This window comes from Lemur catta, chromosome 21, assembly GCF_020740605.2.
Source record: "Lemur catta isolate mLemCat1 chromosome 21, mLemCat1.pri, whole genome shotgun sequence".
In the NCBI taxonomy this organism is placed as follows: domain Eukaryota; kingdom Metazoa; phylum Chordata; class Mammalia; order Primates; family Lemuridae; genus Lemur; species Lemur catta.
The window spans coordinates 30998566-31141237 of NC_059148.1; the positions used below are offsets into that span (position 1 = coordinate 30998566).

Here is a 142672-nt window from a genome sequence, read left to right on the forward strand (position 1 = left end):
ATAATGACCACATAGATTACTACTGTGTACATCATAATTTATTCTAATATTCTCCTACAAATGGACAGTTCTGTTGTTTTCACAGAGTCTGATTTAAGGACATTTGTTCTTTATAATTTTCACTTGGAGGTTGACTCAAACACAGATCTCCTCAGAGTGAATTGATAAAGGTCAAATTTGAACAGTATTACTAGTTATCTAATTCTCAACTGTTATCAGCTTAGTTTTTAGGAATGTATCTGCTTAAGGTAATACATCAAACCTCCTTAAGGAACAAAAAGGATTGGCATAGCAAAGAAATAAGCCTGATTCAAATGAGAAGAATAATTAAGAGAATGAGACTACATTTGGGAAACATTCTAAAATCCTAAAGGTAAATATTAAGTATGGTAAAATTAGATATGTAGCTATACAAGTAATGTATTTTGCATATGTTAATACTTTCGATTTTCAGACAATGATGTGTCTTCTCTGTCATGGTATCACACACATCAAAAGTGTTTTGTTTTTTTTTTTAACTGTACCAAAGCAAAAATCTAGACATTTGTCTTGGGAGCCAAAGAGTACACATAAACAACATCGATTACTTTATGTGAATCTACAAAGTAGGCACCTTGGGGCCTCACACAGTTCTCCCAGCACCCTTGACCCGACCTGTGCACTCAACATTCTCAGGTGCTCTGCTTGCTGCGGGCCTTCCAGAACACGGATCACTTTCAACAGATTCTCGACCACCTCTGAAGCATTTGTTCCACACTTTTATTTGCGCTGCGCTCATTGCATCCTCCCCGGAAGCCTTATGGATCATCCGAATAGTTTCCGTGGAGGAATGCTCAACCTTAACGCAAAATCTGATGCAGATTCGTGGCTCTACTCGCTCAGTCATTTTGAATGTGACGGCCACACAGTGCACAGGCTGGCTCAGGGGCATCCAGCGCCCCACTGGCTGGGACAGTGAAGGCGTCATTGTTCATGTATGTACATCCCAGTCCACTTGCCTTGGCTGCCGGGTCACATCCGTGTCGTGCACACGGTTCTAGGTGTATTAACCACAGCTGGATACTTTCCAGACGAACCCCCATATGAAGCTAATAAACCTGCCTTATGCCGATGTGAAACTCAGGTCGGTTTAAATCCAGTGTATTTAGCCTTAACCACTTGATTAAACAATTCTGTGTTTTATCTAGGAGAAGGAACAACAGTGTAAAACACTATTCTGGAAAGAAAAATAAAACAAATGACAAAAAGTTCTATCAGATATCATTAGAATAAAACACTCTATAAAACAATGATACTTAAAACAATATAGCATTGGCACAAAGCTGGATAGCTGGATAGACATTTCATAACAAGAGAATCAATAACCTGGAAACACACACACATACATTAATATGTGATGGAAGTGCTTATAGTGGATTTTGTCCATGGGCCAACCAACACCTGACATCCTACTTTGTTTATGGTACCCTCTGCCATGCAAAAGTTTTAGATTTTTAAATATTTTCATATTTTCTAGGCTTCCTAAGTTACAAAAACCTCCTTAACCCTTAGGTTGCCTCCTAGCTTTTATTCAAACGTTTGCACCGTTTAATCTTTACATATCTTTAACCCACCAAAAATTCGATGTATACGGTAGAAGCTAGAAATACAATGTGATTTTCCTCTAGATACTTAGTTACATCTATTTCTTATCTCCCTGCTATTCTCCACTGGTCTCTTTGCCTATTCTAAGGCCACTAGATTTGAATCTAGTGTTCACACTTGGTAAGAAAGGTAGCGCCTTGTCATCATTTTCCTTTTTTACAATAACTATTTTGAATTTATTTTTGCATATAATTATTAAGATAATTCAAAAAATCTCTCCCATACAAAATTTAATTGAAATAGCTTTTAATTTGTAAGTTAATTTAGAAGAAGTGACATTTTAGATAGCTCTCCTCCCAGCCAAGAACTTGATACCTCCTTCCATTGGTTCTGATCTCGTCTTGTACCCTTGAATGGGATTGTAGAGTTCTGCACATGGGTGCTATGCTAGCAGCGTTGTCTTGATGATAAGACCCAGAGCCAGACAGGATGCAGTGAAACTGCTACATTTACTCTGTTAGTGGCAAAGTGAATGAGCTCAGCTCTTATTGAAAAGCAATTTTACAATGTACAAAGGGCCATGAAAATGAACATTTCCCTGGAAGTGAACACCATACTTGAGGGAATTTATCCTCAAGATATTTCCAAAAGAAAGAAAAAGCTGCATGTGGGCATGGCATTGTTTTTAATGTTGAAAATTTGGAATCAATATAAAAATCCAATCAAAAGGAGACAGTTGTTCAACCTAGGCTAAATCCACTTAATAGCATAAGTCATTAAAATGGTAATTTGAAAGTTGTATAACAATTGTTATACAATAAGTGGAAGAGTGGGATATAAAATTGTCTGCATAAACTAAAGCTGAAAATATATAAAAATATAGGGAAAATCACAGATGAGAATACACAAAAATGTTACAAGTATTATCAACTTTTTGAGATGATAGATGACCTTTTGCTTCCATTTCTCAAACTTTTTATAATGTCATTATTTATTTTGACTATTTTAAAGAGCATAAAGTGTTACTAATCAGGATTAAATTGAAAGGCAACTGGTTTAATTTTTGGAAAAAAAAAGAATTTTGCAATGTTGTCTCTAAAAAGCAATTGGGCTATTTTTAAATATACATGGCAACAAGGATAAACTGCTAATTATGAATTTACAGAGATTAACTCAAACAGATAAAAGTATTAATAATTCACGATTGAAGGTTTATATGCAACACAATCTGCCATTTGTTTGAGAACAGTTTCTCTCTTAAGTAGGTTAAATCTGTCTCTGCAATCTTGTTCCCGGGATTGATTTGCATCTGAAACCCTCCTTCAAGTACAAAGATAAACTTCCACCCAATTAAGATTGCATTATCCTGTGTTCTCATTAACAAAACTCAACATGGTAAAATCTGTCTATGCACCGTCTCTCCATCATGTGTCACATGAATGACACGTGTTTTGTGTTCATTGAAACAAATGAAGCCCAAGTAGCTGACACTTTCTCTACCCATGACTCAGGTTTCCAGAACCCCGTTCTTAGCTCCCCAGGCAAGATGTATTATTGCACATCTACTACATGCTGGGAATAGTTTTAGGCATTTTATGTATTCCATCTCATTTAATTTTCATGATGAGCCTATGAAGTTGGAACTATTGGTTCTGATACAGTGATAAGAAACTGGGTGTCAGAGAGCTATGACTCGCTCAGAGTCACACATCCAAAGATGTGTATTCAATCGTGTATTCATTCAACAAACAGTAAATGAGCCATTATTTTGTGTGAGGTCCCAATGGCAGTGGGCGGTGGCTGGTGGTGGCAAGTGGTGAGGACCAGGGAGGACTTTAGTCACCCTCAGTAGCCTACAATCCTCCACACAAGCCACCCCAAATAAAGATGTCTTAGTAACAGCCATGTGCTTGCCACACACACTGGCTTCCAGGCAAGCCCCCCAGACCTCCTGCCACGCCGTTACCTGCCCCACGCCCACCCCTCCTCAACAGAGATGCTGAAGGTGTCACCAGGCCCAGGTTGGGTGTTTATGCTCTAAAAATACAGGGTGTGGTCAGCCTGGTCCAGTCTACCCCATGGACTCTGGTCCTCAAAGCGGGACCACAGTGTCCACGTTTCCAAGGACTCAGCATCCTGATCCTGTAGACTCAACCCAAGCTTTATCTCACACTGAAGTTGCCTCACATTGAGGCGGTGATGCCAGCGCTGGGGAGTGGCTGCAAACACAGATTATCATTAGCAGGGAGGTTTGGCTGCACAGCAAACGTAATGCGCTTGCATCATCCCGAAACCATCCCCCACCCCCGCCTGTGCAAAATTGTCTTCCATGAAACCCATCCCTGGTGCCAAAAAGGCTGGGGACCGCTGGGTTACAGACCATGGTCAGCATCCCTGAATGTGGCCCTCAACTTTCTTCTGCAGCCAGCAGTTCCTGCCACCCCTCCACAATCCACCAAGACCACACCGCCGGCACGACCCGGACCAGCCTGCGAAGTTTTCTGTTCCCTGTGTTTTCTTCATTCTATTTCCTTGTGCTAGAACCCTCCTCAGGACAGCGCTCAGAAACTCAGCGGCCGTGGGCTAAAAATGACTCAGGAATGTCCAAGCTCCTTGCTTCTCTTTAAAAACGTGACAGCCACCTATCAAGGAGTGACTGGATAAACAAAATGTGGCACATCCGTGCGATAGAATATTACTCAGCCATGAAAAGGAATGAAATGGTGACACGCGCTACGATGTAGATGAACCTTGAAAACATGACACAAAAGGCCACATATTGTATGATTCCATTTGTATGAAATGTCCAGTATGGGTAAAGCCATACAGATAGAAAGCAGAGTAGTGGTTTCCAGGGTACCAGGGCGGGCCGGGCCAGGGGAGTGACTGCTAATAGGGATTGAGGACGAAATGTTTTGGAACTGGATAGAGGTAGGAGTTTCAAGACATTGGGAATGCACTAAATATCACTGAACTGTTCACTGTAAAATGGTTAGTGTTATGTGAGCTTCACCTCAATTAAAAAAAAATAACCGACCAATGAAATACCATTAGACCCAGCAAATCTGAGACCTCACTCCCTCATGGTAAGCGCTGGCTGGGACAGAGGAGTCGCTGGCCCCTACAGATACCAAGTTCATGCTCCCGTTTGACATCTCTGCTTCCCTTCTTGGGTCATCGAAGGGAGGACAGAGAGTGTGTTTGATTCCCAGCATCTAAGAGAGTGGGTACAGCTGTCTGGATGCTCATGTTTTATTGCTAGGCAACTTCTACATCCCTCCAGCACTGTCACCTGGCACTCCACTGCGCATGCCTGGTGTTCTCGCTGTGCCAGATTACTCGCGGTTCTTTGAACACCCCACACCGGCTTGGACCGCTGTGCTTGGCCCGTGCTTACCCTCTTGGTCTCTGCAAATCCTGTCTACCCTTCATGATGTCGTGACACATCTCCCAACCAGTCCTCCCTCCGAGCTCGGCAGGAGTTACAGCACTCTGCTGGCTCTCTGTGCTGGGGTCACCCCCACTCTAGAGGCAGCTCCTGGAAGGAGACTCTGTATCCGTTCATTTTCTGATTTCTGGCGTCAGGCACAGAATTGTACCCAGTAACTGACACCAGTAGGGTCCTGGTTGTGCTGTCAGTATGGAGACATTTAAAAGTCATGATTTTTCCTCCAACGTCTCTCTGTAGCTTTTCTTTGTAATTTTTAGGGGAGCTCCATGAGACATGATGTTTGCACCATCAGAATTGGGGTTTTTGCTTCCGTCTTGCTGTGTCACAACTTCTAATGTCTTTAGAAACCAACCATCTCATACATCACACACCACGGCGCTCTGGTAAGACGATGTTTCACACAAGAACCGTGTTTTTATCAGTTACAAGGACTTTAGTCATACAGAGAAAATAGACACGGAGGGAAAATTGTTACATCCACCCTCCGATATCTATTCGTGACGTTTTCCTCCCCTGAGTTGAGGCTGTAAGGATCTATTTCTTGTTTTATCACTCCATCTGCTGGCAAGAGCTAGAACATCTTTCTCACCAACATCTTAAATCCTTCCTGGAGAAGGGAATGTTCATGCTGTATTCTAAAATGTGCCTTTTAGGTTTTAGAAAGTGAAAGCCTTTGTGAAGCCATTTTTTCCCCAAATGATTCCTCACTTCAAGTGACTTTTCTTTTTTCATAAATTCTAGAAGCACGAATGACATCGGGATAACAGACCTCACCCCGAATTTCTCAGGCTTTTCTGAGCATAAGAATAACTTTGTGTCACTTGTTAAAAGAAAAGTCCCTGCTCCCATCCCAAACCTATGGAATCAAGATTATCTGGGATTCTGTATTTTTCAGAAGTTCCTCCAGCAGAGTTTTACACTCAGGCTAGTGCGGGAAACAGTGAAATCTGGCCTGTTCCTTTTATTGCCCAGATGAGATTATAGGACTTGGGGATGTGGTTTGGGGAGGCTTGAGTCCTCTCAAGCCCCCACCTCCAAGTGTACACTCTTAAGTATCCACAAAAAACAACATAGGCTTTTATTAAAAAGTCCAAAAACAATAGATGCTGGTGTGGACGCAGAGAGAAAGGAATACTCATAGACTGTTGGCGGGACTGCAAATTAATATAGGCCCTATGGAAAATAGTATGGAGATTCCTCAAAGACCTCCAGCAATCCCACTACTAGGTATTTTACCCAAAGGAGAAGAAATCATTTTATCAAAAAGACACCTGCACTCGAATGTTTATGGCAGCATAATTCACAATTGCAAAGATGTGGGATCAACTCATGTGCCCATCCATTCATGAGTGGATTAATAAAATGTGGTATACATATACCATGGAGTACTACTCAGCCATTAAGAAGGATGAATTAATGCATTTTGCAACAACCTGGATGGGACTGGAGACCATTTGCCTAAATGAAGTATCTAAAGAATGGAAAAACAAACACCACATGTGTTCGCTATTAAATTGGAACTAACAGATGAGCACACGTGTGCACAGAGGGAAGTAAAACTCAGTGGAAATCAAGCGGGGGCGGGGGGCGGGGAGGCGGGAAGCTGTGATGCGTGAAAACCTACCTAACAGGTGCAACGAATGCTATTTGGGTGAGGGGCACACTTTTAACCCTGACTCAAGCATTACAAAAGCGATCCATGTAACCAAAAACATTTGTCTCCCCGTAATATTTTGAAATTAAAAAACCCAGTATGTTTGCTGTATACATGCAGTTTTAAAACAAGTCTGTAGAGGCGACAGTATTTCTGCTACCACCTACACTCCTTTACAGTTATGGAGCATGACTCGTCAGGTAATTAATTAGCGAGCATGGGTCCCACTTCCCAGCTTGGCGAATAAGCCTGTCCCGCTGTACAACGTTTCCGACTGTTGCACTGGGGTTGCTCTTGCTTCCACGAGGAAGTCAGGCCCTACTGAGCAGGGCACCGGGCCCCACCTGCACCTGCCAGGAGACGCAGGGAGCCGGCCCACCTGCGCTGGGGAGGGAGTGTGCGTTGCGCTGGCGCAGGTGCTCGCGCCAGGTAGTTTGAGCACCGCTGCAGGACACGCACACGGCAGCGCGCTGCCCCCACGGCTCGTTGTTGGTTTTGGGGGCGCGGCCGCCAGGCCCCGCCCTGGGACTGCGGTTTCCTTTCCCTGGGGACAGAGTTGAGTCCACGTGGCCGGCGAGTGAACCATCTCCGACATCGGGCCTGGCTGGTGGAGCCCACCCTTGCAGCGGGGCGCCCAGTCCCACCTGGGCGCAGTTCAGGCTCTCGAGGGCCCGCCCCGTGCACCGCCCGGCTCCACGGGCGGGACGGAGCCAGCGGACCCGGGGTGGGACCGGGAGCCTGGCAGGAGCGCAGGCGGGGCGGGGCCATGGGCGGGGCCAGGCTGGAGCCGAGCGGGGCGGGACCAGGTGGGCGTGGCGGGGCGAGAGGGGCGGGGCCAGGCAGGGAGGGGAGGGGCCAGGCGGACCGGGGCCTGGTGGGGCGGGGCTGGGCTCCTCTTGCCCTGTCTCCGCCCCGTGGAAAACCGCCTTCCGCGCGGCAGCCAATCAGGACACAGCGCGCGCGCCCGCCGCCGCGCCGTTAGCTCAGCGTCACGTGCGCGGAGCGTAGTACCCTCGCTCCTCGGGAACTGTGTCCGTCCGCCCAAAAAAAGCGGACCGGACGCCCGGGCGCTCGCGGCGCGGTCGCTGTCGGGAGCTCAGCGCGGAAGGCGACGGGGGCGGGCGGCGCGGGCGCGCGGAGGGATCGGCGCGGGAGCCGTTGCGGCTGTTGGCGGCGAGGCCGAGCGAGGTGCGAGGGCGGACGGCCCGGGCTGCGGGGCGAGGACCGGCTCGGGGCTGAGGGACGCGGGGCCGAGGTGCGGGCTGCGGGCCTGAGGTGCGGGGCTGAGGTGCGGGGCCGAGGGGCCTGAGGTGCGGGGCTGAGGGGCCTGAGGTGCGGGGCTGAGGGGCCTGAGGTGCGGGGCTGAGGTGCGGGGCCGAGGGCCGAGGTGCGGGCGGCGGGGCCGAGGTGCGGGCGGCGGGGCCGCGGTGCGGGAGCGGCTCCCGGGCTGAGCGGAGCGAGCAGGACGGTGCCCGGCGCCGCGGTCCCCGCGCTGACGCCCGCAGCAGGCGGCCCGCTCTTTGCGGGTGGGGGTGGCTCTTTGGCTTGTTTGTTCCGGTCGCTCTCCCGTCGCGGGAGACGGCGGCGTGACGTGGCCGCCTTGACCGTTTCTGGGCGCGGGGCGGCGACTCGGGGGCGCGGGGTGCCGGAGGCGACGTCTGTTTGCCGCCTGGGAAATGGCTACGGAAACCGTCGCCCCGATGAGGGCGCTTGTGAACTCGAAGGGGACGGCGGCGTCGCACCGGCGGGGACCCGCCCCCCGCGCCGCGCCGTCCCCGCGGGCCCCCGGGGCCTGGTTAACGCGGGTCGCGCGCGGTGGGGCCGGGAGCAGCGCCCGCCCTAATTTGCGTTTGCAGCGAGTTCCAGGCGCTGCCGGCCGGGGCCACGCACGGGACCGCCGCCCCGAGCGGCTTCCTGGCCGAGATGGCAGTTGTTACCGTCCTTGTGCCTCGTCTCCAGCGCGACAGGCGCCGGGACGGGTGCGCGGGACGGGGCTGCGCGTGGCCGCCTAGTTGGGGAGCGCTGAGCAGGTGTCCGGGAGGGAAGCGCGAGCACCTGCTGCGACAGGTGGAAACGAGGCTCCGGGAGCAGCACGCAGGGAGGTAAACTGGATCCTTCTGGTCTGTGGAGGAGGCCGGGCTCTTCCTCAGCAGCGGCGGAATCCTGGGGCTGGTTGTGCGGTGCGTGGACACAGCAGGCTGGGCCCGAGGCTCCCGCAGAGGCTTCCAGACTCAGTGTTGTGTCTCGGCAGCCGGAGACTCGAGCGCGTGCGCAGCGTGTAAGCTCAGGACGCAGGTGTGGCCGTCCGCGCCGTAGGCACGAAATAAATACAAAGTAGCGTGACATGACGGTAAACAAGTTGTAACGTGCTAGCGCCTCGTTACATTCTCCTGTGTAACCTACCTTGGAGATGGCTGATGTAGAGTCAAGTTGTAAAGGGTCTTACTGGCGAGTATTTGCTTTGAGTCCTGTGGAACACAGTAGGAAATTGCCAAAGAGGTCTTTAAAACTGGAGAATGTCGTTAGATTTGTCTTTTTAGGAAGATGATCATGGAGCAAAGAATTTTAGAAGCTGTGAAAACTCAAAAAAGATGGTAACCTGACTTAGAGCAGAGTGCTGGTTAATGAAAATGCTGTCATACCCTGCCCCTGTCAGCACCTCGGGCGGTTCCTCACGCGTTGGACACCTGGTCCAAGCCCTGCCTGTGCCTGCGAGGCCCTGTGCGGTCTGAGCCCTGTCCAGGCCAGAGGTCCTCAGCGGTTCGTTCACTGTGCTCAGTCACGCTGGGCATCTTCCAGTCCTGTGTCCGTCGCCAGCTCTCAGCATGTCAGCATGGTGGTTGTGACATCCTGTCTGGAAAGACGGGTACCACCTGCCTGCCAGTTCCTAGCTCTCTTACATCTCAGTTTAAATGTTATTAGAGGCGGTCCTCTTTAGCATGTAAATTAGTTCCTGCTTGCTTTTTAGTAAGAACATTCTGCTTGTTTCTATCATTATGCTTTTTAAAATTTATAGTTACAATTTTATTTGCCTTTTCCATCAGGGCTAATATTTGCTGAGTGCTCACTGGGTGCCAGGTGCTTCTGAAGCACTCTCTGTGTGTTTTCATTGGCTCCTCACAATTGACCTGTGCAGCAGGTTATTCTAACCATTTTGCAAACGTAGACAGGAGTCACAGGTTGTGTGGTTTGCTCAAAGTTACTTGTGTGAAATGTGAAGGAATTGGGTTCAGGCAGGTGAGCTCTGAGGCCTCTGCCCTAGTAATCTGATGACCCTGTTTTCTCTCCATGGCGGGGTGAGTGGGCGTTAACGCCTCCAGCCGATCCTGGCCAACAGCAGGCACTTGAAGAAATGGAGGGAATCGCAGCAGACGTGCAGGGAACGAGGGAGTAGCTTAGATAAAGATCAATGACTCTTCCGTTTTTCTTTAGAGACAAAGTAGATGGTGGTGCCCCTCACCAAGAATGAAATTACGGGACGTGAATGATGTGAGGTAGAAGAGATAGTATTAGTTTGGTGTGTTCAGTTTAAGCTACACGTGGAACTGTGGGAAGATCCAGGAGGACACCGTATGTATGTAGCAGAGGCGTGGTGGGAAAATTGCCACAGTGCCCTGTTTCATGGTCAGTTATGTATGCACCCACACGTGTCTGTGCAAATATATAAAATCTCCAAGTGGGAAAGAATGAACCAGTCACCAGCATCTTAATTCTATTAGCACTCTGTTCCTTCTATGTCTGTTTATAATTAATCAATTGAAAACCTAAATCTTATATTAAAATAAGTTTTCCCCTTTAGCCCTAGCACGGTGCCCTAGTCCACAGTAAGCCCTTAAGTGTGTTGAACGTAGGAATGGTTGCCTTAAACTGTGTCAGGAAAGATTAAAAAGATACATAATTGTCTGGAAGTTTATTTTAGAATCTCAAGTAAATTTAAATGTAACATTGTAGAAATGGTCAAATGTGATTGTGTACATTGAGTATTGTTTTCATGACTGTTTCCTTTCTAGTGAAAAAAAATGACTGGGAGAGCCAGAGCAAGAGCCAGAGGAAGGGCCAGGGGTCAGGAGACGGTGCAACACGTGGGTGCCGCTGCCGTGAGTGCTGTGCCTCCTCTAACTGTGGAAAATGTCTTTGAACCTTTATCAGCTTAGGCTGTGGAAAGTAAATTAAAAACAGCCCTGTGGAGGATAGGAAGTGAGCAAAATGAGACCATGTTCTATTTCCTGAGGATGTTAGAAGTGGATTCTTGACCTTATTTGGTGACTCTTCTCTCCAAGAAATTTCTTTTTAAAAATATTTGATTGCTAACTTAGATTGGTGTTGGTTGAATATGACTTCTTGGCATAACAAGAATGCCATTATTTATTTGCATGTAACTGCAGAGTCAGCAACCTGGTTTTAGTCAGCCTAGACCTCAGCAGCCACCGGCAGAGGGCGAGTTAGTTGGCCGTGGACGACAGAGAGGAGGAACAGTAGGAGCAACAGCCAAGTCACAAGGTGAAGAGAGCACGAGTTTGTGCGTGTGTGTAGGATTAGCTTTGGCTAAATGTACTGTAACAGTACTATAAGCAGTACTGTGTGCAGAAAGGGGAACAGATTTCATCATTGTTTATATTCAGAAACTAATAATTGGGTTTTTGCGTCCAGAACTGAATTTTTTTTAAGACAAATTAGAACTTTTCAGGGAAAAATTCCAAACAAGCTTTTATGACAGAGTGTGGAAAATACGTCAAGGCCCCTAGATGGTTATCAGACTTATAGAAAAATAATTTCTTGATCAATAAACACATGCTCCTGAGTTCTTGCATTACAGTCTAATTGTCCTGATCTTTTGAAGATGTATATCTCTTGAAAGGGAGTAACTGTTTGCCTAGGGTCATGACAAGAAAGACTTTACGAATTAAGTTATAACTAGGAAACCATTCTCCTGTTTGGCAGATAACATCCTCAAACGTTTTGATAGGATTGCTGTGCATTATCTTTCATAGTTCAATATTCTTTGGGCTACATATAATAGCACTATGGGAATTAAGACTGTTATTTATGTTTTGTATTGCCCAGGTATAAAATTTTCTTTTCTTTTCAGAACTCCAGATATCTGCTGGATTTCAGGAGTTATCATTAGCAGAGAGAGGAGGTCGTCGTAGAGATTTTCATGATCTTGGTGTGAATACAAGACAGAACCTAGACCATGTTAAAGAGTCAAAAACAGGTAGGTTAATTATGAATACAGTTTCATGAGATTATTTCTCAAGTACACAGGACACTGAATTGAGGCGCTTTATTTTACGTGTTTATTTGTATGATGCATTACTAGGAAGAAAAAACACATTTAGTCAAGGATCTTGCATGGCTTTTCCATTTTCCTTTCCCTTTGGGCTTTGATGAAATAGGTTGTAAGTGTTTTGTTTTAAGAGACAGGGTGTTGCTCTGTTGCCTAGGCTGGAGTGCAGTGGTGTGATCACAGCTCACTGCAACCTCCAACTCCTGGGCTAAAGCAATCTTCTCACCTCATCCTCCCAAGTATCTGGGACTATAGGTGCCTCCCACCACACCCAGCTAATTTTTATCTTTTGTTGAGAAGGGGTCTCGCTATGTTGCCCAGGCTGGTCCTGGGTTCGGGTGATCCTCTTACCTTGGCTTCCCAAAGTGCTGGGATTACAGGTGTGAGTGCCCAGCCTATAGATGTCTTTAACTGCGTATTTTGAAATGTCTCATTAAATATTCTATAGATCATTTTTCTTTTAAAACTCTTTGCCATGAAGATATTTGGTTGGTTGCTTGTAAATTACTTATTCTAAGGAGGATTTATTTCTAAATGTATGATTCTTTAGGAATTCAGCTAAATAGACAGGCCAGTGGTCCCCAAAGTCAGACGTTGGAGAATTTTCATGTTGTTTGCTGCACTTAGCTTTGTGTTTACAGAACTGTGTCTGCCTTGTCCTGGTAGGAAAGATTTCAAGGCAGAATAAACTTGCTATTTTGTTGATTGACTGTGACTGACTTTTCAGGTTCTTCAGGCATTATAGTGAGGTTAAGCACTAACCATTTCCGGTTGACATCGCGTCCCCAGTGGGCCTTGTATCAGTACCACATTGACTATAACCCACTGATGGAAGCCAGAAGACTCCGTTCAGCTCTTCTTTTTCAACATGAAGATCTAATTGGAAGGTGTCATGCTTTTGATGGAACAATATTATTTTTACCTAAAAGACTACAGCACAAGGTTATTTCAAATGTCTGGATGGGGAGAGGGAGATGGGGGATTTCCACTTCAAAGCAGAACTGCCGCAATACAGGGTAGGTCGGATGGCTTTTAGAGAGACCCCAGGGGTCTTCTGTCTGACAAGACTGGTCATAAACCCAAAGGGCACTTTGGCATTATTTTATAATTCTGAAATCAACCTGAGTAACTTAATGATTACAATTGAATTGTAATGCAGACACTTAGCCACTCTTTTCTCATAGCCATTTTTTAAAAATTCCATTTAAAATTTTTATGTACTTTTCAGTGTTGCTTTATTAAATAGGCGTGATATGATTGGGCTTAGTTTTCCTTTAAGAATTAAAAGTTTGGTTTTCCACCTCTCTGGCTTTAGGTTACAGAAGTTTTTAGCCAAACCCGCAATGGAGAGCATGTGAGGATAACGATCACTTTAACAAATGAACTTCCACCCACATCGCCAACTTGTTTGCAGTTCTATAATATTATTTTCAGGAGGTATGTTAGTGTTTTGTTTTCAGCATTTTATTAAGAAAAACTTAAAGCAAAAGTTGGAAGAACTGAAAGTTCAATTACCTGTACACTTTGTTACCTACATTCTGCAACGTTTGGTTTCTCTGTACTGTAATAGTCATTTAAGGTGTGGTTTATTGACGTAGCATTCATTGACTTGCTTTAAGCAAGCATTCTGTCTTTAGCTTCCCTGTTCATGTTGACACCAGATCTTTCCCACAACTGTCTGCGCTTGTGCTAAGAACACAGTATGCTCAGGAGCTTGTTGCTGACTGTATGTTCCTCCTCCCCACAGTGAGTGCTTGATCCGAAAGAGGGTCAGAGTTAGGGCTGTTCAGGTTACTTGTCCCACCACAGGAGACATACTGCATGCTTGATCCTTCACTTTCAATGTATATACCACGTTTTCCAAATCCCAAATCAAGACATGTGCTCTGCAAAGATTTTTTTTGCAGAGGGATAAGAAACAGTCTAGATGAGGCTGAAATTTGCATGAGTATTATGGGGTATAATACTTGGGTTTGTAATTTACCTTTTTAAGTTGGTTATAAGATAACTGTCACTGATGATAGGACAATTCATTTTGATAGATGCTCGTTTTATGTTAATGTAACTGGTAGATTTATTTTTCTCTAAATGAGAGGTTGGCAAACTTTTCTTTGCAAAGGGCCTGACAGTAAACATTTTAGGCTTTTCCAGCCATGTGGTCTCAGCTGCAGCTATTGAGCTCTGCTGCTATGCTGTGAAAGCAGTGTGGACAATACGTAAATGAGCAGTCCTGGCTGTGTTCCAGTACAACTAGTGATGGACACCAGAATTTGAATTTCATATAAATCATGTATCATGAAATAATCTTTTGATTTTTTTCTAACCTTTAAGAAATTTGAAAACCATTGTTAGCTCATAGGCCATAAAACAACCAGCAGGTAAGCTGGATTTGGCCTGGCCAAAGACCCTAGTTTGCCAACCCCTACTCTAAACAGCATGCCCTTCTGATTGCAGTATTAGAGATACTTACCAGTATTCACTTTTCTAACTATTCTGACCTTTCTAGGCTTTTGAAAATCATGAATTTGCAACAAATCGGACGGAATTATTACAACCCAAGTGACCCAATTGATATTCCAAATCATAGGTTTGTATGAAGTGGAAAGTTTGATATTCCTTAGGCTTAATCACAAACTTTGAAAATGATACTCCAATTTGAAGTGATCAAATTTGCTACTGTGACTGTGAATAGTACCCATTGCATTAAATGAACATTTAACTTGGCTTGAATAATAATGAGACATTCCAGAAAGCTTAGATTTAAAAAAAATCACATAATTTATCTGTCATTGGGAAAGCATATATAGCTGTCCAATGCTATTAATAAGTTTATATTTTGCTCTTAGGTAATAAAATTCATTGGTTAATGTGGTGTGTCAAGACTGCAGCCTGGAGAGGGTGGGGTTGTAAAAAAAAAAAAAAAAAAGAAAGAAGAAAAAGATTGCAGCCTAAGTGGTTTAGGTTTCTTATAATAATTGTAGGTGCTTTCATTAGATTGGCAGCTTTTTCAATTCTTAGGCCAATGTAGCAAATAGTTTAATAAAGTTAGTGTGTTTATATAAAATGGAACTTATTATAATTATTATAATATATTGAAGGTCTAGAAAAGACAAATCTTTATCTGGAACCATGTAAAATCTAGAAATAAGGAGATTAACTCATTCAAAAACTTTGTACTTTAGATCCAGTTAATAAAGGTGAAAAACATAAATATGTACAAAAACACTTTTGGATATTTACAGAGGTTACTTGATGGCGTGCATTTTATTTGACAGGTTGGTGATTTGGCCTGGCTTCACTACTTCCATTCTTCAGTATGAAAACAACATCATGCTTTGCACTGATGTTAGTCATAAAGTCCTGCGAAGTGAGACTGTTCTAGATTTCATGTTAAACTTTTATCATCAAACTGAAGAACAGAAATTTCAAGAACAAGTTTCTAAAGAACTAATAGGTTTAATTGTTCTTACCAAGTAAGACTGCTTTTTTAAAATGCCAAATCTTTTTTCAAATTGTAAAATATTGTAGCTTTCTAGCCTACAATGTTAGAAAGAAAATGGAGTTTAAAGTTGAGTGGTGGGAATAGCACAGAAAAGGAGGAGGAATATTTGTCACCTTTCCCAAGATCAAAGTTTTGGAAACATAATTCATTTGGGCAGAACAAATATCTAATGATTGTTATCCTTTATAATTATTTTCTGATAGCAGTTTAGTCATTACCCCACCCATCTGGCATAGTCTATAAGAAATCCTTTTCCCTTTCTCTTTCCATAACGTTGTATATAGCCAGGTGATTGTAAATTTTAGAGAATACATGCTGTCTAGTCTGTTTTTAATATCAGCTCTCTGCCTGCCATCAAATGCAGTCAAATGTCAGTCATCCCACAGGTATAACAATAAGACATACAGAGTGGACGACATCGACTGGGACCAGAACCCAAAGAGCACCTTTAAGAAAGCTGACGGCACTGAAGTCAGCTTCTTGGAGTACTACAGGAAGGTGAGGCACCAGCACCTGTGTTATCCTCTTCATCTGAGGTATTTAGATCTCAGTGGAAATCTGAAATAGCCTCACATTTTTGTAACACTTGTGTGCACATTTGGAACAAATTGTTTTTAAAGCTGTATGTAAATGTGTTTATTAGGGCAGTCACAGCATAATTCATTTTAATTCATCAGATTATTAAAATGCCTCCTTTTATTTGGTACAATTCACATAATGACAGGTCCCCTTTCCTGGTTCCCTTTTCCAGTAGAATGAAAGCTTTGAATTGAAGCACGTGGAGGACAAATAGGTCCAATAACAGTTGGAAATATGAGTTATCAGCTTACCATATTATCTCTCATTGTATAATCAACATTTTCTTGTCTTCACTTGGAGGGGTGGTTTGAACCTCAATATCGGTTGTGTTAAATCTATTGCCTATGAGTTAACCCCTTTGATTTACATACTGGCAAAATTTGGATCGGCTTGTTTAGTTCATATAGGCTAGATCAGTTTGTTGGGTGATCATCAAACACAGTTTTATAAAGATTCTAGTTTTTGTCACAGTAATTGCCAAATTGAAAAAAATCCCCAGAGGCAAATAGCAGCAAGAACAACTACTGACTAGAAGAAAATAAAGTGTTTATATAGAAATGCATAGTAACATTGTTTTAGTATTCAGAGATGAGCAGATCTGGCCCCTAAATCCTCAGGGATTTAGAAGGTCACATTCTCAGAAGGTCACATTCCATTTGATGTGCTGTTAAAAGTACAAGAAAGTTATTTCTAGAAAACAGTATCAATTAAAATAGTAAAACTTATCTCTGAAGTGCTAAAACTCATCACTTATTTTCCACTGTTAGTAGAATATATCCTATTTCTAAAAATCTGGATAAATGAGCTATTGCATATTTATATTTTGTGTGGAAAATATGCATTTACTAGTAGCCTTTGTGCTGCTGCTCTGCCATGACTGAACGCATCAGAGTCTGCTACTGAGGGGAGGGTTCTCTGAGAAGTTGCATGAAGGGCTGATCTTACTCTTGGCAAAATGACAACAAGCCAGGGGTCATCTCAGCTTGATTTTCCTACCAGTCTTTGCAACCTCTTTACTCCTTGAGAATTCCAACCATGCCTAACCTAGATGCTTCTGGGTGTCAGAGGTTACTGTGAGAAACGGGTTGTGGCATTTTCGGTGTTTAATAATCACTCTTGGAGATGGGAGGAGTTGGTATATGTCAGCAACAAATCTAAAGGAAGCATCCGTTGAAAATGGTGATTTAAACCTGAAGCAAGGTGAGGGGAAATCCTCCCCTTCCCTGACTAGTATTGACCATCACCTGCCAGCCCATTCTTCCGTAAGTCGCTTTTTTTTTTTCCAAACTTACCAGCTCTGCCCCAGGCCCCCGCTACTGCATGTTTAGGGCGTAGGTGATCTTCAGTCTTGGCTGTGCCCAAGGTTCCAGCAAATGATATGTTAATAATTCTCACATTTCTAGCTCCAGTCTAGACATGTCTAAACTCAACTCTTGGTGGTTCTAAGTATTTGGATGTCTCAAAGACAACCTCACATGCTGCCAACACTGAATGGATTGTATTCCCCCAAGCTGGCCCCATTCAGCATTCTTGATCAATGCAGGGAAAATAACTTCCACAGAGGTGGAGATTTTGTAGTTTATGTACTCCCCAGTGCCTAAGTAGGCACCGAGGTATTTGAATAAACGAGTAAGTGATGGAGAATTCAAACCTCAGACCAACCTCCGTGGCTTCTCTGTTGCCTTCTGTAACTCATTGCTTGTCAAATACTAGCACTCTACCTTGTTATCGGAAATATTTTCATTTTTTTCCTTTTCTAAGTAACTGTTGTCTTTCTGGACCTTGTTTTTCTAATTCATTCAACTAGTCTCTTAGTATTCATTTATTCTGCTTTCTGATCCATTTCCAACTCATACAAATCTGATGTTATTCTTCTTCTACCCAAAGGAATTAGGTGACTTCCCATTCATTGTGCCTGCGTCTGGTTAAGCATGTTGGCCTTTATCCAGTGAGACCCTGAATGAAGCAGCCCCTGCTGCTGCTTTATCCTTGTGGCTTGTGCCCCACCCCAACCTCCTTACCAGCCAAGGGCTCTTTCCCAGGCCGCTGTCCTTGCCGGCACTCTACAAGCTGGGGTCTTACCCTTGTGCTTTAGCTCTCAGCTCAGGTGCTTTCTGAAGGGAAGACTGTCACAGCCAGGGGTAATCCGGTGTCTTGAGTAGAAATAGTAAGGGAAGGGGGTTGGGTTGAGATATTTTAAACAAGACATTCTTGGGACTTCCTGGTAGAAATGCAGCTTTAGTAGTAAGTGGTGGTTTGGGATGGAAGATAATACCTGGACAACATTCAGGAGAGAAGGGCCTTTGGAAGGGAAGATCACAGTCAGTAGGTTTTAAAAAGGTTTAACAATAATGTCAAATAGAAATTAGAGTGCTGTTTCTTAGATGTAGAGAAAAAGTTAAAAAAGAATTGACAGGCTTTTTGTTTAGGCCCTAAGAGTATAGACAGGAAGGATTCCCCAAGTTCTGTGTCAGGAACTATTATACACTTAAGGCCTTTGGGTGAAAGGGGATGAGAATAGGAACACTTCTCAAATGACTGTCACACTTCTGCCACATGTGCCCGAAGTAAGTGATGTGATGTGAAGGGGGGAGCTGTTATCAGACCCTCAATAAAGAAAATAGCGTGATAAAATAAGTAATATAGCTACATGAAGCAGCGGTCAGAAAGGAGTGTTCTACTTGAAATTTTCTTATTTGAGATAAGAAAATTAACTATTTTTCCTGGATGGAAAGGAAGTCGAGGACAGGATAGTTGGTTTCTTAATTCACAAGGGTTGTAATAGGTGGCCAGGACCTTGTCATGGGATGGGAACAAGAAATGGGCAGGTTCCCCTTAGTCTTGCTGTCTCCAAGCCCCCAGGCTGTGGCCTGTTAGGAAACAGGCTGCACATCACTGCCTGAGCTCCGCAGCACCCCACCCTGGGCCGTGGAAACATTGTCTTCCATGAAACCGGTCCCTGGTGTCAAAAAGGTTGGGGGCCCTGCCTTAGTCCATTGGTGAGGGACTGAGACTATGGAAATGGCCACGGTGAGTGAGGTTCCTTTTGTATGCTCAATGGAGATGTGTGATTTTATTAAATAAAAAGCCGTATGTGAATTAGGGTGTTTAAAAGATCTGCTGTCAGCAAGATACAGGAGAAGGCAGGGAAGAAAGGGTCTTTAAGACACAGGGCCAGAAGCTCTAGTGAGGACAACTCATCTGAAGTCTGTCATGGTTCTAGAATTGCAGAGCTGAGCTGGAGGCCAGGGAGCTCATTCTTGTAAGGACGTTGAGTCACCACTGTCATTATGTTTTGTCACTTCACGAATTGTAAAAGCATATTTTAGGCAGTGATTCCGTATGGGGAATCTTAATACTGCTTAATTGAAATTTGGCTTCTTGAAAATATGGAGATTTTATAAGAACTTTCCTGATTAAAAATGTTCTGTAGCATAGAAACCTTTTCCCTTCCCCTGTTTATGCTTATCTTGAGATGGCTTTTAGTGAGAACATGTAAGTTCTCACTACATGTGGTTTTAGAGGAATTATGCTGTGGTGAAAACTCAAGTCACACAGACTACTATTTCTAAACCAAAACGTCAAAAAATGAAGCAAATAGAACTGTGACTGAAAGTCAGGACTCAGAACCTTACTGTCCTCGATGATCTAAGCTTTTAGGAAAAAAGGTGAGATACTCAGTAAAGCATATAAACCACAACCTGTTTTAAGAAGATTGAAAAATGCATTTTTTAAACTTTATTTGGGAGCTGTTAGCAGCCTTGCTATTGGCGTCAATTCTTTATTTAAAACACACAAAAAACCTTTTTGCCCACTGAAATGTGTTACTCAAGGCATTTGGTATGAACAGTGACGCTTTCCTCTTGTGAGCAGCAATATAACCAAGAGATCACCGACTTGAAGCAGCCGGTCTTGGTCAGCCAGCCCAAGAGGAGGAGGGGCCCTGGGGGCACATTGCCAGGGCCGGCAATGCTCATTCCTGAGCTCTGCTACCTTACAGGTACTGTAGACTTTTGTTTACTTGGAAGGAAAACGGTAGATTATTTACCCATTCTTCTCTAGAAGTCCTTCAGCATTCCTTGACTCTCCCCTCTCTCAATTCCACCTCCAAAAGCCCTTTTACTGAAGCTGCTTCATCTCCTTGGAATTCTCTTCTTTCACACATCATCACCCTACACTCCAAATATTATTTAGACCTGATCATTATTTCTTTAACCGTATGCCTGAATATAAACATATTTTATTTAAAGGTCTAACTGATAAAATGCGTAATGATTTTAATGTGATGAAGGACTTAGCTGTGCATACAAGACTAACTCCGGAGCAGAGGCAACGTGAAGTAGGAAGACTCATCGACTACATTCATAAGTAAGTCATCTATTTCACTAGGACACGGTTTCAGTTTTTTCTCTAGTATTTTATGTGGGTTTTGGGGGGTGACTTCCTTCTGGGGGAGTGACAGAAAGTAACTTTCTCCTTTAGTGTTTGCAGTATTTGGGGTGGGCTTGTTCTTCATATTTCTAAGTGAGGCTACCTCACGTTCTTCAGGAAATAATAAAGTTAAACTTTGTAGCCTGTGGCCTTTCTAATTCTTCTATTAGAAACAGGTGACAGAACAGAAAAGTGCAGTGTTTTTGGATAACCCTACTTTCTGTCTTTGCTATGTCAAGGGTTTACTTTGAGGGGGAGATAGTTTGGGCATCAGAAGTGTAAATTAAAGAATGCCTTGAGGAGAAGTGTAGAGGTGATGAGAGAAAAATAGATTGTACTTAAGTGTCTCCAGCTTTCTCACCAGGATCTCAATCCTGAAAGAAACGTTGAAATTAATTGTAAGTTGGAGTGGATCTCTATTTGCATATATCTATTAGCTTTTGCTGTGTTTCTTTTAAGTTTAGTAGCATGTAAATATGTTAAATTTACAGAGATGATAATGTTCAAAGGGAGCTTCGAGACTGGGGTTTGAGCTTTGACTCCAACTTACTGTCCTTCTCAGGAAGAATTTTGCAAGCAGAAAAGATTCACCAAGGTGGAAAAACAGTAAGGCAGTTTTTAAAGTTGTCAATCAAGTGAGATTTGGGTCAGATCACAATAAAGCAAGTAGGAATAACCTGCTATGTGCCACATTGGTCCTTTCCTCACCTTTCTCTTCCCCACTTCCCCTCTCTGTCAACTCACCCGAGCAGCCCAGGACTTTAGAAGTGGGTGTGCTCCAGGAAGAGAAAATGGGGAAGCACTAGAGACTCTGGAGCCTGTAGCTTGGTCCTCAGAATAATCTGTAAGACTTAGCTAAAAGGTGGCTTAATGTTTTTTTCAATAACCTGAGTTACTCTAAGGTGTTGAATTCATCTAACTATCTGATTGGGTTGATATTTTGCCACTAAAGTAATCTTTTACATGGAGAACTCCTGATTTGATTGGCTTCATTTTTGCTTGGACCATTTTTTGTAGAGATAATATGTTAAAAATTATGCCTTTTATGAATAATCTTCAGAAAAGGAAAAGCAAGTATTCTAAAATTTTTTTATGTAATTGAAGCACTAAGTGCCAAAATATAAAAAATAATTTATGGAAAACTCCTCACCTTCTAAATGTTCTATGAATAAGAATTTAACAGTGTAACTTAATCTTTGGATTGCAATTGTTTTTATTATCCCCTGTAGAAATAATGAGAGTATATATCCCTGTATTAGCAGTCAGGGAGGCGGGCAGGACTTGCAGAAGACACTGGATTTCTCCTCTGTGAAGACCGGCTCAAGGGTGCTGTGCCTTGCGCTGTGTTTGCTTGCTGCCTTGCGCTGTGTTCGCTTGCTGCCTTGCGTTTGTGTTTTGAAGCTTGCTTTTAGCATCGAGCACCTCAGTCAGGTTGCTTAACTTTCAAAGCCTTCTTCATCATGAAGAAAATAACAGCTATTTTTACAAGATTTTAGAAAACATTGGGGAGAATGCAATTAAGGCACTTAGGAAAGCACCTGGCACAAGTAAGCACTCAAGTAGTAGCTGTCGATGTATTTTAGATAAAATTGCCATCATCCTTTGGATACATTTTTGTATCTTTTTCTCCCGTGGAAGACATTTTTATCTGTCACTCTAATTCAGATGTATAAGTAGTAGCACACTAAGTTCCAACATATGCCATGTAGAATTATTGAAGACTTTTTGACTTGATTAGTGAGAACTTACAATGGAATTTACAGTGTCTCTGAACTTTCTTCTAGTTTGATTACAATCCACAATTTGCAGATTGGTCAAAAGAAACAAGAGGTGCACCATTAATTAGTGTTAAGCCACTAGATAACTGGCTATTGATCTATACTCGAAGAAATTATGAAGCAGCCAATTCATTGATACAAAATCTGTTTAAAGTTACACCAGCCATGGGCATACAAATGAAAAAAGCAATAATGTAAGTTTATCAATTCATTTTTACTGTGAAAATTGATTAGTAGTCATTTGGAGAGTGTGGGAACTCAAAAGTGATTGAGCTACTTAAAACAGTAACTAGATTACCTTAGTTTAAACATTTGATATGGCTCCCTATAATGGTAATAAACAGAATTATATTTTAATAACTAAGAATCAGTGGGAGAAGAGATCATTTAGGACTAATTCTCAAACGTATGTGCTTACACTATTGCCATTGCTTGTGTTAGAAACAGTCTTTTGCCTAAATGGCTATTGTTAGTGTTTGATTTTATAAAGAAATGTTTCATGTACTATAATATATAGGAAAATGTTTATGCATGGTACATTTTTTATCACTTTTCCTGAGTGTTGGATTATGTGCTTCCATTCCAGGATCGAAGTGGATGATAGAACCGAAGCCTATTTAAGAGTCTTACAGCAAAAGGTTACATCAGATACCCAGATAGTAAGTAGCTAATTGATACATAGGCAGTTTTCAGTGATGAAATGCTTCAAAGGGGCATTTTTAAATCTTGGAATTTTGAGTTCATTTTCCTAATGTTATAATTAGGTTCCCAAACTAACCACAAATTATATTTTGTTTACGTAGAGTAGCTAGACTAATGCCAGCGTAGTTGTGTGCTCAGGGGCTTGTTACTGTGCTCTGCAAAAGGCAGGGGGCGCTGAAGGAAAACAAAGCCATCTTCAATGTATTCAGACTCAAAGGCTTTAATTATTCTAGAAAATTTGGAAAACACAGGCATAAAAGTAAAAACTAGCTTTCAGCACACATAGAAGTATAAGTGTATAATTAAATAGAAACTTCCTGGACCGTCTGGTGTAAGCTCTGTCTCAGTGAGTGGGCCGGCCCTGGGAAACAGGAAAGTCTGTAGACTTCAGTGGGCATCGCCAGCACCCGAGAGTTTGAAAATATGGATGGAACCACTCTCCTAAGCGCTTTCACCTTCTCTCCTGGAATGCGCTGTTGTGTCTTTGGCCCTGCACCCAGGTGGGCGAGGGACGCCTTGGAGAAGGCGAGGAGCAGGTCCTCCTGCTGGCGAAGTCTCGCTGTGAAGTGTGTGCGCGCGGGAGGTGCGGAGGGTCGGGGACTGGAGATGAGGGCGGCCACTTGAGGCAGATGATTTTTATCTGTAATCTGAAATTGTAGGTTTTCAGGTCCAGTTTTTGGTTTCTTGTTTTTGTTTTAATCTGTCGCATAGTCATTAAGAGTGTAAACTCTGCTGTCAAATCCCTGGGTTCATGTCCTGGCTCAGCCATTTGTGTGGGCTTGGGCAAGTGCTTCTGGCTTTATTTCCTTATCTGAAAACAGTTTGGTGGTAATAACAGCAATAACAGTGAACCTTCATGACACTTCTGAGGTGAAATGGCATCGTCACACATGGCGTTCTGTTTTGTCCCCAAAATTGTCCATGGACTTCCTAGGAAAGTTTATAGTTTGATCAGATTCTCAAACCAGAGCTTTAAAGTTTAAAAGTTATGCTCCTAACTGAATCGTAAATTAAAACCGGAAAATCTTGTATTTGTCCACCTGTCAATGATCACTAACTTGCGTTGCCCTGTTCCCTATCTCTAAATTAGTCCAGGCTGGTCACATAAAGCATATTTAACTAAGTTCTGGAATTTAAATGGTGTTCAGTTTCAAGTGACATAGTTTGCTTAACATGATTTCTTTCCTTTATGAGCTTTTGTCATTTGATTGAATATAATGAGCAGTGTCTAGAAGTTCTCACTGTCATACCAGTTGGCTGTATGGCAGAAATGAGGAGTAAAGGAAATGACAGTGCTCGGCATTCATACCTCACAGCTGCGCCTGGTTTCCTGTCCTCTGCCTTGAACTTAATCATCAGTTCCCTAATTCTTTGTAATGAGGGCATTTTGTTTGTTTTTAGGTTGTCTGTCTGTTGTCAAGTAATCGGAAGGACAAATATGATGCTATTAAAAAATACTTATGTACAGATTGCCCTACCCCAAGCCAGTGTGTGGTGGCCCGAACCTTGGGCAAGCAGCAAACAGTCATGGCCATTGCTACAAAGATTGCCCTGCAGATGAACTGCAAGATGGGAGGAGAGCTCTGGAGGGTGGACATGCCTGTGAGTTTTAATTAACTGGTGGATACACTTTTAAAATTGATGCTTAAGAAAATGGATTTACTCCTCAAATGTTGCTAGTACTCTGTGGCATCTAAAATTACAATATTTGTTATTAAAGCTGAAGTTGGCGATGATAGTTGGCATTGATTGCTACCATGACACCACCGCTGGACGGAGGTCAATTGCAGGATTTGTTGCCAGCATCAATGAAGGAATGACCCGGTGAGTGAGGCTGGGCAGCTGTGGGTGACGGCGAGACGAAGGCCGCAGAGGACTAAAGCTCGGGCTGGTGTCTGGGGTAGGAGGTGCAGGAGTGGGGTTCATTCTTTATTTTTATCCTGCTGATTTCTCTGTAACACCCACCAAAAAACTTAGAAAAATAATTATTACCTACCTTACCCCTTCATTAGCTTTAAATCTGTAGTATTCAAACTACATTTCAGTTTATTTTTAAAATATTGTATTAAAGGGTACATCTCATTAAATGTGACCATCTCTAAAAACTTCTTTGTTTAATAACTTTTATTGGCCACTGAAATGTAGTTTCAAGTTTTGCTGTAGAAAAACCACCTGAGTTTACTCAGTCACTTGTATTTCAACACAGTAAAATTATTTTTCAATGATTTTCTTGGAACTAAGGGAATTGCTAAGAATAGGAATGAATGAAAATGTAAAAGGGGATATTAGTTAGCATTACTAATGGGTGTGTTTTAAGGTCTTCTGTCTTTTGGAAGAGTGAAATATATGTTGAGTAGTTTCTCAAGAGCATTCCAGTGAGTGTACTTCTGTGTGTATTTGGGTGTAAACTAGGCAGCATCTCTGGGTATTATGGTTTACATTTTATTTTCTCTCCAGCAGATGGAATCACATTGTTGATTTCTAATAAAAGAAAACTTAGTTTGTGATGTTGATAAAGGATATAGCAAGGGTTGCTGTATCTTGCTACTTCTATGTATTTAAGGTTTCATAAAGTATTTGGAGATGTTAGCAGATGTCTTTAAAGGAAGTTACAAAGATGACACATTGCTAAGAGTGAAATATAGATTAATTCAGAAAGGAAAAACTTGTAGAGAATTGCATTATCACCCTAGTTGTGCTTTTCTCCAAACAGCTGGTTCTCGCGATGTGTGTTTCAAGATCGAGGACAAGAGCTGGTGGATGGACTCAAAGTCTGCTTGCAAGGTTAGTCTCCTGAAGCTCTTCCATTCTGGCCTCTAAACTGGGGTCTTCAAGAAATTACCCTAAGAGCTATGTTACTGAAAAATATGCCCAGAATTTGGGAAAAACACACCATTTGTGTTGTAAGCATGAATTCATTTAAAACTTTTCTGGCTTTCTTTCAGCTGCTCTGAGGGCTTGGAACAGCTGCAATGAATACATGCCTAGTCGAATTTTTGTGTATCGGGATGGTGTAGGAGATGGTCAGCTTAAAACGCTGGTTAACTACGAAGTACCACAGTTTTTGGATTGCCTGAAATCTGTTGGTAGGGGTTACAAGTAAGCATGCAAATTATAAAGCATTTTCTGTTTTTAAAGCTACACCTTTTTATCTTTCAAATTAGCGTCACAAGATAAAAAGGTAAGTGGGAACCTAACTTGCTGGGTACAGTAGGGCTTTTGCAGTAATGGAAGGGGCAGAGGAATGTTTGTGTCGGGGATTTTTTTCACAAGGGAAGAGGCTGGGTTGACTGCTAGGGTAGTGTCATTCCTTCAAGGAGTAGGACATTAAGACCCCCATTACCAGTCCTCTGCCTGCCGCCTTTCTCACCTGAACCCTTGGAGTGCAGGTGTATGATGATTCCATACACGCATAGGCATCCACACAATTGGAGTAAATATTGCAAATAGTCTTAACTTACTGAACACTTGTTTCACTTCCTTGTAGACTTGACTCATAATGTACTTCATCAGTAAGGTGATTGGCAAGCGGCTAGTCTCATAGGAGGAGATGGTTTTACTTTCTTCTCTTAGATACTGTGGACAGCCGAGCACGGTGCTGTCTGTATCCGAGTGCTGCACGTGCTGTCCTTTGTGAACCATCGTGGCTTTTGCCTTCCTCTGCGCTCCCAAAGGCATGACCACCAGTGCCAGGGGACAGTAGAATGCATGCCATTTCCAGACAGCTGTTCTAATATATTAGTACATTGTTTCACTTTTCCATTTCTCGTTATCAGATCTGTGAGCAATTTGAGATCAGGGATGTTGTAGTAAGGGCTAAGTGTGTAATATTAATAGATTAAAGATTTACAGATTTGATTTTTAAGATTATTTTGAAAATCTTGGAAGCTTGTTTGTGTGTGCTTGCATGTGCGTATTTAAATACTGATTATTCTTGCCAGACCTTTTCAGTCAGCATTTTGTATCATTATGGAGATTAGGGATTTTGAAAGCCATTGGCCATACCTGGGGCTTGGTCTGATTTTACGTGGTGCATGGGGTCAGCGTCAAGAGCGTTGCTTCCTCTCTCTAGCTAACCAACCGGACGGTGCTTCCGAGTCCTCTCTGGCCAAGTCCGAAAAGACCCTCTGCATAACTTTATCCCAGACAGTTTTAAAATGAGGTTTTATGCCATTAAATTCTCAGAGCAAGTCCAGGGGTGTTTTTATCTTTCTTGAAATAGTTGTGTTTCAGATTAAAAGGCTATACATTTTTTAATATTTTGAAAAAGAAGGTTAATATTCTTTTCTAGCCCCTTAAAACTTTTAATGCTTGTGTTTTTCTCAAATAGTGTTTTTGTTTGTTTTGAGGTTTTTGTAAGCCTTATTTTGTATGTTTCTCTAAGATTTTTTGTCAGTATGGGGAGGTGTGGTGTGGCGGCAGTAACAGAGGAGTCTAAGATGTACGGCTGCTTTCTTAGGCTTCTTTCCTGTCACTCACTGCCTGAGCACTCAGCACTTGCTAGTCTTCGTTGCCTTTTTCTCGTACCCAGAGTGAAGGAAATTTTCAAGAAGTGAAGAATAGAGGTAGTAGTGCAAGCTCATCTTATTCCCTTGAGCTGGATTTTTGGGCTACTGGGAGTACACACTGTTGGCCTTGCTGGGGCTGCATCTCTGGTTCTTTGAGTCCTTTGGGTTTGATTCCCAGAAGGGTTGGCAGAAATAGCTCCTGGAAAGGAGATTCTGGCCCCAGTGAGTGAGTCCTGTGAACAGTCATCCTCGTGTGCAGGATTGAGCCTGGTGCAGCTGGTGGGGTGCACCTGCCGGCTCCTTCAGCCAATAGGAATACACTGTGGCCGGGAAGGGGACCCTAAATGGATTGCTTGGGCTAACATGTAAGTGTTGCATGAAGTTAACTTCACATTGCGAGTTGTGCTGTTATCTGGTGGCAGGAGGGAGTCATGGTCAAGAGCAACGTGTCTTAATATCAGAGTGGATTTGATCCCAATTTGCCTTCATTTGTGGAATAGGGGAAACAATTAAGGTGTTGAAAGGAATAAATGAAACGTGTGCAATGCACTTCACACAGGATCCAGTAAGCAATAAATGGTGGACAGTTCTTCCAGAAAAAACGTCAGATTGTATATAAAACACCTGAGAATTATTCCTCACTTAAGAAATGCAAAGCTTGGATTAAATATTTGTAGTTGTCCTTAGAAGCACAATGTGTGCTTTTAAATTGAAATGTTGATTTTAACATTTAATGTTGAAATGTTGATCTGCGTGAGTAGAGGATATTTCTAAAAATGTTCTCTGTTTAAGTTAAATTGCTTTCCTATCCCCTCTATATTTGGCTACCACTACCATGAAGGAGCTGAATTATGTTTATCATTGAACAGAAGTTCCCATTCTGGGCCTTTTGACCATTAGTCTAGGCAGCACACTCTAACTATCTACGCTGCTTAATCTTCACTGCAAAACATCAGCAAAATTACTGAGTCAGACATTACTAGGTCTGTCTACATTACTCTGTGTAGATGCTCTGCCTCCCACTGTTTGGAATCGAGCGCATCTGTGCTCTTAAGCAGCTAGTGCTGTAGTTGGATAAGTGGAGGTGCTGGTACTTGTGACATTGATCAAGTGCTTACTCCCTGCCAGTGCTGTTCTGAGTGCCTTACCTGTGCTAATGCATAGATTCCTAAACGGACTGTGTGTGCACAGGTGTGACTGTCTCAGAGGGACTTGCACCTTTAAGAGGAGGGTAGAAGAGGGTGTGGAAGGTTCCCGAGCAGACCACACAGGGCTGATTCCAGGGCTGCCCTGGTCGGCCAAGGAGGGGTAGGGCTGCTCTGGGGTCTGCACAAAATGTCCTTTGAGACTTCAGTGAAATATTAACCACAAAAATCAAGTTATTCCTCCTGAAAAAATGTGTTTGTATTTTATATATAAATATATATCTCCCCTGATATATTGTGAACTGGTGATTTTGAAAAGCACTGGGTTAGACTTTGATATTACTCAAATCAACTTACCTTTCAAAGAATTTAGAGTTAATATTGTATTTTCCACATAGTAGAAAATGCCCACTGAAGAGTGTTTTAAATTGTGAATTTTGAAAACACATGGGCTTTAACACTTTGGCATGATAGGTATGTAATGTATACCTGTGGATAAACCATCTGCATGACCTTGTGTCACAGGGCACGTTTGTGCCGTTTGCTTTTCCTCCCACCATTCATTCCTGGTCCTCACTCCTGTTGAGAGGAAGATGCTGATGATCATTCCTCCATGACTTGGATGAATGACATGCCCGAAGAGATGTTCCTTTTAAATGAGATGTATGCATGTCTAAATGTGTAAGTGCTCTGAAAATATGACCGACTGAATGTGGTTACTTTCATCATCCTCTTTAAGCCCAAGACTAACGGTAATTGTGGTGAAGAAACGAGTAAATGCCAGATTTTTTGCTCAGTCTGGGGGAAGACTTCAAAATCCACTTCCTGGAACAGTTATTGATGTAGAGGTTACCAGACCAGAATGGTAAGTTCTGTATGAACAGATGAAAATTGTTTTCTCTTTTTTGTTTGTTTGTTATGAGCATGGCCTCTATACTAATTTTAATGTTTACCTTTTAGTTCTTATATTTCTTATAAATACTAAGTTCTTCAACTAATTTTACCTAACATTATTACTAGGGCCCATGAATTCTTAGTGTCTGAAACTGAACAGAAGCATCTGAGTGCAGTTTTTCTTTGGGGGAAGAGAATTATTTTCTGTGGTATTAACTACACATTGAGAGGTTAAGAACTGCCTCTGTAGATGGCTTTTGTGTTTTTTACGTATAGAACCTCATCCACAGATTGTTGTTTTCTATTAAAAGTGTGTAGATCTGTAATGCGCTTAGTTATCCTAAGGTCAGCAAGTTCCATCTGAGACACAGCTGCAGGTGAGAAGACAGCTTCTGAGCAAGCCGGGCTTCTGTGTGTGGCCGGGAGCTACACTCTGCAGGGAGAGGATGAGAGAGACAACTAGGACTTGCAGGGCACCGGCGGGCACAAGGTCATGGTCTCAGTGACACAGAGGGTTCAGTAGTAAAGTCATGACACTTGGTTCATTTTTAGTGAGTTCCTCAAAAACCCTTTTGTGTGGGGAGGTGTGCAGTGCAGTGAGCCATGTTCATGATGGCAACTCCTCAGACAGTCTATTAATGCTCACCTCACGAGAGCGAGTAGTTAGCATGATTCTGTTTTTATATGTTCTGGAACCTTGTGAGGAAGACAACTTTCATCAGGATAAAGTGTCAGACTAAATGCAAAGTTCCTATATGGGGCACTTTGACCCATATGACCCTTGGGTACATGAGGCATTACTATACTAAATTTACGTGGACAGATGACAGTAAAATACAGATCTTAGCTTCATCTAGTAAGCTGTTACCTGACAGTGGATAGAAATTTTTATTTTGAAATACATTGCCTTGGATTCCTGTCTTTGTCTCAGGCAGATGTTAGTTACAGCGTTGGCTCAGAAGGGTTCCTAACCTATCGGTGGAAAGTGGCTAGGGAGACAGAACAAGGCTGAGGTGCTCACGTAGCCCTTCCTTCCGGCAGGATTCCTTCTAACCATTCAGAATGACTCCCGGTGCTTTCTAACCTTACCACTGCCAATGCCAAGGTCCAGATGTAACACTGACCTGGAGACAATAACTGCCTTACACAAATTGGGTAAAATCCAAGTTGAATTATGAAATACGAAAAAATACTTTTTCCTAGATGCTGTTTAAAACTTGCTGCTGATGCTATTCAAACACTTGGAGAAATCCACTTTAATGAATACCAGAGTCATTTTTAATTACCAGCCCTTTGCATGATATGTGCTTAAGTTGGGAATTAGGGTTTAGATTCTAGCTCTGCTGTGATTTCTGCATTCTCTTTGGAGAAGTCATTTAACATTTCTGATCCCCTCATTCTTCTAAAAAATAAATGTAGAGTCTGTTGTAGATCAATTCTGATTTTCTAATTTTGTTTTGACAGATAATAAATTACAGAGTTAATCTCCTTATATCTTTATCAGGTCAGATTACATTAACTCTGGATTGATGTTTCATTCATACTAAGAAAATATCTAATGTCATACTCTTTTGTGTATGTACTGCAGTCAGCCCTCCATATCTGTGGGTTTCCCAACAGTGGATTCAACCAATACTTGAAAATATTTGGAAAAAAATTGTATCAGTACTAAACATGTACAGACTTCTTTCTTGTCATTGTTCTTTAAACAATACAGTAAAACAACTATGTCCATAGGATTTACACTGTGTTAGGTATTATTAGTAATCTAGAGATGATGTAAAGGCTGTGGGAGGAGGTGTGCAGGCCATACGCAAACACTACCCCACTTTACGTCAGGGGCTGGAGCATCCTGGACTTCGGTATCCACAGCGGTCCTGGAGCCAGTCCCCTGGCAGTGCTGAGGGGTGGCTGTGCTTGGTTTTTGTCCTTCCATCTGATCCGATACTAGTTCTATTTATGTTCTTTCATGTTCCCTTCCATTTAAAGGTTAATCCTTAATGATTAAAATTAGTTGTATTTTTATTGAATAACTTGGAACAGGCAAGAGGGGAAAAGGTTCTGTGGTAAAAACATGTTGGGAGAAAAGTGGTCCCTGAAACTAGACTCATTCATTTCCCCACAAGTACTATTTCAAGAGTCTCTGTTGATGGCTCAGTCACATCCTTCAGGTGTGGAGGAGAAACAAGAACTTGCTCGGTGCGCCGTAGTAATTAGCAGCATATCAAATGTTTGGTTCTGCTCTGAGGCATCATGACAAATATTGAAAGTCTAGTAGTTTTTATTACAAACATCTTTTACACATAAGCAGTCCCAAATGGTTCATGAATGACATGTTCTGGACTTCAAGGAAGCACACTACATCCTAAGAAAAGATTAGGTTACAGCAGAGCACAAGATCTTTTCACGGTAAGGAACTTGAATTATCTTAATTTCAGCTTTCAAAAGGTAAGGCTTACATTCATGTTTCTGTAATTCCAGGTATGATTTTTTCATCGTGAGCCAGGCTGTGAGAAGTGGCAGCGTTTCTCCCACACACTATAACGTCATCTATGACAGCAGTGGCCTGAAGCCAGACCACATACAGCGGTTGACTTACAAGCTCTGTCATGTCTATTATAACTGGCCAGTAAGTAGTTTTATTTGTTGAAGTTTATTCACATCAGTGAGATTCGCTTTTCAAAATGAAGTTGCTATGGTTTAAAAGGCTTTTAGAGTTAATACTGAGTTTTGCGATTTAAAGAAGCTAAATTTAGAGTAATAGAACCTTTTTTTCCTTCCGCCAAAGGGTGTCATTCGAGTTCCCGCTCCTTGCCAGTATGCTCACAAACTGGCTTTCCTTGTTGGCCAGAGCATTCACAGAGAACCAAATCTGTCACTGTCAAACCGTCTTTACTACCTCTGACCTACAGAAGAAGACAAGATGTAGCTGTTTTTTCTTTTCAAAATTATAACTTTGGGATTTTTGTAAGATTTTATTTTTTTAACTGTTATCTTTCTAGATGAAACTTGGGCAGGGGATCAGATCTAAGAGTTTTATTTCTAACATTGCTATTCACTGGCATTCTTGTAGATAAAAATTAAGGTTTTATATTTTATCTTGTTTGTTTCTCATTAAGTATGTTGCAAAGATTTTTTTGTTTTGAAAAAATGGAAAAGTACTTTGTATTATAAACAGGCTCTCAAAGTATTTGAAAAGTGGGAGTTTTCTTGAAAGTACTTTCTGGAATGAGCAAGTCCTACGTAGAAACCTATATTAACTTTATTTTTAAAATATTTATTTTGAATTGAAAGGAGAGTAGGATACTCACTGCAATGGTAGGTAGGGTTTTATTTGGGTATTTGATATCTCATATTTTAAAGATAAAAGCTACCAATAAATAACCCAAATATAAGATGTAGGAGAAAATATGTTTATTTCTTTTGTGGGGCTAGGTGGTATGGGGGTAAAAAAAAGATAGTTGAAAAGTTTTAAATTTCTGTCCAAAGAAACATTTTAAAAGAGACCAGTATTGAAGCTCTATATTAACATTACTATTTATTTTGTTTTGCCACTACGACACCATTCTATTTGTTATAAAATAAAATTGAAGTGATTGTCACCTTACTTGAATAACAGTGTAGTTTTTGTTTTTATTGAAAGTATGTGCATTTTCTTTCCATGTAATTTTTAAAACACGCAAAAGGATATGATTCCATTTATAAAAGCTAAATTAGTGTTACTTACGAACTTTAATGTCAAAGTAAAATTCTGTTAGGAAATGCTGCTGCCTGCGATGTTTATAGTCTGAGCATGGGTGTCCACGGTCATGGCCTTGTAAGGAGGAACTGCAAGTGAAGAAGTCTGTCATTGTGAAGTTGGTAATTATAGCTATTTACATATTTATAATGATTTTCAGGAACTTCTGCAAAAAGCAGGCATGAAAATTAATGAATTGTGAGTCATGAGAACACCTTTAAACATTGCTTACAAATGTAATATGAATGTAAGCATTGACTGTGATACACGAGCCCCTGGGACTGTGATTGAAACTAACGCAGCTCAATAAAGCTAGTTGCCTCACACTGTTGCACTCAGTCTCATTGTGTAAACACCTTTTGGGTTTAGCCTTATTAACATTATGAATGAAAATCATTTTATTTTCCTTTCAGTTTTTTGTGCTAATAATTGTTGCTAACGTTGTGCTGGGCTAGTAGCCCGGGTTCCTTAACCTGTTCAGCTTAAAGCACTAGAAGAAAGAAACACAGGAGAATATGACCTTTCCAAAGAATGCCAAAGACAAATATTTCAATGATAAAAGTTGCTAAAGTTTGCCACAACTTTAAGAAGTATGAGGAAATCTAATCAATACAACTGAAAAGATTAATTTGAGTTTTAGTATGAGTTTTTATTGATGGATTTTTATGGCCAGTCAGTAATTTAAGTCGTCAAAATCTCCTTGTTAGCAGGTTTTAAGCTCTACCTTACAGTTAAGGGGCTTTAATGTCTTTAGAATCATGAAAAATTCATAAATGTGATAATTCTGGAAAAGTGGCAGTTGTCCAGAGACCCTCACTGTATCAATAAAGACTTAGTTGCAAGGAACAGAAAGCCTACTTAAATTATCTTAAGCCAAAAGAGGTATTGATTGGCTTTCTCATCATACTAGGTAATGCTTCCCAAATTTAAGAAAATTTAAGAAAATTTTAGGTGTTTAAGAAACACCTAGTTTGTTTTGTACTAACAGACTGCTGGGTTCCAAACCAGACCTTAGAAATCAGGCTCTTGGGGGAGAGGCCAGGTGAACAGTCTAGTGAACGCATCCCAGGTGATTTGTCAGGGGATTTTGGCAAAGGCTAGTTGAGAAGGTGTATGAGGCCTGGTGTCTGTCCTGGCTCTGCTCTGCCCTGGTTTTAATCAGACAGACTCCCTGTGTGCAGCGACAGACACAGGTAACGCCAAGTCCGGGTTTATGTCTCAGCGTCTCCCTATGAGAACAACACCCCTTCCACAGTGGGCGGAGTGAGACCCAGGCTGTCTGTGCATCTTGAACCTGAGGGGTGCCCTGCTTTGATAGGCTGGGCCTGACTCAGGTATGCAGCATACCTTGGAGTACGGGGTAAGACGCTGAGGCTCTTCTGGAGTTGGTAAAGGGATGGCTCCCCAGGGGACGTGTGTGTGTGCAACCAGGAGACAGAGTGGACAGGTAAACACAGTGCGTGTCTGCTAAACTTGTTCCAGATGAATCAACTTATGGAAAAAGTGACAATTCCACTCGTCCCTAGAACAAGTACACAGAGCACCATAAAGGAATTCATTGCAGCACTTGCAAAGAACAAGGCAAAAACTGAGTGAAATCCAGGTTTCTTCCTTAAAATGCGAAGTACGCACACCTGAGTTTGACTTCTGAACGTTTTAGTATCAAACACACTGACGTCAGGTGCTCCCCGCAGTTCCTGAGTTTGGAGTGTTGGTTCTACAGAAGTGTGTCGTCACTCTGGGAAATCTGTCTCCTTTTTTCTGGGTATACAGGACTTTTTCCTCAAAGTCCAAAAGTGTGCCACTCATTGAAGTTTTTATATTAATATTGAGTTATTTTACATGTGTTCCCTAGAGCTGAAAGGAATTTTGTCCAAATACTCTCCTTCTGAAACTGCTGTTTACAAATTGTGACATCTCTGGTTCTCTCCTCAGAGTCAGTCGGTTTTAAACAGCAGTTTCATTCTGACGTTCTATGACATCTTCAGATACTTTGTATATTTTTAAGTAAAAGTTTGTGTAATTGATATTGTTGCTATTCAGATACAAGGTTTAGTTCTGTTCATATTCCAAACCAATTATTTTAAAAATCTATTTCTCTAAAAAAAAAAAAATAGAGAAATTGTACAGTTGTCAAGCAATCTCAAGTCAGTAGGGAGTTCATGCACTGGTAGGAGGATGACTCCTCTCTGGGCCGCAATTCACAGGGGGCGAGAGAGCCTCTGTGCTCCAAGTGATGCACCCCCCACCTGTGTTGCCAGAAGTCTGCTTGGATAAGCCCCAGCCGCCTCGCCTCACCTGTGGGAGCCTCCCTACTTGCGTGCCTGGGATGCAAGTTTTTGTGTGGACATACATTTTCAGTTCCTTGGATAAATACCAAGGAGCGCAGTTTCACATGGTAAGAGTGTGTTTGGTTTTGAAAGAAACCGCCAAACTGTCTTCCAAAGTTGCACAACGCGCATCTCCATCGTCGGTGCCGGGGAGTTCCTGTGGCTGCGCTCCCTTGCCATCTCTGCCTGCTGTGGCGAGGTACCCGCTGAGGTCTTCGGCCCGTTTTTTGATTGGGTGGTTTTCTCGTCGTTTAGTTTCAAGAGTTCCTCGTATATTTTGGATAACAGCCCTTTACCAGGTATGTCTTTTGCAAATATGTTGAATCTTTTTAAAAAAATAGGTCAGGTGGCACTGCACGTGGCAGCAGTTGACAATAGAATGGAGATGTCTGAAGTTTGGGTAAAACTGCTTTGGGGAATTTAAAGTTGTTAACAAGGCTTACCAGGCTCTCCCTGACCCAGATCAACCTGCATTTCCAGTTGTCACTTTCCCATATGGACCTCGGGGCCCAGCCACGCTGATCCACTCGCAGCTCCCAGGAGATCTGTGGTGCCAGCCGTCCCCCGGGCTGCATCCTGGACGGGGTCTGCCTTGCCCTGCCCACGGCCCCACTCTCCTCTCGCTGCGTCAGCTCACACCTGCCTCCACAAGGCCTCTCTGGCCTCTTCCCTCCAGGCACCGCTGTCCAGGAGCTGGGGCTGTCTTGACCCCAGCTGCAGCCCCATCCTCTACACTTGCAAACTGCTAAGTTGGAAAGTAAAACGATCTTGAGTAGTAACGTGGGCTTGTTAGGCGTCATCAGCAGATGGTTTGCAGGGCCAGGTGCCCTCATAGCTTCTGCGGTGCTGGGCTAACCAGCCTGAGTGTCCTCTGCTCTCCCCCAGCTTTGTTCTCCACCCTCAGGGGGTTTATACCACTTACTTGTTGTGGTATTGAGCAAAAACCAAGTCCAATTTTCCCTTAAGTTCTACATGGTTTAAGTCAAATAATATTGTAGAAAGGCCAAGTTTAATATGCATTTTTTTAACCAATTTTAGTAGTACAGATTTTCTGAAAGCTAAAGTAGTGACGGAGTGTGTACATAGTTGGCTGGATGAAGTATTTAAGTACATTTTAGGAGCTTTATTTCACAAGTTCAGTGTAAATTAAATTCTCTTTTCCATGGTGACTCACAAGATAGACAGCAGGCCTTCTCAGTTCCAGACCACGCAGCTTCTGCACATCAAACCTTTGCTGTTGCTCAACGTGAAAGTTTCTTAATCTAATTAAGCTGCGATAAGTCTACCAGTTTTTATTGAACTGAAGATACGCAAGCAGATTTGCTATTTCTCTTGTATGACTTGAGTTCTGCGAGAAGCACATGCCAAGGGGGAGCTTATCTCCTTGAAGGGAGCCTCAGCTTGGCTGGAGCCTGCAGGCAGTAGCTGGGTAGAGTGCAAATTGAGGGACGTCCCTGCTGAGACCAGGGTTAGCACAGGTAACTGGGAATTCTGATGGCAAACCAGAGCCCCCTCTCGGATTTCCTAGGGACAGAATATCTGCGACTTTGTTGTGGAATTGCGGTTGCCACGATCTGCTACCAGTTACAGGAGAGTGCAAGTGAAATGTCTCTGACTTCACCCTAATGTACGGGGGGAGCTTCTTGCAGAGAATTCCAGGCTGTGCGGGCAGGAATCCTCCCCAGATTCCTTCATGGTGACACAGCCCAAACTGTCCACACCTCCCATCCTACGTCGGGGTGCTTGTTAATGCACACAGCCCAGACAAAGATGCAGATGCACCCAATACTAAACACACAGCTGTTGGCTGGTTCTTGGGAACCTGTTGTCGTGCGGTTTTAGAAATTTACGTAGTTTTTGTTGACATGTTTAGCCTGTGATAAGGCTTATTTACTTTGACGTGTGCTTGATACAGGAAAGTGGACCCCAGCTAGGGTCCGGCCTGAAGGCCAAGTGGGTGCCTGGCTTTGCGCGGGAAAGAATTCAAGAGCCAGCTGACAGAGTGAGGGAAAAGCAAGTTTACTGAGGTAAGAGAAGAAGAAAAACGTGGCTGCCCACAGACGGAGCAGCAGCTCTCTCAGAGCCACCGACAGGAGCACCTCGTGAGTTTCCGGGGTCTCGTCTCACACCTTCCATTTCATTTTATGCCAAACGGAGGGAGGGTTATTCGCAAGATTTCTGGGAAAGGGCTGGGGAGTTCCTGGAACCGGGGGTCCCTTCCCTTTTTAACCCATACAGGGTAACTTCTGGGAGTTGCCATGGTGTTTGTAAACTGCCATGGTGCTGGGGGCAGTTTATTTTAGTAGCTAATGGGTCATAAGCGGGGTATGATGAGCAGCGAGGGTGACCTGGAGTCATCTGTCACGGCCATCTTGGTTCTAGCTGGTTTGGGCCCGTTTCTCCCCCACCTCCTGTTCTCTCACAGACCTTGGTTCCGGCCTTACGACTCCTTGTGGGGCATGGCCGCTGGCTCCCCTGTCTCATGCTTACTATAGAAGTTATGTTTCACTGTGGAAGCTTCTGGAAATACAAATGCAAAATGAAACAAAATCCAATCTCACTATGCAGAAACAGCATTCTTTCAACCCTCTTTTTTAATTTTATAGATGTGATATTATACTTTTATGTTTATAGAAGTTTAATCATACTATTTTCATAACTTCTTCATATAAAGTTATCATGATCATCTTTCGTGTGATTAAAATGTCTCCCTTTTTAAGGAGTGCATAGTCTTCCAAACTACACATATTCCATAGTCTATTTAATACTCCTCCACTGTTAGAAATTTAGGCGCCTGATTTTTGTTTTTACTTTTATAAATATCTCTTTGGTGAACATTACTCGACTTAATGACTGACAGTATAATCTCGTAGGCACTCGCATAAGTGAATGCGATGGGGACCCTCAGGTGGGTGGGTGTGGAATGTACGTCGGCTGCTGTCCTTTCAGCACTTGGTTTTGCTGCAGTGACCTTTTCCGTTGTGTTCAGGAAAACTGATTTGGGGAAAGAGCAAGTGAATACATTTTATGTTTGTAGTTAATGAAAGCTGGTTCACTTTTTGAGTTTGTCCAGGTTTTAAGGGAGGCTAAGCACTGGCCACCTCTAGCTGACACCTGCCCCCGGGCACAGACCAGGCAAGGGTGCTGGACGTCAGCACACAGACTGCTCCCCCTGCGTGGACAGAGCCGCCCTGCTGGGCGTGGCGCAATGTTGTGTCTGCCCATGAGGCAGCAGTAACGTGCTACGTCACATAGCTGAACACCGTAACTGCCTTTGAGGGTCAAGAAATCAAAGAGAGACCATGACTGGTAACCACATGAAGCAATTCCTGGGACAGCCAGTGTGTCCAGAGGAGCTGCTGGGAGGCTTTGTGGTTTTAAACCAGCTTGACCACTGAGGGACAGATGCTGAAACTATTCCGTGTTTCATCTTTTAAAATAAGCACTGTCCCTGAAACCCGACAGACTCTGGCCCCTCTGTGTCCTCTAATGCATCCTGACACGCTGCCTTCCCGAGAGGAGGCACTAAATGGATGGCTTTTTACAAACAGAAAGTCTGGCAGATGCTGATCTTGCAGTTACTTCTCCTGGTTTTATTATTATTTTCATATTCCAGTTTTCATATTTGAAATATTTTAGAGAAGAGAAACATATTTTAGAGGAAATTCACCAAGACAGCGTACACATCTCTCTTTTGCGGTAAAATTGTTCTGTGCTTTCTCTCCCTATTCCACACTCAATGTAATACACTCGTGATTTTTATACAGCAGGGATTGTCAGTTTCTGCTTTGTATGAACTATTGTTTCTCTTTTCCGTGGGTGTTGGAAGTGTGTGGCTAGTTGGTGGCTTGGTGATGAGGAAGAATGATGACAGTTACTCTGATACATTTCACCAGCTTGTCTCCGGTTTTACAGATAGGTTTTCAGAGAGTTTGTTAAAGCTTTTTAACATGATAGAATTTAAAGTATTTTTTGGAATTCAAAGTTGTCTTTTGAAGTACTTTCTTCCTTGTTGAAACGTTACCATGAGCTGCCATTAAAATTATAATTTCTTAAAATTCTTATGTGGGTTGTCTTAGACTTTGTTCCAGTTCTTTTGCTCGGCTTCTGTAGTTCATCAAATGTCTGATTTTAATTTCCTTGTTAAAATAGCTAATTGTTTAACTGTGAAGCAAAACACCCACTTGAATATATTTTTAACTTGATGTAAGAAGTATTTTAACATACGATACCGCTTAGCTTGTTTTCCTGAAGATGCATATGCTGAATGGCTCATGGATGAGTTACTGAGAAGTTCTTGAGTTCAGCACTGCAGGGCAGCGCCTGCACAGTTAGAGTCATAAAGCTATTGTTTCAAGTTTCTAGGTCAGTTTGAAGAGTGTCCTGAGATTTTAAGGCAAAACAGACATTTTCATTGTAATTTAACACTTGCATTTAAATCCCTGTGACTCAGGACTTTTCTGATACAGTGATATCCAAACAAAACACAAAAACTGGGTAACGAGGCTATTGAAAAAGTTTTCTCCTCCCTTTCCCCCATTTTAAATTTGTGCTTATCGAGAGGCATATTCTTTCTACCAAATGACTGAAATGATATTTGTTATAAATCTGATCTTAAAAATATTTATACTACTTCTTCACTTGCCAGTCTTGACAGATATCTGTGTCTCAAATGAAGCCTTTTGCATCTTTGCGCCAGGCGTTCTTCTGCGTCTGCCTGCGCAGGTCTGTCCCAGGACCCGGCACCACTCCTGCCAGTGCTGCCTGCACCAGGGTCTGGGGACGTGATGGTCTGATTCCAGCTGACGCTGGTCCTCTCATCCAGGTGCCGTGGGAGGAAGCTGGACGGAGCTGAATGAGTTACGTAGTTTGTTGCTTTTTTCTTCTTTCTTCTTTGAAGTACTCAGATGCTTAGGGCTGGAGCAGTGGTAATCCTTGGTTCACGAGAGTGTATCATTGATCCTTGCGTATCTCTTATTTTTTAATAATAAGCACTCTTGAACCCGTCTCCCAATCCTAGAACTAGACTCTTTTGACAGTGGCATCTGTCTGCCCCTGTGCACCGCCCCTTCCTGTCTCCTGGCCTCGCTGCTCCCAAAGTGGATACTGTTGAAAGCATCATTCCCTTTCCTGTTGAAAAATAGTTTTAGTAAAAAAGAAGGCATGATGAACTTCCCAGAAAAAAAAATAGTTTTAGCAAAGGCGGCATATGTGTCAATATTAATTACTGTTTATTTTTAGTTGGTTTTGAACTTAAGGGGATCATGCTGTCAATTTTTCAGTTAATGTTATATGCTAAGATTTATCCATATTGTTATACATATCCGTAATTACCTTTTTATTGCTCTGAAACATGTGAATATAATACAGTTTGTTTATCCATTTTTCTGTCGATGAGCATTTGAGTTGCCTCCACGTATTTGCCATTCCAGACAGTATTATTATGAACATTCTTGTGTATGTCTTGCTTTACATGCACAAGAGTTTCTCTTTGATACGTGTTTGGGAATAGAATTGCCAGGATGGTAGAGTTTGTGACTGTTGACCTTAAAAAATAATGCCGGCCTGCTTTATAGTGTGCGTGCACCAGTGTATCCTCGGCCAGCAGTGTGAGAGAGAGCACCCCGATGTGCGTGCCATTCGACACGATAAGCCCTTCGCAGAGTCATGAAGTGGGATTTTATTGTAGTCCTGGTTTGCATTTCTACTTACTAATGAAGTTGAGAATCTCTTTGTTTATTGGCCATATGTATTTCCCGCTCTGTGAAATATAAGTGTTTTGTCTGTGTTTCTCTCTGTCTGGGGCTGTTGATCCTTATTTGTATATTGGAGTCCTTTCCATAGTCTTGATACCCATGTTTTGTCAGTTACATGTGTTACCAATGCCTCCTCCCACGTTTGGCTTGGCTTGTCATTTGATGAATGGAAGTTCTCAATTTTAATACTCTTACGTCCAAATGTGCCAGTTTTTCTTTTATAGGCAGTGAGTGTTGTGTTTTCAAAATGTCAAGGTGTTCATCTATACTCTCTACTGAAAGTTTAAAACTTTAAATATTTAAATCATCAATTCCTCAAGAGTTGATTTTTGTGTATGGTCTTTTAAAGTGGGGATACATGTTCACATCTTCCCACGGGGACAGTCATTCCCACCTCCCTTTCTCTGAGACTGTCGTCTTTTCCACTGACCTGTCCTTTGGCCTCGGCCACACGGCAAAGCCCTGTGAGTGGGCAGGTCCATCTGTCAGTGGTCCGTTGATCTGTCCCAGTGTCAGCATCATGCTGTTTTAATGACTGTACTGAACTAATTCCTGATACCTGGTAACGCAGCTTCTCTCCTTAGGATTTCAAAGGAATTTTAGAATTTGTGACATTCAAGAAAAATTTAAGATTTTATTAAATGCACAGAATCTATAGAAATATGAAGGGAGAATAGACATCTTTATGATTTTATGTCTCACCATCTTCCAAATGGCTCCTTATCCCATTTGAGTTTTTAAAATATCTTTCTTCGTAAAGTTTCACAGTTTTCTGTGTACTGGTATTGTACTTTTTGTTTGATTTATTCCTAAGTGCTTGAGAGTTTTTGTTACCATTGTAAATGTTTTTCTTTTAAAGGTTATATTTTTCTAATTTTTTACAAGTATATAGAAATGTAATTGAGTTTATGTTGATTTTACATTTAGCCATGTTACCACATTTTTCACTTCTAATGATTTCCTTGTATTATGTTTTGTATGTAGGCAGTTGTATCCTCTGCACACAATGATAATTCTGGATTCTTCCTGCCAATCCTTATGCTTTCACTTTGTTTTTCTTATTGCACTGGTTAAGATCTCTAGCGTAATGCCAAATAAAAGAGGTAAGAGTGAACATTCTTCCTGTAATTCTACTTTTCAAATGAATAGTTCTAACTTTTCCTCATTTAAGATTATGTCTATTACAGGATTTTTACAAATACCTTTGCACTGGGTTACCACTGTTTCCTTCTATTCATAGGTTTCTAAGAGTTTTTACAAGAAATTTGTGTTGAATTTTATTAAATAATTTTTCTGTATTTATTGAGATGATCATATGGTTTTTATTGCTTTCTTTTATATGCCTTTGGCTTTAGTTAACATTTTGTTTAGAGTTTTTACATCTATATCCATGATGAAATGGGCCTATAATTTTCCATTTCTTTACTGTCTGTGTTTGGTTTTGTATCTGGGTATGCACATCTTTTAAAATGAAGGTATTGTCTTTTTATTTTCTGGAAGGATTTATGTAAGACTGGGATGGATGATACCTTCCTTGAGTCTTTGGTAGGATTCTTTTGTAAAACTATCTGGGCCTGAAGTTTCCCTGGTGGAAAAACTTTTAACTATTACTTTCATGTCTTTCATACTTACCAGGTTTAAGGTTTTCTTTTTTTATGAATCAGTTTTGTTATTTTATACTTTTTCCATGAATTTGCCTATTTCTTCTGGATTTTCTAATTGTTGTTTCTGTATTGTTGATAACAATAACAGAGCTGATAATATTCCATCTTTTTAAAATCTGTATTTATTATGTCATCTTTTTCATTTGAAGTATTATTAATGCAGCCTGAGTAAGATAGCAAGACCCCATCTCTACAAAAACTAAACAAATCAGTGGGGCGTGGTGTGTGCACCATAGTCCCAGCTCTCCTCCCTCCGCGCAGCCAGTTCCTGTGTTTCAGGGAAGCACCGCCGGGCCTCGGCCCTGGGTTTGGGGACTGCTGAGCTAAAGGACACAAACACGTCTGAGGCTCCCCAAAGCAAGGTGGCCACATGTGTCAGAAACACTGTAGTGACGGGCAGTCCCACCGAGACAGGCGCTTGCACCCTCACCAGTAGCAAGTGTTCACATGTGGATTTTTGGTAACTTAGTAGCTGAGAAATACTGCATTATTAGTCTGTAATACAAGTGGAGTTGGATTTTTTGTTTGTCTATGTACTTTGCAAATTCATTATTGATGTCTTTTGGGTGAGGCTTCAAAGGTACAGAAAAGGTGCCTCCTACGTGCCTCAGTGGAAAGCCTCTATTTGGATGTTTCAAAACAATTTATACATAGCTCATCCTCCTCTGTGGAACACTTTACATATAGTGCTGGCTTTATTTTGCATTCTCCTACGAATTTCACTTTGACTTCTTTTTTAGATATTTTGATTCTTGCTGTTGTCTAACGTAAGCTCTACGCCCTTGTTGCGTAATCCCAGGTGTGATTTCTGTGCTGAGAGTGGGGCTGTGAGATCTTGGAGGCAATAAGAAACTGACACGTCGTGATGCCCCTGTGCACACCCGGGTCGGAGTCGGACCCGGACCACAGCATGCGGCTCGCGGCCGCGGCGCATGTGCCTGGCCTGTGTGTTTCCTCAGCCACATGAAAGTGACTTATATTAATGAATTTTTAAAACTAAAAATTTTTAGAAGTATTAATATCTTTTTTTAAATGTTGATAAGGCTTTAAATGTAGTTGACAAATAGTTTAAGTTTTTTTTCTTTCTTCCAGAAGCTTCCACTGAGTTCTAGTCTTTGCCTGCAAACAAGCTTTGCTTATTTGCCAGAACTTTCCCCAAGAACCAAGTCCACCAGTGCCAGGCCTCCTCTACCTCAGGGTCACAGGACAAAGCACAGTACAAGTTTCTGCAAAGTTGGGGCTTTGTGTACTTTTTTTTTTTTTTTGGTGCAACTACAGATAATTTTCAAGATGAAAAAAATACAGTATAGCTCCCTGGGCAGAAAACAGAAGAGATTTGAATTCCACTTTAAGCAAATAGTAAAAAACACTATTTGGAAAGTGTTATCAATAGACTGGAAAATTTTGAAATGAATGAGAAGTAACTGCAAAATGAAATTTGGGGTAAGTTTTCCATTTTGAATTTCATAGGAAAGTAACAACAGAACATCAAATCAACTAAGAATTTAAGTACAGTTGGTTGTTCAATGACAAGTGTGTCTAAGAGTCAGGATCCAGTGGGAAGGCCATTCTGAGTAGGAAGCCGCCTGTTTCCTGCAGGGGGCGGGGCGGGGAGCTGGTGGGCTGCCGCGCAGGGAGGGGGTCGCTGTGTTGTGCTGCGCCCTGACTTCCAGTGGGGGGGAGGAGGAGGAGGAGGAGTGCTGAAGCCCATGCACTGGAAGAGAACATACATTTTGTTCTTTAAAGTACACATGGGGCTTAACTTTGACTATTTGGACTAATCCCGTAAGACAGAAGGTTACACTCGCACTGGTCATGCACAGTCTCCTAACTTGTTCTGGCACGATCGATCGTAGGCCATGAGGCCACACGGGTGGTTCCTCTCATCACCCAGAAAGGGAGGTGATTGCGGCTCAGTTACCTGGGAAGGGGGAGCTAGGAGCCGCTCAGTGGGGCTGGCTCCAGGGCAGGTGCTGTGTGTCAGAAAGCTTGTGCGTCTCTGTAAAATAGGAAGAGAAAATAGTCCACCTTGGTATACTTTGGATCTGCCTATATTTTGAGGGAATTTGTAAATATTTTCAAAAGATTTAGGGAAATATTAGTCCTGGATACTTTCGCTGATTTTTGTTTGTTTTGGAGAAATTGCATTCACATTGAAAAAATAATTCAATGTGAATGACATGGTAGCAATTATAATTATTGTACTTGTATACAGTTCCATAAAGTTATGCATTTCAACTGGTTTCATCTTGCCATAAGCATCTTGGTTTTATCTCTTTTAAACAAATTTCAATTTTTGGAGAATTTTAAAATAAGACTTTTAGGAAAATTCTGTATATTTGGGAAGTTAAGTTGTATTTTATTGTATTAAGTCAGTGTAGTGCTTTATAAATTTCACTTGAATTCTAAAGTTGCCAAAGGAAAATGTTAGCAAATTTGGTTTGAATTCACCCTGGAAGTCTTTCTTGTACATGAGTATTTCTCACGAGCAAGAAATACTGAGTGGACTGTCACTAATAGTACAAGAGTGTCACAGCATTTTGCAAATGCCTCCCAAAACATAGTGTTTAAAACAAAGGTACAGAATAAACAGTATTGTATAAAATAACAAATTTTATTTCTAGAAAATAGTTTTACACTAACTGTACACATGCACACACCCACACAGAGTTTAACCACACATTGAGTAATTTCCTTTTAATAAATCTACCACATATATTACAATTTATAATATAGTTTTTGAAGACACAATGGGGAAAGCTTTGTCATTCATTTATAAACCGTCCATAAATTACAAAAGAAAGGCAGTCTGAAAAGTATGTATAAAGAGTAAAAACAATTTACAAGTGGACAAGAATTACAAAATAGTAACCATCAAATGCCTCTGCCAGCAACTTTGTAAGTCTTTTGTTCAAATGCCAATGATGAAGGTGGGTATGGACTCATTTTGAATAGATTTAAATTTAGGATGTTTTTGGTGTGGCTTATGTACTATGTGGATCACGTTAGTGTGTGTGCTGTTCACTGTTGAGTATTTGGATATGGCATTTTGACAAATAATGAAAGTAACAGAAATCCATATGCCACAAAATATAACACTGAAAGCAATGAAGATTATCACCTCTCTGGCAGGTTGGAGTACTGGTACTTTACCAAAGTTACTTTCTCTCCTTTTCTCTTTTTTGAATGGTTGACTAAGTAAACATTTCTGTGTGTTGCCTGGCTTGCTTTCAAAGACTAAAACCAGCATCTTAAAATGCACAGCCTGTACAACTGGGTTTCGAGCCACTGTGTCAGTGAGGATGAAGACCACTGAATGCACAACACATACGAAGTATACACTGTATGTTTTATTAGACAGTACAAATCATTGTGCATTTATAAGGCAGAACATCAAGGCGAATTAAACTAGGAATTTCAAGACCAGAGTTAAAGTGAAAGTTATGCATTATGAGGCAAGCATTTTGAAAAGGGAGAAAGGTTGAAAATCATTCCTTTAAGGGTGGATGACAAATGCACAAAGACTGGAGTTACAGGTAGGGAGTGAGCTACAGGTAGCTGTTCGCCCCCCTGTTTGTTAGTAAGACATCCCCTCCCGCCTCCCCAGTCAGGACCTTGGACAAAGAGCAGATTGTCAACGGTGACTGAGAGAGAGCAACAGCTCCTCTTTGTTCTCGCAGTTGGTTTAAAGTGGATGGTAGTGCAAAAGTGCATTTCTCTACTGGTGTCAGGGGAGAAGATTGTTTTTTTAGGAAGTACTTGAGTCATGAAAGCCCTAGTTTGGAATTAAAGAAAATTACATAGATTTGGAAGTTGTCCATAAGCACATGAATCATTTCACTGCACCCAGCTTTTTCAGCAGTTTCTTGCCTTTGGAAAGCAGCCCCTTTTTCTTTTTCGAGGACATTTCCCTGCCTCTCCCAGGACTACCAGAACCCATAGATGACGGAGGTGACCCCGAATGGAGATGGACTGTGGGGGATGGAGCTCTCCTTGCTGTCCCTGAACCCTCAGGAGGAACCTAGTAGGTACATTGTGACAGTTTATTGAGTGCGTGAGCGCCAACAACAGTAATTCACTTGGTAACATTGTACTGCCCCGACTCCCACCAGGAAAGAAAAAGGGGGTGGTTCATTTCTTCTTTCAATTTTTAAAGTATGCCATGAGAAGCAAACACCCTCTCCCAAAGCACATCAGAGAGAGAGCGTCTAGCCGTAAACGTTTGGTTTTCAGTTTCTTTGTCTTGGGGGAGGGGGTGGCCATTGATTTGTCAAAACAAAGGTAATACTTTATAAGTTAAGACCAAAAGCAGGGTTGGAAAAAAAGTTATTTTAAACTAGGTTGATAGTAAAGTTGGCCGAGTACCCATCAGTAATGTTAAAGGGAATTTTGCTGTATTTGAAACTATTTGGTTTATATAAAATCCTGATATTGTTAAAGTGCATTCTTGGGTTAGTATATTATAGAAATATTGGAGATGGCACACTGGTTGAAAGAAAAAAAAAACTAAAATGAACCTTAATTACAATCAAAGAAAGCTTAAAGGCCCTTATTGGATGCTTTTGTTATTTCCAAATCATTGAACGTGAATTTTTCTCCATATGTAGCACATAGTAATATTTCAGTATACTGTAAGTGCTTAATCAACAGTGCTTCAAAGGGGTAGAATTTTCGTGCAGTATGTTGCGTGACGACTTTACCTCACTTAATAATACATGGCCTAAGCTTATGTCACACCGTCATTGCTCCAGTTCCCTAGCCTCTCCAGAGCAAACCGCTTGCTAACAGGAGTGTTCATCTAAGCCAAGGGGCTTCAAGCTTGCTTGGATTTAAAATCAAGGTCTAAGTCTAATGGAAAACACCTAGGAAAGCATCCCAAAGTACACCTGAAGATACCAGCTATTCCGTCTAATGCAATCATTTGAGCTGCATGTTTCATAGAACTTAGTATTGCATTGGTAAACCGACACGTCCGTCTTTCACCAGCCTCTGCGTGTTCAGAACGGCGGTGCTTTGAGGAGCGGCAGGGCGCTCTCGCGAGTGAGGCACGGCCATGGAGTTCAGAGCCAACACTCGATCGTCTAGTTCACTACTCATGTGCTTGATCTTAAATTATTCTCTTTTAAGTAAAACTTCCTATAGTAAACGTATTTGTTAGATTGTGCTTTTTCCAAGAGTGGCTAACAATGCAATATGCAGCTTTAATTAGGAGTAGACGTTGGAATACTCTATGTAAACAAACAATTAGCTTCTTAAGAAATATGTTCCCAATGTTGGCCTTTCAAATATTCTTAATGTAAGTAGTAGGAAATTATTTTTAAAGATGAAATTTGTTTCACTGTAAATTCAGTTGCTTTACAACTGAGACCAAGTAATATCCTAATATTTTAGGTCCAATAATTTTTTGAGACATATTTCTTTTCTTTTTTTTTAACCCCACAGTGAAGCCTTAAGTCTACCGCATTGGTCCATTTAAGGTAGCTTAAGTTGGTATCTTTATGGGTAACTTCAGTTGCTCACTTACGTGAAGGCTACATTGCCTGATTAAGGTGTGAAATGAACACTCTTCTTCTGTGTCCAAGCAGATGAGCAAAGAAATAAAAATATATAATATATAAAAATATAATATATAAAAACTCGCAGTGATGAAATAAAATAAAAATGAGATACTAAACATGAATGTAATCTAATAGTTAAATTTGCTCAGGAAGCTCTTGGATCTTTGTCAAAAGGACGACAGTCCTAACCGAGGGCAAAGAGCCATCTTGCCCACTGAACCTCAAGGGCTGTCCCCTCGTCACTCAAACTGAATGTGTGTCTGCAATGTAGGTGGGACTTTCCTTTGTGCATAAAGGCAGATTAGAGTTGAAAGGGTTATTTTTTGGTGAAACAACATTTAGAATTAAGAATTATTAGGCACGACCCCCATGGAAGGGCAGAGAAAAAATTCAGGGTATATGCTTTTCGGCCCAGGATATAAAAGCATCAGTGCAAAGCCTGCGGTAGAGCACAGGGCAGCGCGGGGCAGGGCGAGAAAGGCCAAGTGGTCGCTTACCCTTTTTGCCTTGGAGCGCACGGGTGCGTCCTGAGAGTGGTGGGACGGAGCGTCGGAAAGGTAGACCTCCACGTCGGCAGGCACTTCTTCCAGGAAGTTGGAAGGTACGAGGCCTTTCTGCCCATTCAGCTCCCCCTAAAAGCAGAGGTAAGTCAGGGAACTGTATTTTTCCAGAAACCTGCTTACTGCTTTAGGTAAAGGAATACAGCTCAAAGCAAAGATGCACGGTACGGTTGTTCCGGTTCAAAAGAGGTGGGTGGGAGGGGACGGGGCTCCAGAGCAGCGTTCCCAAACCTGATCCTGAGAACTACCTCAGTGACACGAGGGCGCCAGGCCCCTTTCCTGGGGTCCCGATTTTGCCCGTCTGGGGAGGAGCTTGGTGGTTCTTGGGATCAGGCTCCTGTAGGAAACGCTCAGTTAGTGGTTCTCAAGCCCGGCTGACCTCAGAGTCCATACACGGCTTTTCAGTCTCTCTCAGTAGGAGAGGGGGGAGAACAGGGAGAGGTTTGTCGGGGGGGACAAAGTCCTGGTGTGCTGCTGCACAGCAGGGTGACTCCAGTTGACAGCACCGCATACTTCAGCATAGCTAGAAGAGAGGATTTGGAATGTTCTCACCACAAAGAAACGGTAACTGTGAGGTGATGGGTACACTAATCAGCCTGATTTGATCATTACACAATGTATGTACTGAAACATCACGTTATACTCCACAGATACGTACAATTTTGTATCGATCAAAACTTTAAAATATGCCTCAGACACACCATGCTGGACCAATTACACCTGTCTGTCTGCAGGGCTGGAGCACAGGTGAGCTCTCGAGCCACCCACCTGTACACGGTTGTTTTTCCTCCCTCTCATGCACCAATACATTCAAACGCCAGGGGGAAAATGAAAGTGCCTGTCGACCCCTCCTCAGAGGTTACTGCGCCAGGGGGGTGCACAGCCTTCCCGACCCGGCTGCTCATTTACATGTCTGTGCAGGCGCATAGTTGGGGTCCAGCGGCCTGCCGGTCGTCTGCACCGAGGGGCTCACAAGCCCAAAGCCCCCAACACTAACCTGCCCCAGAAGTGCCCAAAGTTCAAAGTGACCGACCCCAACCAGCGGGGTTTTCTGTTTATGAGGTCTAGGGGGTGACAACAGAGAAGGTCAGTCCACTGCATGAAAAACAACTGCCCCAAGGGACACGATGAGCACAGTGATGAGGCAACCTACGGAATTGCAGGACATTTACAAATCATACCTGTTAAGGGATGATATCCAGAATATATACAGAACTTCAACAAAGAGACAAAAACCAATTAAGCAACAGACATTTCTCCAAAAAGATTCAGAGGGCCAACAAGCACATGAAAATATGCTCCACATCACTAATCATTAGGGAAATGCGGATCAAAGCCACACAAAACCACCTCCTACCATCAAGAAAAACCAAAACAGAAAATTACAAGTCTTGGTGAAGACGTGAAGACACTGGAAACTTGTGCACTGCTGGTGGGAATGTAAAATGGTGCAACAGCTTTTGAAAACAGTACAGCAATCCTCAAAAATAGAATTACCGTGTGATCCAACAATGCCACTTCTGCATATATACCCGAAAGAATCAAAACCAGTGTCTCAAAGAGACACCTGTACACCTGTGTTCATAGTTGCACAGTCAAAAGGTAGAAGAAACCCAGGTGTTACAGGATGAATGAATAAATAAAACATGCTATATACACACAATGGAATAGTATTCAGCCTTAAAAAGAGAAAAAAATCTGACACACCCTACAAGGCGGATGAACCTTGAGCACATTACGCTAAGTGAAGTCACTCACAAAACCACAAATACCGTAGGGTCCCACTGACACGAGGTCCCCAGAGTACCAGATGCAGAGACGAGGCAGGATGGAGGCTGCCAGGGTCCGGGAGGGGAGTGTGGGGAGTCGGTGTTCAAGGGGTTCAGAGCTCCGCTTCTACAAGACGAAAGCATCCTGGAGCTGGACAGTCGTGAGGGTCACACAAGGTGAATGTGCTTAACACCCCTGAACAGTGCACCTAACGATGGTTCAGATGGTAAATTGTTATGTAGATTGTGCCACAGACATAAAAAGTTGATGACACAAAAAGCAGCCCCACGTACCTTCCACGTCCTCCTGCCCAGCAGACACGCTGCCCCACACACTACCCAGCCCCCTCTTCTGCTTGGACCTTGAAGACCCCCCTCTCCGATTTACCCCTGCCCCCCCAGTCTCTCTCCCAGGCCCCATTATCAGCTCGTGCTTCCCTGCAGGTGTGACTTAAGGGACCTGTCCAGGCCATCTGTGCTGTTAGCTGCACACGTGCCCCTGGAGGGCTCTTCCCCTCAGGGTTCCCCGTACTCCCCATAGCAGAAGACACTCACATTGACGTCCAGCCCCGTCCTCTCAGCAGGTCCCACACGGCCAGCTTGCCCCTCCAGCCTTGGGAAAGATACTTTTTTTGGGCGAGCACCAGAGAGAGCGGTCGGCCTGCATTTGGGGACTGTGCTCTCTGAAAACCCGCAGCTTTATGCCCAAATCTCTGCCGGCGTCGCGTTCACACCACAGATGCCTGTGCAAACCGACCCACTCTGAGTCCCACAGCCCCGGGCTCCAGGGCGGCAGACGGGGCCTCACGTGCCGCTGCCACGGCTGTGCTGAGCCGAGCAGAGAACGGGAGGACCCTACGGTATCGGGACCCCCTGAACATTGTGGGTCAGCGCTCCTGAGATGCCCAGGACTAGACATGCCAGAGAACAAGGGTTTCAAGAAATCTAAGATTTTTGGTCTAAATTAGGTGTTCCCTGTTACTGTTGATCAAATAAATGATAAAAGCAAACAGATTGGACTGGGCAGGCCACGCAGTGAAAGTGACCAACAAAATGATACAACAACTATATGGAGGAGAGAAAAAAATCTATTAATTGAGATCTGATTCCCACTATAATATAAAAATTTAGGCAAGATTCTTCAAAGAAAGTGAAGAAGGTAAAACTTAGGAATGGAAACACTCAGATAACAAATTAGAAAAGTATTTTGAAACTTTGAGAAAATGCCACACCAATTCTGATCATACACTTGACAATCTAAATGAAAGGCATGTTTTTCTACATATATAAAAATTTTAAAAATTGACTCAAAAGAAGCTAACCATTTAAGCAACTGAAAACTTGTATAACCACATCCTAAAAAGATACTGAACCTAAAAGATTTTCTAATCACCTTCCAACAACAGTAATTCCATGCTATATAATCTGTTCCAGAGCATAAAAAAATTGGAAGATTCTTATTCAGTAATTCTAGCCTAATCCTGACACCAAAACCACCACAAAGGGATTCCAAAGAATACAGACCAATATTATCTCTGGAATACAAATATATTAATAACTTCTGAATAAAATGGTACCAAATCAAATCCAGTGTTTTAAAGAAATAATTATAGATGACGGCCAGTAATTTGCTGATAAAAAATAAGCATAGCAAACTAAAACAGGATAGTTTCTTAAACTATAAAGACTATCTACCTTTATAGATAGTGTAACCTGTGCATAATAGTGTGAAATATTAGTGGTATTCCTCCTAAAATACATGACAAGCCAGATTCCCCACCCCTGTCACTCAGAATTGCTCTGAATGATGCAGTAAGATGATAAAAACAGACGACAATTATAAACATTGGTGAAGAAGAGACAAAACAGCCATGGTTTGAGGAACCCAAGGGAATCAAATGACAACAGAGATAAATAAATGCACTCAAAAATGATTTGCTGGGACACACACATTTCCAACATATTTCCTAAATAACCATTGGGATATATACCGGGGGTGGAGGTGTAGAATCATTCACAATAGCAATAAGAACTATAAAATTCCTGAGATGAACTTACAACATATAAAGGATGTGTAAGAATAAATCTATGAATCTTTTCTGACAGATGAAAGGGAAAACTTTAAAAAAGGAAACACATGCCATTTGTCAGAATTGAAAGACAATAAGATGTCAGGTTTCCTCCAGTTTAATCCAAAAACTAAACGCACCTTTAGACAAAAAATTATGGGTTTGCTGTGGGGGTGGGACTCTGTACAAAATGATTCCTCCTGAATATCTAAATGTAGTATAAAAATACAGTAATTGAAACAGCATAGAGTAGTATTAAAGTTTATGAATGCTCTAAGCATAAATAGAAATTTAGTATATATAATAAGGTCAATAGGCTGGGCTTGGTGGCTGACACCTGTAATCCTAGCAATTTGGGAGGCTGAGATGGGAGGATCACTTGAGGCCAGGAGTTCAAGACCAGCCTGAGCAAGAGCGAGACCCCATCTCTACAAAAAATAGAAAAATTAGCCAGGCATGGTGGTGCACACCTGAAGTCCCAGCTACTCAGGAGGCTGAGGCAGGAGGATCGCTTGAGCCCAGGAGTTTGAGGCTGCTGTGAGCTAGGCTGACGCCACAGCACTCTGGGCCCAAGTAACAAGGTGAGACCCCATCTCAAATTAAAAAAAAAAAGAAATGTTTTTTAGGAAGGGAAAGTGCAGATTATTTAATAAATGGTAGTGAGACACTAATTATCCTAAGAAAAAAATAGCCACTTGAAATTTACATATGAAAAATGAAACTACAAAATCAATGAAGCAAAACACAGTGCTTAGTTCTATCACCTTGAACAACTTTTTAAGCATGACCAACCCCCAAGGGCAGAAAAATCAGACTATATACAAACTTAAAATTTTTGCCTAAAAAGAAAAGGGAAACAAAAATAAATAATGAAAAGTGTAAAAGTAGAGGATGATCTAGAACAAAACATTACAACAAATGGGACAAAGTGCAAATATCCTAAGTACTAAATCTTAAAAATCAGAAACCAGGCAGAGAAGGGAGGCTGGAAATTCCACACGTGCCTGAGGTTACAAAATCTGCTTGACTCAAAGAGAAATCCGCCATGTCAGAGCTTACTAGTTTCTTGGCCACTCTGATTTTAAAAAAAAAAAAAAAAAGTGGGGGTGGGTGGAAGCATGATGCCAGGTGGGCCCTCCACTGGGCTCGCCACCACTGCATGGGGTGGGCAGGGGCCAGCCACGTCCTACGTGGCCCTGTGGGCTTCTGTCAGCGTTCCGGGGAACAGGGGAGACACGCTCCATGGGAATGGGAAGGGTCCAGGGCAGCGGCCCAGGCACTGCTAACCGTGGCCGGCTGGAACTCTCAGATGGAAGGCATTGGAGGGGTCTTAAAATCTCTGGGGCTTTCTTTCTTTCTTGTTTGTATGTATTGCTTACTTTTCCTGTAAGAAAATTTATTTCTTACATATGCAATAAAAAATCTAGAAAATTGTTTAATAAAATTTGGGTGGCAGCAATTTTTTTTCTTTTTTTCTTTTTTTTTTTTTTTGAGACAGTCTCACTCTGTTGCCCAGGCTAGAGTGCCGTGGAGTCAGCCTAGCTCAGAGCAACCTCAAACTCCTGGGCTCAAGCGATCCTCCTGCCTCAGCCTCCCGAGTAGCTGGGATTACAGGTGTGCGCCACCATTCCCGGCTATTTCTTTTTTCTATATAGTTTTAGTTGTCCATCTAATTTCTATTTTTTTAGTAGAGATGGGGTCTTCCTCTTGCTCAGGCTGGTCTCGAACTCCTGAGCTCAAACGATCCACCTGCCTCGGCCTCCCAGAGTGCTAGGATTACAGGCGTGAGCCACCGCGCCCGGCCGGCAGTAATTTTTAAATGCAAGAATATAAATGCACCTATTTTGTTTACAGTTTACATATGTAGAAAATGCCATCATCAGCAAAGAAAGAGCGTTTGCAGATCACCTTACCCGCTTTCTACATGACACACAGTGAAGAGAGATGCGCACATGAGGCGAACTTTCCAGCAAACCACAGTTAGCATTCAGGGAACAGACAAGCAAAAAAAAAAAAAACGCAAAATGAATGAGGTGCTGCCTCTTGATGCTTCAAAAACTTACATAATAAAATCCGTCTTCATCAATTTCACCAAAGACAGTAATAATATCTCCCGTGCAAAACGTAAGTTCCGCCTGTAGAAAGGGAACGTAAGGTTAATGTCTTTTCCTGCACAAAGTAGTTGTTTTAAAAACGTAATGGACATTGGTCACTCGGGGACAGGGAGGGTGGGGAGGGGACGCGGGACGGAAAGTCACCTATGAGACACGACCTGCACCACCCAGGTCACGGGCATGTTAAACACCTAGACTTCTCCACTGTGCGATTCAGCCACGGAACAAAAAACCACTTGCACCCCCTGAATCTATTTAAATTTAAAACACATTTTTAATTTAAAAAAATAAGTTTTTTGCGACTCCTCTTACTGTTTGAGAAATTTTGTTATTAATCTACTCTTTCAGCCAAATAAAGAAAGGCACAAAGCTGACGAGCAGCTCTATTCATCATCTTCAAGAAAGTACGTACAAATCCAGACAATGTCAACCTAAAAGGACAATGCCGAGGTGCTTTCAAATTTGGCCAAAATTCAAGATTGCTGCTATTTTCGATCGGTGATACGTTTTTAAAACTAGCGAGAGAGTTAACTTTAGAAACCTGGAGCATCAGAGAAAAGAACCATTGCATACGTGTCCTTTCACTCAGTATTAAAAAGTCTACTCAGTTATTAGTTAAGTGCCTACTGATTAAGTGTCAACTCTGTGCCGGGCACCAGGCTGCAGGCAGGGACACGGCGCTAGGAAAGTGTCCCCAACCTCAGCCGTCAGCCAGCCCCGCACACTGCAGCCCGTCACACGGCAGACGTGGAAACGCAAATCTAGTAGAGCTCACCCTAACGAGAGACCAGCGTCTTATTTCTAAACGTGAAAATGAGAAAGTAAAGCCCGTGAGTGTCCAAGCAGGTAGCCCCACAGAGGGGACGCTGTCCTAAGCTTCTGAAGGCAGGTGGCTCTCAGCCTTCCCGAAGCCGGGGAGCCCGGGCTGGACCAGGCCACGTGCACCCGGCACGTCACTGCTGTCCCCTCTGCGTTTCTGTTAACGTCAGGGGACCTTATTGCCCTGCCATGGGTTTCTACGCGTCTCCTAGAGATGACCCTACGGTGCCACCCCCATGAGATGCGGGTCACAGATTGCTCTTTCCGTAGCAGTACAGGAAAATCTGGGCCCCGGGGAACAAGATGCCTCCTGTCCCCTTGGCCGTGTCCACGCTGGCCATTCATTGGCTTGGTGGCCCTTCCCACGGACGGCCCACAGGGCAGGGGAGAGACGTCAAGGGCACACGGTCCCAGCGCGGCGTGGCCTGGGGCAGCAGCGAGGGAGCGTGGGGCTGGTACCTCCACGTCCACGTTGGGCGAGCTTTCCCTCGGGTCGTAGTCGTACAGAGCCACCATCCTCCGCGTCGACACGGCGTGATGCCTGCCACCCCGCCTGCTTCTCTCTGCGCGAGTCACAGGGGGGACAAGAAAGCCATCGTGAAGCTATTCCAAAGTTAGCAGTGTCCCCCCTCACCGCCACACCGGGCCAACGTGACAGCCACCTACCATTGCCTAAAAGCCCCGCACTCCGGGGCGCCATCCTTAGAAAATGCTTCTGGCCTGGCCGGTGGCCTCGGACCCCATGTGCTTACGCTTTTGCTCTAGTGTACCCCCCTTCCCAGGAACACGAACGTGTCCTTTCTCCAGCGTGTCCCCCAACCAGAGAGACGCAGATGACACGGGGGACTCTCCCAGGCGGTAGACTGGACGATTGGGCCAGCACGGGGGCTGTGGCTAGGGAGGCACAACTTTGGCACGTGCAGATGACGCAGACTGGGGTCTCCTCCCTGCGGCCCCCACCCCGAGCCGGGTCCTCTGCCCCCCGAAACGCGCCGGCTGCGGCTGCGCAGGCCCTCACCTGTCTTCTCCACGGGCGTGTTCAGGGGCAGGAAGCCCTGTCTGAGGAGCTGATCCATCATCTCCTCGTCATCCGCCTGGATCTCGGACACCATGTTGCAGGGGATGAGGCCGAGCCGGGCACAGGTCTCCCCGCGGTAGAACCCGTCGGCGTCTTTGTCGCCGTAAACCTGGAGCCGGGGTGGGGGCGGATGAAAGCGTGTTGCACCCAGTCCTACTGGTGGTGGAGTCGTGCGTGGCCAGGAATAGCCTCAGCACACGCTCGCGGAATCGCCCGGATCGCCTATGTAAACCGCCCCCCGGCCCACCGCGGACGTGGACGTGCGACCCTCGCTCTGTGAGCCCAGGGTCTGGGCACTTGCCGAGCTCCCCGACTGACAGGCCGGTAAAGGCTTCACGACAAGGACACGCTGCACGTAGAAGGTGCTTCCGTCTGCCTGAAGTGGGTCCCTCCGTGACAAGACAGGCGCCCTGACCACTTCCAAATGCCAGTTGTCTGCACTCGTTCTGAAGTTGCAAACTCGGGGTCCAAGGCCCCTTTCCCCTCCCCTGCGGGCAGCACGCTTCCTCTCATCCCCCGCTGCGGACTCGGACTCGCAGGGCTCCCGCTCCTCCCAGCAGGCTGGACGGGAAAGGGGACAGGGAACAGCCTGCCCGGCTGGTTGTGTAGAGGGTCTAAGGCGCGGTGACCCCAGCCTGCGGCGAGTGAACGCGCTCCCTCCCCTCTTCCTTCTCTCCCGCCTGCAGTTTAGCTCTTGTGCATCGAAAAGTCTTGTCAAACTCAGAGCCTGTGGTATTTTTCTCAGCGACACAGGACCTAATAGATCTGTGGTCCACGGGACATATTTGGGCGTGTCTGTGTGCACAGGTGCACACAACCCTACAGGCAAACGGGGTGAAGGCCCTGCCCCCTCCCACAGAGGAGCAGGCCCCGGGACGACCGCGGTGGGGCAGAGGCCCTGGGGCTGCCCGAGCTGCCCCCCGCGTCAGGCTCTGCCCCACCAGCCCAGACCCCTCAGTGCTCGCCCCGTGTCCCCTTCGAGCCCACCTTGATGATCTGTCCTTCTTTGAAGGGAAGCTCCTCCTCGGCGGCGTCTGGGTTTGGGGACATGGTGAGCGGGTCGTAGTCAAAGAGAGCCACAAAGATGCGGGCCTGGAGCTCCTCGGCGCCAGGGTCGGTCTCTGACTCTTCGTAGAAGTCCGGGGAGAGGCGGTCGCGCCCCGAGTACTCGTCTGGGAGCGTGTGGGGTGAAGACAGCCACAGGTGAGTCTCCCGCCACGCCAGGTCTGTGGCTTAACATGTGGGCAGGACCCCTACCAGGAGCCCCCACCAGGACAGACTGGAGACATGAGTGACTGTTCCAAAGCGTGGCCACTCCCTGGACCCGGCCACACGTGGGAGGCACCCACGGGCAGGTGGCCACCTCCACCCCCAGAGAGGGGGCAGGTGCAGGTGCGACCCCCCGGGACAGCGCCCCTCCGGCCCTTCCCAGGTACCCCCACGCTCTGGGAAGTGGAGAGTGAGCACAGCCCGTGTGCAAGATCTACCTGCGTCAGCCAAAGGCCGGGAGAGGTGGCCACGCTGTGCACATAGCTCTAAACACTTAACTGGCAGTAAACTCATTCTTCAGTGCAGCAATTAGTGACTTCCTGGCAGAACTGGGTTTCAACTCTGCCTGCCCTCCCGCTTCTAAAGACAATTCTTCTAGAAATCCTAGCATATGCACATATATATCACCGGACAGCATCAGATATATATGCATACATGTGTGTGTGTGTGTGTGTGTGTGTGTAGAGAGACAGACAAACAACTGACAGGTAACGTTGTTCTGGCCACACGAGGGGGTCCCAGAACACGGGCAGGGAAGCGAATGAGAAGACAGCCGCAGAGAAGGCAGGGCGGGGAGAGCAGTCCTGGCTCCGTCCCCAGCAGGAGGACACAGACGTGGGATGAGGGGACACAGGCGTGGGATGAGGGGACACAGGGCTGCAGAAGGGACGGGACAGGTGGTGGAGAAAGAACCAAGCAATCGGCTTCTTTCACCAGCAAAAAAAAAAAGAAAGAAAGGAATTAGTTTAAAAATAAAAGCGCTTTAGCTGCAGGACAGGTTGATTTTGAAAATGCAGTGAATTGTCTACGTTATTGAAATTCAGGACCTTTTCAGAATGCCAAGATAATCTAAAAATTCGGTAACTGAACTTCTGCCGGGGAATGAAACATGTCCACAGCAGCTGTCGTGACTTTCTCCACGCCAGTTTTGATTTTGTTGGCACTCAAACGACCTGATGACTTTTTTCTAGTTGCAAATGGGACCTAAATACAGGGAGAACTAGAGTGACGTTCCCCTGTGACCCGAGAGCCGCAGCGTGTGGGGCGGTGGGGTCCCCTGCCCTGCTCAGGGACAGGCAGGGAGCGCCCGTATCGCCCAGACAGGACACTCGTCTGCGATTCTGCGGGAGACGTGCAGGGGACTGAACAGCCCCGTCCCTGTGACCTAGAGAACGCGGTTCCCACCGTGGGAAACGCCAGCGGAGGTCAGGTGGCAAGACCCTGGGGTCAGAGCACCCGGGGTCAGGAGCTAAGTCAGGCCCCGCAGAGAGAGTTGGGTGCCAACGTCCTCCTCGAAAAATCTAATCCCTCCTGCGGGCCACCCAGGAGGGCGTTTTCCCAGCAGCTGCCCACGTGCAAAGACCGTGATACGTGAAAAATCGTACTTTTACGTCTTTAAGCCCCAAACTGCACGGACCACACGTGGCCACACCGCAGCAGGCACTTAGCACAGAGGCCAAAGGGGCCCCGAGGCTGCATCCCGCCCCGAGAGCGGTCCCCACCCTGACTCCATCTCCTGCGTGTTTGGGGGGGGGGGCGGGTCTTGCACTGGAAGGTTCCCGAACAGAATTTCGGCTGTGAGGTGACCCCACGGGATGTTCTTCCAGAGAGGGTCCTCGATGTCTCCCGAGCACCTGCCCGCCGCGGGGACAGCCCCAGGCCTGCGGGATGTGTCTGCGGGACTCTGGCCACCCCGGGCTGCAGGGGGCAGCGGGGGCTCGTCCCTCTCGGTGGCCGGTGGCCGAGGGGCGCACTTACCTGCGCCGGGGCCACCCGGGAGGGAGCGGGCACTGTCCCGCCGGCCGCAGGGGTGGGGGGTCTTTGGCGGGAGGAGGAGGAAGGGAGGTCGGGGCTGCTGACCCGCCGCCTGGGCCGGCTCCCCAGTCCGCGGGTGCCGAGAACCCTCCCCGGGGCCGCGGTCCCCCCTGCCTGACCGAGGCCCCGCAACCTCTACGGGGAGACACGCAGCAGCCGTGCCACACCCTCGCAGCCTCCTCCTCGCGGGGAAACCGAGGAAGAGTCTTTTTTTTTTAAGGGCCAACCTTTCTTGATGTAGTCACTAATTTTTCCTTTTTCCTCTCTGGATACAGGAGGAAACGCGCCTCCTCACTCAGCAGCCAAAATAATGCAAAATGAGAGAAAGCGGAGGACGTTTTCAGAGTCTGTTAGTAAGAACAGAATCCTCCCAAATGTGGGAATTCCGTGCCAGAAGGGTAAACCCTCAGGCCTTCGGTCTGACAGGTAAATAAGGAGATAAACGCAAAGACCAAAAATTACAAAGGGAAAACCCCAAATCCAACTGAATTTATCTTTGGAGACATCTACCAACGTTCAGAGGCCCGCCTCGTGCTAATAGTACGATTTGGGATTTACCAGACGTGGCGCTATGTAACTTTTGTTTTTTAAAATCATGAAGGGCACTGTGTTTTTTCTTAAATTTTGGAAAAGTAGAGAATATTAAAAGCTACAGTATTTTTTCATTTAATTGTGGAACCATGGCTTATTAAAAACACAGCTAGGAAGTCTGGTTTACAGACTTGATCTCTGAAAAAGAAAAGTGATGGTTTTGGAATATAGCAGATTTCTAAAAAATTATTTTCTAATATTTTCACAAATAAAACAGAACTAAGTAAATGAGAACGAGAGGAAGACAGTGTCTGTTGAAACGTCATGACTGCTCATTCCCTAGGGCTGCTCCCCCTACGGTCCTCCTCCTTAAGGCAGGTGATAAACACATTTCACTGCGTTGCCTTCGGAAAATATAACAGGCACTAAGGCGTGTGTATGTATGTGTGTGTGTGTAAAGTGATTTTAATTGTGTTTTTATGTGTATTTCTGGGCTGCCACATGATATGAAGTTTGTACAATTAAAGCCAATCTATCATGGATTTATTACTTAACACTTTTTTAGTTATGTTAAGAGGCTTTTTCTTTGTTAAGGTGTTAACACAGAATTATTCTTTTCAACCAATTTAACAAGCATCTTACTAAAAGTAAGACATGTATGCAGCCTTTCGAATTTTTCACCTTAAGAAAAATCCAACCGGGCCGGGCGTGGTGGCTCACACCTGTAATCCTAGCACTTTCGGGGGACAAGGCAGGAGGATCACCTGAGGCCAGGAATTCGAGACCAGCCTGGGCAACATAGCAAGACCCCATCTCTATAAAAAAAAATCAAAAAATTAGCTGGGCATGGTGGCATGTGTCTGTAGTCCCAGCTACTTGAGAGGCTGAGGTAGGAGGATCGCTTGAGCCCAGGAGTTCAAGGCTGCAGTGAGCTATGATCGTCCCACTGGACTCCAGCCTGGGTGACAGAGCAAGACCCTGTCTCAATCAATCAATCAATAACAAAAACATTCTAAACACTGTAAAGATGGAAAATTTTTTCCCCTATTGAATTGTATAAGCAAAAAAGTCTGGAATGGCACAATTTAGAGGTTAAAGTCTTTCTTCATTTTGAGCTGGTGGGAAAGATGACCAATTGTCTTTTAAATTTCAATGATGTGAATGTGATTAGAGTTCACTTTTCAGCAGCCTAGACTACTGGACATTGTTTTCCTTCAGCCCTGTAATGCCAAGTCTAGATGTTTTGTTTTCGTCTACTTCTAGTAACAGTTCTCATTGCTCTGTTTCGTGCGTGTGTATGTGTGTTCATGTGTGTTGATTACCAGGTTCCATTATCTTCTGCATGATACTTTTTGGAATTGTCGTTGCCATGATGCGTTTCAATAACTAGAGTATTCCCATCCTGCCTTCAGCCACACACCCCCGAAGCAGGTGGATTAGGATGGCTACAATGACAGCTTTCAGCGCGGCTGGCCAAATTCCAAAAAGTAGTTAAGAGAATGGAAACAGAATGCCAGGTGATGACTTGGGAGCGGGAAGGTGACCAGATGGATGAGGGAGGGCACAGTTCCGGGGCACGTTCGGCTGCCGGCATGTCCCGTGGCTCTCGGCTCTAGCCGCCAACGTGTCGTACCTGTGCAGAAACTCTCGGTTACTCAGGGCCTACTTGCCGCGGGCTTTGGCCCCGGGCAGTTCAGGAAAGCCCAGCCAGGGCAAGCCGTGGGCACAGGGCAACCCTGCAGCACTTCCTCTGTTTTGCAAAGTTCTCCAGTGACAAATCGGCAGGGAGAAGACTGACGTAAAAAGCCAATATGTTATACTTTGAGAATATTTACTAATGGGTTTTATTTATCTTTCTGTGCTGTTCTTGCCCTCTTTCTGCCATAAATAACCGAGACTTTTCTGTATTTAGCTGAAAATGCTACTCCTAAAAAAACGTTCTTGACACGTTTGGATGCAGGACTAAGCAGCCGCGTGCTCTGCGGTGGGAAGAACGCGAGAGGCGTCGCCGGGGCCACTAACCGATGGACGGGACAGGCATCGGCCGGGACCGCTGAGGACCAGGGCTGCCGCGGGGGAACCTCCGGCCCACGTGATCCACCCTATCTGCCCGTCCTGCAGACGCTGGGTTTCCTAAGATCTAAAGACAAAACAGCGACAAAGTCGTAAGTCTCGCCAGCCTTGGGGAGGAAAGAATCAGTTAGCCAAATCAATTCGATCGAGAGGCAGAAGCTCTAAAGGCAACTAAACTTAGCTTTTAACTGAAAGGTTAGCTGAATGCCCTGGAAGAGAACAAAGCTGTCACCTGGCACCCGTTCTCCATGTCAGAGTTGCAGTTTGACACTCGGGTTGGGGACAAAAAGTGACTCCTCGGGAGGTACCTTTTTGTTGCTGCTACTGCTGCTGAAGCCAAATGCCTTGGACGAAAATGACAACGGCTTTAACACAACCGATCGTGCCGTGGGGCACCTCTGCTCACTGTCACCCCTGCCTGGCTTCCACCTGCCCTGCCCCTGTCCCCGGCAGCTGCCACAGAAGTGGGGTAAATGCTTCAATTCCAAATGTCCTGCCTGGACATACGTTGTAGGAGAGGTTTCCAAAAACTTTCTGTAGTTTATCAGCTTTGAAACTCACGCACACGCCTTCGCCCTGATCTGAGGCTGCTGCTGCTGCTCTGGGGCTCACGTGGGTGGCGGTCCTCTCCCAGAAAGCACATCTCTAGCTCAGACTCGAGGGTGGAGTTGGTGAAAGAGCATTAAAGCAAAACCCCCAGCTCGCCAGGAAGTCCACTGAGCGAGGAGGTTCTCAGGGACACAGGCGTGGACGGTGGGCAGGGAGTCCCCGTGCCGCGGGGTGCAGGCTGCTCAGCGGGGGGCGGGGGGCTGGCGGGTGAGTCCTGGCATGTGGGTCAGCGCCTCTCATGGATGCATCACAGAGCGCGGGGGCTCAGAGGCCTGGCGCCGTGTGGCCGGCTCACCTGTGTTTTCAGTGGAGGGGTTAGCATGACCGGGGCAAATGTTCTGGAGAGAGAACACAGTGCAGAGATGAACGAAGCCTCCGATGAACCCTACACTCCAACCCGGCTAACAGAGGGGGCATCTGCAGCCACAGGCGGAGACAGACAATGGAAAACTCATTTTAGAAACTGTCAATGCAGAAAAGAAACCAGGGGGTAAAAGCCAAAAAAAAAAAAAAAAAAACCTTGGAAACAATATGCAAAAACAGATTTGTTCAATAATTGTTCTCCATTTTTTTTCAGTTATGGATGAAGGCCAAAAAAAAAAAAAAACAAGTGGAAAAAAAAATCCTTCAGTAATACTAATAGTTATAAATAAGTCCCTAAGGATCATTTGGGAAAAAAAATATATGTTGTCAAATTTTTAGCTAATCACAGTTCAGCTAACCCTTAATTAAAATTTAGATTCAGTTGTCCTTTAATTAAAGCAGCCACAATCATCGCTGATTCTGGGGGCGGGAATCGTCTAAAGCAAAGGAAAGATCTCCAGCATGGTCAAAAGATCGGGAAGCGAATGAGACTTAAACCAAAGACGCAGGGAGAACTAAAGAGCAGCAGCGAGAGATTCCCCAGGGATGGACACCCAAAAAAAAAAACCAAAAATGAAAGAATGCAGAGATCGCCGGGCGGGTGGAGTGAAGGCGGTTTACTGCACACACCGCAGGGCCTCGCGCGGCGCGGGGAGCCGGCTGGGCGGCCGCGCTGTCGGGCCCGGCTGCGCTTTTCCTGCGGACACCCCGAAACTCTTCGCGCTCCGCCGACTCGTCCCAGCCGTGCTTGCCGGGGCCCGGCCTCTCGTCGCCCCTGGGCCCGGCGCCGGGGTCCTCCTGCTCCCCAAAGTCCTCCTCAACGCTGCTCTGCCGGGTCAGCGTGCGCCGCCGGGCCAGCGCGGGCCGCGGGCTCCGGGCGCAGGGGCAGCGCCCGGGGCTGCAGGCGGCCGCGGCGCTCCCGAGGCCGGCCCGCAGCTCCTCCTCGCTGCCGCAGTCCAGGCCGCTGTCCGGGCTCCTGGCGGCCGAGCGGCTGAGCCGGCAGCCTCTGTCCTCGGGGAGGGCGTCCTCCGCAGCCGCGGGGACCCTGTGCCGGGCCGGGAGCCGGGAGCGCCGCGGGGCCTCGTCCCCCCTGCGCGGCCGGGCGCGCCTGGGCTCCCCGGGCGGCGGCGCCCGGGCCCTGGGGGACGCCCGGAGGCCCTGCTTGTGCAGCAGCTCGCAGCCCTCGGGCTCCTCCTCGGCTACTTCGGGGATACTGAACAGCCTCTTCCTGAGCGGGGGCTGCGGCCCCGACAAAGCGCCTTCGGAGCACTCCTGGGGGGCGGCGTGGCGGGCGGGTGCGGGGAGGGCAGGCGTGGCCACGCAGGAAGTGGGCGCGGGGAGAAAACACACACCGTTAGTGTCCGGGCGATGAGGGCGCAGAGCATGCGACCGGCGTGCGGCATGCTCCGGCGGGCTGCGGCCGCGCGTGCAGAAGCCGGGGCGGGGCTGCGGGGGACCCCTGCGAGGTGGGCGCGCCCCGCTGCCAGCTGCTGTGTCCTCAGAACCCCGAGGCAGCTGCCATCGGAGGCCACCCGACCGGCACCGGCTCCCCAGCGAGCCCGGCCTGTTCCTGTCCCACTCGGGCGCGCTCTCTCCCTCGCGCTCTGCACCCCTCAAACCCTTGTCTTGTGCTGCGGACGCCTCCCCTTTCTCCCTAAAATATAAGCTGCGTGAAACCAGGCCCCTCGTCACTGGCGCCCCGGAATAGCGCCGGCGCACCGTCGCGCTGGTCACCGTGGGCGAAGGCCTGAGTCTGCCCGTGCGTCCTCTGCGCCCTGCGCTTGGAGGCCCCGAGGAGCTGCTCTCGGAGCCACCGTGGCCTCCAGCGCCTGGCGCCGAGCTGGCCGCCCCTGGGCTCCCTGATAAATTCCTGGAACCTACGCTGCCCTGTCTCCGCAGGCATCCTGCTCTCCGCCAGGAACAGCCTCAAAACCACCCTCCACCTAAAAAAACATGTCTCACGCTGAAGGACACTCCTAACCGGCCTCTCCCGGGGGCACCTTGGCCGGCTCTCCATGCCTAGCTCCTGCCCCTGGCCTCCCCTGCTGGGCGGGGGTGAATCACCTGTGCCCCCGCTGCGGCTGCCCGGGGTTTACCTGGTGCTGGGTCTGCCATGGCTTGGCCCTGGGCACACACTCTGCTGGCTGACAGGCCTCCTTTGCTAATGCCACCTTCTGGGCTGTACACTCGGGGAATGTCAACCAGTGTCGGCTAAAGGACACCCAGAAAGAACCACGCTAGAGCGCAGGGAGGTAGCCCCAGGGCTCTCCAGGGCAGGCGGGGACCAACGCGTGACCCTTCCCAGGTGGCAGCCAGAGCTCTAAGCCGCCTCTTGGAACTTCCCAAGAGAATCTAGAAATCCTGACCAGCCTGTGACATCTCCTGATTTGTAAGAGCACTGCGTGGGAGGGGAAGTGAGCTGGGGGGCCGTCCCTGCCCCTGTGACCCTGCCGCTGCCGTTTGTAAGAGGTGGAAGTGGGGGGGCTTTGCCTGCGGGGGTGGGCTCGGCCCTACCGCCCTGTGACCAATGCGCTTGTCCTCTGGGCCTCCTCTCAAGGAGAGGTGACTTTCTGTTTCCTTGCTCAACTGTTCTCAGGACGTACCCCCCCCCATCTTCCTCCATCAAAAGGAGAGGCATCACAGCAAGTCAGAATAACGGCTGTCCCCCTCGCCTGGCTGTCCCCCTCGCCTGGCCCGATTCCTAAGCACTTCCAGGTAGCGCTTGTTCTGGGGCACAGCACGGGGAGTCGTGGGAGGGGTCAGACTGGACCACTCAGGAGAGGCCGGTGTGAATCCTGCTCAATGGCGTCACCCTGGGAGCTGGGGCGGGGGAGGGAGCCACGAGGCATTGCACACAAGCTGCAACCATGCAAGATTTGCATAGGGATCTGGCATGTTCTTCGGAGCCAAGACCTCCCCAAGGCCCTGCCAGCGGCCTTTGCTGGGAGAACATAGGTCAGTCCGTCTATGCAAGGAGGCGCCGGGTGGGGCCAGATTTGGATGTGCCTCCGCCCACCGTCCGGAGCGCGCAGCTCTGTGTTGCCGGAGAAACGCGGCGCTGGAGGCTCCGCCCCCGGCAGGAGTTTCCTCTTCGAGGCCTTTTCCATTTTGGAAACCCACAAAGGTCCTGCTAGTGGCCTGGCCCTGTGTCTGTCTGCCCCTCTGAGAGGACTGGGAACCGCTGGAGGGCGGGGGCCGGTGCCCAGAGGTGCTGAGCCCCGTGGCTGCGCGGAGCACGCAAAGGCGGCGCTGGAACACTGCCCGTCAGCAGCAGCAGCAAGGAAAGGGGGTCGCCACATCAGCGAAACCCAACCTGCCGGCTTGGGGTGGCCTCATGCTCAGTATTCGTGAAGGTGGCCCCCTGGGGTGGCAGGTGGGGGTGCTGGGGCCGAGTGGGGGGTGGTCTGAGCAGGGCATTGGACCCCTCGGCCTGCCCGTGAGGGGCTCGTGTGATTGGACCCTGGGACGGACCACCCAGCCCCCCTCTGACCTCACCGAGCTGGGCCAGTGCCCACCCGCTGGCCAGGGCGACCTGAACTCCCTCCTCTTAAGGAGTCTTGTGCAACCCCCCAGCCCCACTTTCCCTGTCCCAGTTCTGACTCCGAGGCTGCTTCTCTCCAGAAAGAGACTCAGGCTGGGCTGGATCCTCTCCTACTCCTCCCACTTCAACCCTGGCACAGTGCCAGGGCCCCTAGAAGGCACCACGTGGATTCCCCCAAACTGGGGGCCACAGCTAATTCCCGAATGCAGATTCATAGTGAGGAAGAAGCGAATCCAAATCCAGGGGCTTCTATGCAAGGTGAGGCCCCTCTGGCTCTGGGGCTACGTGGGGGGCCCCGCGTCCCCTCCCCCCGGCCACTGACCTTGAGGGCGTTGTGGGATGTGCCACTGGGCCGCCTCCGGCCCCCGTCTTCCAGCTGCATCTCGGAATAGAGCTCCTCCTCGTCCTCCTCCATGATGTCGGAGAGGTCAGACCCCCGGCTGCTCTCGGTGTGGTAGTCGTCTCCATGGCAACAGTGGGGCTGGGGGCCAAGAAGAGGGGACACTGATGGAATGGCATCTCAGCACCCTGGGCTGCCGAGACGGTCCTTGCTCGGCCCCGTCCCCTCTTTTCCAGTCCTTGGAGCCCAACGCCAGAGACGCGCAGGGGTGTCTGGGTGTGTGCCGCGCATCTTAGGGTGAGGAAAGTGAGGACAGAGGACGTCCCCACCAGAGCCACACCGTGAACTGGGATGGCAGAGATGGGACCGGGGCAGGTCTCCCAACTCCAGCAGACAGGACACCCGCTGGGGTGTATGAGACACGCGGGCAAAACGTTCCGTTTCTGGGCACCCTCAGCTTCTCCGACTCACTGACTGGACAAAGGGTCACGTCAGAAGCTGCGACTCTGATGACAGTAGGGACCGGACACTGTACGTGAACAGGGCTGGGGCTGGGGCGGTGCAGGGGTGCACGTGCAGCGCGAGCGCCAGGCACTCGGGGCGGGACGCGGGAGCCCCTGTGCAGGCTGTGTGCTCCCCGCCACCAGAGGAAGGGAGGGGCACGAAGAGGAGGCCGGGGTGGTGTAAAAGATTTGGCAAAACGTGTCTTTTAAGATGAAGAGGACGCTTGTGAACACGCCCACTTTGCGATCCCGGCAGCCCTGGCAGACTCGTGGTGGTGGTGCCACTTCACTCGCAAATGCCGGGCTCCGTCACTCGATGACTCGAGTGTTTAAAGCAAAATAAATTCCAGCAACTCAAACTACACACTCTGAGGAGCTCAGTTTTGTGAGTGTGATACATCCATGAAGACATTCTGGTTTGCTCCATGGTGTTGATTAAGCACAGTTCCTTTATTTTGCTGGTGGGCAGCAAGACAAATGGGTTTAATAGCATTCTCTGACATGTTTACTAAAAATACCCCGGTTTCAATGACTAACGGAGACAAAGCTGTGTAAGCACTGCGAGTCACACTGAGCTGGTGGCCGGCGGAGAGGAGCGTGCGTGCTGCAGGCAGAGTGTTTCTCTGCGATGTGCCCACAAGAGGGCGCACAGGAGCCGTCTCAGTGGAGCAGTCTGCAACATGACCATCTGGGCCGCTCCAGCCCTGATTCTTTCACTCGGGCACCAATTGGAAGACGTGAAAATGAACTGATTTTAAACGAAGATCAGACTGGTTTGAATGCGGTCCCTGTGTCTCCTGATTTCCAAGGAGCCTGTCCCAAGCCGCTGCCCACCAGCAGCTGAGGGCGTGGGCCGACCCGCACTCACCGGCTTGCCGAGTTCAGACCCTTTCAGGAAGTCGTCCACGGACGCCCCTCTCCTCTTGACGTCGGGGGAGTCGTAGCCGTCCTCCTCGTCCGAGGGGGCGTACTGCCCCACGCTGCTCCTTTCTAGGAAGATGCTCCTTTTCTCTAACTTGGAAAGAGAAAGGAGACGCAGGGCTGAGCGGGAGCTCTCAGGAGGGCCCGCTGCTGGGCAGGGCTCCTCCAGCCTGGCCACGCGCCCGGCTCCCTGCCCCAGGGCGCAGGTTCCCCACGTTGTCCCGGCATGGGGACACCAGGCACCCCGGGCTAACCGGCATCATGCCTACCTGTGCTTAAGGTAATGGACGGATACAAGTGAAAACCTCACCTCCCTCCACTGGTCACCTTTGCCCGGCTTTTAATTTTATCGGTTAACGTTTTCTAGAAACTTAGAAGCATCTGCTTTCTCTCTGGTCCTCTGGGGAGAGTGCTAGGGCTGTCAGCCCCTGGGGCCTCCGTGAGGGTCTCTCAGGGAGCAGTGATGCTGCACCCGAAAGGCAGGGGGGCAGCCCCTCTGCTGCACCCTCCCGGCCTGGGGCTCCCGCCAGTGAGCGGATCAGAGCCAGGACGGACTTGTGCGTTCTGAAGGAGTTCATTAGGTCAGAGGTCACAGATTCATGTGTGCGTGTGTGTGTGTGTGTGTGAGTGTGTGTTTAAAGTATTAGTGCCCAATGTTGAACAAATTAGGAGACTTCACAGAAAAGTCTGAGTTTCTGGTTTTTCAGGAGGCTGGAGCACTGCCTGGGCAAGTGTGCCTGGGGGCCGGGGCTGGGGGCGACGGGAGCCCCTGCTCAGCCACTGTTCTCCCTCCGTCCTCCCAGATGCCACCTGTGCTGCTCGGCTGTCCCCTAAGGGTGTGTGCCCAGAGGGGGCTGACGGGAGGAAAGTGTCCCAGCACCAGCACAGTCCTCTCCAGGGGTCGCCGTCCTGAGACCCCACAGGCTGACCAGGGTGCTGAGGGCCCTGGCTGGGGGCTGTGCCGCTGCCTCCGAGGTGGGGACTCCAGCTCCCCACAACGAGAGAGACGGGGGGCTTGTCCCAGGCAGGGAGGGACACACGGTCTGGCTCAGGTCCAGACCCTACTCCCTGAGTCCTGGGTGGGAGGCATCACTTTATAGAAGATTTCTTAAAATTTCACGTCTCTTTGCACGTGCCAGGCCAAATATGGCCCTGCCACCATCCAAATCCTCCCTCTGCTTGACCCAGAAAACTTCCAGTAATAGGCATGCAAATATGTACGTACATATGTATGTATCCATGCACACCTCTATATGTAGGAGCATATGCATAAGCATGTGTGCAGATGTGCATATCTACATATATATATACACGTGTGTCTGTACACACACGTGCCAGGGCTCTGAAGGGAGGGAAGCCCGGGAGTGCCCCGTTCTAGAAGCTGGGTCCCCGGCTGGCGTGCAGTGGGTGACTCAGATCCCATGACACAGCCCGGAGCCCCTGTGGTGGGTCCCTCTCAGCCCACCTTCCAAGCCAGGCACGCCCGGGCGTTTCCTTAGCAATCTGGCTAAATATTTGCAAAGGAAAACAATGTCCTCCCCGCAGGACCAGGAACAAGACAGGGTCCGAGGGGAAGGTCCGAGGGTGGGCTCAGCCTCTGTCCCCAAGCCCGCAGGGCGGCTGTGGGCGTGGGGGGGGGGGTCCTGTCTCCTGCGCAGGCTCCGGTGCGGAGGAGTTGGCCGCCCGCGGGGCTGGGGACAGGATGCGCTGCCGGAGCAGAGGGGCCACCAAGGGGAGTGACCCAGCTTACCCTGCCGCTCTCGGCCACTCTCTGCGCGGCTTCCCGGGCCATGGCCTTGGCGACGGAAGTGGACACCGGGGCCCCCTGCGGCTGCGGCAGGATCCGGCTGGGCGAGGGCGACCTCCTCCCCGCGCCGGGCAGCGCGGGCGGCTCCAGCGTGTGCAGGTGCGCAGGGGCGGGCGCGCGGCCCGGCTCCCAGGACTCGTCCATCCTGGCGTGGGGACCCAAGTGTTCATCTTTGGTATTGGGGGCTCCGGCACTGGCTAGTGGCTTTGGGGCGGGAGCAGTCCTCGGGTGGGGCGGTGGGGACACCAGGAGGCCGGGGGGGATGGCCGCGACGCCGGAGTCCACCGACTCGCCCTGCGCGGAGAGGGTGCGCACGGTCACGCCCTTGGCCTCCAGGCTCCGCAGCCGCACGAGCTCCACCGCCGCACTGTCCGCCGTGGGGAAGATGACTTCGGCCACCTGCACACAGAGACAGCCGTCCTGGGTGCGCCCGCCGGCCCGCCAGCCAGACCCCGGGGACAAGGATCCGGCCACCCGCACCCCAGTGCCGCGGCGCCGCGCAGCGCGGGAAGCCCAGGAAGTCCGCGGTGGGGCGGGGACCTGACCGGCTGTCGGGTTTTGGTGCGGCCGGTTCCGCAGGCCCGGTCACCTCCCAGCTTCTGGACCCACTCAGAATAGGGGCAGGGACCACAGAGGAGTCTGGAAACGGGGGTTACGCCGCCGCTGGAGGGAAGGAAGCGGCCGGGCAGAGGCCGATAGGGACTCCAGGGGCTCCGGCCTCTCCTGTAGGGGCACGGCCTGGGGTGGGGGGCGCACGGGGCAGGGCCAGGAGCCGCAGGGGGCGGCTGGGGCAGCCAGAGACGGCTCAGGGCACCGCGACTGTTCCCGGCCATCCCTGCTCCCGGCGCCCGTGGGGACCAGGGGCAACGCTTCTGCTTTTCACCAGGCAGAGGTGGGGGCTGGCGTGGGTCCCCTCCACGGGACACCAGCAACACCCCTTTCTTGGCGTCACGGCCCAGTTGCCTGTTCAAACCCTGCAGTGTTCCCCAGGAGAGACCCCGGGCCTCGGTTGGCCATCGGTAACACCTGGCCAAGAATCCATTTGTTGCAGTGAACAAGCCAGTCACTGGCGGAGGAGGCTCCCATATCGGGGGGACTCAGAGAGATACATTTTTAAACATGGGGTATACGAAAACCGAAACAAACAAAAGCCAGGAGCTGGGCAGGAAATCAGTGAGGGGAGGGAGACAGAAAATTCTGGAAAAAGGAAGGGGCCAAAAACAGTGGGGCAGATGTGTCCTGGTGTGTCCCAGCTGGGGTGGACGTGGGGCGGGACAGATGCTGGTGGAGGCTGAGGGATGAGGATGCTCCAGTGATCACCCCTGAGGGGGGTCGTCCCTCCTGCCCTGAGCACACGGGGGGCCAGTCCCTGCTGTGTCGGAGCCTACTGACCCCCAGCCCTGCCCCCTCCAAGACTCACCCTCTGCCCTTTTGCGTACACGCCGTAGCCGGTGACGAGGGCTCCGTTGGACAAGCCGGTGGGAGTCAGCGCAGGCGGTTTCCAGGAGACCTGGATGGTGGCCGGGGTGGCCCCAGCTTGGATGGTGACATCTTGTGGGGGGGCCGGGGGACCTGGGTGGGGACAGAAGGGAAGAGACGTTTTCAGGGCACGGCCCTGGCAGGTGGGCTGTCGCTGCGCTCTGCCTGCCTCACGGGAAGGTCGCCAGCAAGAGACAGGGGAAGACACGGAGCGTTGCAAGCAAACCAGAAACACCGTCGGAGAAGCCGTCAGCTACCAGCATGCACATCTGCTCTTCTTTGTTTTTCAACTCAGCATTTATTCATCCTCTTCTGGGAAATGCGAGCCTCAGTTGTCTCTGCAGGACCCTCTCCTCCTTGCGTCCATCTGTGCGACTGGGCAGAGCTGCCCCAGCCCAGGAGACAGGCTCGCGGAGGCGCCGATGAGATGCCGGCGTTTGGCAGATGAAGGCGATCCCTGCACCCACCTTGTGCCCCAGAGAACGAAGCCTGAACCTCACCACCTCTCATCACCCGTCTTGCCACCCGTGACGTTGAACAAAACCGAACGACAGAGAGAGACCAGGTTCTGACGAAGCCACCTGAGCCGAGACCCAGCTGAGACCCACCGACTTCTCAGCCGCACCAGCTGCCGTGTTCCCTTTAGCGCCTCAGCCAGTCGGAACCGTGGCTCACTGGTCTCCCGAAAGGGGTCCCGAGCAGCTCACCCAGGCCACAGGCCAGCAGGGGTCATGTCACAGGGCACTGCAGGTGGCACCTGGAGCCCTCGGGATGGCTGACCCTCCGCTCTGACACCCAAGGGTGGCTCCCTTTTCTCCAGGTCCAGGGTCAAACACCCCACAGCTTCCTGTCTGAAAGTACAGGTCACTTTGCTTCGGAAGGAAGGTCTTGTAACTGTGAGGGGGACCACGAGCTTCAAGGGCTCCGAGACCTCACTCACGTCCCCAAGGTGATGACTTTCTAGACCGGAGAGCAATGACTACCTCTCGTGACTACCGCACATTACATGTACATGTACTGGTTCATGGTAAGTGCTATGTGTATGCCAGCTACTGTTGTTATTTGCGTCACTTGGTCACCAAGGGCACTGGGACCCTTCATCTCTTCATACTCCCATGAAAGACCCGAAGGTCCTACCCTCCAAATCAGCATGGGAAGGTCTTTCTGGAAGGAATAATCGTTTTTGTGGAAACCACTCATTTTGGTATTCACTGTGAGGTGGACGTGTCTAACCAGACTATGGGGATTTACTGAGGATGAGTCTGTTCCCCGTCTCTGGGGGTGACCAGTCCCTCCGGAACACTGTGAACTCCATGAACCTCATGTGCAGGCTCTCTCCCTCCCTGTGGTTCCGCAGTGGACCCCTCTGCAGAGCACGGGAGCAATCGCTGTGGCTCTCGCCCACTCAGAGATGAGTCACCGGCAGGGCCTTGGACACACAACAGGACACCACATCCCCTAATTTCTTCAACACACACCCTTGTGGCTCAGTAGTATTCACCAGATGAAAAGAACCAGCGGTTCTTGTCACAACCAGGTCCATCTCATCTACTTGTGAAGAATACCCAACGATGAGACAAGCAACACATGCCTTGTGGCAGAAAGAACCTCAATTCATTTCAAAAAGTCTGTGAGCAGCATACTCAATGTGCCCTGCCTTGTGCTGGCGGGATACAGAGATAGTGGAGACTACATGATCTGTTAGGTGCCATGATGTTAGGTGAATTTCCATTTAACCAGCCTTTTCCCTGAAGGTACTTCCCAGTTAACTTGCATGAGGGGCAGAGCCTAAGCAGAAAGTATAGCGTTAGAAGTCAGCATTCAGGGCTAACTGAGCATATAGAAATGCAGGGGGAAAAAATCCTTAAAAAAAAAAAAAAAAAAACAGAAAAGGAGAAACACATGAGAGGTATCCCTAAAATCTGTGTATCCATTTCCCTCAAATTAGGTAATTCCTAAATTGTACATGTGCAAGGCAGGCAAGATTCAAAGCAATATAAAGGAAGCTAGAAAGCTAAAGAATTGGGTGTAGGATTTCTCAGCGCTAGGAAGAAAAGTGGAATTCAAGTCCTGCCAAGTTAGAGGAGCTTAAATTTCCACTGGAATCCCACATGGGCCACACCTTACGTGTCAGGATCACATTGCAGGACTAAGGGCCACAGGCTAAGGGCAAAAATGAAACATATTCACCCAAATAAAGCCAAAACCAGCATTCACAGGATCTAGATATGCCACAGTTTTTTAACTGTCTGACAGCCTTGACTGTGTATAAACTACCATGTCTAGTACACAATGAAAATCGATAGACAGGCAAAGAAATAAGAACATGTGATGCATAATCAAGAGAAAAAGTAGCCAGTAGAAGGAGGCCCATGGATGATCCAGATGTTGGAATTAGCAAAATCTTTAAAATAATTATTACAAATAGATTAAAGCACGTACAGGAAAAAATGGCTATGATGGATGAAGATATGGGAAATGCAAAGAGTGATAAGAAAACTAAAAAAGAACCAAACGAAAAATCCAGAACAGAAAAATATAATAGCCAGTATTTAAATAGCTTCATTTGATGGTCTTAGCAAATGCGACACTTGAAAGAATCAGTAAACTTGAAGACAGATTGATGGAAATTATCCTAACTGAAACACAATTAAAAATTGAAACAGTAATAATGCATGTTCCTAGATCTGTAGAGCAATAGCAAACAATCTGATTTATGTATAATTGGAGTCTCAGAAGGAAAAGAGAGAATAAAGCAGAAAAATTATGTGGAGATATAATGTATGAACTTTAAAGAAAACTACCACCCTGAGATATGGAAATCTAATTTTCAAAAAGTATAAATGAAGTAAAAGCAATGGCACATTAGAATCAAACTACCAAACACCAAGGAGAAAACCTCAAGGCGTCACAAGGAAACCAGAGCAGTGACAGGTGACACATTACAGAAACTATGCAGACCAACAGAAAATGGAATGCCATCCTTAAAGTGCTGAAAAAAACAGTCTAGGATTCTAATCCAGAGAAAACATTTTCAAATGACAGTGAAATAATGAGTTAGATAAACAAAATTACACTTCAGGAAATTCTAAAGGGAATTCTTCAGGGCTAAAAGGAAATGATCCCAGTTGAAAATATGGACCCACATAAAGGAGGAAAAAGGGGTGGTGAAAATTGTAAATATGTTGGGAAATATCAAAGACTATTTTCTTGACTTTTTCAAAGGCAAGTATGTATTCAAATAAAAATAACAATGTATTAAGGGGTTATAAAATATGTAAAAGTAAAATACGCAAAAACAAAGGAGCACACGTAGCATTATAATGCTGTACTATTTTTCCATTGTAAATAAGTAGGCATATTTGAGGTAATTTGTAATAAGTTAGCATGCACGTTGTACTCCCTATAGCAGTCTCTAAAACAGTAATACAAGGTATCATTTCCCAAAAATTGTCAATAGAGGAAAGACAATGGAATTTATAAAATTCTCACTCCACTCAAAAGAAGGCAGGAAAAGATGAATAAAAATAAAGCACAGAGAGGACAAGTGAAAATTAAAGAATAAGATGGTGACTAAATCAGGTCATATCAATAATCAAAAGTAAAGGGACTAAACATTCCAATTAAAAGGCAGAGATTGTCAGACTATTATAACAGCAAGACCCAACTACACCGTATTTACAAGAGACACACCTAAATATACAAGGATACAAAAAATTTGAAAGTAAAGATTAGAAAAAGATACATGTAAACAGTCAGCATAAGAAAGCTGGTGACCATACGAATATCAGACAAGACAGACTTCAAGAGGAGAACACCACCAGAGATAAGGACATTTCATTATTAGAAAGGGATTAATTCATTAGGGATATCTTTCAATTTTAAATGCACATGCAACTAATAATGGAGCTTGAAAATATATAAAGCAAAAACTGAGAAAACTAAAGAGAAAAAAAGACAAATAGTAACTCCCAATAATTGATAGAACAAGTAAATAAAACCCAGTAAGCACAGGGAAGATTTGAGGAGCTCTATTAAATAACTTGACCTCATTAGCATTTATATAACACCACACTAGACCTGCAGAACATGCATTCTTTTCAAGTACATCTGGAATATTCACCAAAGTGGACCATATTCAGGGCCATAAAGCAAGTCTCAGTATGTGTCAAATGAATGAACTCATACAGGGTATATTGTCTGATCACAAGAGAATTCAGTTAGGGACTGATAATAGTCACATATTTTTTAACCCTCAAATATTTATTATAGAAATTAAGCAACCTATTTATAAAAAAAAAAGACCCTATATGGAAAATTGGAAACTATTTTAAACTGAATGATCCTCCCCTGAAGTGGCAGGTAGAAAAAAAAAAAAAGAAAAAGAAAAAAAAATATTTTAAACTGAATGATAATGGAAGAGAATATATCACGTATTATGGGCTGAAGGTCAAGCAGTGCTTAAAAGGAAACCTATCAGTATAAATATTTATACTAGAAGGACAGCTAGAATAGCTAGAAAGTATGTTGAACCCAAAATAAATAGAAAGAAAATAATAGCATGAGTGGAAATCAATAATATACAAAATTATAAAAAATAAAAAAACTCAACCAAGCCAAAAGATCTTTGAAAACATTGATAAAATGATAAACACAAGTCTGATCAAAACAGAAGCATAACTCACTAATAAGAATTCAAGAGGAGGCCGGGCGCGGTGGCTCACACCTGTAATCCTAGCACTCTGGGAGGCCGAGGCGGGTGGATCACTCGAGGTCAGGAGTTCGAGACCAGCCTGAGCAAGAGCGAGACCCCATCTCTACTAAAAATAGAAAGAAATTATCTGGCCAACTAAAAATATATATAGAAAAAATTAGCCGGGCATGGTGGCGCATGCCTGTAGTCCCAGCTACTCGGGAGGCTGAGGCAGGAGGATCGCTTGAGCCTAGGAGTTTGAGGTTGCTGTGAGCTAGGCTGATGCCACAGCACTCTAGCCCGGGCAACAGAGTGAGGTCTCAGTCTCAAAAAAAAAAAAAAGAATTCAAGAGGAAACATAACTACAAATCTAAAGGCATTTAAAAAATATGTTAACACTATGAATAACTTGCTAAGGCTCGGGCTCACCTGCGGGCAGCGTGGAGAACTCCACGAAGGCCTCCTTCTTCTCCCTCTGCTCCAGCGGCAGCTGCCACGGCATCTGGTGGGGCTTGGCCAGGACCCGCACCTTGTAGGCCGCGTTGGGCCTGAGGTTGGAGAGCTGGTACTGGTACCGGGCGGCCCCGACGACGTCAAACTCCTCCTCGTTGAGGAAGATGACGTGGCTGTAGTTGCTGTTGGTGGGCAGCCAGGACAGCTGGGCCGAGGTCTGGGTGACGTTGTCCACGCGCAGGTGGCCGGGCGCCACCACCACGTCCCGGCCCACCAGCAGCGTGCACCGCAGCTCGTCCGAGCTGCCCCGGCTGGTCGCGCACTGCACGGAGATGCGGTAGGTGCGGGCGGCCGTGTCCAGCTTCTCGATAAGGGCCTTGGTCCTGCTCCCGAGCGCCAGGCTCGCCCGCGCCTCCTTGTCCACCAGCACGTTGTAGCCGCTCACGGTGCCCCAGCCCGGCGGCACCGCGGGGGGCTCCCAGCCCACAATGACACTTTTGGCGAGTTGTTTGATGAGGGTGATTTTCCGAGGGTAAGGCACAATGTCTTCTCCGACGTCGTCGATGTTCAGGTCCAGCGTCCCCGCGCCGTTGTCCGTGATGCCCAGGTCTGTGTGAGTGGGCGAGTGCAGGTCCAGAATGTTCTCCCCCTCCAGGCCGACGACGCCGGAACGGTTGATGAGGTTCTGGCCCTGCTCGTGCCCCAGCGTGCTTGCCAGGCGTGACTCGTTGTCCTGGACAAAATCCACAAAGTTGGAGGGCACCAGACCCCTCTGCCCATCCAGGAGCTCCCCTGTTGGGTACAAGGACAGAGTCGTCACCCAGGCAGGCGTCATGGCATGCTCCGCCCCGCTCGCTGGTCCTGAGGACCAGGAGGCAAAGCGACGGGCCTGTCCCGGGATTCCTCAGCTCCGACGTCACCTCCACACCCATGATCTAAAATGACCTCCCCACCTCCCTGCATCACTCGGTCTGGTTTTCTCCACGATGCTCCTGTGCCCGGACACCGTCTGGCACGTGTATCTGTGCCCGTGCGGTGACCGTCCCTTGCCAGCCAGGACGCTCTGTGCGGGCAGGGGCCTCAGGACTACGGGATACCGAGCCCCGCTCTGGCTCTGCGCGACGGGTAAGCGCGTAGAACCCGCCAGGCTCCTGCCCACGGATGTCTCAGAGACGACCTGGTCACACCCCAAGTGGGACAGCCAAGGGGTCCCATCAGCTCCACGAGGTCACGAAAGAGAAACCCGCTAGTTTAACAAGAAATGTTCCCTCTGCTCAGGGGAAGCAGAAGAAACCAGGACCCTTCTGTCTGCACAGGGCGGTTGAAAGTTTAGGGCATCAACACATCAAATCCTTTAGGATGTCGGTTCACGGAGCCATGAGGTGCGTCACGTGCTCATCCTCAAGCTAAGAGGTGACAACGGGTGAGGCCTTTCAGCTGGGGGCTCGTGTGTCCAGGGTTCACATTGGGAGGGCGACCCCGAGGGAGTGATGAGGGAGGACAGGGGTCCCGACCCCCTAAGTTGACAGCAGAGCCTCCCAGTGATGGGACCGCCGTCTGCAGGTGCCAGAGGCACTCCTGTGTGAGGTCCCCTGGCGTGGGACCCAGCCCTGCTGGAGAGGACCCCGACTGGGAGACCCAGGGCGCTGGGGCTGTCCGGTGAGAGCCAGAGAGACCCCCTTGGAAGCAGAGGGTCCACCAGCCCCGCCCACCTGCAGAGCCCTGCAGAGACTGACGTCACAAACACGTGTCACAGGTCTGCCTAGAAGCTAAAAACTGGAAACCCGGCTCAGCTTTCTTGCCGGTCATCGAAAAGGGGGACCCAAGATGCTGGAGAGAGGGTGGTTGGGGCAGGGGGCTGGGAACCCGGCACGTCTACCGGGCCCCCGGGACGAGTCGGTCTGGGGGTGGCCCGGCCCCGCCCGCGTCAGCCACAGGCACAGCCCGGCACAGACCTTCATAGAAGCCGTCCTCGTCCATGTCCCCGTACACGTAGAGGTATTTCCCCGCCGTGAGCGGCAGCTCGGCTTCCGGGTTTTCATTTGGCCCGTCGAAGGGGTTGTAGCTGGAGGAGGAAACACAAGGCTTCCGTGAGAGGCCCTGCTCGCAGATGCCGGGTGGGCTCGCAGATGCCGGGTGGGCTCGCAGATGCCGGGTGGGGTCCCAGATGCCGGGTGGGCTCGCTGCCTCTCTCCCTGTACTAAGGACTCACAGACCCTCACAATAGTTCAGGCCGCAATTGCAGTAAGACGCAGCCGGGGCACCAGGCAGCCGGTGAGGACCCCAGGGCACTGCCGGGCAGCTCTGGACAGCGGTCACCCCTGGCGACCTCCGTTTGCTGCCTGTCACGGGCTGAACTGTGCCCTCCCCGAAAGACACATTCACGCTCTAAGCCCGGTGCCTGCGAATGTGACCTTCCTCAGAAACAGGGTATCTGGGAACATTACGGAGTCAGGATAAAGTGGCCCCGGAGCAGGGGGCTCCAACCCAGGGACCGTCCGTACGCGAGGACGGGAGACACAGGGAAGCAGCCACGTGAGGTAGGGACAGAGAAGCGCGTGAGGCCACTGCGAGCCCAGGAGCGTCTGGGGCTCCCAGAACCCGGGAGGGGCGAGGCAGGGCCTTCGCCGGAGTCTTCAGAGGTCGCAGCCCTGCCTACGCCTGGTCCCCTGACCTCCGGCCTCCAGAGCTGCAAGGACAAATCTCACTGTTCTGAGCCACCTAGCACGTGGTCGGCTGCCGCTGCAGCGTGGGATGCAGACACACTGCTATGGCCTGTCCCCCAGAGTCCTGTCCCCCTGAGTCCTGTCCCCCTGAGTCCTGTCCCCCAGAGTCCTGACCCCTGAGTCCTGCCCCCCAGAGTCCTGCCCCCCAGAGTCCTGTCCCCCTGAGTCCTGTCCCCCAGAGTCCTGCCCCCCAGAGTCCTGTCCCCCAGAGTCCTGTCCCCCAGAGTCCTGTCCCCCTGAGTCCTGTCCCCCAGAGTCCTGTCCCCCAGAGTCCTGTCCCCCTGAGTCCTGTCCCTGAGTCCTGTCCCCCAGAGTCCTGCCCCCCAGAGTCCTGTCCCCCTGAGTCCTGTCCCCCAGAGTCCTGTCCCCCAGAGTCCTGTCCCCCTGAGTCCTGTCCCCCAGAGTCCCGTCCCCCTGAGTCCTGCCCCCCAGAGTCCTATCCCCCAGAGTCCTGTCCCCCTGAGTCCTGTCCCCCAGAGTCCTGTCCCCCTGAGTCCTGTCCCCAAGTGCCCGGCTGCAGCTCCAGCTTCGCGGCAGAGCCCGGGGAAGGGGCCGTCTCCACTCACGGGACGTTCCCAGCCCTGTCACCCCCTCTGCTCCCAGCGTCCGCGCTCACGGTGCAGAGAGGGGCAGCGTCCTCACCTGTAGCGGGCGACACACAGGTGCACCTTCCCCGAGTATCTCTGCTTTGAGGTATTGGAGTTCCGCTCATTCTCCATCTGGGGAGACACAGACAGTGTCCAGGTTATGGGAGCTGAGGGTCGTGTCTCGCGCCGGCCAGGCACAGGAAAGCCTCGCGTGGTCTCCTTGGGCTTTGGGGGGACGGCCTGAGACTGAAGAGCCCCCCAAGATCTGCAGAGCCCCCCGAGATGCCCGCACACCCCTCCTCGGTGTGGAACCTGTACAGGGAAGGGCGTTGTAGGGAACCCAGACCCCGAACACCAAGCAAGACTTGAGGCGAGGTCTCCTCCATTCCAATTTAAGGCACGAGACTGGGACCGTGCCAGGCCCCGCACTGCTTGGCGTGCTCTGCCCACCAGGGGCTGGGCCCAGGAACGAGACCACCCATGCGTCTGACGGTGCCCAGGCTCACGACGGCTGCAGGGGGACACGGCATAAGGGGCTTGTCCCCCAGGCCACCACCCTCTCTCCCCACCTTGGGGTTTGCAGAGTGAGGGACCCCACCCATGGGTGACTCTCACAGCATCCCCAGCAAGAGTGAGCTGGGTGCCAGCGTGCCCCCTGCCCTCATGACCCTGCTCTGTCCCTCCCCATAATACACGCTCCATGTGGAAGCCAGAGACGTCTTTTTAAACAGCAATTAGACCACGTCACTCCCACTGGTCTGCCCCCAACCCTGCTGGAACCACCTCCACGAGATCGGGGGGCCCCATCTGCACAGCCACAGTGGGGTCCCCACGTCCTGGCATTAACGACTGGCTCGGGGGATGGGCGGGAGCCAAGGGCAGAACCCAGGAGGCAAAGGGGGAGGGGACGGGTCCGCCAGCGTCCACACCAGACACACACGAGGCGGCCCCCGCTGGGACAGGACTCACATCTGACTCAAATCTGCATCTTGGGCTACCGGATCTTGACAGAAGGGTGGGCTTGGCGGACAGAGGCTCCGGCTTGTCACCGGGGAGCGGGAGGGGCCGGATATATTCGCCAATCGCAGGGCCACTTCCAACAGCGCTCCCCTGACCTGGCCACAGACATAGAAACAAGGTGGAAAAGAGATGAGAGTGTGTCGCTCATTCGACTCCCAGGCCCTCGGCCCTCTCTGGGGACAGCCTTTGGTTGTCACCTCGGGGTCCCCTGTCTCTTTCCCTTAGTCTATGTAGGCTCTGGGCCCGTGCACCTGGCAGGGTCCACCCTGGCTGTAATGACTGTTTGGCACCAGGTGACAAGGGACGGCCCAGAGAGAACTTAATGGGAGTCACAGGCAAACAGGCTCCTCCTTTCCGTGGCTTAAATCCCAGCGGCTGCGGAGCTGGGAGACACGGTGGGAGGAGGAAGGTGCAGGTGAGAACAGACCTGCTTGCAAGAGGAGCCCTGAGACGGACGGAGTCCCAGCAATAGGACTGGCGCCCCTGGATCGAGCCGTACCTGAAGCCGCCCACTGGCTCTTCATCTACTCTAGACACAGACGAGTTCCCTTCTGCTCACACCGGTTTAGGTCGGCTGTGCTGCCACTTGTGACCAAGGTTTGTATCTCAAAAGTGTTTTTGGCAAGAGACACGCAAGGACTGAGGCGATTTTCTTCCCACCCATCCTCAGGGGCCTGCGGGGGGCCCCGCCCTGGTCGCCCGAAGGGAGAAGCGAGTGCTTTGCTGCTGCCGGCCTGGGCTGTGGGTTCAATGCAGGCGTTTCACTCAGGATCCGGGTGTGGACTCAGAGGCTACGGCCCCCCAGAGTCCCACTGCCTGGGGCACAGAGGGTGCCCTTCCTGGGCCGCACCTCGTCTCTCCGCAGCTGTCACACCACGAGGACGGCCTTGCTGGAGAACACGAGTCACCGAGGCCAAATCAGGAATAAAACCGGCTGGACACAGCGCGGGCCGTGCTCCAAGGCAGGCTGCCCTGGGGCGCCGTCGTAGGCCCAGGGGGTCAAGTGACCGGCAAGACAGCGCCTCAGTGGGGCAACCTGTGCCGAAACAGCACAAGTGCAGGGTCCCCTGCAGAACGCCAGGCTGAGGGGGCTCAGGGCTTTGTTCCGTTCACTGCCGCGGACCCCCAGTGCCTGTAGCAGCGTTTGCACACAGCAGGTGCTAAATGTTTGTCGGATGAGTCAATTCCCAGAAGCGTCACAAAGCCAGCCGAGCGCAGGCTCCCTAGCGCCTCAGCCGAGCGACACTGCTGCCCGCCCCCAGCAAGGACAAGCATGTCCCCGCCACGTGCTCCTGTGGACCAACGAGCTGTGTGGGAAAGTGACACGTCCCGCTTTGGGGCCAGAGCCACGTTTCCTCCCCATGTGACATAGGGAACATTCCAGAAGGAGGAGACCCCCTCTCCAGTACTTCTGAGTGACGGCAACATGGCGCCTGAGAGGGACGTCCCCCAGACAGAAGTCTCCACATGGCCCAAGTGTCCGGTGTGGCGTGTGCTGGGTCGGCGTGTGGGAGACACCTCGATCCTCCCCGCGTCCTGTTTGTCACCGTCACGGACCCACCCGGCGCCCTGTGCCAGTGTGCACTGGGAGGGAAGGGCGTGGAGGGCACAGCGGTGGTGAGGACGTCACTCACCGGGATTCGCGCATCGCCCCGTTTTAATAATGAAAAGCAGCTGACGGCCCGCGGCGTGTGTTCCCACGGGCACCAGGAGAGACTCAGGAATTCCTGTCTGTGGGATCCCGCAGCGAGGCTCTGACGCCTCCGCAAACCCGCAAGAAATCGACCTTTGAAACAGGCCGGCAGGCCCAGGCGAGAAACCCGCGTGACCTCGCTGCATCCTGGTCAACCTCCCGCGAGGACGAGGCACCTCCAGTGGCGTCTAATTAAATGACGCCTGTGACGGTTTCGCCTGTGACCAGGACAAAAGTCCCCCCCCACACAAAGTTCCTCCCTCTGCTCCCTACACAAAACAGGAGGGCGAGGCCAAAACCCATCACCGCCTCGGCTGGATCCGAAGTTCCAAGTCCGTCCCAGTGTCACCCGCGGGTTGTGGGGACAAGAAAAAAGGAAAACAACGAAAGCAAAGAAACGAGTTTGCAGAGCGCTGGGGGGACCCAGCCAATAAATCCTCCCACGGCAGCCGCCAGTGTAGCCCCTACAGCCAGAGTCCTGGGTTCAAATCCCGACTCGACCCTTTATCGACTGTGTGACCCCACACGTGTGCCTTGGTTTTCCCCATCTGTGAAATGACCCTAAGAACGTTGTCTCTGGATTGCACTTGACACCCGTGAAGCGCTGAGAACAGGGTGCCTGGTGCCCTGTGTGACCCAACCCTAACTAAGCACGGCTGTGACAGGTCCCGTGCCCCTGCCAGGTGTGGGCCCAGCCTCAGGGTGGTCCACGGCCACCCCCCAACAGCTGAGGCAGGGGGTGCCCGGCGCTTACCTTTGCTGATGGAGGTGGCCAGTCCGTTCATGAAGGGAGGGAAAGGCTTGCTGGGGGCCGAGGGGACGTCCAGCGGGGCCACCGCACTGCTGCCCAGCAGATCGATCTTCCCCGCGTGCCGCCGGAACTTCTCCAGGTCCCGGGACAGCAGGCTGAACTGCTCACTCTGGGTCCGGCATTTCTCTTCCAGCTCTCGGACCTTGGACTGTGCGACAGACGCAGGACGGCGTGAGCAGCGGCACTGGGTGGGGGGACGTGTGTGCGCACATGTATGTAGTGTGTATGCGTGTCTGCACCTCCTGTAAGAGTGCTGTGTGTGCATGAGCATGCATGCGCACGTGTGTGTTGTGTGCACGTGCACGTGTGCTGTGTGCACGTGTACATGTGCGTGAGTGTGCTATGTGCATGAGTGTGCATGTACACGTGTGTGTGCTGTGTGCATCTGTGTGAGAGCATGCTGTTTGTGTGTGAGCATGCATGTACACACATGTGCTGTGTGGGCATGAGAGCATGCTGTGTGTGAGAGCATGTATGTACACGTGTGTGCTGTGTGTGCATGAGCATGCATGTGCACGTGTGTGAGTGTGCTATGTGCTAGAGCATGCTACGTGTGCATGTGCCTGCATGTTGTGTGCACTGGGGGCTGCCTCCCACCTCCACAGGAGACCAGCATCTGACACACGCAGCCCCCCACGCGGCCTGGCTGCTGGCCAGCGTGGGAAACCACCGGTGCCAAGAAACCCGGCCGACACGCAGCTCCCAGCCAACTGCGGGTGGTTCTGGGCTGTGTGTGCAGCCGGGCACTTTGTGGTTGGCATGCCTCGCCAGTGCTGCTTGAAATTGGGAGTGCGAGGCGGTGACACAGCCCGGCCCCACTGATGCTCCCGGGCACCTGCCCGCAGCACTGCAGAACCCACGACACCACCGTTTCGGGCCCTGAGAGGGAATTTCTGCCTGCTGGGTTTGGTTAGCAACACGCCGCACGTGCCGACAACACAAAGACATCTCAGGAGCCCTAGGGAAGGGCAGGTGCCTCCCTCGGGGACACAGGTAGGACAGGGCAGCCCAGCGAAGCTCCCTCCTCGGGGCAGGACGGCCGGGCTGAATCAAGGCTGGTGTTGGGACAGCTCTGGCCCGTGTGGGCTTCCTCTCGGGCCGGTGTGTGGGCAAAGCTGCTCTCTCCCTGCCTGGGCACCTGAGGTCCATGGGGTCCTGTCTCCCGGCTCTGGGCACAGAGGTGCACACGGGAGGGTGGGGGGCCCTGCTCTCCTCACCTGCGTCCCTCCCTTTGCGATGACAACCAGAGGTCATAGCAGCTCCTGCATTATCTGTCTCTCGTCAGGCTCCACGACCACACGGTAAGCTCCACACTTCACTTCCTGCCCACGGTACGTGTCGATGCTCAGCACCGAGCCAGGCACACAGCTGGCTCCGTAAGTGTCTGCCAAGCCCGTGAGAAGAGGCGGAGCCCTGAGGTACAGAGTCACGGTCCTGGTGGCAGCGGCTCACCCAGGCTCAGGCCTCCCTCGGGCTGGCCAGGAAACCCCACGTAGTGTGACCGATTCTATGCACTGGGCCACCCTGGGGGTATATCGGCTCCGGGACAATAGGACCCGTCACACCTTGTACCCAGTCAGTGCTCGGTGAGGGACGTGCCCCTGCCCTCCTCCTCCTCCTCATCTTCCTCCTTCCTCCTCCTGCTCCCTCCCTCCCTTCACAGGCTTCTCAGCTCCTGGTCCAGAATGAAGTGCTATTTATGTCTGAGATCACGGATTTCTAAAAATAAACCTAACAAATACCAAGCCTATAATTAATTTCTTTGATTCATTAAAAAAAACAATCAGCAGTATTCTTCTAGAAAGCTGAATGGGCTTGGCCAAGCTCGCTGTGTCCCCCGAGGAAGGCGCAGAGCTGCACATCGGGGCCCCGGGCGCAGGTGGGCACGTGGACAGCTCCCCGAGGGGCCTCCAGCCCAGGGACAGCTCGGGCCCCAGGAGCGGGGTCCACAGGCGGAGTAGCGACCTCGGCATCCTCACGGCCGTGGGCTCTGGCTCTGCCCACTCGGCCCAGAAACAGAGCCACCGAAGTCACTCCTGTCCTGAGGCCCCAGCCACTCCCTCATCCCTGACGGCGTCTTCCTGCAGGTCCGTGGTCAGGAAGCCCGGAGAAAGCGTGGCCTTGTGGGCGCGTGAGGGTCAGCGCTCAGGGCAGGCAGACCCCAGCACGACTGCAAACCGGGGCGGGCGTCTGCGTTGGCCGGCGGGGTGGGGCCGCTGCGTCCCGGCGGGCGCGTCTCAGCGCTGGTCCAGCCCCACCGTGGACGGAGCCCCAGGCTTTTCCAGAAGAGCAGGGGACCTTCCTTCCGCTGTCAAACCTCACATGGCACAGGTCGGTCGGTAAGTGCTTCAACGGCTAATAAACGGGCCAGGCTGACCCGGGCCACGTCCGGAGGCACATGTGGGCTGTGGCCACCGTGTCCTGCTCCTGCTTGGCCTAAAGTGTATGGGGGGCTGTTCCCGCATCAGCAAGCTGGGGGTGGGGGCCAGGCTGGAACCCCGGCCTTGTGACCCTGTAGACACCTCCGGCTATATCGTCCTCGAGGCAGGACGGTCCCTCACTCTGCCCCAGGTGGGGCTCCAGATCTCTGATTTCCAATCCTCCAGGAGGGCCGGTGCTTCCCGGATGGGTGAACTTCCACCTGGGGCGACACGTTGCCATCGTGGGAACCCCAGCAGGGAGGCGAGACCCGGGCCCAGGGGCAGCTGCCCGGGACGTCCCGCCACCTGCATGTCCACTGGCCCCGAGGCGTGCTAATTAGCGTGGCCAACAGCAGGAAAAATAAGTAACATTACGGGCTCCTTCCCCAAGCAGGAGCAACGGGAGAAATAGGCGTTCGTTGGTGAAATAAATGAATGGTATTCGGAACACGTGGACGGGCTCACGCATCTCTGGGCTGCCCCAGCTTTGAACAAATCGGGCGTGGACCAGCGAGGCCCTTCACCTGTGGCCTTGGGGACGGTGCCCATGACAGGGGGTGTGGATCCCTGAGTCACCACTGGGAGGGGAGCTGCCCCGGAAGGGTCCCCGAGCTGCCGGCGAGAGTGACCTCCGTGTGCCGAGCGTGAGACTGAGCTGGTCAGCACAGCCCACCCTGGCCTTCCTGACACACTGAGCCCAACCCTCGCCTCTGTCCCCTCAGTCACCCTCTGCCACACGCACTTGCCATGCGCCCAGCGAGCTCCTCGACAAGGGCCCGGCAGGGCAAACGTCCCCCTCAGGCCGAGCGGACCCAGGGCCCAGGGCCACCGTACCTTTCGGGACCCACAGATGCGTTTTCATTTTAATCTCCTTTAAAATGAGAAGAAAAAAGTGACGTAAGAAGAGTGAATACATCACAATGAATCTGAGCTAGATCATATGCACCCTATTTCCAGGAGATGTAAAATGTAATTTTTCTTATTTTTTTTAGCGGAGGGAAGGGACAGGTGCCCCGAGGGCAGTGTGGCCGTGACGGAGGCCCTGCGGGGAGGCAGCGTCCTGTCCACTCTCGTGAGTCTCCCAACCGAGACCCGGGGCGAGAGGCGGCTGCTCGTGTGAGGAAGAGCCGGGTCCCTCCGAGGCCGAGACGCGCAGGGGCTGCTGCTGCCTGCAGGGGACGCTTTGCTCCGGGAGGGGACGACCAGACATTGCAACTCCTCCGGGGGTGCCCTGAAGACTCGGCCTCGAAGCTCACAGCACTCGGGGCAGGCGAGACCCCCGTCCAAGAAGCCCGACCCCCACATCTCCCAGGGTCTCAGCCGGACACCACCGAGTGCTGCGTCCCAGCGGCAACTCCTCCCCGCAGAGACTCCCCTCGAGGCACCGAGGGGAATGTCCCCAGGCCCTCGGGGCCTGGCTCTGGCGCTTAGGCACTGTGTGTCCTCGGGCAAGTGGCTCAGTGTCTCTGTGCGTTGACTGCCTCAATGAGGAGAAGAAGAACCTCATCGTGGTTTCAAGGATTAAATCCGATGGCACTTGTCAAATGCTGGGTGCAGAGTGACGTCGTGACGTGTGTTCCCGCGGCTATTGCCGCGTCCGGGAAAGGGCAGGCGAGTCCCGTCTGCACAGCCGGCACCTGCCGACCTTCCATTCGACCTTCGGTGTCGTGTTGGGCAGGACGTGTCCCTGCAGCCGCAGGGAGGGCAGAGTTCTGAGGTGACAGCCGCCGTGCCCTGGACCCCGGAGCCAAATTTCTGGGGTCCGAGTCGGATTCCACCCCTGAGCGGGTCGTGTAACCCGAGTGCCTCAGTGTCCCATGGTGGAGACCGAGTGACACGTGCAGCGTCTCAGACACACTCTTAGGACAGCGCCGGGCACAGACCACCCGCTCAATAAACTCCGCTGCTATTGTTTTCCTCCCACTTCTCTGTTTTGACACGACTTTCTCTAAGTGCCAAAGAAATTACTTAACTACCAGTATCTGGAATCTCCCTGCGCTTGGCCTCTCGGGTTTATAAAAAGAGCTCTGTGTTTCCAGGAGAATCCTTGAAAACCTCTGCTCTATTTTTAGTTAACTCCTGACACCTAACTTGGCTAAGCCCCCAAACTAGGCCAGATGATTCCCTGGGTCCTCGGACTTTTCTCCGTGGGACGTGACAGGGAATAAGGACATCTCCGCTTCCCCAGCCCCAAACGTCCCGGCCACTCGGTCATCGGAAAACGGGGTGTAGACGCATCTGTAGAAATGGATGTGTACACATGGGCATGCGGAGGGCGTTTTATTTCACCCATGTTCTCAGCTAAACCGTGTCTAGCAGCTATGTCATATCTAGCTGGGCAAGAAACCGCGTTGTGCTACTTAGTAGAATATTCTAGCAAAGTCACCAGGGTCCCACCTGGGAGGTACCGAATTCTCCAAGGTCACTGACACTTAGAAATGGAAACTGTGCCCCACGCAGCACGTTGCCCTGTGCCGGCGAGTGGGAGGACTTTGCACTGGGGTCCCTCGGCCACACCCCAGGCAAGGTACGAAATGGTTATTAAGGTGCCAAGACACGGACCGGCCCAGACCTCCCAGGGAGCCCCCTCCTTAAAGCCTTTTCTCCTTCCCCGGCCTCACAGACGGCACCTAAGCAACACGTCCCAAAATCAGCAGCAGCAACACCCGCAGGGCTGGTCCAAACGCGGATTTCTGGGTCCCTCCCTGAGCTTCTGACTCAGCAGGTCTGAGAGGTTCGGAAGCTCAGGGGTTGGGAACACGTCCAAAGCCCCGTTCTGAGGGGCGGCTCAGCTTCTCCCGGCCCCAGAGGAACTGGAAGGGCTGTCGTCTGCTGAGGCCAGGAGCACAGGCGGCCTGGGGGAAGGAGCTTGCCGTCCGCGCGCGGCAGGTGCGGGACAGACAGGTACACGGGACAGAAAGGTGCACGGCTCAGGGGTGACACTCAGGTGTGAGGCTGAATTCCGATGACCAAATAGCCAAATTCTGGGCTGTCAGCTGGGTTCTCTCACGCATGCTCGTGGCTGGCCAAGGGCAGAATCGGCCCTAACCGCTGCTCTTCCCCGTGGTCATCTGAATTCACAGACTGGCCCCCAGCCTGGCAGTCACAGCCCTGGCAGAGAGCGGGGAGCCACGGGCCTGGGCCTGCTCAACGTGGCGGAGACGCTCCGTGCCCAGGTGCCGGATTCAGGCAAATCCCCCCTCTGGAGCTCCTGAAAGCAGCTCCTCACCCCCCAGGTTAAGGACCCCCCACCCACTGCATTAGAGAGCTTTGGCTCAGGTCAGCACCTCGAGGTGCCCCGTCCAGGAAGCGGCGGCGGATTGAGCAGGCCCAGGGGCTCGCGGCCACGTCCGGGCACAGGGGAGACACCACAGCACGCCGGGGCGGGGACACGCCGGGGCGGGGACACGTCACATCTAGAATACCTGCATGCTGTCCAAGGTGCTCTGGACGAAGCGCCAAGCAAGACACAACCACAGAGAGACATTGGAAATGAAAGACAGGGTTCTCGTTAGGCCCGCGTGGCCTTTGCCGTTTTTCAAAGCAAAGCGAGTTGCACCGGGACCATCACGCTGCAAAGCATGCGTCACGACAGCGCGAGTGACAGACCACAGCGGGGCCGCGGCAGCTCGGAAGGTGGATTCAAACGACAAGGGTGACCGAGCCAACAGCCTCAGGGCAGCTGGGAAAAGGCTCCACCCGTCCAGCCAGGAGATTACGGTGTGGCGGACGGTTCAGGCCGGGGGAACCCGACTGTGCTCGGGGAGGTATCCGGCCACTGGGAGGCCGACTCCACGCTCCCAGCTCGTGTATTTTCCTGTTGGCCGTTCACCATTCGTCACACGCATCCCTCCAGATAGTCACTAACTGATGGAGGCTTTCCAAAAATCAATTGTAATACATATGATGATAATGAGGAAACCTTTTCCTGCGGGAGGGATAGATTTTAAAAGGTGATGTAAGAGAGGCAGGCGTCCCGAGTGGCTGCTGTTCCCCTGGAGACGCGGAACAGGGCTGTCCCTAAAGATGGCAACCTCATCCCGTCTCTGGAGACCTAACCCAGGCGGCAGCCACGCTGGGGCCAGGCCAGGGACAGGAGCGGTCACTCTCAACACACCACCCACGCTGGTGGGACGTGGCACCGGCTCCCATCCAAGCCGCCGTGGGCACTGAGGAAGGCCACTGTCACCGTGTTTGTGGGACGGTGCTGGCTGCCCTGCATCCTAGGCCCCCCTTTCTCTGATTCCACAAATGCCCCCTGGGACTAGCATCACCCCTTAAACCTGCACCCCCGCAGCCGTCCCTCGGAGGGCACGATGTCCCCAGGAATGGCCCATCCTCCGCTCCTCCTGGGGAAGCGATTCCTTACTTCCCAGCCCAGGGGAGCCAGTCCAGAACTGCAGGCCACATCCGAGGTACACAGTTCTGACCCCGGCTGTGTGGCCAAGGGGAAACTGCCTAACCTCTCTGTGGCTCAGCTTCCTCAACGTGCAAACACGGAAATCGCCATGGTACCATCAAGCTGGCTGCTCATGATGACCACATGAGAAGATGCACGGACAGCATCCGGACCCGGTATACAGCAGGCACTTAAGCATTATCTGTTACTTCTAGTGGGCGGCAGCATAGTTCTCCCCGACCCCACCCACCCCCCAGGGGTCACTCACCTCTAGCAGCTGCACGGCTCCTTCGTGCTCTTTCTTAGCTTCAACCTGAGCCTTTTTCACAGTAAAAAGAGGAAATGTTCAAAGGGGGAAAGAAGAGAAGCAGGTTAGTGTCTGAATTGTCAGGAGGGGTCGTTCATCCCTAGTCTCCTAATGAGCCCCCAGGTTCTCAGGGTCTCAACCAGCTTCCATCTCTTGTCTCCGTGGGGCTGGACGGACGGGCTGTGGCCAGGTTTGACGCTCGCTGTGAAAACCGAAATCACATCCTAGCCTGGCAGGGAACGGGCAGACCCTCAGGACTTGGCTCGGGGACGGGTGGGGGGAACGTCCCAGTTCTACTCCTGAGAAGGGGCCACACACGGAGAGTGGTGAGCCCAGAATGCCAGGGTGATCCTTCCCAAGCCCCCAGGCAGCACCTTCATCCCTCAAATGTCCTTAACTGCTTAGGAAGCAAAACACAATCCCGCAAACCTGACCCCAGGTAGAGCAGCTCCTGGTTTCCCGAGACCCCAGGGCCCTGGCGCAGGTGTCGGGGGGCCCTGAGCGTGCAGCAGGCTCTCGGCACCTCCGGCCTGCAGCACGGGCCACCCTCTACGAAGCAGGGAAGCAAAACCACGTGCCCCGCAGAATAAAATGTTTTACAAGTTTTGCTAAAGAAATCTCTGAGGATGCCCGCTGGCTGGGCCAAGGGCAAATTCATACGAAACTGAAACGCGACGTGATCGTGGTCCTCACAGACCCAGAGGTTGCTGCAGCAGGATGACAGCAAGTGTCTGTCGTCTCCTCTCCTGGGAGCAGCCCCTGGACTTGCTGGGATCTGCCCCACACTGAGCACGGGCCCAGGCTCTTGGGGCGTGGTGACTTGGTGGCATGTGGCCTGCTGCCTGCACTGAGCCTTTGCCCGGGAAAGGAGGGGAGGGGGGTCCTCTCCCTTTGGACCTGGCCCGAGAGGAGGTGAGGCTGGAGTGGCCCTCACGGTGCCAAGCCGGCTGCAGTAGCTCCGTCCTGCCACCACGGTAAGGCGGCAGATGGTGTTGCGAGGCCTTGGACGCCACTGTGTCTGAAGACAGCCGGCTTGGGCCCTGGATCCAGCCACAGCTGAAGTCAAAATCTCAGTGATGTGTGCAAATAAAATACCCTTTGTGCATTTTCTGTCACTGGAAACCAAGCGTGCCAATGAACGCAGCATTAGCTGTGAAGAATGTGATGCTTCCATTTTAACGCTGAGAAACTGAGGTTTGGCAGGAGTCTGGGGTTGTGTCACAGCCAGAGAGGAAAAGGCATCTCCACGCCAGCCTGCACCACGTGCCACATCATGTCCCCATCGCACCGGCCTCGGTGGCTCACAGATGTCACCAGTGAAGCAGGAAAACACCCTGACGACACTCCCTAAAAAGTGCTGTTTCATTGGTGACACCTGTGAGCCACCGAGGCCGGTGTGATGGGGACACTACGTGGCACGTGTACATAGGAGGGTCATGCCCTGATGCTGGGGCGCACCTGCCTCCTAAAACACGGAGCTAATGAAGAGCCCACGTGCTACACGGAGACTCACGTCAGGATTCTCAGTTTCTAGAGAAACAGTCTCTCCGGTGCCCAGAGCAGCGTCAGTGACCTCAGAGTACGTGGACGTCATCGTCACCTGGGAGTTGGGAGGAAGGAAGAGCTCGGCTGTCCCGGCACAGACTGAAAGTGACAAGTAGCCTGAGGTTCCCTAGAGCCCGTCCGCATGCGTTTCGTCCTCGCGTGTTCCCAGGCGGTCCCGAGAGCCAGGCGGGGGACGAGGACACAGCGAGTTCATTACCCCGTCCTCGAATCCAGCTCAACCATCGAGCGTTCAGACCGCTCCTTTCAAAGCGAAACAGCGAGAGCGACAATAATCACAAATAGAAAAAGAGAAACGGGCACAGAAACGCGGGACCCTATAAATAGCGCCACCACCGAGTCTGTCGAAGCAAAGACGGTTTTCAACTGGCAGGATCGGGCCACAGGAGCAACCGCTGGGAGCTGTCAAAACTCGGCCGAGCTGGCAGCGGCGACGCGGTTTCCGGCCTCGGATGAGAACCAGGCGTTCGCTCTCATGGGCTCCTCGCAAGCCGGGCCGCCGGGCAATCGGAACAGATTGTTAAAATTCACCGTGAAAACCGGCAGCGCTGAATCCTTGCAGAATCTAAGCGACAGCTTCAGCGGGGCTCATTGCAGGGGCCACCGCCAATTCGTGGGGAAGCGTGGCCTTCATTCGGATGCTGCTTCCCGTGGAACAGAAACGCGAGGGGGACATGACCCCCGCGGGTGCCCACGCTGCCCTGGATGCCAGGAAAGGGGCCCGTCACCCCAAGGGTCAAAGGTCCAGGGGGCGGGTCCCCCCAGCAGCAGCAGCTGTGTCCAGGGAGACATTCACAGAGGGGACCGCGGGTCTCCTACTGCCAACGTCCTGGACACGACACTCGGAACCACCCACGCGCCACGGTGAGGCTGGGGTGGGGCGAGGGTCAGCTGCGGCTGCTGCTCAGTGCCAGCTGCAGGGAAAAGCGAGGGAGACCGTGGAACCGAGCTGAGAGCCGTGAGGACTGCAGAACCAGGGTCCCCGACCCGGCAGGGCCGAGGCTGACGAGCACACCGGGCACTCTGGGAGCAGAGAAGGCTGAGCCGACGCCACCCGGAACCAGCGCAGAGGCCCGTCTGTGACCTGCGCCCACCCCGGCCGTCCCCACACAGTGACCCAGGCCGGCAGCCCCGAGGCAGACGCTTGACGTCCATCAAGGCACCAGTCACATGACGCACGGTGGATCCTGTGTCTCGCAGCGTCCGCGTTTCAGTGACAGCCGTGAAACTGACAGGGAAATGGCCAGGTCAGGGGGCAGACGGGGGGCTCTCCGGGGCAGCTCCACGGTGCTGCCTCATCAGAACCACACTGGGACCTCGAACAGTCCAAAGAGGATTGGTGACTTTTATCTTGGTAGGGGGACAAAGACCAGTCTTCAGCCGACGCCCGGCCCTAGAGCAGAGGCACTGCCCCTTGGTGGGTCAAGCGTGTCCGCTCTGTGTCCACAGTTCCAGAATCCAATCCTCTCGCCTCGCCGCCTGCACCCCAACACCCTGCCCTGTCCCTCGCTCCTGCACCCCGAGGGCGCGAGCGTTTGCTGTTCCCCCAGCTCCCGGCGTGGCGGGCGTCCTCCGCTCACTCCAGTCTCACCTACAGTCCCACGCCACACGTTCATTCCCCCGTGGCCCTCGTCGTAACGTGGGCTTCTCGGCCTTTCATTCGCTTGTTCACTCGCTTTTACCCCAAGAGGGCAGAGCCAGGCTCGCTCGCTGCTGGGTTTTCTAGAACCACGACTGACTCAGATGGGCGACAGGAGCCCACGGAGCGAATGAGCCAGGGGTCCGGCCAGCAGGTGTAGCCCGACAGCTGTCCACACGGCATGTCAGACGGAAAGACGGACTCTGGAAAGAATCCGCCAACCTCCCTCCACCCGGGATCCAACCTTCCTCTTCTAACACGTCTCTAAAAGTCAGAGCTTCTAAGAAGTCACCAAACCGACCCCTTCCTGCTCCATCTGCTTTCTCTGCCCGTGCCACCCTCACTCCCGAAGCGTCCGTGTGTCCAAGACAGACGACGAATGCGGGAGGAGAGCAAAGGACGTTGAGGTAAGAGACGTGGACGGCAGAGACAGGGGCTGAGGACACGTCCTGTGTCCCTCGCCAGACAATATTTATATTCCTGCAGACCTATTATCCGGCCCAGACAGCCCCCGCCGGGGCCGTGGCTTCCGGAGCTGAAACGCGTGAGCCCAGGTGCCGTCCAGGCGACTCCCGGCGTGAGGAAGGTCCTGTGGGCCCGGCAGGAGGGGACAGAGAAGCGCCTCTGCCTGAGTCCCGGCAATATCCGTCGCAGATAACATCTGCCGAAACATCACCTCTTAGGGCGCCTGCCAGCTTATTATGACAGGTAACAAGGGCTGTGACAGTCCCATCAGCGCCGGCTTAATGAAATCCGTCTTCCACATTATCTGGCGCCGAGCGATCAGAGACACGGCAGCAGAAGTTATCTACCTGTCGCCACGAGCTCTGCTAATAAACTGTGCAGGAGAAAACACTCCGGGAGATTCCTATCACGCACCGGGTGGGGCGAGCCGCTGTGTGTCCTTTGTTTTCAGACTCGAGACCCAGAGAGGCCGTGGGACGGGTGGAGGGGCCACGGCTGGCTGCCCGATGCCCACCCCAGCCAGGGCCAGGCTGGGGTCCAGACCAGCGAGGGAGGAGTGGGCAGGGCTTTGGGGGAAACCAGAGAACTGGTCACAGGCCCCGTGTCCTGATTCCCACTGTGGGCACCACAGGCCCCTCAGCTCTGAAAGGCGGGGGGGGTCTTCCTGCCACTGGGCGAGACACAGCAGGACCCAGGTGAGGACTGAAGCGGGGGCGGATCAGCTTCCCCAGTGCCTGGAAGGTGCTGTGTGGGTGCACACGGCACCACTGGGTCCTCCCCCCTTCCACGTGGTAGCGGGACCACGCGACCACGTGACCACCCTGCCCTGCAATGTGATGTGCTCGCTCGTAACACGTTATGTAAACAGCCTCGAGACAGCGGGTGTAAACCACAGCGACCCCCTTTCCTGGGGGCCACCTCGGTCTGTCTGCCGTGCAGCTGAACCACGAAGCACGCAGCCATCGCCTTGGGCGGCGTCGGTTTAACCCAGCTCCCCGCCCCTCCTCCCACGCAGCATGACTGCAAACAACAACAACAACAACAATAATAATAGTCCATCCGAGTGTGTTCCTGTGTTTCCTGCAGGGCACAGTCCCGGGACGGGGCTGGGGCGTCAACATCTGAGTGCATCTTTAGCGTGAACTGACGCATGCGGCTTCCCCCCAACACAGAGGCAATTCACACCTCTGCAGGCAACCTGAGAGCCTGCCCTTTTCGCCACAACCTCACCAGCATCAGATGTTGGAGCTTTCTGCTTGTTTTTGCATCACGAATACGAGAAACTTCAGAAAACCCAGAGCACACGGGGAAGCAAAAATGACCGAATCTCCGTGCAAGGAGAGAGCAGAGAGGCCGCCGCCCTCGGGCCCCCGCCCGCCCCTCCTGTGCGCCCAGCGCCCCCCACGCCCCAGCCCACCACGCTCACCTTCTGCAGAAGGTCGATCTCCTGCTGCTTGGCGCTGAGGACAGCCAGGGCCTGCTCATGCTCCGCTTCCAGCTGCTGCCGCCGTTCCGCGGCCTCTCGCATGTGCTGCGGGGACAGGGAGGGTCCAGCTGAGCGTGGCCACAGCGCCCAGGGCCCATGTCTGCACCAGAGCGCGGCCCGACTCCGCCCAGCCCCGGGACCCTGCCTGGTCCCGGCTTTCCTGGGGCCACAGAGCCAACGGGGGACCCTGGTGCCCACAAGCCCCCCTCACCCTGTTCCTCCCCGGGGCTCTCCTGCAATGGCAAATTTCCTCTTTTTCCTTGTTTTGAAAAACTTAATCTCTCTCCTGTCTGTTTTTGCTCAGGTCTTTTGCAACAACAGCTGAGGTGGCACAATGAGGTGATCATTTAAGGGCCAGACCACCTGGGGTCACAGCCCAGCTTTGATGTCACCAGCTCTGCAACGTTAGGATGGTTGCTTGACCTCTCTGGGTGCCATGTTCTTCTTCTGGGTTATTCAACATCATTATCTCTCTAAATGGTTAATAATTAATGAAACATTTAATGTTGATTAGCTGATTATTAATTAGCACCCACGTCATAGAGGGGCTTTGCATCTTACATGGGCTACAACAGTACACGGTGTCAGTTAGGTTCTCCATGTTACCTTTCAGTCCAAACATAAGAGGGCCCTTCCCATTGGACGTGTGCAGCACCACGTGACGCTACGTAAACCCCAGGTGCAGGGTGGAAAGCGGAGCGTATGAGGTGGCCGGGGCTCCACCCACAGGACGATAAGGAACAATGACTGCGTGTTAGGATGACGGTGACAAACCAGAACGCAGCAGCCACCATTCACAAAGCACCTACTCTAGGCCAGGCTCTCCGCCAAGTCCACGCGCGGCCTCATTTAACGCCAAGAGTTGACACGGTGGTCACTATTTCACAATGGGGCGACGGGCTCAGAGAAGCTAAGCAACTTGCTTAAGGCCACACAGCTGGAACGTGCAGAGGCTGGACGCTGGCCCCAGGAACACCGAGACTCAGCGCCAGCAGGTTCCCAACCACTGCCCCGTTTCTGGGCGGAGACAACTGAGGAGCGGCCACCGTCATCCTCGGACACGCGAGGGCCGGAGACGCAGGCTCAGGCTCGCGAGCTGCCGCCCTGGTTTGGATGAGCAACTCTGCAGCTGTTTAATTGCACTATTGTTCCGGCTAATTTTCATGCTTCTATTTATTTTGGAAGTGGGCACTGCCAAGCGCAGCCCGGGTTATCTTTATTTAGCTTCGGGAAGGAAGTTGTTAGGGAGGGGAGGGAACCGCTCTCCTTACAGGGGCTCATTAGAAGCATTAACCGAACGCAGAAATAGTTCCAGGCATGGCGCTGCGGGCTGTGGAGCCGCCCGGGGAGAGAGGGGCGACGGGCACGTTGGGGGGTTCTCGCTTACAGGAGCAGGGGAGGGGGGTTCACACACCCAGTGGACAGAAACAACCAGGACGGAAATGGCTTTTAAGTTTCTCAGGCTATGAGCCGAGTCAGTATGAAGTAGTTGTCAGAAAGGCATAAATCCTACCCTTGAAAAATGTGTCTGAGGTTCATTATGACGTATGCTGGGAGGACAAGTTTCGCTGGGGACTTCTGTTGACTCCCGTGTCCCCACATCTCACCTGTCCCTTCAAAGCCCACATTGCCCTTCAGCCACCGCCCGTGGATCTGCTTCTGCTGTCAACAGAGCTTTGTAAACAGACAGATTCTACCCTGTCTCCCCACAACCTCACCTCCCGTCCACTCCTCAAGCTTTTGCACCCCGGCCCCCTCCTGTCCCAGCCCCCCGGCCACCCAGAGACTTGTAATGACAAACGGTTACCGTGTTAAGCCACTGGGCACCGGGGTGGTTTGTTACGCAGCATTATTGTGACAGTAGGTAACAGATACAGCATCCGGTGACACTTAGAACAAATTCTAAAGTTCTTGGAATTCTACCTGGGCTTACGAGGCCCCGTGCACTTTAGCCCCCATCTGGGTTTCATCCTCTACCCCCCTGCCCTCCCCTCGCCGTTGCGGCCACGCCGGCCGCCAGCCTCTCCCTTGAGCGTCTTCTCTCCGCCCGAGGCAGGTGAGGGGCGGCGAGCGGCCCTCAGTCCAGGTGGGCCCCGCACAGCCCGCCGTGTGCCCGGGTGGGCTCCGGCCCTGGCAGAGTCCTCTGGGGCTCTCGGCAAGCCAGTCTGGCTGGAACCAGGCTGGGGTCCCCGTTCCACACGCGTCACCGGCAATGAGAGAGGAAACGTCCCCGACACAGACAGCACCGCGGTGGGGTCCGGCTGGGACATGTGGGAAGGACAAGCCTGGGCCTCCGAGATTTCCCAAATCGAGTGGGCCGCCTCCTCTGCTCCGCACACATCCATCTCCTGACGTCCCTGCCACCGCCGACGAGCTTGGCTGCTCAGGAAAAAGCTAATTTTGTGCAGTCCATTTATTACTGTGACAAAAACACCAGAAGGGCGTGAAAATCACTGAGCTTTTCCATCGGTACAAATGGCGGCAGCGAGTATCCAACGTGCCGTCTCCTTGCCTGGGGCCGATTCCTCGCAAGCTCCCTCCGAGAGGACAGGACTCCAGGACCTACCGCAGGGACCACCCCACAAGCTCACCCTCGTGCCAGGTGGGGCACAGGGGGATCACAGACGGGCCTGCAAATCCTCGAGACACTCGCTGTCTTGCTTTCTTCCCGTTGCAATAAGATCACCTAACAGGACACTGGCAGGGCGGGGGTCCCCTGAGGAGCAGCTGCATTGGTTTCCACAGGCCCCTGCCCCACAGGCTGGAGGGGACTGGGACAGGCCCCCCACTCCCCCGGTCCTGGCAAATGTGCAATGACCCCCCACCTCAGGACCTTCCCTCTCCCCTGCCCTCTTCCCCAGGCTCCAAGCCCCCCATTCACTCATCAAAACCACACCGAGAAGGATTTTGTGGGTGACCTATGAAGAGCCCGGCACTGCCCCAGCCCTGGGGACAGAGCAGATGGGGAGCCCCCACCCCCAAAGCTGGCTCTTCAGGTGGGGGACAAGGCGTGAGACAGCAAACAAGACAAATAAGCAAACCGTGTGTTGAAGATGAGCTTTAGGGAGAAAAGTGGCCCCGAGATGGGGCCAGGGAGTGCCGGGTGCCTGTACACAGGCCCTGAAGGGCAAGTGGCAGCAGGAGACACTGGGCCCTGCTGGTGACATCTGGGCCAAGACTGGACGGTGGGGTGGGGGAGCCCACAGCACCCAGGCAGCAGCAGTCGGGGCCGGTGTTGGCCGACCAGGGTCTTTGCACTCACTTGCTACAGAGCTGGCCGCCCGCCCTGGTGCAGATGCACCCCAGGTGCCATGCTGGGACCCGGCTGGGTACAGACCGGAGCTCACCCGGCAGCCAGAGGCTGCTCTTGCCGGCAAGGTGGGCCCCTGGCTGGTTCCCCCTGGGAACTGAGGCTTGGGAGGGTTCCCGCCATCCCCTAGCAGATAAGAGGGCTCAGGGTGCCCACCCAGACGGTCTGCCCTGACCGCGTGGTTCACGCTGAGCACCTGCCCTCCTGCCGGAGCAGGCAGTTGGGTACATGCCAGGCACAGGTGCCCACGTGACCAGCTCCCAGTAAAAACCCCGGGCCCCGAGTCTCTGGTGAGCTTCCCTATTGGATGTCGTTCCCTACATGTTGTCACAGTGTTGCTGGGAGTCCCCAGCTCAACCCCAGCCCTGCACGGGCCTCCTCCCCATCTGTCCTCCCGAGGGCAGGCAACGTCCCCGGTGTGAACACCCTGGACGGGAGGACAACCATGGAGAGCGCAGTTTGCAGGGCAGGAGGACAGAGCCCGGGTATGAGCCTGGGCTGTCCACACCCGTGCAAGGCCCCAGTGGTGAGGCTCAAAGCCAAGGTCAGAGTGGAAGGGCAGCCACTGCAGGCCAGGCGGGACAGACAGGAATCTCACACCTCCGGAGTTACCCATCCCACCTCCCCTGCCACCCACAGTGTGCGTCTGGTCAGCTCCCTGAGGTACTCCAGGCTGTGGCCACTGAATAATGACCCGGGGATAAGTTATCGCACCTGGCAAGAGGGACTCTGCAGGTGTGACTGAGGTAAGGGCCTTGAGATGGGAGGGGATCCCGGACCCCCCAGCTGGGCCCGATGTCATCACCAGGAGCAGAGAAGATGCTACGCAGCTGGCCCTGCTGGGGAGCGTGGGCCCCAAACAGACACCCCCAAAGCCTTAGGAAAGAGCCACAGCCCCGCCGTGCCGTGGTCTTAGCCCCATAAGACTCATTTTGCCCTGTGGCCTGCAGCAACGTAAGAGGGCACATCCGTGTTGTGTTAAGTCACTAAGGGTGACTTGTCACGGCGGCAGCAGGGATAAACGAATAGTGTTTCTGACCCTCAGTGCTGCTACCATGTGGCCCGATAACTCTCTGCTGTAGGGGGCTTCATAGCACCCCTGACCTCCCCTTCCCCAGCCATAGCAATCAACAATGTCCCCCCACTGAGAACCCCTGGTCCAGACTGTCCCTCCTGGCTACTTTCATCCCACGGACTTTCAATCAGGCTCCTTAGATCCAGGCACTCACGGCCCATCCGCCACCAAACCCACCAGACACCAAACACCCGTCCCAACCGCTAGAGGCAGAGGGTTGAATAAATCATGTTTTGTGCACTCGGAAAACCCAGCCCGTAGGCAAGGCAGTTGCTTAAATAATTCCGCGGTAGCACCTCCTCTCTTTAGGGTTACGTCCTAGACTTAGAGCAAGCCGGGAGAAGCCCTACGGTCAGCACTCGCCTCAGCTGCCCCGCCCATGAGTGCCACGCCACACCACGCCACGCTGACCACGGCTCCACTCCTCCCCTGAGAACCACACGCCCCGCTGGGCTCACATTCAAGGTCGGCAGTGAGAAGAACAGGGCATCTTTATTTTTTAATTGAGATGTAATTTGGGGGCCATGAACGTCACCATGCTAAAGTGTAAGTTCAGTGGTTTGGGGAGATTCACGAAATTCTGCAAGCGTCATTGCTACCTAATACCAGAAAGAAGCCTCAGACCCATTAGGGTTCACGGCCCCTCGCGTCACTGGCCACCACTCTGCTGTGGACCCGCAACCGTTCCCCAAATGAGCTGCAGCTGCAATTAAAATCGCTTATTGACTTAAGGAGCATCGGTAAGTGCAGCACAATCCCGTTTCTGCACTTGCGAAATGCAAAGGATCCAAGCAACGTGTGTCCTGGGTAGCAGGACTGGAGGTGACTCTTTCATTTTTCTTTTTTTTTAATTCCCACTATGAGAATTCAAAACAATTTTAACACTCAAAAGAAAAAAAAAAACAGGCTAAAGAATTCAGTCGGCTTAACTCAGTGACACGTGCAGCAAATCGACCCACCCATTAAACACTGAAGGAGATCGCGGCTCATCAGAAATGCGTGAGGAGTACCCAGTCACCTGCACCCCGACAAAGCGCTTTTCTGATCGAGCTATTCTCTTTAGAACAAAGGTCATTAAACGGCTGAGGAGCAGCTTAAAATTCACGGAGCTGGCAACACCGAGGCGGCCGCCTCTGGTCTTAGCGCCAGGCAGCTCCGTCCCCATTCCCGGAGCCGGGCCCGCGCTCAGCTGTGTTTAACATCCTAAGAAAGGGAAATGCGTAATTGGTTCTACGGGACCGCTTCCAGAAACACTCGCATTTTGTTATTTATTGCTTTTTGTGCTGCAAAAAGGGTAAAAACAGCCCCCGCGGCCCTGAGTCTTCATGACGGCTGCAGAAAGAGCCCCCCCTGCCTTCCCGGCCCGGAGCCGCGAGGGGACCGACGCCGCGAGGGGACCGACGCCGCGAGGGGACCGACGCCGTCCTACCTTCAGGACCTGTTCTAGGTTCTCCAGCTTGGCTCGGGGCTGCTGCTTCTCCCTCACGGCCAGATCGCGTTCGCTGGTGACCGCGGTGAGCGGGTGGCCGGGCCGGGCATGCTCTGCCTTCACCTGCAGGTGGGCGGGAGGGCGACAGGGTCACGACACACCTGGGAAGCAGAGCCATCGCCTCCTCTCCGGGACGCAGACCGCCCACCGACTCCAGCCCGCCCCTGTCCTGCGTCTGGGACCTGCCCGCAGGTGCACTCGCGCCGCGGGGCCGCACCTGGCTGCGGGCCGGCCAATCCGCACGCGACCTCCCTCTCCAGCCCACCCACCTCCACCGCAGCCTCAGCGATTGGCTCGGGGCTGGGCGTGTGCCCCAGGCCCGGCCAATCAGTGCAATCGCATGCCCTGGGTATGTGATTGGTCGGGGAGGTCATGTGACCCCTGTGGCCTCCTTGGAGCCTGAGATGTCAGACTTGTGTAGGAGCCGGGAAGACCCTCTGTTTTACCCACTGAACGTGGAAAGGTGAGGACAAAAGGCTGGAGCTGCCATGCCACTTGCATCATGAGGACAGAACCAATGAGAGGGACACCCAGCCAGGAGATGCAGCCGGAGAAGCAGGATGCTGGGGGCATCTTTTACGCACCTAGATCAAGCTGTGCCTGAAACCAATTGTCTTTTCCTTTCTAGACACTTGGGGCCAATAGATGCTCTTTGTGTGCTTACACCAGTTTGAATTGTTGCCTGTCCCTTGTAACTGTGAGAGCCCCGACAGACACAAAAGTGTTACCCAACTTGTCTGGGCATACTCATTCTTCTACAGAAAACTTTCCCCCTTGGCTTAAAACTGAATAAGAACGGCAACAAAACTCCACATGTGTGAGAGTGGATCCCCCACTAAACTCAGAAACCACATGGGTTCCATTCTCCGGACACGGCCCCGGGGGAGGCACCGTGTCTTCTCAGTCTCTCCCCGCGGCTTTTGTGAAACAGGTGAGGACATGCAGTGACGGGACAGGCTACCGTGGTTCCTGTCCTACTGATTCTGGAAGCGACACATTTGAACCCAACAACAGACTTGCAACTTCTTCTTCTCCTCCCCCACCGTTACGACATGAATTATGGCTTCGGTAACAGACTGGCATAAAGGCATGTTTTTCAGCCACAGAAAACCTTTCTGTTCCAAATACTTTATGTCCCGAGTGTTAGTTTAACCTGACAACTTCTGTGGCAGCAAAAGAAAGCACCCACTCGGCATTCCTAAGTGGGAGCAGAGTCGCGGGAACGCTGTTATTAAGAGGTCAGAGCGAGGTCTCATTGGAAGGAGCATTTGAATGCCTTTTGCTGCAACGTGAGGCGTCAGGCAATGAACTTGGAAAAACACCCCAGTGCTCCCAGTGGAAATGTCACGACCTATTTTAATGAGACAGTCTTCACTTTTGAACCTCAGTACCGGGGTGCAGTCTTGTTTGGAGCCTTCTCTTCTCACGTTCTAGCTGTTCAAGAAAGTTAGACTTGGGGGGTAACGTCTGAATGTCCCTCATCCAGTCTCTGCCTGCTTGAAACCTGCGGTTTCCATGGAAATGAAAATAAAATCCAAACTCCTCAGTGGTCTACAAGGCCCTGCAGGGTCTGGTCCCGTGCACCTGCTCCCCTCTTGCCACCATTCACCGTGCTGGGGACACTCCAGCCCCTTCCTGTCCCCTAGACAAGCCAAGCTCATTCCCACCCCAGGGCCTTTGCACCTGCTAATTCCATCACCTGGCACATCCCACCCACCTGCCACCGCCCCTCTCCTTCCTGCTTTTCCACGGGCATTTGTCACTGTCCTGTGCAGCTGTTTACATTCCCCTCCTCAGTGGCTTTTCTGGAGTGTCTCTCCTGCAGAGACCCAGACTGAGACCCCGTGTGGCCCGGTTCTCCAGTGACACTCAGGCAGAAATCTCTGGGGGGTGATGTCCCTTCATGAATGCAAAGAGTCCTAAGAGAGGCTTAGGCTCTTCCAGCCGCAGTGGGAGATACTGACAGATGGAACACCACCGACATGGGGTCACAGGAGCCACCACCCATGCACAACCGAGGTGGACAGGCACCTGGGCCCTGTCCCTTCTCTAAGCAGCTGCCTCTGCCCCAGGCACCCGCCACGGAACTCCTTGAGCTCAGGTCTCTGCTGCATGCAGTGGACGTGATCCCAGCTGAGACACCCAGAGAAAGCGGCTCTCTCTAACTGGTAGCAGCTGGTCCTGCCTGGGGAGGGATGCCTCTGAGTTAAAAACACTCTAAAACCACTCTAAATATTGGCTCGCACGGGCCACCTGAATGCTGGCATCTCAGGGGCTGATGGCCCAGAACCATCCAAACACCTTACAAAGGCAATAAGAAACTGGAATTTTTTTTTTTTTTTTTGAAATCAGTAAAACATCTGGGTTTGAACGAGTTCTCTGCACTGTGTCCTGGGTTCTCAGCTCACCGGTTTCCTGCCACAAGGCTGCCTGCCTGGGGACTTCGGTCCGATACCAGACGTCCCAGTACCGCACTTGGCACGTAAGAAGCCATCGTCCCTGCATTGCTGACAGTGCAGTCTCCTGGCATTCGTCATTAAGAGCTCCAATGATTAATTTCACTCTCTTAATCAGATGCAAATCCAGGAATCAGACGGGGGAATTGGTAATCCCCAAATGTCTTCCTGGGAACCCGGAGGGTCCCCTGTGTCACAGCAGGTACCTGCTCATGAGCCCCCCACGTGGGTCTGGTGGTGCCGTGGATCTGTCACCAGCCCCAGCTAACCCCGCCCTTCAGTCCCCCAGGTGCCCTGGGACACAAAGGCAGATGCTGGGCCAAAGGGCAGTGGCGGGGGCTCTCCGGGGCAGCCCACGAGCTCTGGAGGAAAACCGGGCCCGCAAGGCAGGGGAGCAGCGGGGCAGATCTGGGCAGCCTGTCACCCCTCGTAAAGCAGCACTGCTATTCCCGTCTGCACCTGGTGAGTCACGGCTCCCTCAGACACCTCTGCAGAGCAGAGGGGAGGCTCCTCCTCTGAGCCCCACAGCCTTGTTTCCAGGGCCTGGCTGAAAAGGCAGCAGGGGAAGGAATTTCAAACCTCAAGTGAAAAGGTACCGCTGGGTCCCATGCGAACCCTACAGCAGCAGGGACGTCAAGCCGCAGCACGAGACGGCCAGGAAAGGGGACTGAGCGGTCGGGAGGGCTGAGAGCCATGACCCCACCTCCTCCGTCGGCCAGGCCCCACGCCTGCAGGGCCCCGCTGTCCCCGTCCTCACCTCTCCGGGTGAGAAAGTCCCTGCGCCTGACCATGCACTGGAACCTCAGCATGAGCGAGTCTATCTGAGCCTCCCCGAGAGCAGGTTGCAAAGCGGGGCTGGCGGGAGTGGGGGGAAGGGCACCAACCCAAGAGTCGGGATGCACTAAAAACACCATTTTTTTAAAAAATTGGGGAAAGATACACATAACATAAAATGTACCAATGTGACCATTTTTGAGTGTACAGCTCAGTGGCACTAAGTGTCGTCACATTGTTCTGCAACCGTCTCCACCAGCCACCTCCAGAACTCCTCACCTTCCCAATCTGAAACTGTCACCCCTTTGAACGCTGACGCCCTCCCCTCCCCCAGCCCCTGGCACCCCCATTCCACTCTCTGTCCCCACGAACCTGACAATGCCAGGGACCTCAAAAGTGGGACCCTACGGTATCGGTCCTTTTGTGACTGGCGTCTTTACTTAGCATAACGTCCCCAAGTTCATCCATGTTGGGGCACATGTCAGAATTTCCTTCCTTTTCAAGGCTGAACGACATTCAGTTGTGGGGATGGACCACACCCCGTCTGCCCATCTCCGTCTGCGGATGCTGGGGCTACTCCGCCTTCCGGCTACTGTGAGTGACATGGAGATATATCTATGTGTATATCTGAGTTCCAATAATTTAATATAAAATTATTGGTTTCTTGATTTGACACCTATTTTTCTGTCTTCCTGTTTTGCCATTTTTTCCAAAAGAAGGTGTTTTTTGTTTTTTTGTTTTTTTGTTTTTTTTTCAGAAAATGACAAGTGTTGATGAGGATATTAAATTATATCTCTTCGAAACCCTGCTTTCAATTCTTTTGCATATGAAGCTAGAAAAGAGGTAGCTAGATCATATGTAATTCTATTTTTAGGTTTTTGAGGGACTTCCATCCTGTTTTCCTTAGTGGTTACACCACTTTATGTCCCCAAAAACAAGGCACAGGGTTCTAGTTTCTCCACATCCTCATCAACACTTGTCATTTTTTGAAAAAAAAAAAAAAAAAAAAAACACACCTTTTTTGGAAAAAATGGCAAAACAGGAAGACAGGAAAATAAGCGTCAAATCAAGAAACCGGTAATTTTTATATCAAGTTATGAGAACTCAGCTATTCCTTGAGACAGGCGTCGTTAGAGCCATGAAACCAGCAGCTCAGAGGCAGCAGTCACTCAGCCAGCGTGTCCTGGGCACCCACTGCTGTCCCGGGACAGGCTCTGGGGGGGCCGTGACAGGTGGGACAGCAAAGGCTCTGCACTCAGGCGCTCACGTCCCCGTGGGGAGACAGACGCACGTGTGTGTGAGGCCCCGTGAGGGACTGAGGCAGCTGCAAGAGGCTCAGAGACAGGAGAATGGCCAAGGCCACAGAGAGAAAAGGAGGGTGGAGGACGGGGCAGGGGCGTTAGGGGGGGCAGCCGGGACGGTCTCACCGGCAGGTGACGTTTGACCTGAGACGGGAAAGGCGAGAAGTTTCCGGCTGTTTGGAGATGAGGGATTAGAATGTTCTAAGCAGAGAAAACCATCAAGTGCTGGGACGAGCTTGGGGTCTGAGGGACGAGAGGAAGTCAGAATGGCTGGTGCGGGGAGTCCCAGGGGGACAGGCAGGTAGCCAGGTCGGGCGGGATGGCAGCTGCTGGGAGGAGCTTCGGTTTTATTTATGGAAGGTGCTGGAAGCATCACAAGATCCTCCCAGCTGCTGCGGGGATGATGACCACAGGAGGACAGGGAGGCAGAGAGGCCAGTCAGGAAGCAGCCGTGGGTCTGGACAAGGGAACGGCAGTAGGGGAGAGGAGCGGGCTGGGGCACGGCGGGTGCTGGTGTGGCCGTGGGCTGGGTCTGTCCCCCAGTTTCCTGGGTTGGAAACTTAATCCCCGGCGTGGCCATAGTGACAGGCCTTTAAGAGGTGATTGGATCACGGCGGCTCTGCCCTCGGGATCAGTGGGTTAATGGGTTAATGGGTTATCATAGGAGGGGACCAGGTGGCATCACAGGAGGAGGCAGAGTGGCCCGAGCTGGCACGTGAGCACACTCAGCCCCTCACCGCATGACACCCTGCACCACCTCGGGACCCTGCAGAGTCCCCACCAGCAAGACCCTCACCAGATGCAGCCCCTCGACCTGGGACTGCTCAGCCTCCAGAACCGTAAGAAATAAATTCCTTTTCTTTATAAATTACTCAGTTTCAGGAGCTCTGTTATAAGCCCCAGAAAAAACAGCAAGGCGAGGAATTAGATTAGCGTGAGGAGGGGGCACCGTCCGGGAGGCCCCAGTGTCTCGGCTTGAGCCATCGGGCAGTGGCCAGGCCGTTCGCTGGGACAGTGGGCACCGGCAGGTCCTCCGTGGCCTTGTGGCAGGACACGGTGCCTAACCCACTTCTAAGTGGAGCCGACAGCAGACCAGGGATAACCTGGAAAGATTTAACAGACCGGGTCGAGGGGCGCGGGCTGCCCTGACCTTGGGGGCAATTCAGTGACTCCGTCCCCTCCCCCAGCCCCCCAGACAGTCTGCTCATGCTGGCTCAGTACCTGGTCATGCCGCCAGGCCCCTGCGGGAAGGCCTGCATGGTGAGGTCTCAGGCGACGCTCTCCCAGGGTGACATCCTTCAGCTGGTTTTCCTAGGACAAAAGGAGAGGGCGTGTGAGCCGATGCCAGCATTTGCAGCCCTGGCGGGCACAGCACTCAAGACCTCTGGGTTGGAAATTGGACCCGGGGTGGGCGCTGGTTCTGCAACCCACAGTGGTGCGTGAGTTGAGCCGGGAGAGCGTCTCCCCCGGACGTGTTCAGCTTCATATTTCGGTCTCTGTTCCCTTCGTCTCGGCCACAATCATGAGCTCTGCCACCGCTTGGCACCTGCCACCGTGAAGGAACCTACATGACAACAGACCCGCAGTGGTTTGTTCTGGGAAACAGCTGCTCCCCAGCCCACGGGAAGTACGTGACAGTGGAGTGCTCGATCCCTTTCTGTCCTCAGAGACGTTCCCAATAGCACGTCCTCACTGTTGTCTCTCATGAGTAAAGCAGTGTGACGTGGCCCCCGCTGGCTCCTTGAGAGAACAGTGGACCTTCTGGCATGTCCCAAATGTGGGACTCTCTGGAGGTCTTACGGGGGCGAAGACAAATCAAAACACTTGGCTACCGACTGTGGAGGCCTTGCATGCCCCGAGGTAAACCGAGGCAGCAGTATCTCAGAGAATTTGAGAACAGGAGACACTTGGGAGTCAGATCATGGGTTCTGAGGCCAAGTTGCTCAACACAGACTCGAGCTGTCCCGTATGTGATTTTAGACGAGCTGCCTGGTGTCCCCACACTGTCTACGACGTAAGGATGTGAGAGGGCCCGTCCCATCAGACGGCGTGAGGATTCTGGGACACAGTGCTCGGGGAGCACTGAGCACACTGGCTGCAGCGTCTAGTCTCAGGGGGCCCCTTTCCCACAGAGGGCACGACCTGCATCTTCCACGTTCCGCCCCCAAACAGCCACCTGGCTCACGCCACCCGCCTCTCCTTGCGCCTCACTCAGGAAGCCTGAGTTGCAAGAAAGGAGCGTCGGGATGAGAAGTGGGGCTGGTCTTTCATGCAGTTCTCTGGTGGTTGCAGAAAAACTGACATCCCTTTAATTTTACTTACATTCCAACTCAGCGACTCAAGGCCAGCTGCTTAACCTGATGAAATCAGTCTTCCCAAGGAAAAACCTCAGGACCTAAATCCAGCCCAGGAAACACCACCCCACGGCGTCACCGTGCGACGGGAGAGGAGCATTACCGTCTCTCCCCGGCGCGGCCTCCCAAACCGGCCCAAGCACGAACGGGCCCTTCAGGCACCAGTGACCGTGCTGGGCTCCCCCCGGCCCTCAGGGAGCTGCTGAAAACCAACCTTGTCCCCAAACTGACAGTGCCCACCCCATGCTTCCAGAATCACAAAGTAACTCGCAGGTGCCAACGCCCTCCACACAGGGAGGCTGAAAGACACCCACTCGCTGACAGAGACACCAGGTAAGCGCCCAAAGGAGAGAGCACAGGTACCAGGTGGAGCCTGTCGGACCCTGTGACTCATTCACCAGATTAGCACACACGTCCCCCTCTGTGCAAGCCCGGCGTGCAACCTGGCGGGGGCGGCGGCGGGGGTGGTTTCACCCTCGGTTCTGCAGCGGAAGCGGACCTTGGTCCCCGCCATTCCCCACGGTGGCAGGGTGCGGGTGCGCGTGTGTTTGCAGGACTTGGGGGGAAATTCAGCAAACACCCACTGCTCGCCCGTCTGAGTGTATGAAATGCTGAAAAGCAACTCACCCCGGGAGGCCTCCCCACTGACACTGGGCAGGGCCAGAGCTGTCCTCCCGGAGACGTGGCCGCTGCCCCAGGTAGATCAAGCCTTTCTGAATCCATCAGCACCGCCAAGGAGATGCCACCAAGGAACATAGAGATCACGTTGTGTGTCATCGGCGTGCTCCAGACCAGAGGGCCCCCAAAAGACGTGGGCTTGCAGTCCCAGCGTGACAACATGAGTCTCCCGACAGCCAGTGCAGGTGGCACCAGCTTTGACAACTCCCAGGAGGAGGAGGAGGAGGAGGAGGACCGGGTGGATTTAATACAATCTGACACGACTATCTGAGTAACAAGGTTCTCCACAGCCTGGGGTGAGGCGGCCTCAGGTCACACGTGTGCACACACATGCCATGCTACAGGAGCGTGCATGGCCCCCACCGGTCCCCCTGTTGGGGGCTTTGACACTGCCGAGTGCTGACCGCATCTGAGCGCCCGTAATTGAGTGTGACGACACACGCCCACGGCCCAGCCACGGGAGCGCGTGACTCACGCACTGCCAGGACCGTGACGAGGAGGAACTTTCTGAGCACTGGCTGCAAGGAGCCACCCTCAGGCTCTGTCTTCCTGACCCGGAATAGCAACCGGGAAGTGAGAAACGCCAGCCCGTGTGTATCCTTGTGATTCTTTGGTAACGGAACAGATTTCTCCTCCAGGGAAGGACTCGTAAGCATTGCAGCAGGAACGGCTAAGGCACGAGTCTCAAGCCCGACTGCCCACGGGGGACGGGCAGCAACACGCACGGGCAGATGCTGGAACATTCTAGAAGGAAAGGGAGCACGGCAAACAGCAGGACCCGGGCCCTGAGCAGAGGTCGGCTGAGGACAGGAACCCAGCACTGATGTACATCTTTAGGAGCCGAGACTCCGGGTTTCCATCTCAAACATCCCTGTTTTGATGTGTCGGCTACGAATTCAAATAAAAACACCCACGAGCTACTCCCTCCCCAAAGGCACATGTCACCGGGTTGACTGTGGCCCAAAAACGGGGCACGTTGGAAAAGAAGTCGGACTGGTTTCTAGAGTCCAAGCATGGTGGGAGAGGAGGGGGCACAGGAAGCCGCGACAGCCCCTGGGTGCCGGGAGAAGAAGAGGCAGGTGTGGATGGCCACAGGCACACTCGTCCACCGCGCCGGACTCTGCCGTGGCCGCCTGCCGTGGGTGGCATCGTGTCCCCCAGAACGTGTATGCGGAAGCCCTAGTCCCCAGCGTGACTGCCTGTGCAGACGGGGCTCTTGGGACATCACCAAGGTTAAATGAGGCCAAACGGTGGGGTCCTAATCTGATAGGGTCAGTGACCTGATAAGGAGGGGACAACCTGTCACTGTCCCTGTCCCTCTCCCACCCCTCCCCCATCCCGTCCCTCCCCCCCTGCCCCCACGTGAGGACGCAGTGGGAAGACAGCCACCTACAGGCCACCTACAAGCCAGAAATAACCCTCACTAGGAGCGGAACCGGGAATGGCTTTAGTCTTAGATCCTTTACGAGACAGGGCCCCCGTTAGAATCAGAACATGCCGCTTGTTGCCCCTAACCGTCTGCAACCCCACGGGAAGGGCCTTCCCCACTCCCGGGCCGTGGCTGACCCCGTGGAGGCTGGGTCGGCTCCCCGCGTGCTGACCTGCATGTTCTGGGGCTCGATTTGAGGACGGCGAGGACTGAGCACCCCTGAAATCTCCCTCACTGGGCAGCCACAGGAAGTGCCAGTTCAGATGTTTCAATGTGTCTATGTAACGTCACATGCAGAACCGAAGGCGGATGCTTGTGTGTGGGTTAGTGCCGCTGCCTCTCTGGCTTGAAGCGTCCCACACTGGCGGCCCTGGGATGACGGAAAAGTCACAAGGCCAACACAAATGGTGCTTTTGTGCAAAACGAAAGCCAGTCGACCTCACACCTGCTCAAGAATCAAAGATTTTGCAAGAGTTTGAAAGAGATCGGTGGCTGGAACGCCGGGTCAACTTTCAGCCAACCGTAACGTGGCACTAACTTTACTTACAAAAGGAAATTCAATTTGAGTAAAATAATATCATCTGACACGTTAAATTACAGTGAGTTTGCATCGTGAACTTTATCGGCCTCTTGTATTTGTTTCTAATCTGCAGATTTGTTTTGGTCTTATGGTTTAGAAAAGCTATAAAAATGCTATAACGAGTTTTATGCCTGGACACATGTAATTCCATTATGAACTATAAATATACAATCATACTATGCTCAAATATAGGCTACGTAGTTATAATATGCAAGCCTGGCATGATGATATTTTATAAGAATGATGTCAGTATCATTAATTATAATAACGTATAATAAAAATAATTAAAGTCAACACTAGAGTGTGCTGGGTGATGGTTTTTCTTTCTGAGGAGGCTTCGTAGGTGGTCCTCGCCTTCAGGCATGGGAGGGACGGAGGGACGGAGGGACAGGGACAGCGGAGCAAGGGGAAGAAGAAAGGGGAGGAAATGCAGAGTGTGGGGAGCTTGGGACAGAGCCCAAGGGAGGGGACGGGAGGATAGAACTGGTGGGGCTGGTGCTGTCCATGGTCCTGAAGTTCAATGCGGCGGGGGGGGGGGGCGGGGGGGGGGCCTCTCTCCAAGGTCAAGGCCCAGGACAGTCGCTGAGTCCTTCCATGGTGGGAAAGAACCACTGAGCTCGGAGCCCGGTCCTAATACTGACCAAGCACGATTTGGGGAAATTATTTAACCCTTCTAAGGAGTCCTGGCAACTTAATTGAGACAATCCATATAAACATACTTTGCAAATGGCACTTGGTAACCCAACATGAAATGTCACTGTGCAGACAGAGCAACTGCCCCCCAAAGAACCGTGTCTGGTTTCTATAATGGTGGGGGGAGGAGGCTGGGGAACAATCCCAAACCTCTCCGTCCCCTTCTATGTCCAGAAACCTGCTCCAACTACGCCAGATACACACTGTTCCCATCCTGCTCAATATCCCGGCATCCATGCAATTGCAGAGAAGCACACTGTGCTGTTTCAAAACTATTTTCCCAACCCAGGTTAGAGACAAGCTCATGTGGAAAAATATAACACGTGAAGCAGATTCTAATGTAAGCTCATGACATTTACATTCGCATTTTAAATGAGATTTCTCTCGATAGTTGTATTTCAACAGCTTACATACACCCACAGCGCATACACTAACTTACCGGTGGAAAACAAGCATGGTCAAAGTTATATTTGGTTCACACTGGTCAGCGTCATCGGAATACAGGCGGTCCCCAAGACAGCCCCTTCTTTACCAAAAACAGTGGGGTCGAACTTAGGAGGGAACCATTATGACGCCACATAGCTGAGGAGGAAGAAAGTCAGAGCTTCGTACATTGCTAGTGGAGAAGTACAATGGTGCAGCCACCGTGGAAAACAATTGAGTGGTGTGTTTAAAAAGTTAAACAGAATTACCATACGACCCAGTAATCCCACTCCTAGGTATACACCCAAAAGCATCGAAAACAAACATTCAAATACTTGTACACCAATGTTCATGTCAGCATTATTCATAATATCCAAAATGTGGAAACAACCCAAATGCCCATCAACTGATGAATGAATAAGCAAATGTGTGGTATATCCATAAAATGGAATATTATTTAGCCTAAAAACGGAATGACACCCTGGACAACTGGACCTCTAAGTGCTGCCAACCACTGCGGCACCCGCGGCAGTCGGCAGCTCTCTGCTCCAGCGCCACGGGGAAAGCTGGCCGGGGCGCCATGGAAACCTGTCATGCTCATCTCCAATATGGCGCCTGCCAAAGGGACTTTCAAGAGAAATTTTTTCTACATGTGATTTTCGCATAACCTGCTGACTTTAGAACTGAATTCCTGCATGAAACTTGACTCTACCACAGGCTTGTTCAACATACGCAATGCACAGTCATTTACGAACTATTAACATAGTCCCCTAACCCCCAAAAAAGGATTCAAGGAGGCCTGCAACAAAAATATTTGTGCAGTAAGATAGCTAAGAATCATGATTTAAAGAAAGAAGAAGGGAATGAATATATAGAGAAACATATACCAGGGAATCACATAAAAAGGGTTTTTACCCATCGACTGGCAGAACGTTTACGCGCTGAGCTTGCCAGCTGCTAATGCAAAAAGGGAAACTTATCAATTATGACTTTGTTAATGTAAAGGATGAGCCTCCTAGGATTCTTCCACAAATAACAAAGCCATGAAAAATATTTAAGTGCCTTTTTAAAACAGCATTTGCTTTTCCCGGAGATGATTTATGGGCATTGCTGCAATATGGCGCTACTCCCCGAGGAGCTTCCGGCTTCTCGAGCTCCCCTTCCAGCCTAGGGGCTCTTCCCTGCCACGTTTCAGACTCTACATGAGCAGCTGAGAATGGGGGTTCTGCACACTGGCCCCACCAGGTAGCTGCAGACTGTGAATTTTGACAAATTTAGCAGCTGTCCTATTCCCCAGCCCCTCACTCAGAAAAACCAAGCTTCTCTCCCCAAGGACTGATCACTTTGACTGATTACTGGTTGGATTTGCCTTATGCACAGGGTGACTCGGGGACCCCCAGGTGTTGGAAAACGTGTCCTTAGTTAGGCCCAAAGCTATCTTCTGCTCAGCACATGGTAGGTCTAGGGCCACGGAGATCCGATAAAATTCCTTTCCACATGGCTGTTTTCAGATATTTCTAAGTTAACTTTTAAAATCGAAGTAAAACATACATACACAAGAATGCACAAATCATAGCTGTGTGGCTGCATTGATTTTTACAGAGTGCACACTCACTCTGCCCATGAGCTGGGTCGAGAAACAGAACATACCAGTAGCCCCAAAACCTCTCTCCTGCCTCCTCCAAGTCAAGATTCTCCCCAAAGGTTACCGCTATTCTGATTTATAGCACCATAATTTTGCCTGTTTGTCAGCTCTGTGTAAGACAGATTTAAAAATATCCTTTTAAGGTCTGAATATTTTTCTCAACATTGGTCTAGGATTCTTCCATGTGTGTGAAATAGCAGCCTGTTCTACTTCATTGCTGCATAGTATTCTCTCGCATGAATATTGCAAAATTTATCTATTTATGTTCAACTTTCACTGAACATTGGGGTTGATTCCAGTTTGCAGCAACACGGTGGGACAATATCTCTCTAAATATAAGAAAACTTAGCCGGGTGTGGTGGTGCACACCTGTAGTCCCAGCTACTCGGGAGTCTGAGGTGGGAGGATCACCTGAGCCCAGGAGTTCGAGGCTGCAGTGAGCTACGATGACGCCCCTGCACTCCAGCCTGGGCAAGAGAGTGAGACCTCATCTCAAAAAAATAAATAGATAAATAATGTTGCAAAGCACGTTTTTGAACACATCTCCTCATGGATGTGTGTATGTTTCTGATGAGTACTTGGGATGGCACTGTTGGGTCGTATGACTTGCACGGGTTTAGCTTTTGCCAAACAGCTTTGAAAAGTGGCAAGTGTGCAAATCCGCATAGATTCATATCCTTGCCGACTCCGGAACCATTGCTCCTCTCCTGTGGAAGCCACTCCAGTGGGACATGAGGGTACCTTCAGGTAGAGGAAGACAGCAAAGTTCACCCACGTCATAGACTCTGTCCTCTAGAACCTAAAGGACGGTGACTTCAGAGATTCCAGCGGGTTTCCATCACGTGACAGATTTCAAACCCAGACGCCTCTGGGAGTTACAGCCACAGAGAGCGGGCGGGGTTAATATCACGGACGGGTTAGGACGGGGCAAAGAGAAGCGTGTCTGCCCGTCTCGGGGAAGGCTGTTACTCAGCCCCCGCTGCCCGCTGCCCACAGGGACCCTGGGCTGCCATCACCAGATCTTGCATTTACCAGGAATCAGTATCTCTATGCACAAGTCCCCATTTGAAGACGTTGGCAACCGAAGAAAACCTGTCTGAAATCCACGTGGGCCTCACCAGCCGCCATCCTGCAACCTCAGCTCAGCAGTCTGTGCCCAAACAGGACAACCTGAACTGGGGGATGTTCTATACTACATCTGGCCGGCACCGTTCTAAAGTGTCAAGGTTACAACAAACAAGGAGTGACGAGAAACTGCCACGACTCCGAGTGGACCATGGGGCAGGGTGACTAGATGCAATGCAGGATCTTGGACGGGACCCCAGGCAGGACAATGAGGCCACAGGGTGATTCATGCCCCAGCTCTTCCCGGACACAGCACCCACTGCAGGCGGAGATTTGCAAATGCCGGGATTGGTTCGGTGGAACATGTTCCAGGCACACACACGAGACCACAATTTATCTTACTGGCATTGCCCCAGAAGTTTTGCCTTCTGCCTCTATAGCTGACATTCGTAAGAGTGAAACTTGTTTTCCTTGAAAGCTGTTTTGCCATTGGCAGCGTAGAACCAGGTCGGGAAGAAGGTGGTTCCATCATGCCAAAGGATGAGGTCAAAGGTCATTTGGTGAGGGACCCCGGCAGTCTCCCGGCTCACCCGCCTGCTGGCTGCATTGCTGTCAGACATTATTTAACCCGAGTCTCCCTTTCCTCTCTTGTAGAAACGAGCATCGTGACCTGTACCCTGGCGGGGTCACCAGACGATTCAAATAGCCTGTGTGGAAGATCCTGGTCCACATCAGAAGGAGAATAAACGTAAGTTTCTGCTCACCCCATGCAGAATTCTCCACCCAGGCTGTACGTTCACGGTGCATCTCAAATTGCAAAGGAAAATCCTGTCTGATCATAAATTCACCAGCCCCAAGGAACAGAGCAGCACAGGCCGGTTGCTTCCTGCAGGAAGAAACGAGATTGCCTATGGGCCTCGCCCGGAGAAGGCATCGGAGGGGCCGAGCCAGGGCTCAGAGCAAAGCCCAGACCACCTGTCACACTGCGCCCGCCAGCCCGGCCGGGCTCAGGGCGAAAGGACGGCGAAGTACAAGCAGACACGCTCTTGCCCCGCCCCGCTCCGCGTGGAACTTTGCCGTGTCCGTTTCTACGCCTGAGGGTCACTAGACCCCCAGAGCTGACAAAAGCAAAACGCAGGTCTGCAGACCCCCTCGATGGGGAAACACAAACGGGGCCTCGTGGGCTCCCCCAGTGTCGTGGGAGGAAGGTTACTCAGAGTGTCGGCACGCGGATTTGGCCCCCGGGGGCATCTTATGTGGCCCCAAGGGACCTAAATAGTTGTCAACATTTAAAAATAGGAAATCTAATATAAAGACGAGGATTTACACTTTCTGGGGAAACATCAGAAAATCGGACAATCCTGGTCTGAATTCCCGTAGGGTCCCAATGAGCTGTAAATACCCAAGTGTTTGTCTTTGGTCCCGACTGTCCTGACTCAGAAACTGCGGCTCAGAGAGGTGGGATGACTTTAGCGAGGTTGCACCGCGGATCCATCCAGTGTGGTTCCTCCCACGCCCGCCCCACCCTGCCCACGCGCGGCCGGCCCTGCATGCACACAGACCCGTGCGGTCATGAGAAGCGGCCCTGCACGCCAGAGTCTGCACACTTCAGCTCTTGAACATCTGAGCTATAATAAGTGTGTTTTCTAAAATGGCAAAATGGATTTTATAGCATTTGCATCAATAGAATGAGTCATGCGCGTGGCGGATCCGCTGCAAGCCCGGGCGGTGGGGAACCAAAGAGAGTCTGTGTCCAGACCGACTTCACCCACTCTCCCCGAGAGGCTCCGAAGTCGCGGGACGAACGTGGCTTCTCGTCCTCGTTCTCCTTTCTCCAGGTTGCCAGGGCACCGCGTGGGGACCCATCTCTGCACATTTCTAGCACCGCGGGAGGCGGGAGGAAGTCGGGGGTCGGGAGCCCGTGGCCCTGCGCTCCGGGCTGGCTGTGGACGGTCTTCCACGATTTCGAGACCACACTGTGGCCCGCAAGCCAAAATTATGATCACTTTCATATTATTTGTTTCTTTCCTTATTTCCTACATACATATATTTATATATAAGCGTCAGTGAATGTAAATATAAAACATATATATTAAATTTATATAATACATACAATTATACATATAGAAACAGTGTCCGTGAACGCTATGTAGGGAAATGAAGAAGGAAACAAATGCAGAGATTTCTAGAAAGCGTGGTCAGGGAAGGTGTCTCTGAGAAGGTGGCACCTGAGCAAAGGGCTGAAGAGAGGCCGTGAGCCTGGGGGACGTCTCGTGGGTGCACGTGCCAGGCACAAAGACGCTGAGACGGAGCGGCGAACGCAGAGGAAAGGCGACCAGGACAGGCTACGGTGGGAATCTGGGTTTTGCTCAAGAGTTGATGGAAAAGGATGAAGGCCTGAGAGCAAGGCCGTGGCCTTGGGGAGAGAATATGGGGGAAAGGGTGGGTTGGGGAGGATGGGGGAGGTGTCAGGTGAACCCGAGGGGAGGCTGGTGCAGCCACAGGGACAAGGAGGCTATGGAGTTCAGGGATCATGTAAGGGGACATGAGCAGGGGTCAGCTCCTGGGTACATTCTGGAGATGCTGCCCAGGGGACCCAAGGATGGGTCGCACGTGTGGGTGAGAGGAAGAAGGAGCTCAGAGGTCCTGTTGAGAAATGCTGTGCTGTGGGCCACACGTTTGCAGGTGGGGCAGGAGAGGCTTGGAGGCGAATCCACGGGGTGAACATTCCTGGTGGCTGGAAACAGTGTCAGCTGGTCACCACGGGACGACCGTGCAGCAGCGACAGCCCTGCTGGATCCACAGCAAGGGGGCTGGAGGGCTAGCCATTCAGAGTCGCAGAATTAAAACCAAAAGATGAAAATGAGTGCAGCACACCATACGCCCGTGGAATCTTTCTCTGTGGACAGACAGCTCACAGCGCGGACTCGCCTCACTCACTCTCATCTTCTTCCTGAGTTTCTGCTGCCCTGACACTCTGAGGTCAGAGTGACCTTCGCCCTCTGAGTTTTCCATGTCCAGGGGAGCACGAGCTGCCTGGACACCACAGAGCCACTCTCCCCCGGCATCTGCCAGTCACGGCCCTCCCGCCAGACTGAAGCCGGGCACGTGGAGAGCTTCCTCCTCTTTCACCGAAATAAAAGAAGACAACTTGTGGATGCTACTGAGTAAAGACCACTAAATGATTCGTTATTTGACTGCAAATGCTGAAAACACAGCTGCACTCGCTGGGGCTAAGAAAGTGACTTCCTTCCTCACATTGAATATAGACGCTCACTCATCAGCTCATTTTAAAATGTGATCTCAATGCCATGCCGGTGACAAAAGCCTTCTGGGTCCATGGTGTCTTTTCGAAGGGGAGTTGGAAATATTTTCCTTGAAGTGTTTTTTAATGTAGGCATTAGCTGGCCATGGAGTTGAACCAGGAGCTGACATTTCTGTCACACCTCCAAGGTGCCAAACCATGCCTTAGACACCGTCTATGTATTTCTGTGTTTGTTCACTCATCTAACAAATGTTTGTTGAATTCTTACTATGTGCACCGGCTCGTAAGATGCATTTGTGCAAACTAGGCACAGGCTCCCTTCTGGGCAGACACAGCCTGGCACCTGGGCAGACGCAGCCTGGCACCTGCGGGGCTGAGTGTGGGCCAGGAGGCTTTCAGCACAGCCGCCCTCCGAGGCTCCCACTGCAGGCTCGTCTCAGCACCGGGGCAACAGCAGGAGACACAGAAGGCAAAACCCCTACTATCATAGACTGCATATCCTGGTTAGGAAGACAGAAGAAAAAAACATACGCTAGATGAAAATATATTCTATGAAGAAGACAAAGCAAAGTAAGTGCAAAGAGAGGAGGGGAAAGGATGCTAGCTGGGGAACATTTGGGCAGAGCCCTGAATGACGTGCACGAAGACATGTGCACGTGGCTCTCCCAAGGAAGACAGAGGGACTGGTGGGTATGTGCAAAGGCCCTGAGGAAAGCAGGGCTCCGGATTTTGGAGAAGCAGCAGGAAGTGACTGCAGTCTCAGTCGGGAAGATGACAGTAGGGGAAGCAGGATCGGGAGAGAGCAGGGAACACCACTGCTCGGTGCTGCCACCTCGGTACCCAGCTGCAAGCAAATGCTACCCCGAGTAAGTCACAGGGCTGCCCAACTGCAAATGATGTTGCATGAAATCTTTGCACCTTTGGATATCAGTGACTTCTTCCTTAGGATGATCCAGGACCTCTCTCTGATATGATACACTTGCTGGGACTCAGATCTTGTGTTTATTCCTAATAAGTTCCTTGGGAAGTCAGAGTAATTCCCGGGCATTTCCCTGTCTTCCCCTTCCTGAAGCAGTTACCCCAGTGGGTGAGAGGACCCCCACGTGGGTGCCTTTTCCATGAGACGTCACACCAAGTCTGAGACACGCTTGCTAAAACTTCAACACCATCAGTTCCCAGCCTTCTTAGAATCTGACCTGAATTTTTATCACAGAGTGAGTATCTGCTTAGTCCCTTGCTTTTGAAAACACACATAATCCTGTCGCAGAAGAATCAAACAGCAAATCACATTTGAGAAAAGAGGGTGGCAGATGAGAGAGAGTTCCTGAACCTCACAGTTTCAAAGACTTATGAGAGGAATAATCCTGTTCTTACCGAAAAGGATTCACTCCGCGTGACAATAACATTCTAACATCCACATGCAGGCAGCAGCCCAAGATGCAGGTGCTGGTCCCCTCCCCGGGCTCCAGAACACAGTGCACCTTCACTGCGGCTGTTATTCAAATTATGAATTATGAGCTTGAAAGAAGAGGTTTCAATGGATAAGCTGCATCCAGTAGTTTTAGATCCCACATAAACTACGTGAATTATTAAACTGATATTAAAGTAGTTTCCAAGGCATCCGGTTAAACTGCATGTCACAGGTCGCTCGTGTCTGTAATTGTTTCAACATCCATAAGATGTGCTCACTGCTGTGATGTTAGGGCAGGGCAGTGACATGAAATCAATGACACAGCTTCTAATAAATGCAAAAATATCAGCTGCCTCATGTGTGTTAGTGGAGAACTCATGAAGTTCTGGAACAATCTCGGTTGTTGGGCGTAGGGGACGGGGGCAGTGTTCACAGGCTCAGTCGAAAGAAGCCAAATTTCTCTGACGTGATAACCACATAAGCAGGGCTACCTCTGACACAAATTATCTCTTCTTTCCAAAAGTAACTTGGAAAGTAAAGAAATGCATAAAAGAAAATTAGCTCAATATATTTTCCAAGGCAATCGTACAACTGCAGTAGGTTAGGACAAGACTTGTCTGACGTAACAGGAAATAATAATGATAATAAAGATAATGGCTAAAGCAATAAGGAGAGTATTCTTTTCCCAGATAGTGCTCCAGTAAAACACGACGTCTTAAAAGCTGCTGGCGAGCAGATAAGGAAATGAGCATCGACAGTCCTGACACGAGACATTCGCGCAGCAGGGTAGATTATGTTTCCATAGCAAATCCACTTGTTGGCTCTGCCAGTTTAATATGAAAATTAGTAGACAAAGCAGTGATAAGAAAGGATCCTGTTAGTTTTTTGTCCTGTGATCACCAAAACTGATTAGGAAGGGAGCTTGTGTGCCCTGTCCAAGGTGCTGATCACAAGATAGCCAGGGCTGTTCCATTTTCCAGCAATAGTTGTCTCAGGGTAAATGGTATAGACTGGTTTTTTCTTTATTTCAAAATATTAATGGGGTACAAATGTTTCTGCTACATGGATATCTTGTATATGGCTTAAGTCATGGCTTTCAGTGTGCCCATCACCAGAATGGTGTTCATTGTACCCAACAGGTAGATTTTTATCCCTCACCCCCTCTTGCCCTCCCCCCTTCTGGGTTTCCAATGACGTTTACAACCCTTTGTGCCCATGGGTGCCTGTCGTTTAGCTCCCAGCTGTTAGAGAGTACATATGGTGACTGGTTTTCCATTCCTGAGATACTTTACTTAAGATAATGGTCTCTAGTTCCATCCAAGTTGCTGCAAAAGACATCATTTCATTCCTTTTTGTGGCTGAGCAGTACTCCATGGTGTGTGTATACACCACATTTTCTTAATCCACTCATGGATTGACGGGCACGTGGGTTGATTCCATGTCTTTGCAATTATGAATTGTGCTATTTGTCTTCGGGTAGATCCCCAGTAGTGGGATTGTTGGATTGAATGGAAGGTCTACTTTTATTTCTTTGAGGCATCTCCGCACTGTTTTCCACAGAGGTTGTACTAATTTCCAGTCCCACCAACAGTGCATGAGCGTTCCCTTCTCTGTGCATCCATGCCAGCATCTACTGTTTTTTTACTTTTTAATATTGGCCATTCTGATTCAGGGAAACCACAGAGAAAAATAAAGGGCCACATATGATTGGCTACTCCACACCAAGGAAGCATTTGATAAAATCTGACTAATACTAATTTACAATAATTAGCACTTACTGAATGCCTCTCTGTGCCTGCTGCTGCATTGAACTCTTTATCTACACTTTCTCTTTAACATTTATCATAATCCTATCAGGCAGGCATTTATGATTACAATATTATTTCAGTCTTAATATATAGCCTTTGAATGTTAGGGATTAAATAACTTGACCAAGGTCATAGAGCCACCGAGTGATAATTCTTCTAAGACTTGAACTAAAATCTCTCTCCTCCAACTCTGCATAAGGACGAGGAAGGTGTTAGGAAACTATAGTTAAATTCACTGGGCCGGTGGTGGGACCTAGGAATATTGAGACGGTTTGGGAATTAAGGACTCCAAATTTACGGGGTCATGGTAAAAACTGCAAGGATGAAAGAAATTAATATTCATTCATCTGTCCAGCGAACATTTATTAGGAGCCAACTGTCTTCCAAGTTTGAGGTTTAACAAGTGACTGTCAACCCATTGATACGGATGAGCTGTGCGTTATCAGTAAATGCAAATTTAGAAAGAGAAAGTACATGTGATGGCAATGAATGGGGACTCTGGGAGCAGACACAGCAACCCTGACTTGAGCTCCCTGCTCCACCTCTGCTAACTGTGATCAGTCACAGCTGCCATGGGCTTTAGTGTCCTCGACTCTTACCCACCTCACTGGGCTTTTCTGTGCCTAAATGACATAATTCAGATAATATGCTTGCTGTTCGTAAAATGCCTGGCATGTAATAAGTGCCCAGAGAAACGCTAGAAGTTATTAGCATTCAAGTATCTTTCATGACTCCTCTGAGACCCAACCAAAGCAGGTAAAGAATGGACATGAACTAGGCGTGAGTCTCACGTTTGTGATCATGAAAACGGATATAACATCCAGCCATCATAGAGTGACCGCAAGAACATCACCACCGTGGTTCGATGACAGCTACTTAGAGTTAAGAACACAGACTGAAAACAAGATTATGTGTCGGTAAAGCCATCATTGAACAGCATCCTTCAATATTTATTTAACACGGCCGGGCGCGGTGGCTCACGCCTGTAATCCCAGCACTCTGGGAGGCCGAGGCGGGTGGATCGCTCGAGGTCAGGAGTTCAAGACCAGCCTGAGTGAGACCCCGTCTCTACTAAAAATAGAAATAAAAATTATCTGGACAACTACAAATATATAGAGAAAAAATGAGCCGGGCATGGTGGCGCATGCCTGTAGTCCCAGCTACTCGGGAGGCTGAGGCAGGAGGATCGCTTAAGCCCAGGAGTTTGAGGTTGCTGTGAGCTAGGCTGATGCCACGGCACTCACTCTAGCCCGGGCAACAAAGTGACACTCTGTCTCAAAAAAAAAAAAAAAAAAAAAACATTTATTTAACACTTATGTATTAAGTCAATTCCCATCTGTGCTATTCTATACGTTTTATAGGCATTAATTTGTTCAAAGCTCAAAACGATGCTATAAAGTTGATACCATCACTAGACGGACGTGGCAACCTACAGAGAGACGGCCCCATTTTACAGACAGAAAACCGAGGCAAGGCAGGTTGAAAGACTCGCTGAGGCCACACAGGCAAGCGAACGGCAAGGCTGGGTTTGGAACCCTGTGGTCTGATCCAGAGTCCGGGCACTTAACTACCCCCCGTATCAGCGTCCCTGGGTGAATTTCTGCCTCTGTTAAGATAACTCAGGAAATAGCGTCCGCAAAACACGCAGATGCAACACAAAGCCCTAGCAGGAAAAAGGAAAATATTCTCCAAAAGCCCATTTTAGCTCCCGGGTGTGGCAGCAGGTAGTCACGGCCAGGCAGTGTGGGTGCCACACCACATGCCACTCACTTCCTGGACACAGGTGACCTTTAGTTTTATGGTTGAGCCTCTGAGTTTTATTGCACTCAGTGAACTCCAGGGCTGCAAACACGGCCCTGAGCACAGGCCGCGCGGCTCATTTGAGGGCAGAGATAAGATCATACGACAGAGACACACACGCGGTGGTAGCTAACAAAAGCGCAGATGTATTTGTTTCCCAGAAAACCATTTACATGTCTTAAAATCTAATAAGAGACTATGGTGGGGAGGGGGGAGGGGAGAAGCTACTCAGCACCAGCCTCACCCTGATTTATAGGAGGCATCGCCAGGACGCTTTTATGACTTTGACCTTGGGAGGGTGTCTAGATGAAACAGCTAACACACGCAGCTGCTCCTGCAAAGCCAGCCGCGTGAGGCAGAGGAGGGAGGTCGCTCAAGACCTTGCAAAGAAGGCTCTGGAAAAACTCAATAATCATCCGGTTCCATTCTGAGCAACAGTCGTGACGGCCGCTGTGCCGGCCGGAAACACATCTCGGCGAGCCGGGCCTGCTGCCCGCAAGAGGAGGAGGAGGAGGGGGAGGAGGCGGCACAGCCCGCCTGGGAGACCAGCGGTTGTCACGGCAACCGCACGCAGGGCAGGTGAGTCCCCCCCTGGCACTCAGGAAACGAACGGGCAGCGGCTCTGTGCGGGGGTCCGCCAGCGGGTCAAGGCCGCTGTGCAGGGGTTCCCAGCTCCGAGCAATTCCGTGTTTTAAACATAGCGGATTTTATTTTATTTTTTTTTCTTTTTAATCCCTCCACAGCAGGACTGCCCTGGTGACGTGTGACGTGCACGCTGCCCGCCCAGATCGTCATTAGCAGGCTGAGGGATGGGAGCCTGTGTGGCCAAGACCCGGTCCCGGTGCTGCGTGCACAGGATAAAGTCACACCCAGCGCATGAGGCGGTTTCCAGGGAGCCCTGGGGGCCGCGACCCGTCCTACCCGTGGCTCCGCGTTTGCCTTGCTGTCAGTCTCGCCAGCGGCCGGAGCTTGGGAAGCTGCTGTCTGGAAGCAGATGGCACCTCCAGCTGGGATTTTGCAAAGTTAGAGAAGGAACCATTTAGAAGGGTGTGGGTGGAGCTACAGTCCAGCCAGGAAGGCTGAGACACCATGGGGAGCCGGCACAGCCCGGAGCCTCAAGGGACCAGGGGGCAGCTGGTGCCACGGAGGGGCTGGCATGCCAGAAATACCGCACCGGGAAGCACAGGAGTGGGCAGACCCCCCTTCCCTCCTCCTGCCCTGCCGCCGCCAGCCGCTGGCCCTGCTCAACTGCACGGCAGAGGGGGGAGCCCGGGGGCCCCAGGATCTGGGTGGAGAACCCCAGCCCAGCGCGCAAGGCCGGAGCGTGAGCAGGGGAGGAGGCTGAGGGAGTCTACACAAAAGCTCACATCCTGTGACAGGCTGAATTGTGTCCTGCCCCTGAATTCCTCTGTTGAAGTCCTAACCCTCAGTTCCTCAGGGTGTGACTCTGTCTGGAAACAGGGTCTTTGCAGATGTGATGAGGATGCTGAGGTCATCCCGGAGGACGGCAGGACCTGATCCAACACGCCTCACGTGCTCATGACAAGGGGCAGCGCGGACACACGCGTGCACACAGGGACATGCTGACCAAGGAGCCAACCCTGCCGACACGTGGAGCCCCCAGAACCGTGAGGGGGTAAATCGCTGTTGGAGACCCCAGGTCTGCGGTGCTGCAGCAGCCGGAGCGGCACGTGCACACCCACCAGCCCGTGGGAAGATGCCATCGGGCATCCCTGGGAGCGACCTTGGGGGCCGGCCCCGTGGGGACGAGGGTCACCCCAGCGTGAGCTGAGAAGCAGAGCCCCCTTCAGACACCTGCAGCCCCAGGTGACACCTTGATGGCAAACCCACAACAGACCCTGAGCTCCTGATCCAGCCCTGTGTATTTATTGCTCGAGCCACCAATTTGGGGGTAATTTACTACATAACAATAAGTGACAAGCACAGCTACCTTGTCTGATTAAAAAAAATACATTTGAAATCCCCTCCTCCCTGGACTTCTCTGTGGGTAACACTGCTGCCCGCTTCACTGCCCGGCCTCGTCTGAAGCCAGGCTCCCAGGCACCTCCCTCCACCCCCGCGCCCGCCCTCCGAGCTGCTGCCTCGGCGAGTTGCTTAGTCTCGGCTCCTCTGACTCAGTTTCCCTGGCTGAGCAGTGAGGGTGATCACAGCATCTCTATTGTTGGGAATTAAGTGAGCAGATACGTGTCACCATATGCCTGAGATACGTCCAGGATAGTGTGTAGCACAGAACAAATGCTGAGTGATTATTAGCTATTATTATTCTACTGATATGACAATAGCAACTTGATTCTGTTTCTGCAGGGACGAAAACACAACGCAAGGCGACCGCAGCCTGATCTCCCCTGCGGCTGTTCTCGAGTGCTTTCCAGGGACAGCGTCCACCCAAGCTCTCCCCTCATTGTCTCGCGGAGAACAGCTCACTAATGACACAGTGACAATTAGCGCCACTGATAAATCTGAAAATAAACATCGCGGCCGCGATGATCAGTGTGGCCCTGTGGGATCACAATACTGTGTGAGCAGCAGCAGCCGCACCTCCCTGCACACACACGGCTGCCGGCTGGGGCTGCCTCGCCCTTCCCAAGGTTGACAAGCGGGTTTTCCTCCCTAAGTGACGGTGACAGACAGACATCAGCCACCGGCGACCTCCGCGCCAGCCAGGCCGGGGGCTCTCATGCACGTCTGCCTCCCCGAGGCCCCAGCTGTGCAGGAGGAATCGCAGGAAGTCGGCATGGGGAGTGTGAGAGACAAGGAGAAGGGACAGAAGGGAAGTCACCCCGTGATTTCACTCGCTGGGTGGGGGGGCTCGGTCAAAGGGCAGGTGGCCTCTTTCAGACGGGCTGGTCCGAGCAGCGCTTCTAAAATCTGGCGTCGGAACTGCCTGGTGAAGGGCAGATGCCCCCGACCGGGTCCAGCCAGGGAGGAGCCGGGACTCCGCATGTCTAACCAGCTTCCAGCGATCAAGGAACATTGGATACTTTTCCTGCCACAATGTTAATAAATTACACTTCACTTGTTAACAATGTCTATTTTCCGAATAACGTATTGACTTGGTCATGAAACTGAAATTGACTTGGTCATGAAACTGAAACCGTCAAGGAGGTCAGAACCCACGTTCTCTCTCTTTTTTAATAAAGGTTACTTGTCTATACCGTCATCATCACAACTGTGCTCATTATATTCTCTCATGCCAACGCCATAGTTTGTATATTTCATGTGACTTTTCATTGGCCAGTAGTATCGGATACATTTGGGGGTGCAGTGTGGTGCTATGACATACATATCATGCAATGATGAGATCGTGCTAATTAATATATCTGTCATTTCTGCATGGTGAGAAAATCTGAGATCTACTCTCCCGGCAATTTTCAAATAGACAAAACGTTATTGCTAGCTATAGTCAGTCACAGTGCTGGATCGTAGATCTCCAGAATGTACTCCGCCTTGGTCACTGAAATTTGGTGTCCTCTGACCAAGGAACGACTCCCCCCCACCCCCGCCACCTCCTGCCGTAGGCAACACCGTTCCCCTCTCTCTGCTTCTGGGAGTTCAACTTCCTTAAAATTCCACACGCAAGTGAGGTTTATTCCACTGAGCACCGTGTCCTCCAGGTTCGTCCACGCTGTTGCAAATGACAAGATTTCCTCTTTTTATGACTAAATAGGATCCCACTGTGGACAGACCACCTTGTCTTTGTCATCTGCCGCCGACAGACACTCAGGTTGGTTCTGAATCTTGGCTGTTGTGAACCTCGTGTTCTCTGAACCACAGTTCGCGTTTCTCGAGGGCAGACTGGGCACGGACAGACGAGCCTCGTTTACATCAGATCTTTACATTTTCACAGCTCGTACAATCACGTGCTGTAGTGACTAAGGGTACGGGCTTGGAAGTGGCCCCACCTTGGAGTTAGCAGGTGTTTATGTCCCAGCTGCACCGCTGGGTACCCAGATGGCCTTGAGCCAGTGACTTACCTGCTCAGTGTCTCTGACGGTGCAACTGTAGAAGGAATGACAATAACAGCCCCCTCCCAGGGCTTGCAGATAATCCACATAGCACACTTACAGCACAGTCTACACCCACTTACAGCACAGTCTACACCCGTGCAGCTCAGCCCTGACTACCCGCTTTGCCCCACCGTGTCCGGAGCGGGAAATGGAGAATGGGAGAGGTGGAGAGATTTGCTTAAGGGCAAACAGCTGGAACTTCAACACAATAGACGCCAAGGCTGGGTTTGTTTGGTGCGAGATGTGGGAAGTAGGACTCTCACAGACACAGCTAGAAAGCTGTTCTAGAGGCAAAGTGTTATTGCAGGTAGAACTTCTATTTTCCCCACTGTACCCAGCGGATGTGTAAGAGAGCTCATAAGTTCTGGATTCTAGGCTATCATTCTTATCAAATCTCAAGTTCAACTCCCTTTTAACTTCGTTGCTAATGTAATTTTTCAATATGACAACCCAAAATGTCTCCAGACCTTGCCGAATGTCCTCTGGGGGCGGAATCTGCTCCCACCTCCCCCCACCTTGCAAACCTCATCTACAGTGGCTTGGTGGCTGCCCCTCCCCCGTCACACGACAGCAACGTCCCTTCCCACCCTCGCCAAGCTGCTCCTTCCCACACCCACGGCTATAAGCTACGAGAGCAGCTCGCCAACTGCAGTTGTCTACACCAAACGCGAACCTACTTCCCAAAGCATGTTCGACTGCTATAATCACCCTTCTAGACCCCGCCAAGAACATTCCATCATGATTTCCCACCCTGGGCTCAAGAACGCCTGTTGGAATTTCCTTGTAACCAAGTACTGTGAGTTGACTTGGGCCCCAGCCCCAAATTCCTACGTTGAATCCCTAACCCCCAGGACTTCAGAATGCGACATTCTATGGAAATGGGCTTGTTGCCAATGGAATGAGTTACGTCTAGTTTTGAGCCTTTTTCTCCTCAATTCAGAGAGTCTTGGGGCTGGTCCTTCCAGTGTAATCGGTTGTGATTTTCTAGGGAAAGACGTGCAGGACACAGGTTTTTATAACTCCCAACTGACCAGTGAATATAGGAGGATACTGGGTAGCTCTGAAATGCGTCTCAAATCCCATTTTTCAGTTAAAGGATGAACATTCCCCAAATATAACAACAAGAAGATTCAGAAGGCAGGAGCAGCAATACTGGTAAGGTTTTGATTCTGTTTTAGTTTTATGCCTAAAACTTATCCATATAACCCCTTGCTCTGTCTGTCTGTTAAACTGACTTTAAAATAGGATCTTTTATTCTCTAGGATTTGGGAAGAGCCTTGAATTTATCTGGATTTATCTTTTATTAATAATTTATCCTGATAGCTATAGAAATATATGCTCACTGTAGGAAAATGTTTAAATATAGAAAAGTGCAATAAAAAGAAAACTATCAAACCCTGCAAAAGTGGTGATGCCTCTGATCTATGAAATAAAGTCAGACACAGGGGTGGAGGATATACATCATCAGTGTGCAAACATCGCTAAATTTTAAAATATATGTCTGTGTCTTTTTAGTCTATTCTTTTTCTAATACTCTACAAATGAAACATCTGTCTCTAACCTAAAATTAGATTTTATCGAATTACTTCAAAGCCACCCTCCAAGAAACTTAGAACACTTTACCCACATGGAACAATAATTCTACAAAATCCTTGACAGAGTGAGGCTTCGTCTTCAGGAAACAGAAAACCAATTTAAATCAGCTTAACTGAAAAAGAAAGTTATGAGTTTACCTAAATGGAGGTCCCAAGGGGTGCAGCTTTCAGGAATGGCTTGATCCAGGGACTCCACCCTGCGAGCGCCTGGCTTCTATCCCTCTCTCATGTATCAAATTCATTCTCAGGCTGGAATCACGTGGGTTCAGCAGGGCCAGTCGTCTTTGCAAGGCAAGTGAGGGGAGGAGTGCTTCCAAAGCTCACGCAGAAGAAAGGAAAAACCTTCTCTAGAACCTCCTATAAGTCTCTTCTCCTCGCTCCTGGCTGGAGTTGGATCATATACCCTGTCCAGGGCGAACCCCTAGGAAGGGCTGAGGTTTTCTCTAAGGAGCTCAGCCCTGGCTGCAGGGGCGGGGTCCCGGGAGAAGGGGTGGGTAATCTAAGAAAAACTGGGGTTCTGTTTGGCAGGAATAAACAGGAAAATGGATGTCAACAGGCCCAAGTGTCTTCTCAACTCTGCGGGAGTTGTCTGTATCTGACAGCTTGTCAGAATTCCACTGGGCACTTTCGGGAGTGAAGGAAATTTGAAAGGCAGAGGAAAATCACTGAGCGGGGAGTAACTCACTGTGCATTTAATAAAATCTAAACAGAAATCTCTGACAGCGTGGCTCGGTGTGACGGATGGCTGGCGGTAGACAGGTTTTGACTTCACTGATCTAATCTTTTTTTCTAACTGAGGACTAAACCGGAAGCTCTGAGCCTATTCACGCTGCATAAAATGTATCTGCTGAAATATCATTATCCAGTGTTGGGTTTTAAATCTAAGAGGACTTTTCAAAAACCATTTAAAATGCTTAAGTGCAAGTGACACAGAAGGACCCACCTTGTCAGTTTCATATTTCCAGCCCCTTTTAAACCAGTCCGCATTTTTCTCCCACCAACAAATGAGTCACCAGACACACGGAACACACTCTTCCACCCCGCCAAGCCTTTTCCTCACCAAGACACCCGGTGGCATCTCCAGCTTAAAGTCCAGTAATTAACCTGAGCATGAGAAAGCTAAATTGGCTCCAACACGAAACGGAAGGGAAGATCAAATGGCGTGCCTGAATGTCAGTGAGGCTGGATTCCCAGATCAAAGGTTAATAGGAAAAGGTTTGGGTTCTTCTCCAATTATTGATGAAGTTGTTCAAAGGACCACGGAAGCCACACAGGGAATAAAATATGAAAATGATGACTCGTCAGTGAGACTGGGAGCGTTCGTTGTTAATACTAACATCCTTTGAAAGGGGGAACAAACATGCCCTGTTGCAGCAGGGGCTTTATTTAAGTGCAATTATTTTTTCAACTGTGTATTAATATATTTAAAGCTGGGTCGGGTCAGCTGTTTAAAAGTCAATCGTTAAGTCACCCCGTGTGCACGTGACTAGTTACTGGGGCACAGGTGCGCCTCTGCCTCTGCTAGAGGTTGTCGTCATAACCTCCCTGCCTCCCCCAAATCAGCGGCTAGATCATCCTTGCGAAATGTAAGTCAGGTTGTATGTTTCTGCCACTCAAAGCCCTGCAGTGGTTCTCCGTTTCAGTTATATACTATAAAAAAGCCACCATCCTGCTGGGCTCTCCATAGTCCGACTCCTTGCCCCCATGTGCTGCCACGTCCCCCCTGGCTCTCCCCGCCTCAGCCCACCCTGCCACTGGGCTCCTACACACGCCAAGCAGCCCCTGCCCCGGGGCCTTTGCACCTCCCTGCCTCTCCTCCCAGAAGTCCACTGGGCAAACTGCCTCCCTCACCCGCCCTGCGAGTCTCTGCTCGTATTTCATCTCCTCACCGAGGCCACCCTGACCCCCTCTTCAAACTTTGCAAACTCCCCCCAGCCACCTTCCTCACCTCACACCCCTCCGTCTCCTGAACACCACGGTTTCCCCAAAGCATTTCCCACTTAACTGTGCCACGTCTTTTACTTTTTAAAAACGCATTTTTTAAATGGAGGTGAGACCCACATCGCATAAAATTAACCATTTTAGCACAAGCAACTCCCTGGCAACAGTGGTACAGCGAACAGCCAACAAGCCCATGGAAAGGCGTTTGACATCCTCAGCCAGGAGGGAAATGCAAAGAAATGTGGCACCTGCTTAGACTGGGGAGAAGGAAATCCTACTGCCTGCAACGGCGTGCATGGCCCGGAGGACGCTATGCTAAGGGCGATGACTCCGTCACAGAAGGACAAACACTGTGATTTCTCTCAGCTGAGGCACCGAGAACAGTCACAGGTACACGCGTGGACACCACTGTGGTGACAGCCTGGGGGCTGCGGGGTGGGGGTGGGGAGCTGTTATCCGACGGGTCTAAAGTTCTGCTACACAAGGTGAGTTGGTTCCAGAGAGATGCTCGGCAGCACTGGGCCCGTGGTTCACAACAAGGGACCACACACTTGACACTGTGTCGGGAGGGGGGATCTCATGTTAAAGGTTCTTACCACGCGCGCACACACACACACACACACACACACACAGATGCACACACATGGACACACACACGGACACACACACGGACAAAGGAACACAAGGAACGTTTTGGAGGTGATGAATGTGTTTACCACCCCGACTGCAGTGACAGTAACACGGGTGTACACATACGGCCAAACTCATCAAATCGTGTGAGTCATGTGTGGCTTTTTAGTACACCAATGACATCAACAAAGCTCGGGGGGGAGAGGAAACATAAATCAAAGCCACAATGAAATATCACTTCGCACCCTCTATAATGGCTATAATTTTTCTTAAAAAATGGAAAATCACAAGTGTTGTCAAGGATGTGGAAAAATCGGAGCCCCTGTGCCGGTGGGGACATAAATGGGGCGGCCACCCGCTCTGGAACACGGCGCAGAGGTTCGTAAACACAGCCAGCGCACGGCCAATAATTCCACTCTGTTACTTTTTAATTATATATTTAACGCTGTTTCATTGTCGTCTGTCTCCCCCCACCACGGTGAGTCCCATGGGCAGGGATGTCGCGCCGTTGTGCGCTGGGTCCTAGTGCCCACGGCAGCGTCAGAGGAGAGTCGCCTCGAAACTATTAAACAGAGAAGCGTGCGGATACTCCACCAGTCTCCTCTTAGAACAGGACCAGGCGACCCCTCATTTTCTCACTATTTGTACAACAACCAGGAGCTCCTTTAACTCGGAGCGTCCTGCTAGTACCTGATCTCCAAAGCCCACCCGGTGTCCCCACTCTGAATTTATTTCTTTTGGCTCAGTAATGAGTACAGTGTTTTTCTGTAGGGCTTTTTATTTATGACAGCCACGCTTGTTCACATGGCAGCACAACGGGTGACATGAAAATCACAGTTCATGGAATAAACAGAAACCACCGATTTCAGGGTCGTAGCGCACGGCATTCCAATTCTGCCGGCCACGGGAGGGGAGGAGCCCGCCCGCCCCCACCTTCACTCATCTCCTAAAGGACGTCGCTCTGACTCTCAACAACGCGCGGCGAAAATCGGAAAACAAATATTGGAGATCACGTGTTTTCTGTCCAGGGGTCTCGTCGAATATCCGTTCTTCGTGGGAGCTGTGAGACAGAATTGGTCACCGTAAGGACAGTGAAGTCACTAAACCACCTCTTCAAGGTCAAGGGTCTAAACCGCCAGCCCCCAGGCTGAATTTATCTTGCTCAATCTGTGCAGTGTTTTTAAAATGTTTTAAATTTATTGCCAATTCTCACTCACACAAGCAACATTCCTGGCTTCCAAAACAAAGCAGATGTTTCGGCAGTTCCGGGCCGTAATTCCTGCAAGGCAACAACAAGGAAAGTGGAACAGCTGTCACCCCTCTGGACAAGAGGGACAAGGTGGCTTGAAAATAACGTCCATAAATTCTGTGATGCTCCTGCCTCCAGGAGGTGGAGATTAATCCCTCCCTCCTTGATTAAGCTGGACGTAGTGACTTGCTTCTAACAGGATAAGACAATAGTGATTTGCCACTTCTGAGGTTAGGCTCTCTCTCCCCCCTTGTGCTGGGAGAAGCAGGTATCCTTCTATGCACAGCCCTGTGGTGCACGAGGTGAGGAACCGAAGCCTCCGGCCAACAGCCAGCAGGGACCATGCCTGCCGACCACACGCCGGTGGGCGCAGAATGAATCCACCAGCTGCAGCGGAGCCTCCGGACACCCGCAGCCCCGGCCGACGGCCTCACTGCGCCGTGTGAGAAGCCGGGAGCCAGACCCGTCCTGCCAAGCCACCTCTGGATTCCTGATCCTTGGAAACGGTGTCGCGTAACACAAGTTTGTCATTTTGAGCTGCTAAGACTTTGAGTAATTTGTTACACGGCAGTAGATGACCGACACAGTGTGCCTTCCCCGTCTCCCCGTCCCCCCGTCCCCTCCGGGGGCTGCTCTAGGTGACGACCCCCCCCCCCACCTGGTTTCCTGGGCATTTGGGTCGTCCGCTCTCGTCTGAGCACAAACGGCGCCGGCACCTCCCAGGCAGCTTTACCTGCAACTCAGGTAGTCAGAGGGCGGTGGAATGTTCAGGAAGGAAGAGCACAGAAAATGCCTTTGCAGACAGAGCGAGCTGGGAGGACAGCAGAAAACAGCTGAAGGGAGTGAGAAACCTCAGCATGAAGAGCCCTGACCGGGTTAAACTTTGGGCAAGTCAGAAACACACAAAATGGGCAGGGAACATCAAAATTCAGGGAGGTTTTAAAATATCCAACCTGTTGGGGTTTCTATGTATTCACATCATTATCACCGGCGGCTTCAGAAGAAACAGCAGTGCACTACAGACACAAACACGTTTCTGCAGACCCAGGGGGTTCAAACAGGTCTGGCACCGGAGGACTGAGCTTCACACGCTTCACTTCTCCAAACGCCTCGATTCCCGGCCTTCAGTCCCAAACAGCACGTTCCCAGGAGCCTGAATCCCTGCCCAAGTCGGCTCCCGCGGGTGGACCGGGTTCCGTGGCGTCCACACAGACCCGGGCGCAGTTCCCGAGAGCCGGGGACCCTCGTGAGCAGACACAGCCCTTCCATCCTCATCTCTGACGCCAGGCTGAGGATGACACGCTCCCTCTGGGAAGCTCAGAAGCAACCGAGTGACCAGCTCTGCGGCTCCCAGGACTCCAGCTGCAGTCAGGGTACCTGCCAGGCTCAGGGACCCTTTTGCCAACTCGGTCTGTGTGTTTCTTCCCAAGTGCTTAAAGCTAAATGCTCTGCTTCGAAACATCTGTTGCAAACGCTTCCAGTTCCCCAACAGGGTAGTCATATTTCTCGTGCAAATGATTCCATACACGCTGTTTTGCAAACTCTTTCTTCCAGCCAGATCCCATTAGGCGAGAATTACCTGAGTGCCAAAGGGGTGTTTGCAGAGCATAAAAACCATTTCTGGATGGCAGGGTGTTATCCGGCAATTCTCGTCTGCATGTCGGGGGCGGGCTGTCATCTGAACTGTCCAATCCTAGTTCTCCCTCTGCAGAAGAGCAGCTCTCGCAGTTCCCACCACGCAAAGTTATAACAAGAATGAAATGAGACGAGGACAGAGGTTTTAGTATGTCACATTAAAGATGGAACAGAAGGTCACTCGTGCTCATCCAGGTGGGTCCCCCCTTACGCAGAGCTCACACCTGGCTTCCAGAGGCTGCGCCGGGGACTCAGGCTCTCGGTGGAAGACGGCAGTTCTGCAGGGGAAGCGGGAACATGCTTGTGGCCATCACGCGTGTGCAGCAAGGCAGTCCCTATGTATTTTTACTCACTGGCCATGGCCAGGGGGACTTGTCACCCAACCTGGGGGACAACAGAAGGGGGTGGGACGGCAAGTCCCCAGGAACCAGACTGTGCTGCAGGACGTCCTTCCGTCCCCAGTGTGGACTGTCCACAGCAGCTGTGGCCGGGAAGGAGCACCCTCCCCCACTCCCAGCACCCGGTGCCCCCAAACCAGCCAGAGCACGATGGAGGCAGAGCGCGACTGAGAAACCAGCCAGGCAGCACCGCAGCGCCTACCGCCATGGCTCTGTCGGCAAAAACGGTGTATGTGTGTGTTTATTCCACAGTTACATATTTATTGTATGCTTCATAGACCATGTTTTATTATAAATATTTTGTTATATAAACAAATATTTTATACATTTATGCACTATATATCAGGTACAATCATATTTCATATCTATGAAACAGACTCAGCACAGAGATGAAAAAGCAAAAGTGATTGTTGGATTGGGGTAGGGTCAGAGGTGAATATTTTATTTTATTTAAAAATGTTCTTTATTATGGGATGATACTTTTAAAGATGACTAAGTGTGTGCGTGTGTGCATGTGTGTAGTGTGTGCACTGTGTGTAGGTGTGTGTGCGTGTGCATGTGGGTAGGTATGCACATGTGAGTAGGCATGTACATGTGTGTAGGTGTGTACATTGTGTAGGTATGTACATGTGCGTAGGTGTATGTACTGTGTGTAGGTGTGTACTGTGTGCACATGTGCACATGCATTGTGTAGGTGTGTATGCTGTGTGTAGGTGTGTACATGTGTATAGGTGTGTACATTGTGCACATGTGTGTGTGCACTGTGTAGGTGTGTGCACTGTGTGTAGGTGTATGTGTGCACACGTGCATGTGCATGTGTGTAGGTTTATGCACTGTGTGTAGGTATGTGTGTAGGTGTGTATGCTGTGTGTAGGTGTGTACATGTGTGTGCATGTGTGTAGGTGTGTACATGTGTGTAGGTGTGTACATTGTGCACATGTGTGTGCACTGTGCAGGTGTGTACGCTGTGTGTAGGTGTGTACACGCATGTATATGCGCTTACTGGAGACCTAGATGCACTAAGAAAATGGGCCGTGTAGATGAGGGGGTGACGCTCATGATCTGGGTCTAGTCAGACATCAGGAATGGGTCTGAGAAGGCGCTTTGCAGTCCGGAGAGGTGGCCCTAGGACAGGGCAGGGGGCAGGCGCTGTGCTGTCCCCATGACGGGGCAGCCGAGGACACAGGGCGCGGGGCTGGCGGAGGAGGGTGCAAACAGAGAAACACGAAGCTGGGGCTGCGCAGCATGGCCAGGCCACCAAACTGCGAGGCGCGGGCGATCTCAAGAGCTGTCTGGGGCTGCTCCCGCCCTGCAGCGCAGCTGTTCCGCGCAGAAGTCCCCTCCCTGGCAGGTCACCCCCGCACGGCCCCCCAGCTGGCTCGCCAGCCTCCGCCCCCGTCTCTGCAGGCGCACACCGAATTCAGAAGGAAGAGAGGGAAGTTGCCAGCTCCGAAGGGAACGAAAATGGCAAGCAGAGCGCTCAGCGACGGTCTGCCTCCGTGCGGGTGGGTTCTTGCGCAGAGGATTGTCACTGTGCTGGGGGCGTGCAGGGAGGGCAGCTGTAATCCTCCTCCCTGCAGAAGGATCTACAGGTAAACATAACTCGCAAGCAAGGAAATCACCACAAGGAGAAAATAAAATCCATCAACCAGATTAAAACAAAACCTCCTCATAAACACCACATTGTTCCTTGCTGGAGATAAACAGATGCAACATGCAGCATTTTGAACAAGAGCAGGTGCCCGGTGTGTGGGGGTGACAGTCACACCACCCCCCATCACCGAAGGAGCCACCCCGCGGGGGTGACCCACGGCCTCTCCCAGACTCAGACCGCGGAGGGAGCAGCCCCTGCCCCGACCACTCTGGCGACTCCAGTTCTCATCTTGCTCTGCTCCCAAAGAGATAAGAGAATTCTGGGGCGAACCATTTCCTTATAAAGAATTTCTGAAATTGCATCATTTTATCTTCTACGTAAATAAAAGCCCCCAGCGCGTGAGAGCGGAGCCCAGAGGAGTGGTGGCACCGGGAATGGGCTCACATGGGCACCTGCCGGAGTCCAGACTGCGGGTCTCGGAGCCCCGGGCAGCGGGTGGTTTGGCCTTTCTGCTCTGAGGTTTCCTGACCGGGGGAGCGCGGGAAGGACCGTACCGTGGCCTGGGGCTTTCCTGCTGGTGCGGGAGCCGCCCCACCTACAGCCTGGGGCTCCCACGCCACCCGATGCCACCTCCCGGTGCCCAGGGTCCTCGGGCATGTGGCTGTCCCGGTGCTGCTCCCTGGCCCGGCGTCCTCCCCTCCCAGGAAGACCGAACCTCCTGGACCCCTTCACGGGGCGGACCCATGCCCAGCTCGGGCCCATGAGATGTGAGCAGGAGACCCGAGTACTGGTGACCTGCCCAGGCCCTCTCGCGTGACAGCCCTGGCAGGGCCAGCCACACTGAAGACGGCGGTGCCAGACCACCCGGGTCCCCGAGGAGCAACAGCACGCGGCTCCTGCCAACCCAGACGAACGAGCCGCCGGAGCAGGAAACGAGCTTGTGAGCTTGGGGACTCCGTGTTGCCACGGCAGGATCCGAACTTCCCAGATGACACAGGGGTAGGTTCCTTCCCGCAGCCTTCCCAAGCAACACCATGCGAGAGTCGGTCCAAGGAAAGCCAAGTCCCCACCCGTGAACATGCAATTTGTTTCCTCTCTTTTTTACTATAACAAGCAATGCTACAGTGTATGCATTTGTCTACAATGATGATGCGACAGTCCGCAGACACCCGCACTGGCAGGCGCTGTTCTCGGTGCCGGGGGTCCAGCCGTGCAGAAAACACGCACAGCCCCTGTTCTGCTTTGGTGGGGACACGGACGACCAGGCCATGCAATAGGCTGGACAGTGGCAAGTGCGATAAAAACTGAAACCGTGTAACGGGGACAGGGAAGGGATCAGAGAGGCTGGTCAGGAAGGGGCTGCTGGAGCCACTCACACCCCCACCACCACCCCCATCCCCGTGAGAGCCAGCGCCGTGCATCCCCTCCCCACTCTGTGTCACCCAAAGTAACCGCGGTGGAGGAATTTACACCATGGACATGGGCAGACACTGCACACCACAAGGTTGTTTCTTCTTCCCCAGGGAGCTGGTTACCGGCACGCACTGGCTTGGACTGAGACTGCGTGGGAAGGGGAGGGGGGGGTTAAGGGCCTCTCTCTGCAGGGAGGGACAGCAAGTGTGTGACCTGCCCAAGGACAGCTAGCGGCCAGGGGACAGTGGGCAGAGGCCACAGGGAGGGAGACAGCCAAGGGGGAAGAGGCTGCAGATCACGCAGGACCTTGTGGGCAACGGTGAGAACCTCAGATCTTATTCCGAGGGTGAGATCTCTTTGACCTTTCTGTATCTTTTAATGCACACTCTAAACCCACAGGACCAAAGCAAAGACAAAATAGGAAGGAAGGGAGGGAGGAAGGAGAGAAAGGAGGGAAGGAGGAAGGAGGGGAGGAAGGAAGGGGGGAAGCAAAGGAAACCCATAATTTCATGACCAGAGACACGAGCATTTCACCTACAAAGGAAACGGCCCAGTGCTCTTTGAGACCCCTGCACTGCAGCCTCTAATCCCACGCATTTGCGGCCTCAGCGGGCTGCCCGCCGCCCCGCGGCCCCCGCACCCTGCCCGGGGGAGCCCAGCCGTGCTGAGCTGCACGGGGGCGGGGGACGGACGGGCCCACGTGTGCACCTGCTCCACCCCGGACCACAGCAACCACCCGAGAGGAGAACCCGGCCACACTGTCCTCCCAGCCGAGTGGTTGGTGTTCCACGGGGCCTGGAGGCGGCGGCAGGGATGAAGCCAACCTGGCAGGGCAGGAGCAGTGCCGGGAGCTCTTTAGCACGAGCCGCTGGAAGCAGCTCGGAGGAGCCCCGCCGCGAGCCAAGAGCCATATGTGCCCGCCACACGCCGCAGATGGAAGCCCGAGTCCTGAGTGAGTCACACCAGGACGGAGATTGCAAAACGGTTGTCTCCATTGCACCCGGGCAGGTGCCGTGCCCAGGAGCAAGGAGCTTCCTGTAGAAAAATCCCTGACCCTGTGGCAGGACAGAGACTTTGGGACAGAGAGACAGACAAAGGGAAGGACGGTCAAGTCCTCTGCCAAGGGGATGAGATGTCCCCGCCTGTCTGACGTCCGAGACCTCCTACGGCTTTGCCCCACCTTCCCCGTCCCACCTCACCCCGACCGCCCTCTGCAGCCACGTCCCCAGCCACGCACAGCCTTGCCCTCGGGGCCCAGCCACACATGCTTGGTTCTGTTTCCTGAACGCAGCAAACGTGCTCCGGCCTCAGGGCCTTTGCACTGCCGCCCCCCTGCCCGAGTGCCTTTCCCTCAGGTCTCTCTCGGGGCTAGTGCCGCCTTGACACATGGCTCTCGATGCCACTGCCCCTCCCAGAGGGCCCCCCACGACCCCACTCTACCCTCTGCCCCACTGTGTCTGTCACCGCACTCCCCACTCTCTGAGGTCACAGCCCCACAGACCCTCATCGGAGGCCTCGGGGCCAGCCGTGTGCAGGACTCAGAAGGTTCTGGATTTATCAGATGCTCCCTGAACCTAACTATTGTCACGCCCCCAGCAGTGTCTGACACCACCTGTCATCATTAAATATATTCAGATTTCTGCAGTGAAATATATGGACACAAACTAAGTGGGATTAAAAACGATGGGAAATTGTTTCTCGTCTGTTGGTTCAGATTTCAATGCCAAATAAGTTTGTTTTTCAGAACTTTTTAGACATCAGAATTGCGAGAAAGGGGCTGGGGCTTGGTAGCCCATCGCTCTGTTCACTGTCTGTCTTTCCGGACAGGAAAGAGTTCACGCAGCAGGTCGGGGACTGTCCTTCTCAGAACGGGCTGGCTGCCAGATTGGCCTTGCCTGGTGTCTGGGATTGGGATTCCAGGAGGACTCCCGCCATCCCCTCGTTGATCGACGGCAATTCCATCCTCTGGCTGCCCTGGACACAAGCCTGTAGGCATCTTTCCTCTCCTCTCTTCCTCCTGTGGACTCTAACCTCAAAATGCACCCAGATTCTAACCCCTTTCCCCACAGCTACTGCTACAGCCCTGGCACGGGCCATCTTCCTCCCTCACCTGGGTTCTGGTAACGGCCTCTCATTGGGTTTCTTCTGGTCCATTCTCAGTCCCCTTATAAACTCTCAACACAGTGGCCAGAAGTAACGCCACTAAAAACATTAAATAAGTCATGCATTATTCCTTTGCATAGAAACTTTTAGTGACTTCCCACCTCAGAGTTCGGCCAAAGTCCTTAAAGACTCACAGGCTCCGTGTGCTCAACCCCCTCCTCCCCTCTCCCCACCCCGTCATCTCCATGAACTCACCACCTGCCCACCCCAGGGCCTTTGCACATGCTGCCACCGCTGCTTGGCGCTCTCTTCCATGAATACCCACGTTGCTTGCTTCCTCGTCCACTGAAGGTCTTTACTCAAATGGCCTCTTCTCCAATTTCCATGTGAGACTTGCAGGGGCCACACGTGCAAACCACGTTAATGTTACATGTCAAGCATCACCATCCATGAAGCACACACAGCTGTGCGATGACACAGGGCACGGACTCCGTGCCCAGGCCGGCTGGGTGTCCAAACCCAGACCCAACACCACGGCTGTCTGGCCTCTGGCAAGCGGCATAGGCCTCCGTGCCTCCAGTTTCCTCATTTGTAAACTGAGGCTAGCAGTGCCCTCCTCAGGAGATTGTTGGGAGTAAATAAGGCAATAAAATGAAATTGCTTTGAAAGGGCCCTGGTACCTCGTAGGCGCTTTGTGGGTGTAAGTTACCATCATCACCATCATCATCGTCACCATCATCGTCACCATCGTCACCATCACCATCGCCAACATCATCACTATTGTTACAAGCTGTGGCTGTGACAACACCCCACCTGTGGTCAGAAGGGGAGCGTCCCCTGGGTTTTTCACTCTACTGACAAGCCTGGGTGCTGGGGACACCTGTCCTGTCTTTCTCAGCAGCTGACCCTTGGGGAACGAAAGGGATCGGACACTTTCTAGAACTGGGAGGAAACCCACAGCCCTGACACACTTTGGTCTGCCCAGTACTGGCATATCTGAAAATTAAAAAGAAATTTAACTGTTTTAGAATTAAACAGCCATTTTAAAAACCAGAAGATTCTATAGGAAAACCTGGCTTTTCAGCTTCTCTTTAAAAATCAGAAGATCTAGCAGCGCTGAGCCCACAGAACCCAGCAGTGCCCTGCAGGGCAGTCAGGCCCGGTGGCCATTGTCCCCACCACTCCCTGCCGGCCCCGTCCCCACCATTCCCTGCCGGCCCCGTCCCCACCACTCCCTGCTGGCCCCGTGCGTCTGCCGGTTCTCTCACACCCAGGCTACTGTCTCCCCTCACTTCTTCTGAGTCTGCAACCCCTGAGACTACTTTTATTAATAAAACGTGTCAATAAGAAAAGACCAAGAAGAAATGGACCAAATAAAAAATGTTAGCGTGGCTAATTGTTTTTCTATTATTGATTTCCCCTATATTTCTGAAATGTGTCTTAGCAGCTTAAAGTTATTTCAAAAGCAGTTACTAAAGTGACGACAAGTGCTTTCTGTGATCAACCAGGGGGTCTTCGATAGACGGCCTCTGACAAAATCACTACATTTCCTACCGCTGCTTGGCCCCCGGGGGGTCTGCAAGTTAAGATGAAGAAGAGGTGGGGGAGGAACGTTCTCTCCCTTCTGACTCGCACCCAGGGGGTGGCGGCTGCCCAGCACACGCCCTTCCGCGTGTAGAGGCACAAATACTCTCTCCAGTCCTTCCTCTCTCCTTCCACAGTCCTGCAAGCCCCTCCCTTCCAGCAAGCCCCGGCTCCTCCGTTCTCAGAACATCCTATATCCTTCCCATTCCTAAGCCTTGGCACCTGTTGTGCACCATGCCCTGGCTGCAACGCCTCTTTTCCTCTCTAGCCCACCAATCCAACTCCTCTCCAACCCTCAAAACCCAGCTCAAGTCCCACCTCCTCCAGGAAGCCTTCCTTTCCTGCCCTCTAGCCTCCAGTCTTTTCTCACAGCCCGAGCGCCACCATCGTGTTTCCCAGCCTCAGACGAGCAGGTTCCCTGCCACTGTCTGTGCCATGTCCACCTCCTGTCTATTCGAGCCA

The 142672-nt window shown here is 50.4% G+C and overlaps 2 protein-coding genes across 9 annotated transcripts; one reads left to right on the forward strand and one right to left on the reverse strand.

Moving 5' to 3' along the window:
• The first annotated feature begins 10702 nt into the window (after window positions 1–10702).
• Window positions 10703–33117, forward strand: PIWIL1 (piwi like RNA-mediated gene silencing 1). Its single transcript, XM_045534298.1, has 20 exons — window positions 10703–10786; window positions 11075–11189; window positions 11779–11904; window positions 12704–12918; window positions 13292–13413; window positions 14483–14563; window positions 15252–15449; window positions 15865–15976; window positions 19931–20057; window positions 20308–20425; window positions 20980–21094; window positions 22273–22460; window positions 22853–22925; window positions 24370–24570; window positions 24689–24792; window positions 25682–25752; window positions 25914–26067; window positions 29361–29486; window positions 31997–32144; window positions 32304–33117. The coding sequence occupies exons 1-20, from the start codon at window positions 10709–10711 to the stop codon at window positions 32418–32420; spliced, it is 2589 nt and encodes an 862-aa protein (XP_045390254.1). The 5' UTR covers window positions 10703–10708; the 3' UTR covers window positions 32421–33117.
• A 12485-nt stretch (window positions 33118–45602) lies between these two features.
• On the reverse strand, window positions 45603–108210 carry RIMBP2 (RIMS binding protein 2). Of its 8 annotated transcripts, none has more exons than XM_045534305.1 (20): window positions 108111–108210; window positions 102299–102421; window positions 96425–96529; window positions 91293–91343; window positions 84149–84353; window positions 81651–81796; window positions 80737–80813; window positions 79324–79433; window positions 77345–78160; window positions 72164–72315; window positions 70687–71142; window positions 68884–69030; window positions 67495–67653; window positions 62609–62726; window positions 57959–58143; window positions 56912–57080; window positions 56353–56456; window positions 55024–55095; window positions 49060–49194; window positions 45603–46779 (listed from the first exon to the last, which is right to left on the reverse strand). In XM_045534305.1, exons 3-20 carry the CDS (start codon window positions 96524–96526, stop codon window positions 46753–46755), a joined length of 3231 nt encoding a protein of 1076 aa, XP_045390261.1. In that variant the 5' UTR covers window positions 96527–96529; window positions 102299–102421; window positions 108111–108210; the 3' UTR covers window positions 45603–46752. The 8 variants fall into 8 exon arrangements, with proteins under 8 accessions (XP_045390261.1, XP_045390257.1, XP_045390258.1 ...); XM_045534301.1 differs by having other exon boundaries at window positions 45603–47025; XM_045534302.1 differs by lacking the exon at window positions 108111–108210 and having other exon boundaries at window positions 45603–47025; window positions 102299–102422.
• Between the last annotated feature and the right edge of the window lie 34462 nt (window positions 108211–142672).

Coding starts and splice junctions, on each gene's coding strand:
- PIWIL1 (XM_045534298.1), top strand. CDS start 10,709: ATGACTGGGAGAGCCAGAGCAAGAGCCAGAGGAAGGGCCAGGGGTCAG. Junction 22,926..24,369: donor TTACATCAGATACCCAGATA/GTAAGTAGCTAA, acceptor GTTTGTTTTTAG/GTTGTCTGTCTGTTGTCAAG. Junction 24,571..24,688: donor TCTGGAGGGTGGACATGCCT/GTGAGTTTTAAT, acceptor TTGTTATTAAAG/CTGAAGTTGGCGATGATAGT.
- RIMBP2 (XM_045534299.1), bottom strand. CDS start 96,526: ATGCGAGAGGCCGCGGAACGGCGGCAGCAGCTGGAAGCGGAGCATGAG. Junction 81,797..84,148: donor GGCCACCTCCATCAGCAAAG/GTAAGCGCCGGG, acceptor GTCTGTGGCCAG/GTCAGGGGAGCGCTGTTGGA. Junction 58,144..62,608: donor GATGCCTGTCCCGTCCATCG/GTTAGTGGCCCC, acceptor ACACGCTCCCAG/ACGAGTACTCGGGGCGCGAC.